At 38.1% G+C, this 140,483-nt stretch overlaps 4 protein-coding genes across 4 annotated transcripts; 2 read left to right on the top strand and 2 right to left on the bottom strand.

The window, feature by feature from the left end:
* Positions 1-20,267: 20,267 nt before the first annotated feature.
* Positions 20,268-25,117, top strand: ecrg4a (ECRG4 augurin precursor a). The gene is made up of 4 exons (XM_053328425.1): positions 20,268-20,340; positions 22,347-22,397; positions 22,490-22,659; positions 24,221-25,117. The coding sequence occupies exons 1-4, from the start codon at positions 20,268-20,270 to the stop codon at positions 24,368-24,370; spliced, it is 444 nt and encodes a 147-aa protein (XP_053184400.1). The 3' UTR covers positions 24,371-25,117.
* Positions 25,118-25,296: 179 nt separating this feature from the next.
* Positions 25,297-68,199, bottom strand: uxs1 (UDP-glucuronate decarboxylase 1). Its single transcript, XM_053328413.1, has 15 exons — positions 67,489-68,199; positions 63,276-63,303; positions 59,387-59,435; positions 49,767-49,810; positions 48,363-48,423; positions 47,362-47,542; positions 43,050-43,154; positions 42,136-42,195; positions 41,587-41,708; positions 33,360-33,479; positions 32,529-32,572; positions 28,906-28,966; positions 28,702-28,759; positions 27,150-27,253; positions 25,297-25,573 (listed from the first exon to the last, which is right to left on the bottom strand). Exons 1-15 carry the CDS (start codon positions 67,577-67,579, stop codon positions 25,442-25,444), a joined length of 1,260 nt encoding a protein of 419 aa, XP_053184388.1. The 5' UTR covers positions 67,580-68,199; the 3' UTR covers positions 25,297-25,441.
* A 10,041-nt stretch (positions 68,200-78,240) lies between these two features.
* Positions 78,241-105,402, top strand: tmtops2b (teleost multiple tissue opsin 2b). The gene is made up of 4 exons (XM_053328417.1): positions 78,241-78,607; positions 94,833-95,158; positions 99,160-99,393; positions 105,187-105,402. Exons 1-4 carry the CDS (start codon positions 78,241-78,243, stop codon positions 105,400-105,402), a joined length of 1,143 nt encoding a protein of 380 aa, XP_053184392.1.
* A 5,515-nt stretch (positions 105,403-110,917) lies between these two features.
* Positions 110,918-125,376, bottom strand: st6gal2a (ST6 beta-galactosamide alpha-2,6-sialyltranferase 2a). The gene is made up of 6 exons (XM_053328268.1): positions 124,979-125,376; positions 124,377-124,783; positions 116,066-116,163; positions 114,083-114,184; positions 111,341-111,529; positions 110,918-110,923 (listed from the first exon to the last, which is right to left on the bottom strand). Exons 1-6 carry the CDS (start codon positions 125,374-125,376, stop codon positions 110,918-110,920), a joined length of 1,200 nt encoding a protein of 399 aa, XP_053184243.1.
* Positions 125,377-140,483: the final 15,107 nt, after the last annotated feature.

Raw genomic sequence — 140,483 nt, 5'->3', positions numbered from 1 at the left:
CGCATGAGTCGAATGCATGATTGGTTGTCATTTTTAGTCTTCCACTTGTTATTGCTTTAAAAAAAGAAATGCTTTTCTACCTCCAGCGCAATACAAATAGTGCTAGAAGACCCAAACATAATGATTGCATTGCTTCAAGGTGGTATAAACAGCCTGGGGGGAATAGATAATGAGGCATCCTAACAGTATGATGAAGCCACAATCTTAACATTTTATTCATTTTGGAAGATGTGTTGTCCTTACGTACAAGCAAATCATGAATATAATGGTTACAGCTACAGCTTCACAATATTTACCCAAATATAAACGAATAGTTGTCCAAGTATAAAAATGAAAAAACACAGGACTGGAACCAGCTATCACTCAAGGTAATGTTTTATTTTACTGTTGTTTACATCATTAAAGCTTGACTAAAACAGTGTAATACTCTGAATGATATTGATGAGATGATCTTTTTTGTACCTCTCATCTTTTATGTATTCAATCACACTGAGATCAAGATATCCTTTGCAAGAGAGACATGAATACAGCAAGAGAAATGCAGACAGGTGACAAATTAAAGGGAAAACCGTTGATGTCTGAATGCTTGACCCCTACAGTGAGGGAATCTGTTGGCTATGTTATGCTGTGTGTGTGGGGGGGGGGGGGGGGGGGAGGGGTGGGGGGGGGGATTTTTCTGGCATGGTTTGGGTCCACTTGTCCCCTTAGCAGGAAAGGGTCACTGCAAATCAAAACAAAAAATATAAAGCCATCAAGGTGGTGGACCAAAACCTTACTAAGACACTTTACATTGGTTTTTCCTTTCATTTCATCGTCTGTAGAACACAGCCAGTCACACACTAAAGCACATATCAAACAGTATCCAAAATAAACACTGACATCTTTAAAAATTGATTAAAATTCATCCAAAGGGAGTGGTTTCAATATCCTCCTTAGTCCATGTATATACTGCAAAGTGCAAAAGAAGGCAATCTTCCAAAGTTCAATTTTCTTTTACTTGTTGGGTGTTAAGAGTTATGAACTGTGGTTTTAATAAAGCTGTGCTGAGAAAAGACAGTGTTGAGTATGATATATATCCCCAAGTAAAGGTCCCAAAAGTAAACTGTGTCAAGTTGTTTTAAGGTGGAATGAGCAGCATGATATCTCTATAGTCAAACACAAACATGATGGTCGATGGCACAGTGGTGTTCTCAAGAGAAACATACTTTATATTATATACTAAGAAACCCATTTTTATTATCAGATTATGTGCCACATGAGCTTTAAAAGTCAGACTACTATCTAACCAAATTTAAAAGATTGAACTGCTTCAGTTTCAGTACAATTGTGTGTGTGGATGGAAGGAAGATGTAATATATGTAAGAGGTTAGATGTGTGTTCCTGACAATTTCCTCTTTTCAGCATGCAGTACAAGTTTGAGGTTCTACAATGATGTCTGAAGAACGTTAGCAGATTGTAATCTAGATATGGCTTGATACTGTAAATCACTACTGGAGTAATACTATTGTTATGTAGAATATAAATAATAAGGAACCAAGCAGAGAACCTTGTGTTTAACCCACTGGTTATTAAAATAATTGAATGTGGGATCATCAGTGTGGATCATCTGTGTTTTATCAGACAAATATTCATGAATCAGCTCTGGGCATCATGGTCATCCATACAAAGATGGTGACATTTCTTTAGTAAATGCAGTAGTCAAACAGTATCAAAAGCACAGTCCTTTTTTTGTCCAGAGAATGTATCCTTTTTAATACAAGTGTAAAGGCTGTACTGTGTCATGGTGCAAATCCTGTTGTCAGTGGAAACCCCCTACAAGGAATGATCATTAGGCTTGTACATAACAAGTTTAAATCAGGTTCAATGTAAGTTTAACATTATTTGATACCTTGAGCAGACCTAATTTGCAATTTTCCAGTTTGTTCTGGTACTGTTTTGCATTTATCTATTGAATTTAAGGATCATTTTCTGACACAGGATATAGATCCTCCATACCAGACTCTACAACTACAACAAACAAACCATACAACAAAACAATACCAAAATATACATTTAAAATAAAGTAATTTCACAAATAATCAAAAAGCAGCTTTATAATTATACAAAATATCCTTTGATGACCATAATTTATCCATCTATTTTTTAAAAGGGTGAACTGAAAGAGTATGCAGTACATCCATTAGAGTCTTGATTTTTCTCTTTTCAGAGAAAGACTCCTTAAAATACGTATATAAATCACACCTATTCACTAATTATTAACCCTAACCCCAACCCTATTCCAAAAGTGGATGAGAGGCTCAACTGTGAAATCATATATTCTGTGAAAAAGCTTACAGACCTCACTGATGTCATATATGTCTGCTGTCTAATATAGTTGATAATGTATCACGCTTGGTAAATCATCTAAACGTTTATAAAGATGATAAAAAACGAGTACAGGGCCCAGCACAGATTCCTGTGAAACTCCATAGGTCACTGATTTCCAGCATGAATTGGCATTTACTGTTTCCTATTTGAAAAAGTCCTGTATCCAGTATGTTGTCTATGCAATAGGATCTTAATTTTGACTGTAGTCTTTAATGAAGAACTTTGTCAAATGCTTTTTGGAAGCCCATATATATTTAAGTGACTGACTGTCCTCCATCCAAAGTGGCTTACCACTTATCAAGAAACATGAGAAGCTGAAGTGTAGTCAGTCTTCCAGATATAAATCCATACCACTAATTGATAAATAAATCTAATTGGTCTCTAGTTTCCTGCCAATGATTTGTTTCCTTTTTTGAAAATTGCATTGATTTAGACTTCATTCCATTCACAAGGTAACATTGATTCTTCTAATGATTGATTATATAAAATATATTATAAAATATTAAATGCAAGACAGGTGTTGTGTTTTTCACTTTGTGGTTTTGTTGCTTTCACTTACATTAAATTGATGATCTGAACTATTTGTTATACGACAGCATGCAAAATCCAGTAATTACCAAAAGTCCCTGCATTTGTTAGCCTGTACATACTGTATCTGTCAGCTGGTGTGATTTAGAGCCTGGCTGGGGTTCGATGTCCCCTGACAGTAGTATTTGAGTCTGTGTCAGTCATGATTAAACTGCCATATGCCTCAGCTGGAATGGCCAACAGTCAGGATGTTATATATGTGTTTCTTTGTCTTTCTGTATGAGGGGGATTACTAAAACACTATAACAGATTTCTACAGCACTGGTTTCACAGAGTGGTGTATGTATGTTCTAGATTTGAGTTTCACCATTACATTCATTTTTGGATGAGGAAGTTCAATTACTGGGGTGTTTTACCTCTACAGAGGAATGACAGTAACACAAATACAAAACAGTAATATTATTAATGATGAAACAGTAGAGGACACAGTATGAGCTTTCAAAACTGTCTGCAGTCTGGGATGCAGTGTCTTTAAATTCCCACAGGATGGCAGTGTTGGGCTTCTTGCTTTAGCAGCTCACTGCTGTTCATATTTTTATATCCACATTTGATGTATTGACCAGAAAGCAGAGCCTCATTATGTTATTAAAGGTTAAGGGCCAATTACCTCAATTTACTAAAAGGATAGTGAGATTATGTACTTCTGTCAGACGTTTAATGATTTTCTGACTGTGCATCTGTGTGTTTGCCCATGAGCTCAGTGTAGAAACAACCACTGAACGAAAGCAGCTGAATGAAGTGACTGAAGAATGGACAATGCTTGAGTTGTTACACAACTTAAAAACCAAAAGTAACCCAACCAAAAGTGGAGAGATCTGGATACTGGCTGACTGCTCTAGCTTAGTATACATGCTCTAGTATATATGCAGCCGAGCTATCAATCAGCTCTGCTCCTTGTCCAGTTTACCTTGCTCTAGGTAACACACCCCTATTAGGACATAAAAACAGAAAACATCTCTTGTTTAGAATACCAATTTGCAGAGAGAGACTGACAGTCTCTGAGGTGATGCACAAGAACATGGCCAACTCCATGGTTTTGAGACAAAAAAAAATGTTTTCAGGTGGATTGATTTGGGGTCTCTAAAGAACATGCTAGGGAGTCACCCCCAGTAAGCCATGGACATGATGCTGAACTGATATAGCTCCTACTGTCCCTGCCATTTTAGAGTTCAGTCTACAAAAGCTCATTATTAATACCTGCTGTCAGGGCTGAACAGACACTGTAAAATGAAATGCATAAAGGGGACATATGACGAGAAAATTACTCTACCTACAAAAGCTCACCAACTGTTCTGTGGATATGTGAAAGCCTATAGGGTAGTGAGTGTAGACAACTGAATGCCGCTCGGAGAAAAGACTGTTACACTTTTTTTTATATCAATTTTATACTCTGAGACATGTCACAGGGTCAAGAAAACAACTCACTAACCCTACCTTTTATCACTCTGGGAAAGAGGATTCAGAAGTTTCATAGGGGGCAAGGAGAACAGTGGCGTGGAGCTGAATTGAACTCATGGAAACCTTTCTGTATGTGGCAACATACAGCCCTGTCTCTTAGAAATTATGTTCATATACAACTAAATTGCAGCAGCAATACATAAGTTGATACTGAACATACAAGTGAAATGTTCAGTTCTTTTTCATTTCCACCAATAAATCCCATCTTGGCGATAGGATTGTGCAACATAGGTCCTAGGTACCTACTATACATTTAAAAAACATTCAAGTGTAGTATTGTCCAGATTTCAAACCTGAAGACTAGTTTGTTCCATTGGAGACCAGTCCAGTTGACAGCAATTTTGACTATTCCAGTTTTAATCTGACACTTGTGAATTTCCCAAACTTGATGGACGTTTAATAGTAAATTATTGGATTACAATTTTAACCCCTTTGGTCAGGTTTGATATTGAAATGTGACAAACACATGTACAACTATTGTCAACACAATTACTTTCTGCACACTGTGCTGTCAATATCATTTGGAGAGGTTTTTAATGTCGGTTGACATTTTCTATTCAGAGAACACAAACCTTCAAACATCCACAAACCAGGCTAATCATAGCCTGAGTTCAGACTGAGTTCTTGAAACTTCCAAAGATCAAAATCAAATCACAGCATTTGGTTTCATCAGCATTAGCATTTGATCATAGCGAGCTGCTCTGTATGTATGAATGATGTCTTACAAAAAAAAGTCTTAGAGGCTTTTCTTTACCCTTAGACACACTTCGGGTCCTATAGTGGACAAATTAAACACATGTTTTATGTAACTCCCTTCAAAACAATAATCACTATTCATTCATTTTTATTAATTTGTTCCTGGAACCAGCTATACAAGGAGAGAGAGTTGAGTGTTTATCATATCAGTGTTTGGGTTGGAAAATAAATGACAGTATCATCTGCATATACAAGACAGGTATAATGTTTCACAGTCAATTAATATATGTTATGTAATGGACCAAAAATACTACCTTGAGGTACCCCAATATCACAGGTAGAGGGAGAAGAAGATATCTGATCATTTTTAACTACCTGAGCTCTGTTTGATAATACGAAGAGAACAATTTCAAAACAGGGGAAAACTGAGTTGAATAATATTTGATGGTTTACAGTGTGGAATGCTTTGCACAGGTCAATAAATATTGCTACCATGACATCAACTTGGTTAAGGCATGTGTGGATCTTCCCAGTAAAAAATGATAAAGCTGATGTAGCTAATGGGTTAAAACAGAAACCATACCAAAATTACTTGCTTCAAGATATTCTGTTACTTTATTTGTGAATGTTTTTTATCTTTGACATTGTTGGCAAACTGGACACTGGTCTGTAATATGAAACTTTGGTTAGATGATCAGATTTGAAACTGGAAGTGCTTGAGAATCTTTCAAGTAAGATGGAAAAAGTGATGCAGAGATTGATAAGATGAAGACAATTTTTGCAATGCTTCCACACATGGATCTTCTTTTAAATGAAAATGCTTTTAGTAATTTAATATTTTTAATCCATGGCAGCATGACTGGGTAAATTGATATAGCTGTGGGTGTTGACTCAATTTTATGACTGACATCATCCAATATATGATCAGGGTTATCTAGTGATAATTCATAGCTCCAGTCAATTTGCTTTATTTGTATATGAAATGCAATTTAGATTTTGGAATTCTACAAGTTACTTGTAAGATGTGTCTTTAAGGGGGCTTTATTGTTTTTTTTCAGAGAGCAAATTCAAGAGAATGGTTAGATAATGCTGTATGGGTGACACCTGACAATTTAAATTTTGTAGGTTGATTCATGAATATAAGACCCAAAACTAAGCATCTTGTATGTGCCATTCTAGTTGGGTCTGTGATTAATTGGTAAATAACCAGCTCTGTGGCACAGACTTTTAAATGTTTGAAGGACTCATCATTCCAGTCACAATTCAGGTTGCCCAGTATAATAAATTCCTTAGTTTAATCACTAATCTGAGGTGATAATTCTTAATATAAAGAAAACTATCTGGGTAAGTAGAGCTTAATCACGGTTCAGAAATTGCTTGTATATGTGCTTTTATTTAATCTAGTTTAGGAGCATTAAGAACATTAAGATTGCATACGTTTAAGACTATATTTGCTTCATCTTGACAGGGTAGATGCATCCAGCTTGACTGTAATACACATGATACCCAAAGTTATGGGACAATAAGGATGAGAATTAGAGTGTTGCCTATTATCAAAAAAGTGTGACTTTGAGGGATGAGTTGACTTATGGAGCAGGATTGGACTGTGAAAATGTCTTGGAAACATGTAATCAACTGCTTGGCATGATTTGAGCTATATGGGATATATTCGCTGCTAGGTCATGTGCACCAGACGTACTGGGGAGAATGCCATCTCTGCTGTCAAACAGAGACAACAAGGCAGCTGAGATAATGTTTAAAAAAGTATTGATTTGGCTCTCTTGAGACTTTGAGGAGCTGTTTCACAGTGGAGGAGATGGCAAAAAGCAATCACAGACAGACATTCAAACAGTATGTGGTTGTTTTTCGGACCTTGAGATCCTGATGAGGAGTCATCAAATAGGGGAGAATTAGGGGAGAAGCAGATGAACAGAGGCTGGAACCAGGGTGGTGGTGGTGCACCACATTGTGCTTCTGGTAAAAGCTTCACTAAAAAGACATTGAGTACCTTTCCAAAATATCAGTGCGTGGTGGCTTTGATTGTAAAATGTATTCAGAAGAAAAATACCGAACACTACCCTGCTGCTGTTTTGTTTGTACAAACCTGTGTCAAGGCTGCAGAGTAGTCATCCTAACAGAAATGAACATGTACAAAATTCAATTTCCTCCTGTGTTCTCTCATTTCTTTCTCACTGACTGACCCCCCCCCCCCATTTCCTGTCATCTGCAGACGCAGAGTTTCTGCACTCCACCAGCCCTAAAAGCACCTGTTGCCAAAGGAAAATAATACAAATCTGAAAAAAGCCATTGAAGTCATCTAGAGACCTTCTCCAGTGAAAAGAGAACACACATCACTGAGAGATTACTTTAAGTGGAGGTTGGGTGTTGTGACTGAATATGTAAGTGTTGTACTATAGGTATTTACAGATAGCTGGAACTAGAGTCTAGGTTCAGAGTAGTAATTTATAACTTATATTCAGGGATAACAGACAAAAGACAAAGAGAACAATTAGCAGTAGGCATATACATAAATTGGTATATAGTCACACATTTTACTCACACAGAGGAAATGTGCATTTAATCCCTTGAAACCATCCAAAATAAAACCCCAATCTCAGATAAGTATTTCTCCCTATTTTATATCACTTTGGTTTGATTTAAATGTGTGTAAGATTTAGTAGCACCTAGCGGTGAGGTTGCAGATGCAACCAACTGATTACCCCTCCCCCTCTCCTTCCCTCTCCAAGCATGTAAGAGAACCTATGGTGGCAGAGAAAAAGCCCTCTTTAGAACCATTGTTTGTATGATAAAGTTTGAGACTGATTAGGCGTCTTCTTTGAATGTTTGACATGTTTTCTTCCCTTTTCCTGTGTGCATGAATGCCCAACCAATGTGTTCATATCCTGATATTGAGACTAAGAGCAGATTTGTCATTTGGCTAAATCTACCTCCATTTGATTAATACTGTTACTGGTAAATAGACATGGATAGATAAGCCACGTCAAAATATCTGACTGTGTGAATATATCCTGTGCAATCCTGTTTCTGTTTAGGGATATCTGATTTAGTAATTGCTAATTGTAGTAGCTTCCAACAAACTCAAGTGTTACTGTGCTATTGAAACATGTGTAGTAGCTGCAAAATAACCATGTAACATTTTGGAATATGGAGCAGTTGTACCCAATTAAACAATGATCAATTCAACATATAAATGAATATGTTCATTGTTGTTATTAACGTTCATTAATAGTAATAATCATTTTTATTATTTTTACATCATTCATTACAACATCAGTGGTTCATGAGGTAGAGCAGTCATGAGGTAAACTGAAGGTTCCTGGTTTGATTCATGCTCCTCCCGGCAGCATGTCAAAGTGTCCTTCAGCAAGAACACTGAACCTCTGACTACTCCCAATGAGCAGGCTGATGCGTCTCAGTGAGTTAACCCCCAATGAGCTATAAATGTAGTTGTTTATTAGTGAACTTTATATTTTGGCTGAAGTATGAGTTGCAAGTCACCTGTTCACTGGTAGCTTCAATACTTCCAAGAGTCAGTGGTGAGCTTGTAAGTAGTGAGCTACAGGAAGAAAAAGGCATTTGGAAGATAATCTGATGAAGACAGTTCACTGTAGAAACATTAGTGATTAAAGCATCTATATGACACTACAGTATACTGATTGTGCAGTATTCATCCTTATTTGAATCCTGCTGCCAATACCAGGACTTCTAAGAAACTGGTGTGCACTTATCTAATCCTTCACTGATGCTGACTTTATGTGTGAGCACTTCCACCCAAATGAGGTTTTAATCCTTGTTCAGACCTTCTAGAAATGCTGGAATGTAGACCTCACGGGAGGAGAAAATGGTATTTGTTGACAAATACTGACTAAACTTTCCTGAGGCTCAGAAAGAACATATGTGAATTCTTGAAATGGGTCACATCTTTAAAGCCTGCATGGCTTCACATCTATTAATGTGTCCTTTTTAACCAATTCAGTCTGGTGCATAATTTGCAGAATTCACTGCAGAAACCAATTTCAGATGCAACTAGTTGTCTCTGCCTCATGCATAATACATTCAGTATGTGTGTATGTGTATTTAACTGTATGCATACCTTGTGTGCAATTTCTGTAGACAAACTCTGAAGTGAAAACAGGTGTCAGGGGTGTACATTGTGTAGAACTCTTCCTTGTAGGCTGCTAACAAATGACTCCTGGTAGGAACACATGCATAGAAAAATTGTGATTGTAAAAACTGAACACTATGCTTCCTTACATAAACATCATATCCCAAAGGGGGTACCACAATCAGAATCATGATTTTTTCCACTTTATATCGAACCACATAAATGCTGAGTATTAACCACATCTCTGAAGTGCGAGCACATCAGGGCCAAGGTCAAGGAAGTATATCGAGCAACTGAGGTATAATATAGAATAATGATGAAACATTTCTTGTAATGTTTTTGCGTTACCTCTCAATATTTTTCTTCTTCCATCCCTCCTGAGTCATACAGTATGTCTATTTCCACTCAGCTGCTCCCAGCACATTGCCCCAGTAGGGATCGCCTCATTGAATTTTACTTTGAACTGGGCATTAAGTATGCAGATATAGTACTACTGCTCAATAGGCATGGGTATGTGATAAGTGAAAGTAAACTTAAACTAATTCTTAGGTCAAGAGGACTCTACACAAGAAAGCAGTATGGTAATCTACAGAATACAGTCAGTTTTATTCGTGACCACTAACTGTGCTCTGCATGAATGCAGATGGATGTATTCTAAATGTAGAGAGTTTTGCCCAGGAGTAAGAAAAGAGGATGTCTGCTTGATTATGACAGAGCTGGATCCCAGAAGGGGCTCACTGAGTAAAAGGAGATATTGCCAGAGGCTGAATGTGTCAGTTGAAATTTGGTCCCTCTGAGAAGTAATCCTGCCTCTGATTTTTTTCCTGTGACATAGAAACACGAAGTCAAGGACGTACACCTAATTAGGTGAGTGTATTCACCTCACACCAACATTTCAATATATGCCTTCACCAGATGTGACGTGACTAAAGTCACTTGTGGATACAGAATACATCAATATAATAAATTTTCCTATAACAGGATATGCATGTATATCCACATATAATTTTGAAGTGTTTTATCTATGGCTTGATCAGTTTTTTCTCCAGTGTTTACAAACATTACCACAGTAAACAAACCTTTTACAGCCATAAACAGCAAATCCAATTTAAAAACTCAAATGACCTGCTGTCAGGAGTTAGTATTAAGAGTCTAGTCAATCAATTAGCAAATTAAAATATCCCTGTATTCTTATTTTGTCCGTTGGTTTACCTTTATGTATTATGTTTGGATCACTGATTGGGCATTTAATACTAACAGGCCTGGAACAGGACCTAATAGAAGGTAAATAAAAACATTGAAATTTTACATTGTTTGCAAATACCCAAAGATAAGGAACAAGAACAAGACTGAAAACTGATCAAGAAAGATGACCAGTGTATCAGATAATTAAAATGACCCGCCCATTGTTGTTGTTTATTTTATTGTGTCATTATAATGTCTTGCTCTACCAAATTAGCACCTTTCACACTTGATGTTTCTAAGAAGAGATCACCGTGGTCAGTCACAAAGAGAGAATTAGTCAGTTATGCCTCACTCTGATAAATGAGTAATATTGCTTTGTGGTGAGATTCCCCTTTATTAGTGGGCAAGGTCTTGCTAAAAACTTTGTATCAACTAAATTGGATAACAATACATAGGCCTAATATAACAATGTAATCCATTCCAAGCCTTTGCCCCATCACTTGATACACAATACTTTTTTTCAACATTTTACAAACAAGACATGAGGGAAAAAAGAAACTGGAACACAAGGCTATGTTAGCTAGTAAACGAATCAAATGCATGTTGCAGAATTATCTATTGTCAGTTTGTATGAGAGACCTGATAAACAGATGACATGACAGTTACCTTTGAAGCAGCAAGTCAACAACTTAGTTCTGAATTGCAAATTGCAATGACAAATAATGCAAGCACCATGACTTAAACAATTGCAGAATATTTAGTTGCTCCCTGGGGTGGCTTCTGGCAGAGAGTGGAATTTGATGTGCTGATATGCTAGTCTTGATCCTCAACTTATGACTTTAGATACTGAAGTTTTGTCTCCTATTGTTCTGCATCTTTAGATTAGCAAAATGCAGGCTTTCCACCAGCATGGCAGAAAACAAGGAGAAAAACCAGCCAGCAACCAGCATAACCACAACCATCAGTCACATGGTGTGTCTCCACACACACACACACAGTTTGGTGTGAATTGTGGATTCTGGTACATGTCTGTGAGAGTGTGAATGTCACTGGGGCATGACATGTTGTGCAGCATGTCCTGTGCCTTATGCAGGTTTACCCAGTGAACAGTTGTTTAAGTCCTAACAGTCATAGTTCACAGTAAGATTTAAGTTGGAACCAGCTCTTCTCTCTGTGTGACTGGCTCTTAGAGGTGAGTTATGTAGCCAATGGTGAGGGTCGTTTATCCAAGTGGTACTATCCATTCACACTGGGGTGTGAGTCGGTCTTTCTATCTTCTCTCCATCTCTTGTCGCTTGAAGGATCAAAGGTGGTTTTGGTCAGTGGTTTGGTTTATGGACTATGCAGGACATGGGGGGCCTTATCTGATCCCTTTTGTATGTAGGGTGTTTTTTAGAGTGAGTGAGTAGTTTGAAATTCTTACTTATGTGTTATTGTCTAGCATTCCTGGGGGTTGAAGAAAGAGGTGGTCTGTTGTTTGAGGCTTGTGCTGTCTGTTTTTATCCTACATTAGGTCTGTAAATTACAAAAAAAGTCAAAAACGTTTGCTTTTACTTACAGGTAAGTGTTTTAAGTGGGTCTGCACTTGTTGTGGGTCCCCAGGTGGCAGTGGCATAGAGATCCTCCACGTAAATGTCTTCTCCCTGCACAAAAACGCCTCCAAAATGGGTTGACATATCTAGTAATGATAATAAGTCCCTTAAGTCTTGCAATTTGTTGTACGAAGTGCAAGCATGCATTTCCAATCTACAGTAGATAACAAAAACAAAAATTTCACTAACGACATACAATCTACCATTTATTTCTAAACTGACAGTGGATTCCAGCCAGGATTCTGGTTAGAGATATTTCGTGTTAACCTCATTCCTCTGACTTCCAGAAGCCAAGCTCATTTTGTGGCAGTCTGGTATCCATGACAAAGACAATCTGCGGTAAGGAAAATAGTGTTGTAGAATATCAACATTAAGAGCCCTTTAACATCACATAACAAACAGAACACATGCTTCAGAAGCTGATGGAAATATGAGTTCATACTATCACCATCTACTGGGAAGACTGTTTCATCACTTGGCCCTAGGACTGGATTTCACACTGTCAGTGAGCACTGTTTATTCATTGTCAATCAGCAACAATCACTGTCACCATTATTAAGAGTCCTGCTGTGACATTTCCTGTGCTGTACACCTTATGAACTGATCGGTGTAGGAGCCACTTAACTTGCAAATGACACGGCAATAGCATGACTCATCAACTACTATCTAGCTGCTTCAACTTCATACCATTCTCTCCTGTCTGGGGTGTTTGTTAAAAGGTTGGTGGAAGCTGTGTGAGTAAGAAAACCTTTCTTGGCAATTGCTTTGCAAATCTGAAAACTGTTAAGCATACACTATAAATCTGAGTTTCTGTTATAGCAATCATGAAACCCATAGGACAGACTGCTACCAGACAAAGCTTTTCCACTAAAATTGTTGGTGATCATCTTCCCTCCAGTAATTGCAAATCTGCCAATAGATTCTGATTAACTCTTTCATTATATTGATGAACATTGCATCTCATCAAGAACCCATGATTGGCTTGAAAAACCATGTTCATGAGATAATTATTTTTCTGCATTTCTGAAAGAAAAAAACAATGCTGTGCCTTCTGAGACTTCACCCAGACACACAGTTCTGGACCTGGACCAAACCTCCTCAGCACATCCTTCACATCCTTTGTGCAGTATATATGGAATGTATCATACAGAGCACAATGCCCTGCTGATCCTGTGACTGGATGATGATTAATATCATGATTCTTTGTTAAGGTTCAACAAGGGAAAACAAACTTCTTTTTCTGCCATTGATATGTTATCTGGGGATGCCTCTGCAAGTTGTCCTTCACTGGGACTAAATGGAAGTCTTGTAGTGTAAAATTTTGGTGATAATTACTAATAATGAACAATGTTGTATCTGTTAAAAGGATACTTGATTGTTGACCATCATTTGCTAAAGATGATCAAATCTGAAGGCATTATGTTAAGCAAAGAGGTATATGTGATTCTGCAACTACTGAGTGAATAAGTACTTTATGATTGAATAGTATAGAAAACCACAGTATATGTGATTAAATATAATCTGTACTTTTATTATTATTATTATAACTATAGAAAAAGAATGCAGTAAGAAAAGTAACTGGGCAATATTGAACTTGAAGTGACCTGTGGTAGATCTGCTGAGACAGCTAAACAGCAGCTGTGGGTTGTATTGGGTTACACTGCATGAAAAAAAACAGAACTCAAGGCTGAGAATGATGTAATCCAAAGGGCTCCTAAGGACCCGAAGCACCTGCAAACCATAGAGCGAATACAGCTACCGCTAAGGGTACAGTTGGGGGCATCTTAGGAATAGGTGCCAAAAGAATGAGATCATGTTGTTTTGAAAGAAAGCTGATTGGTTGAAATTCACTACACAATGGGGGGGGGGGGGGCATCTTCAGTTGTAATGAATGGGCTGAGTGCAACAGAAAGGGTAGTGAAGTCTGAAAGTATTCAAACATCAAAAAACACGTTGTTGATGTTCATGGGATTATTGATAAGAAAAAATAGAAAGAATAGAAGATCAGCCAGTAGCTCAGTCAGCCACCCCTCCTCTCTCTGACGGTGTCCTCAAAGAGTAACAAACACCCACTGAACAGATAAATGGATTGTCAAAAAACCCCAAAAGACTAACTTTACGCCCTGTGGCTGAATGTCCAGACTGTCTGGATACCAGGTGTGAAAACTGTCTGGTACATTCTTTTCATCCACATTCTCACTCTTCCCTCAACTTTCTCTCTCCTTTTCTCCATCTTACCTTGAAAGAAAAAAATCCATATTACTCTCAGGCAATAGCAGGCAAAAAAAAATTCATGCTGAGCTATTGATAGTTATGACAACAACATTGCAAAATATGTAATATAGATTTTGCACTATGTGGCAGTCACAGCAAGAATCCATAATCACTTCCTGTCTGTCTGAACTCATGAAGAGACAACTTTAGAGTTTTTACACGTGGTATTTTTATCTCCTAACATGGTCAAATTATTTTTTTGTATTCTCATAAACAAGATCAAAGAAAAGAAGTTGCCAGTATCTCCTCTAATGATCTCACTTCTTCCAAATGTTCTTTTCGAGACTTTTGTAAACTTTGAATACTTATTTTTGCAGCAGTCCATCACTGACTGAGTGTATCTATGGACCCTCTAAGGACAAAACCAACCTTGTATTGCTTATGATAGGATCTAGTATTGATGATAGTAAGTGGTAAAGTCTTCTGATCACTCAAAGTGCTTACACTACAAACCACATTCACCCACTGACACACACATTCATAAACTGTTTAATGAGGCTACCATGCAAGCTGACAACATAGTTATCAGAAGGATGTAATCACTGATAACACAGCCATCAGGAGCAATCTGGGGGTTTTAGTATCTTGCCAAAGGACTGTTCGACCTGTGGACTGGAAGAACCTGGAATCAAACTGCTAAATCAACCTTGTCTACCTCCTGAGCCACAGTTGAGGCTTTTTTAGATGTCCTTGCTTGTCTCAGTTTTGTGCCACATGTAAAGAATGCCAAACTCAATCTTGGCAATTCACAGACTGTCATTGCGAGGGGTGTTGAAGCAGAGGTTTCCTCAAACACTGACTTTCCTGTTTTCTGATCATTTTGCTGTTTAAAAAAATGTATCATTAATACTTTACCTACATCCAACAGTCTTGTTCAGATCTCGTGCATTGTTTTAATAAATGATCTTCCCCTTGGATGTCTGAACAGTGAACTTCATTGATATTTATAATCTGGTTTTAATTTGGGGCAATCCAACTAATGTTAACTTTTTTCTTTTGTCTTTGGCCTAACACAGTTTGGAATCCTGTTTTGTGAAGCAACTTGGGCTGAAAGTTATTATTAAGATTGTTGTCATGTAATATTATATATGAAGCGGATGCCAGTGGTCCAGATGTAACCATGCATCTTACCTAAATCATCTGTAAACCAGGAAAAAATTGACTATTTTAACATCACATATGGACATTTTTTTATGGCAAAAATGATATTGCTGTAGTGTTCCTCTAAATAAAGCAAACAGATGCGAGACGTGTGAAAGTGGCTCTCTGACGTCCTTTGGAGACAGTCAAGTGTAAAGAGGGAAAATGTGAAAAACAAACATGTCCGCCTTTCCTTCTAATCGAGATGCAGTGACTCATCCTGAGATCAGTCTGAGGGAGAAGGGCAAGGAACAGGTCTGCGAGGATTATCTGCTGCCGATCTGGTAAGAGATGTTTTATTCAGTGAATCAGAGTTGACACATGGGAGCTTTTATCTTCTGTTTTATGGACACATGCACTTATTCTGTAGCTTGCACAATTTTTTAAGAGCATACTCTCTTGAAAGTAAATTACAGACATTACATTGCATTATACTTTTGAAATGCTGGTGTTAGTGAAGTGCTCTATATGTACCTGAAAACATATTTTTCTTGTAAAGACTGAATTCAATTACTTCTGCCTTTTTATATTGAGTCTTCCAGTTCCTGAAATCATGCATCATCTGTACGTCTCTGTGCTGCTCTTTTATCTTGTGCTCAGCTCTGCGCCTCCTACAGGTATGTCAGTGACTCATATATGGTGTTACAAATGAATAGGCTTGACATGATGATGTACAACAGCAATTCTGAAATAACAGACAAGGTGTGAAGTAATTTGTACACCTCTTTCTGTCTCTGTCTCCTCTGACAGGAGCGGAGAAGAGCGATGCAACTGTCAGGAACGGGGAGAGGGAGAAACGGAGCCTGCCATACTGGGGCCTTTGGTCGTCAGACTTCTTTGGATGGTTGGAGGAGCTACACGCCCAGGCGGCTTACGACGGGATGCGGGACCTGGCTCACACCTTCTGGGCTCACTTCCCCATCAGCAGCGAGTTGGGCTACGATAGTCCTGAGTCCGATGTTCAACATGAGGAGTGAGGCAGCAGAGACACAGGGTGCAGATAAGATGTTTAAATTTCTGAGGACTGGTATATGCCACCTTTGACATGTTTTGATGTTTATGTTTCCAATAATAAATAGTAGTTTTTTGACAGTTTTTTTAGTGTTACAGTCAAAATGTCAAATGTTTCTTTTTCATTATTTCTGGCCTTATCAAAACCAAGTCTCACATTTTGCCACAAACTGAGTTAACACATTTGATGAAGGTGATTAAATTAGGAAACAACTATTAAGAATAAGCCAAATGAGGAATAATGCTTTATATATTGCACAAGCTATGCATGAACACAATTCTTCACAATTCTTCAGAATGTTATCCTACATAGTGATGATTCAGGGTCATCTAGACCCCAGAGAGCTTGAACTCCCTGTCAGGCAAAACAAACTTTTATAAAACTTCAATCACAGAAATCCAGACTGATTTCAGATGAAGAAAAGGTAGAGTTGCGTAAAAACTACTGTCAACACCAATCACAGATATAGAACATATGAAAAAGTGTATTTAACCATATTTTGCAGCTTGTGTCTGTAAGACCCGAAACAGAGGGCATGCATCATTCTCCAAAAAATGAAGCTTTGGCAAAAGTTCAAGAATAAAGACCCCCCCCCCTCGCATTGTTCCTTTATAACACTAGGGGTGAATATCTGCCATTCCTCCTGTTCTCTCCGTCACAAGTGCTTTCCCATGCTGTCAAAATCCCTTCATTCACAATTCCAACATCACCACAACTGACCAGTGATCTTTATGCATGTATTCCTCAAACTGCCATTCTGCCATTCTTTCTGTCAGACCTGATATTCTGCAACCCACCATGACCTCCGTGGTAGCCAGGGACACTAGGACAAAGGTTTCCATCCACCACTTGCTAGCTCTGCTCCACCACCGCTAGCATCTAGGCTCCAGAGGGATCCTGTCCAATTTCCAATTTTTATGAAAATTCTTCACATCAATGGACTCCTTCTGTTGCTAACAACAATAAATATTGTTATACACTTCCAGTCGATCTCGCCTTATTGAACTAACTTCCTCTAACAAGACATCTGGATTAAAGGAATGTTGGAAAAAGCACATCTGCATGTCTTTTAGGTTTGTCACTGCAGTTTGATTCTGACTTTGACATGTGTCTTTTGAGTTGAGAGTGTTTGTGTGAGCTTTGAGGGGAATATGGGACTATGTCTGTGTTTGCAAAGGTGTCACTGAAATGAATCTGTCTCAGCTCATGACACACAAATTGTCGAGTGAAGCGTGACGGGATGGGGATGGGGGTAGAGGAGGAACAACAAAGGAAGGAGTTCAACATATATTTCTGATGTTCCAAATGCCTAAGAACAAACAACACTGGTATAAATGTGAGGATTGCTTTATTCTCTTTTCTTCTTTATCTTTGTCCAAGAACATTCTGGCATAGAGGTGATTAATTCACAGATCTGTGACCAAATAAAAAGAAAGCTTTGTAGTTGAATCTGAGTCACTGTGTCCACATATGCCAAAGCTTAATAGTATGTGGCACATTTGGATGGGGAAGATCAAACCGGATGTCAGATGAATATTTTGCCTATGAAATTCATAATTCTGTCAGAAACGTCATGTTCTAACTGCCCTTTGTGTCTTTTCACCCCTCGTCCCGTCCTCCTGGCTTCTTCTAATCTTCTCCATGCCCTAGAATTACAAATAACACCAGAGAGAGATGTGACTGATCAGTATGTATGTCTGTGTGTTTTCAGACTTTCAAGCACAGATTTTTTGAAACTCAAACTCAGAATATTTGAACCAACGGACATCTGTTTTCCCTTTAGTAAATTTGTTTTCCATCTCCAATGGAAATGCTTGCCTGAGGACAGCGAGTCTTTGATAAGACTGACTGACCTCTCCAGAGGTGTCTGATGCTTTGGATGAATAGAAACACAGGCATGTCTGCACTGAGAGCGGGAGCCTTCACTTTTCAATGAGCTTTACAACACACCAGGACTCAAATTGTTCAGTTCAATTCATTTCAGAATGTGTGTGTGCGTGCGTGCATGCGTGCGTGCGTGCGCGCAGCTGAAAAAATGCAGGTTTCGTGAAGAAGTGAAGTAACCACGTTACAAAGAGCCTGAATGAGGAAATAAGAAAAAGCTAGAGTTCATAATTCACCCTCACCTTTTCATCAAATGCTTTCTGTTTCTGCTCTTTCCTCAGCATGCATTTCTGTCTTTCTGTCTTTCTGTCTTTCTGTCTTTCTGTCTTTTATTTTGTTGCTCACCCTCTGTTCTCTCCAAATGCATCATGAAAGCACTGCAATCGTCTGCCAGCTTCTGGATTCCTGCATTCCAGCTCTACCTGTGAGACACACAGAGACTTCTGTAGCCCTGAACCAAATGCTTTCACAAACACACACACACACACACACACACACACACACACACACACACACACACACACACACACACAAACCTTCATCATATTCCAAGTTCAAGTTCAAGCCCAGTCAAATGTGGTTTTATGAATGAAACCTCTATAAAGTAAGTGCTATCATTCATTCTGCTACCAGAGATTATTATATGTACAACTGCTTTGCAAGGAATCAGTAACTGGCAAACACAGTTGCATCAGTCAGTCAATAATTAATTCCAACTATTGATGATTTACATTATTGATTAAACTGCTGATTATTATCTTGTTAAGTGTTTGTTTCTTTAAATTATCAGAAAATAGTGAAACATGTCCTTTACACCTTTCCCTAACACTGACATCAACAAAATTTGTCTTGTTTTGTCCGATCAGTTTATCATAAAAACAAGAAAAGCAAAAAATATTCTCATCTGAAAAGGTGGAATCAGTTAATAATTTTTGAAAAATGATTTTCGGTTCCCCTCCACTCAAAAATATGTTTTTCTCATAGTAACCTCACTGTGACGTTTGACCTTCTCTGTGCAGATGATGTATGTGCAGAGTTTGACGCTAGAAGGCTGTTTTCACATCCATCTGCCTCTCTGTGCACGCCTTAAACCCCGATTTAAGACATGTACTCACAAGCATGATTTTAGTGATATCATTGATAAACTGGAAGCTTACAAGACTGGGGTGGAAACTTGAAGCCTCCAGTGCACATACACTAGTAGCAATTCGACTTTTCTATGGAAAAAACATATCAGACTTAAAATATTATTTAGTGTATTGCCTGTTGGGGATCTTAAAACAATTAATCGATTAGCAACATTTTTGTCAAATAATTTTCTGCCGATTGACTCAATGATTAATCTAGCACTAGTTTCAGCTTTATTTATGTTTATTAATGTTCATTCAGTCATAAGGGCTTGGGTTGCATATCAAGAGGAAGTCATTGGTAGGAGTGGCGTTATAGTGGTGTTTGGCTTGAGCTTCAGTTTTGAAAAGATCAACATAGTTAGAATAACTATTTCCAATTCATGCTGCGTGCAACTCATTTCATCTGTAGCATCACACTTTCTCATTGCAATATTTACCTGAATTACACCTGTTTTAAATTCTACCCACTCAATCAGCCTCTCATACAACCAGTAGGCAGAAAAAGAAACAGCATTTTTTAATAACATATTTCTACTGCATTGAACTGTTTTTTAGTCCTCTACTCTGCGTTATAAACCACATCCAGGTACTCTGCCTCCCTGTACAGTGTGGAAAAGTACCTGAGACACACATGAAAAATCATTTAAGAGTGGAAAAACTTTCAGTTGCAGTCTTGTTTCTGTAGGCAGGGAGGTAAACGACATTCCAGTGCCATAGGCCAATTTCCACTTGGAAAGTCTGGGTTGCCGCCCACTCTTCCCTCTGGTTGTGCAGCACTTTATGCACAGCTTTAAAGACTCTGAGTGGTTGGGGGAATGATGGCATCTCAGCAGCTCTGTTTGAGGCTATTGGGGGCAGCTGCATTGCTGACTTTATTTGCTCCTCGAGGTGAGCTCAGTCTTTTTTCTTTCTGTTGCATTTTGTCTCTATTTGCTCTGCTTTGCTTATGCATGCTACACTTTTCCCATCCACACACATCTGTTCTTCATCCTCTGGCCTTCAATTAATTTCTAGATTTTAGTGGTAGTCTAGTTTCTAACAGTAATCACAGTTAAAAAGAGAAAAAAAGTCTTTCTAATAACAAACAACTTTCCTTTCTGAAGTGTAGCACATATTTGAATACATTCCACTACCATTCTATTTTATTCATTTAAGCTGGGTGGGAAACAGAACATGCACAAAACCTACTTGAGATGGAAAATCTATCACAGAGAGCATCTTTTATTATTGTCAGTTATATTGTTAAAAACAAATGGCATGTTATGTAAAGTAGTTGGCAGTGATGTAAGGAATAGCTGATATGAATGGAATAAAACAAGCACCGTAGTAGCTTTTAACTATTATACGACTATCTATTATTGTCATAAGAAAGGCTTTTATACACTTTTCAACAGTTGAGGTTGAACTTCTTCTGAAGTAAAATGACTTTGACTGGAAAACTTTCCGATCCATAGTAATAACCTCAAAGTCTGTAACAGTGTAGTCACCACAGCTGCAGACACTTCAGGATGTGCCTCACAGAGCCATTTTTTTCTTATTTAGTTAGGTTATCACTCCTCTGATTCTTGCAGTACTAGTTGTGTGCCACAGGGCTCTAATTAAGGCCCAGTGCTTTTTGAATTTGTATATGTTATGATATAACCTCACAGAGTCAACAGTTTCATATAGCTGTGCAGATAGCAGCCTACTGTGCATCTCCATGTCATCTAGTACTGAACAACAAATGATAAAAAAGCACAGCCAGCACAACTAAATCAGCCTTCTAACAAATGTGTCTTTTTTCTCCTTCTTTTTAACACTGAACAGAAGAAGCCAGGTATAAAATGGGGAATCTATGGGTGTATTTTTCAAAAAGTGAACCAGCAGTGAAAACACCCAGAAAGACACCTTCAAACGCACATTTTGAGCAAAATATTTCTACAGCTCTAAATCATTTGCAGTGTTTGTCTACCCTCTGACATCTGTTTGATGTTACTTTTACATGCATTAAATATCCAGATGTCACAAAGTTCACTGGTTATTAATGATAGCTGTGAGATGATATACGGTAGGAATGAATGTAGGGAAGGGGGAGAAGATTAAAAAAAAAACTTTTACAGTCAAAGATCTGGGAAGAATGAGTGCACAGTGTGCATGCTGTGGATACTTGCCAATGTAATGAGAAAAGTTTTGCTGGAACTTGTTGTTTTAGGCTCATTTGCATCACAAACTGTAGAAAAACATTTGCAAGCAATTTTCTCCAGCTGAATTCTCGTGTTCCACCTCTAACTGCACACTGAAAAGAGTTTGTGCTGAAGCAAAGACAGACTGTAACTTTAGATATCGACTAGATGTCTTTCCATATTCTGAGGTAGCTTAGAAAAACACTAGTATTATGCTTCAGCTTTTCAGAAAAACAGATAAAATACAATCTTTTATACTTTTGGGAGGAACTTTGGTGTATGTACAGAACCATCAATTGCCACTTCAATCTGCATAAAGGGACAACGATACCTACAGTATCTACATTAATGCACACTTTGTGTGTATGACCATTTGTCACACAGTGTAGCTCCATTGCTCCAGAAGGAGAGAAAAGCAGGAAGGGAGTCGCCATCACAAATGCAAAATCCTCTACAAGCTAGTTTCCTGGGATGAGTGGGGAACTTCATATTTGCATCTGTAAATGAAAACAGAAAAGAAACTCATTCATGCAACTGAGATAGGGGAGGGAAGTGAAAGCTATCAAAGGCTAATCAGAATATGATATATTCATCGGCAGGGATCACATCTTGTATATCATTTTGTCTTTAAGATTGTCTAATTAAAAAGTAACTTCAAATGTTCTGCTTACCCTTTACTAACAAAAACCTACAACTTTTACTCATTAAGTCCAAGATGACTCTCCTTCACAGATGTATCCAGTGATGGAAGCAGCTTGCACAAGATCTTAAGGAGAAGAGATGGTAATATGCAAACATTTTTATTATACAACTGATACAGTCGACCTATCGAAAGTGCACTTGCATTCTTCTGCCCTTATTGTGTCTCCATCCAGTGGCAGGGGCTGGTACTGCCTCCTCAAAATCCTCCATCGCTGTCCCTCCGTCCAAGGCTCAGGAGTTCCTGGCAAAGCTGAGCAGGACCAAAAGGAACATTTGGGATCGCAGCAGACCAGATGTACAGCAGTGGATTATGCAGTTTATGTACATGGGCTATGATGAACAGGTGAGTTTAGTTCTGTTACAGCAGAGGACGCCTTGCAACAGCAACAAAAGCAAAGTTCAGCGCAGAGATTATGACAGGACTAAACTGATACACATTTTAAAAAGCAGTCTTACCAACTTTTGAGAAAACATTAAATTGAGCTGTGGAAACACACGCACGCACACACAAACACACGCACACACACACGCACACACACACACACACACACACACACACACACACACACACACACACACACACACACAAACTTCAGTCTATCTATAAAAATAAGTTGCAGTATCATCGTGTGACAGGGTTCACTTGTATTTTATCTCAAAAGACCACTCAAAGGAAAGTTAGGGGGACATTAACAGACAAAGGAGCTAAGGCCAACGTTTCCTGACTTGTGGTGTCTATTACGTATGAAACTGGAAACCTGCTGGATCTTACACTTCCTATAACGCAACTTGAAATTGTCTTTTTTTAGACCCTCCCCTCTCAACTCCAACCCCTGAGCCCTGTATATCACACAAGCTTTGTGTAATAAATTACAGAAATTGGTGGCAATCATTGATGGATTGCCCATATAAATGTCCCTCCAGGTCTAATACTGTGATTTAAAATGATTAAAGACCCTGAAAACATAAAAAACATATTTTGTCTGTACTGATCTCACTGTTTAAAAGTGGACGGGCTTGATTGGGAAAGGTGATGTCATACTTGTATGTGTACCAATCAGAACATATCAACATTTAAATCAGCCTCCGTTGACAGCGGTGTGCGTTACCAGGCAACTGTCATGTAAATCTTATCAAACCACACCCCAACAGCCCTTATGAAACTGGTTAGCTGAGTATTTCAGTGTTATCTGAGAATGTTTTATCAAAACTTTAACCTACTTTAGTCATGAACATTTCATTTTATTGAGAAAACTGGATTTTAAACCTGACAAAAGAGGAAACATACAAAAACAAATACAAAACACAAAAAAGATAAAACAGATAAAAACTTTATCTGGATCTTATATACCTCAGACATGTGAAGGACAAACGTGGAGTGACAAAGGTAGAGTAAGCTGTACTCTGGTCTGATGTCTAAAAAATAAATCTTCACAATGTCATTGACTGAATGAATAAATACAAACGTGGAGTTGAATACATGGCAATACATGAATTCCCTCTCAAACACAAATATATCCCCTCTTACAAAGCTAGTTTGAGTTTTCTTTCAGGTCAGTGGCTGCCATATTGAATTCATCAGGGACAGTAAGGAACGGATCAGAAGAGCAGAAAAAAGGCTGTGCACAAAATAACCCCTGACCACCACTAGTACTGACAGCTGAAAGCATTTGTGTTTCATCCAGTACAGCAGTAATCTCAAACAGTGTGCCTGACACAAGAGTGGATGCCATTTGCTGTTGCTTCCTTAAAAGGTCAAAGCTGTCAAAGCATTGGCCATTTCAATGTTTGCCTTTCATGCATGTTTATTTGTCACAGCTGTGCATGCTGACAGTCTCAGTGAACACCATATGTGTTGTTGAAGCTGAATTTTCTAACAAGTCTGTGGTGTTTTTCCTCACCAGAGGCTGGAGGCTGACTTATCATACTGGATGGACCACGCGCGCTCCAATGACCAAGGGCGTCAGCATCACTATGATGAAAACTCCCCGATTGCACCACGTGACACTTCGTCGTACAGACATGGGGCTAATGTCAACTATGACTATTATTAACTCCAGTCTCACACACTTGTTTCTTCTTGAGCCTCCTGTCTTCTTTTTGAGAGCACACAGCCAGTGATAGTCTGTAGTTTTACACCTCTCACACAGCTGTCAACATCCAAGTACTCCACAGCTGCTCCAGCTTCTTTGTCTTGATTGGTTAGACCCTGGGGTATAACCCTTGCACACCTCCTTTGCTCCATCCTTACATACTGGTTAGAAAACACGTGTTTTTGCTCTCATTAAAACATTGCCTCTGCTCTACAAGTAAAGCTGTGAGGCAGCTGATTTGTATGAAATAATTATATTCTTGTCTTATCACTTGACAAAATAAAGATACTTGGCTCCATATTGCCTGAGTCCCCTGCTTTTGTAGAAATGTGTCACATACACACACATGTCTTCTTCCCTAATTTTATCATACACAAAATATTGGAAATATTTTATTAAAATAGTATCTTCACCTGAAATTGATAATGCACATCCTGACATGAGATTTCACAAATAGAACACAATGCAGGTAATGACTGATTATCTTTGTGGAGGATTAATCCACTTCTTCAGTGTGCTGCATCAACAGCCAACAGGTTGCTGACAAGCCACTGATAAGAGGACAAAACATCCAATGGAAAAACAAAGTCAGGTAGTTCATCTACAGAGAAAAAGTACCATGAAACTATTAAAATAAACACAAAGCACTGTACGAGCTGTTTGCAAGATTCTCATGTCTGCAATTTAAATAGCAAAAGCATAAATCCACAAAAAACAAAAAAAACAAAAAAACAAAAACGTAGGCTGGGTTTGAGATTTGTTTTCTCTTAAATTTTTGTTTTTGATTCAGGCTTGTCCTTCCAACAACGCAAGTCCCTGTGAGGAAGCCCACAGTACAGCTGCGGCTCCAACGTGAGGCAACATCTTTTTAAAGAGATCAAAAAAAGTTATCTCTGCTTCTTGAGAGGAGACAACATATCCCAGAGTGCACTACTCAACAGTGTGTTTCAGAGAGTTGCTTTTCAAGGGTCCTCTGAGGAGTCTTAACATCCATCTGTGTTGTTTGGAGAGTCTTTGATGAGAGACCCGACCTCAGTTGTGTCTGGGTCGTCCCTTCTTCATGCGGGCGGCTTTAGGTTTGGGGATGTACTGGTTGTTGGCCTGGTGCTCCAGTTCTCTGCTGAAGTACTGGATGGTTTTGTTCAAGCCTTCCTCCAGGGGCACCTATCAACAAAAGACACATACAACTGAAACAGCAATTGATAATATAAACAATATATAAGTCAGACATTAGCTGTATATGTTATCTATAAGCTAATAAAATGATATTGAGGCTACTTTCCAAACACACCTGCACTATCTGTATTACTCTGCTATTTATTAAGGTGCCTGCTAACATTTTATTTTGTGAATTGTGAAGGTGCTGTTCATCTAGGGGCTAGTTGAAGCTACACAGAATAAGGGCCACATCCTAGACCTGCTTTTATCTTCTGGTTGTTTACTGAATGACATGCTTTGTAGAGAAGTTTAGTGTTTCTGACCATAAACTTATCTTGTTTAATACTTCATTGTCCAGTACCATAAGCTTTTCAACTCATCCTCAGCAGGTACATTTTCCCAAGCATTTTCTGACCTCAAGCTCCCCTTCTTAATAAACACCTCAGCTATTTTAAAATCTCAGCCTTAACTTAATGAAATCTCTTTAATAAAGTGAACTTATCATAAAGCATGAGGAAAATGGAGTTCTACTCATCTAAGTAAAAATGACATGTACTAATTATTTTTCATTTCTTATTGCTAAACATAAACATGACTCCAGATGCCTCGTCGATATTATTGGTCACACCACAAACCCTCCCCTCCTTTTTATTGAGCCCTCAGAATAAAAATGTGAATAGTTTATCATAATTTTTCTCAAATATGGTTCAAGCTGTTGCTAGGAAAGCAATTATCCTTCCTTCTCAAACTGTTATCTTTAATAACAAACTTAACTTTGACCAAAAGGTTAAGTGAGTCATTTATAATACGTTCTGCAACTTTGTAATATCTCAAATATTAGATCTTCTTTATCTGCTCAGAATCTGGAAATTGTCATACCCGCTTTTATTACACCCAGCTTAGACCACTCCTTCCCGTCTCCCTCAATACACCATCTCCAAACTACGATTAGTTCAAAGAGAGTCAGTCTTCAAGACTGCTCACTAAATTCAATATGAGAGAACACACAATGCCTGTTTACCATCTCTAAACTGGTTAACTGTTCGTTTTAACATTGATTTTGCATAAGCAGACATTCAAGTATATCACTTGATATATCACTTTTCTTTTCAAATTCAAAAACACTCAAAGATATAGAGGTGCATCATTATGTTGGACCAATAAGTAAGAAACTGCAATGTAGAAATGCTGATGGTATGATTTTGCTATGATTCAGAAACAGTGTAATTGTTACATTGTTTGTCAATCACACAAACAATGTGACAAGTTTATTTTTCAATTGTAAATTGTCATAATCTGTAAATATCCTGGCTATATTATTTAATAACTATATTGAAAGAACAATGTTTGTTATGTGTGCTATGCTGTCAAAAAAACTGAAAATCCTGTATGGATGGGATCTAATAGTTTTTACAGGAATTAGTTAAACTAACTAACTATCATTTAAAATAAACTAACTATAGTATAACTTTTCACTATGTGACTTTGGATACTAAGTCACATACTGACAAAACAATGTTGCAATAATTATTCTAATAATTGAGAAAAGTCAACATCTGGATCTGCTGTGTGTCACACATACCACCGGCTCCCAGCTGAGCAACATCTTGGCTTTTCGGATGTCAGGTCTTCGCCTCTGTGGGTCATCCTGAGCCTGTGGAAGGAACTGGATCTGACTCCGGCTCACTGTGTGGGTGAAAGAAGAAGAAAAATAGCTTGTTATTGTGAACTTTGCCTGAGCATGAAACCTTACAATCACTAACTAAAGTCAAACATATATGTGTTTACAAAGGTAGGTATTTTAAGGGCTCTGTTTTTGTGGCAGAGAAATATCCAGAGCAAGCAGTACTCTGACACTTTCTGGACTTTTTATGGGATTTTTCTTAGACATTGCATTTTAATTAGAGGTCATGTCTATTTTTCTCTTTCCTGGAATCATACTTGGAACAACAATAAAAAAAAAAGCTTAACATCTACATAAAGGATTACAAATAATCATTCTACGCTCAGTGAATGCATTTTAATTGGCATAAAAAAACCCATTTAATTTGGTTAAAGCAGTATAGCATGTATAAACTGATGAGAGAATTTTACAGTCTGTTTTCCAAAGCTCAATTATTCTGCATGAAAACCTTCTCCTTGAGTTATTTAAATCAGTGCAACATTTGAAGGCAGCAAATATGTTGATAAAGGTGCAGCCTTCGATTTTGAGAAATGCTGCTTTAGAGCGCAGCACTATTATGCAGGGCAGACTACTGTGTTAACCTTCATGAAATCATACTGGTTGATTATAACTCTATTTTTTATGTGGAAGACATCAGATTACCTGAGCAATCCACCCAATAATTGTCTAGATATTTCACTCTACAGGAAAAGTCTAAAATTCTAAAATTATCAATCCATCTGATAACTGACAAGATATTTTAGTGTGGATGGAAAAAGTGGTGGACCAACCAACAGACAGGCTGATATTGGCATCCCTTGGCTTCTCCCTCCTAGTTAAATTAATGGTGATGGAAACATTAACAGTGTATCATTGGAAAGAAATGAGTCAGAGACAGATTGATGCTTCTCTGTCAAGGTGTTGTGTCAGTCTCAACTACACCCTCCAGCTACTGAGTACATGATTAATCAGGTTGGGTTGCTTGAGTTTTCACCAAAGCTAGTAGAGATCACTCATCGTGAAAACAAGAGCAAATTAACGGCTCAACAATATTCTTTTTTGTACTGACTGACACATTTATATTTAGTTATCTAGTAAAGGCATTTCAGGGCAAACTTTCTCTTGCAGCAATATTCTCTTTATCCACAAGAATGATAAGGTTAACCATACTTTGTGTATACTGTATTACAACTACAAGACACTAACTGATAATCTATATGGCACACTCATTGCTACAACAATTAGTAGGTTAAACCCTACAGACTCAGATCAATTTAATTCTGGATGCAGAAGCATAAATGCTCTATAAGAAAGAGCAGGTAAGACAAGACAGACACCAGGACATAATGGGAGCCAGACATTAAGAGATAAGCAGGAAAGTAAGGGCTTGAATTGACATGGATTGAGATAGTGGGGGGAGTTTGCAGACACAGACAGAATGACAACTATCTTAATCGATCCAACACCTTACCAACAAGACTTTTGATGAGACGAGCAAACTCCAATATGGTGTGTTCCTCCGGGTTTCCCTGCAGACAGGTATCGTAAACTTCCATCAAATTAGTGTTAACAAGAAGCAGACACATACATTGACTCACCAGTAAATTGTTTGCCTGTGCTGAGCTCATTTACTATCTTTCAATTTGTGAAACACAGCTGAGTATGACAAACTCACCAGATTGACTGGACTGCTGATGTTACTGTTCATCAACAACACCAGGCCATTTACCAGATCGCTGGAGGATAAATCACACAGAGAAGCAAATACATTACTTTAAAATTCCTTTGCATAGCCTGGCTTTGTATGAAGGACACTGCCAGATAACTTTACATGCACTGATTTGTTAATGATAACATACTGCACTGCATACTGTTTGTGTAACATAATAGACATTTTTCAATTGACATAGAGCCATAGTTGTTTAAATGCTGCTTTTTCATTTATTACAGTGATCATGGAACAAAACATCACATTTTTTCAACTATGTCTGACTGGGCTTAAATATCACAGCAAATTCAAATGAACCATCACCAGAATGTAGCACATACATTTTTAAACAATACAACAACGAGTCCATAAATTAAAAAAACAAAACACAATACCACTACCAATTTCAACACCTTGATGTCTACAACAAATTTCATAATTTACTGATATGCAGCATAATCACAGCCAAAGCAGAGGAATCAAAAAGAGACTAATTAAAAAACCCTATTGCCTCGTTTTCCCAGCTCATACCACATGTTGCCCATGACATTGATACGGGCACGCACCATTCATTAGTACTTTCCTGTCAATATTCATCAGATGTTGACATTAGCAGGCACTGGCAAAAAGATATAATGATATAACGGGCTACCTTTCCTACCACAGGTCAGGAGACAGTGGCAGCAGGTTTACAATACAAATCTAATTTTATAACACAGCACCAGTGAGCTCTATTTTCTCCCAAATGTCGAATTTGCATGCATGCATGCATATTTGCATATTGTCCACCTTTATACTGAGTAATGTGTTGTACACTCCATTTGAATCAATGAGAAGAGACCAAATATTAGAAACAACTCAGTATAACACAACAAACTCAAAAGCACCACAAACTGCAACCTCAGAAAGGACCATTACATTTGATTCCACACCTCTCTAAAATGATGATCTTCATAAAAGGTATGATTTACGGTAGCGCTGTTAAATTACACTATATATATATATATATGCTTAGGTTTCCTGAGGCCTTAAAAAGTCTTAAAATTAAATCAGGGAAATCAAGTTTATTGTATTAAATTTACCTAAAATTTGCTAAAGGTATTAAATTTGGTGCGTTTAAGACAACAAGGAAAATTGTAACACACAGTTGCCTATCGTAACAGTCTAATAGTGTATATGTTTAATTAACTTAGTATTAGATATGGCCAATTATAGAAGTTTTATATTACAATTATGTTACGTTAGCTAGCTGTTGACGCCTGGTTGCATGTCATCTTTTCGTTGTCGTCAGTCACAGTTACTAGATGGGGATGAGCCAAGATGGAAAGATGCAAGTGGAATGAAGGCTGGAGGAAGACAAGTTTTGGACCTGTTTGGTTGGTTGGCAGGAAATGAGGTAAGCTACAATTCATGCTTAAAAACCATGGGGGTGAAAGCTGTTGAATCACTAATAAGATCTTAAAAGCACCATGTAGAAGCCAATATTGTAATAACTTGCCAATAACATAATAAGAGTCCTGAACCATTAACCACCTGTGATGAAAATAAAACTGTCTATGTCACCAAATACAGCATCGTCTCATTCATTAAAGGAGAGCTATCATGCATGTTGATGATTTTTAATTATGCGGCCCATACGCAAGTGGTCCAGAATGTCTTGCGTTCAAAAGGTTTATTTACTTGATCAAGGAGAAGTAAATGAATGATCAGTAAACGTCATAAAAACAGTGCTTAGATGCAACTCAGGGCCTTTGTCCTCCATCCCACAGGGTTCAACATATCCAATCTCTGACTACAGTTGCCTCTACTCTGTTCAGAGAAACAGGAAAACACATATCTGACCTAGGCTGCTATAGCAACACTATCAGGGTGCCTCCTGTTTTCCCAAAAGGAGCAGACTCATTGCCTACTACTATCTCAAGGGTAGACAGTGTCTCACAGTCAAGATTTGGTGTGGCCTCACGATGACCGCAAAGCCTAGTTTGACCCAGTACCTGCATATGATTGACCTAAATGATTTGCAATTCCCTAACAATGCAGTGTTAGTGATCAATGCACGTGGTAATGTTCAATGTAAGCATGAATAAAATAAAGACTTTCACCGCAACACCCCGTAGCACTGATTTAGTAACACCTTTATTCGACTGTCCTTAAGTGTACAAATAACACCACGTCATCATCTTGGATACCACTATCGTCATTTTTAGTTTCAGTCTCAAAATACTAAATCCACTATCCAAAATGCAACAGTAGAAATCCTGAAATTGTTACAGATGGGTGACAAATGATTGTCTTAGTAAGGTCTTCCATCTTCCATAAGTGTTCAATTGGGCTGATAACTGGCGACTTCGAAGGCCATAGCAAATGATTCACATCATTTTCATCCTCATCAAACCATTCAGTGACCTCTCGTGCCCTCTGGATGGAGGCATTGTCATCCTGGAGGACATCATTCCCATCACGATAGAAATGTTTCATCATAGGATTAAGGTGATCAGTCAGAACAATTTTGTATTGATTTGCATTGACTCTTCCCTTTAAGGGGACAAGTGGACCCAAAGCGATTCAGCAGAATGCCCCCCACAGCATAACAGAGCCGCTGGATCCCCTCACTGTAGGGATCAAGCATCCAGACCTGTGCCATTCTCTCAGTGGGGATAAGATGATGAGGGATGACTCATCTGATCACATCAAATTTTTCCACATCTCTGTAGACCAGTATCTGTGTTTTTTGCACCACTGAACTCTCAAATGTGCATCCGCCTTTGTAATGATGCAACCCTTTTCTAACAACCCCCTCTATGTAATTGTTGATGGACTGCTCTTGCTGACAGTCTGACCATGTGCTGCACTGACATTCTCAGTCACCTAAACAAGAGTTGCTCTTCTGTTTTTCCTAACATATTGCCTGTCGACCACAATTTCCGACCCTATTTACAAATGTCATTACCACAGGAATGCAGATGTCACTTCAGTCACTGTTCTTGTTGAAACACCAGCAAATTGAGTAGTCTTTGTGACTAAAGCTCCTGCCATCTGTGCCCCAAACAATGAACCCTCTTTCAAAGATCTTTTCCTCTAACCATCTAGATACAAAATCAAAATCAATTAATTTACTGAGCAAACAGGATGTTAATTACTTAAATGTAGCATGCAGTGCACTTGTGTGGAAGCACCTGCATTAAGTATGTTTCTGCTCAAAGACCAAAAGTCAAAGGGCCTGATTTACACAGGCACAGTGCAAAAGATTGTGCGTTTAGTGTGAGTGCGTTTTGCGGGTGATCTACTAAGAATAACTGCGTGAATGAAAACAGGTGCAACAGGGTGGAGACAGTAGTATTTAAATGAGGGTTTCTGCATATCTTAATGGAGAGTTTGGAGGAGCAGAAAGCTGCAAGCGCAAAATGAAATGTGATCAGGTTCTAGTGGAAGAGGTTAATAAATATATTGAGTTATAACAAAAACAAATATTACCAGAAAAACCAACAGTCAAGTCAATGTTGTTTCTCTGCGTATTCTGATTGATATACAGATTGAACAGAAGAATGAAACATTGCAGGAGCTGTGTCAAAACGTGTTCCTTTTCTTACCTTACATACTGAAAGGCTCTTGTTTGGGAACCAGTACCATATACCTAGAACAACAACAGGAAATTTGTTATCATTCCTGCGTAATACACTTACCGCAGGTGCATTTCTACTCTACATATTTCAAAAAATGAGCACTAAGTTTTTTAATTACTAGTCCATGTGTGTTGTCCATTACTGTTGACTTGATCAAGTTCAGATAATCATGGCAACAGTAAAAATGCAAAAAGTACAGTAAAAGTCTTGAAAGTTGTCATGTACAGTGCAACAAAGTATTTTCTTTGTATTTCCCTTCTTTAAAAATATCAAATACAACTCATAAAACACACCTTCATCCAGATTGATCTGAACACTAAAGGGTCTTTTCAGTTAAAATCATGCCACTTATTAATTTTGATTGATAAGTGGCTTCTTTTATGCTTTTATGTGATTTAAGGGATAGGTCCACAATTTTGTCGGTTTTGATACTTCTTGATTTGGCTCATTTTGATGGCTGAAGCTTCATATTAGCTTCAGATAAACTTTTAAATACATTTTAACACAGAAGGAAGACTGTAGATCACATACATTGTAAGTGCATTGTACTGTAAGTGAAAAATCTGTTTCAAAGTTCATTTGGGCACCTGACTGTTGTGTTGATACAGACTTCAAAAATTGTGAACCTGTCCATTAAGATGCATACAAAAGTAATGAATCATCATCTCACAGAGGCTAATCCGCTTTTGTATGTCATCACATAGCTAGCACTGAAAAACAAAGAGCCTGATGTGTTCAGAGGGTTGTCTCGAGCACAGGTGAAAGCAGCTGATCAGTAGAAAAACTTAAAATTCATACAGTGAGGGGTTCTCCCTGTAGAGCTTGCAGGATGAAGTTGCTGACAACACGTCCATCATTCATGTGCATTCGGGAGCCAAACGTGTTGAAAATTCTTGCCACTCTCACCTCGACACCTTCCTGTGAGCAAAGAAAGAAGAAAGTGGGTGAACTCATTAGTAATTTAAGAATTGTGCTGTTCCATGGTATTATTATTTATCTTTATTTTCATTATTTATCTTATTATCCATCATGTTTACTTATTGTATGAGAAATTGTTTCATAATGTAAGCTCTGTGGTATTATTACATTTTCTCTGAGTTACATACATTTATCTTTAGGGGAAATATGAACAGGTATTAGGATAACTTTTTTATTATTCATGAAAAGAAATGTATTATTCATGAGGTTTAATTGATAGGTACACACAAGCACACAGATATGGCAATTTATTAGAGATAATTACTGCAATCTGGATGATGCTAATAAATTACTTATTGCATGCTGTACAAAATGAGCAGATTCCTAATGTGTCCCCAGCTACAAAGTTCAGAACATGACACCCCCACCTCAGTCAAATATGCAGCATGTATAACAGTTCTACTGTTTGCAAGCAAAATATACCAGACACAGCATGTGTGCCATTGTGTTTAGTGGCTTTAGTTATAGTTATAAGGTTGAACCTTTTTGGCAATTTCTTTTTTTTTTTTTTTTTTTTTGGCTGGAGCCCTCTGTGTTGCCCCAGTTCCAATAAATAATGGGGCTTTTGACCAATAAATGTTGAAGTTGTATTAATTGCATGGGAAATTAGATTATCTGCATGACACACAGGCACACAGTCACAAAGAATTAATAAATGAGGCCAACTACATCACGGATACTCACACAGCTCCAACAGAACATTACATTTTTTAAAATCCATGGCCTTGTTAAGTCAGCCTAATGCATCAATGAATAGCACTTCTGATGGGATGTTGAAACATCATAGGTCATATTACATGAATAAAAACATGAAAATTATGTAGACCAATCTCTTCAAAATGTGGAACATGAAATTCAACGGACACAACCATCAAATGTATTCAGAACAAAGACACAATGAGGACAACATGATGAAGAGGTCTTAGGGGTGTGTGTGTGTGTGTGTGGTAATGTGTGCACAGGTATACTTATACACATAGCAGAAGGGTTAGGTTCTGTTTTTATACACATCACAGTCTACACACCTTACTGATCAGGTTGACAGCAATACCCTAATTACAGAACAGAATGGGCTTAAGGCAGTATGTCAAGAACAACAGCTTGAATTAATTCACTTTCTCCAGTAACTTAAATCATATGGTTTACTTTTTCTGTAGTACTACACATCTGCACTATACAGCTTGCCACAAAAGAAGAATGTGCAGAGCTTTGAACATACCATGTCTGTGTTTTTGATCTGTGACTGGCATATATTAAAATGCATCATATTTTAAAAGTAAACCACATTGCCTTCAGGTTATTTAATTCAAATATGTGGAACATCAAATTTCTACCCACATCACATTCACAAAAAAGTGCAAGCAAAAGATATAAAGCTAACATCCAGAAAATAGGGCTTTTAAACCAAACAGTTCCAGGAACATAACACAGGGGCAAACTCAGGAACTAAACACATTTGTGTGTGTGTTCGACAATGCAGATTTGTGTTGTTGTTCTTTATAATGTGCTGTTGTCACCTGCAATGTTTGAATAGATGTTGGGACTGTAATGTGCACAAGTAGAGATTCAAAATTGGTAAAATATTATTTATAATTTCTCCAAGTACATCCTCATGCCTTAAATGTGCTTGTTTGGTTAGATCAACAGCCCATTTTCATATATGAGAGAAAATCAGCACATACTCAAAAGTAAGAGGCTGAAATGAGAGAATATTTGGCATGTTTGCCTGAAAAATGGCTGAAGCTATTAATCCATTAACAAAATAGTTGCAAATTAATTGTCAGTCAATGTAAAAATTGATTAATTGACTATTTTGGAGTGTTTTTTTCCCCAGTTATTACTGTGCCTCAGTAATCAACCGATTTAAAATAATGATTGAATAGATTGCATTTTCAGGGAGTCTCTGTGCATTGGCCATCAGCAATCGCTCAAACGGTGTCATGACATAACAACTAAGGCAGGATCTTGAAGGAGGAGATCTGGAGCACATGGTAATAATTAGAAATTTCCAAATGTAAAGCATGACTTTTATTAATACTGTATGCTCCAGATCACATCCAGATTCTGCCACATTTCATTTTCAATGTTTTTTCTCTAACCTCTTTGAATAAATGTATTACTACAGTACTTGTGACAGTAGGAGCTTGCTTGAAAGAAGTAATCACTGTTCATGCTGTAGTATTGCCTGCTTAAATCTATATCTAAGCAGGTAATTCTGGGCAGGCAACACTGGGCCCAGGGGATATGGTTATTTGTGACTGAGAATAGTGGTGTGAATGTAGTTGGACGGTGATCCTTATAGATCACCTCCCACAGTTCAGCACACATACCAACCATAGATTAAGTATAAAATTGAATTTCTCATTGGAGATAAAGCAAACAAACCACTGTAGCTACCAGTCATAGACAGACTGTGTGTCGCCAACAAGGATTTTTAAGAGCACTGACTAAACCAGCATTTTGTGTGTCCAAAGTGACATTTGCAGGTATCTTTACATGCTGTTTATGTCGCAGCTGAGCAGCTAATTGGCTATCAAGCTGCTAAATGATGATAGCAGAGCACTTTTCCTTGGTGAATGTTTGTTTGATGGCTTGTTCAACAAGCTAAGGTGCAGGACTAGAGGTGCGTTCGTGTTTGTATTTGATGATGTGAACAGAGGCTATTTTTTCATTCACTACACTATTTAACAGAAGAAGGTATCAGGCCTCATATTGAACTATTGAATATTTTATATATTTTAATCTTATTTAAACATTGGCCATCTGGAATGTTATTATCCTTTAAGACCATAGGTAAATATTCCTTGCTTTAGGTATTCTTTTATTTATAAACATATCATTTAAATATTAAAATGCTGCATTAAAAGAAAAAAATAGAAAGTTTCTTAGTTTAAACAACCTTTGTGGCTATATCAGAGTATATCAGAGCTGGTTGATCTTTAAGTGTTTTAAGTGGAGATAGTGTGACTGCTCCTTTTAAGTGTAGGTGGTGGCACATGACTGCAGGGTGAAAGCACAAAGAGAGAGTGCTCAGAGGGGGGTGTCTGTGTGCAGCCAGGGGGGGCGGTCGAGGTCAAGAGAGGATGAACAGGTGTGTCCGTGTCTGTTTTAGAGTACATCAGAGAGAGAGCACGAGACCAGAGTGAGCAGCTTCAAGAATAGAAAATCAATTTGTGGAAGGCAAAGTTTTATTGTGGCAGGCTGCCACAAACAAATGAATGTGTGGGAAACCATGTGGTGGTTATAACGCACTGGTTAAACTGCTTGGAAGGGTGGCCTGACATTTGAGTCAAAGTAAATGAAGATGTATGAGCATAATAGCTGTTGCATCTAACACTGGCAAACTAATAAGAAAATAAGCATGTCCATGACCCCTGTTGAATTTTGGCTATCAGCACGGATGCACAAAATTATGTGACGAGTCAACCTCAAGTCAACATTTAATACCATAAAAAAAAAAAACAACAACTTCATAGTTAATAACCTCAGAGAGCAACACCACCAGCATTTATCTGCTCTGGAATGTATCTCATGTGTTAGAGGTCTTTAAAGTATCCACATTTGCACATAAATTGAATCACTGCTTTCAATAGGTGAACCGCCATCTGGTAGAGAGCACTTATGACTGAGACATCCACTCACCAGTCTACCTACTCTGGTAAATGGCAACTAGCAAGAGCATATAAGACCAATGTTCACCACATGTAGGCTTGTTGGAGATGCTTCAGTTTACTGATGGGAACAGCATTTACACACAACAATAATAATGTATCATATTCATTAAAATTACGAGGAGGATAACATGATCACTTGGCATAAAATGAATAAAGGAGTACTGGTGAGTCCAGTAATTTTAGTCCTGCTGTTTCTAAAAATAGTCACATACAGTAATGACCATATACCAACAATTATCTGCTGCTGTCTATTTCCTTGTGGTTACAGCCCTTCTATAGTCTTATTTAAAGATGTTCTCCAGACATGTTTAAAAACACTAAAAAATTACATCCTTCATTGAAAAATCAAAAAAATCTATGAATATTAAAATATATTTCATTTTAAAGGTTTAACACAATGTCTCCTATGTCATTGAAAAGTATTTCATTCTTATTGTAGGTGCACTAGAGGATTCACCTGGGATCCAAGCTAGTTGTGATATAACAATAGGTGTTGTACTTGCACTCGTTAAACAAAATTTAAGGAGAGCACAGAGAAACTTTTGATGAACGTGAGAACAGCCTTCAAATGTTAGTTAATAGGTTTCAGTGTAAAATATGGAGGAGTACATACCAATAAGTAAGAGTATAAATTATCAGTATCAGTGACCATATCAAAGCAAAAAAAAAGAACTGTCAAAACTGCAATGGACATTTCCACTGCATGCTCAGGATCTGCATTTGCTGGTAAGATTTTGTTTAAAATGTGTCTAACCACCTGACAATCAGATATCAACTGTTGTAAAGTTTGTTCTCTCTATGTTTCCGTTCTGTCTGAGGAGCAGGTAAGACATAATTTTTCATACACTGCATAACCTATACTCATCACTTTTGAAATGTTAATGAATTTTGATTACATGACTGAGCAATAGATGGAATAGGTGATATCCTTGTCTTTCTGTACAAATGACTGACAGTTGGATATTGAAAGCAGGCCAGGAGAAGTAAAGGCAGATAAATAAATATCACCTGCCTAAAGCAAAGGCAAGAGGAGTCAGTCATATCTGATCATTAAAGGCTGGCGTCAATCAAGTCACACCAGGAAAAAAATATCAAAAAGTCTTTTACAAGCTGCAGCATTAAAATGAACACATTAATGCATTACTAATTGAAATTACAATTTTGCATTCACAGGTCAGTTGACTACAAAAATAAAGGCCGGATGGATCAGATCAGCACGCCCAAGTGGCCATGGGCATGCAGTCTTGCTCTTTTTAAACTCTGTGAGACCATTTGAGGAAGATCTCCTGCTACTTTTGAGAATGGCGATGTAGCCGTGTAGCCTACCTCGTGCAAGAACTGTAAAGAGGTCTAGTGGTTACAGGAGAGAAACTCAAGAGAAAATTCTCCACAGATTCCATTGTACAGGACAGCGGGCTCACGGTCATCAACAATGGACTGTCTGAACTCCAATATCAAGCTGCTGGTGCAGCACATTGTGGGTTCACACTCACTATGTTCAGTATGACTCCATGCTCACTGCACACCAACCAAATCTTTTCATATGGACACACACCCACTAGAGGGTCCCTCCAAGAATACAATTCGCCTGCACATGGCAAGCACTGAAGTCCACCTGCACTGAATAAAGACTACAGAGAATATACTCATCTGTAATGGGATCATCTATAAACCATAGAGCTCCTCTTGTTATGGTTCACACTTTCAAGTGGTGTTCATGTTTGTGCCTTATTTAGCCTACATTTCTACCTTTTGAATCGTTCTTTATTTTGCTTCATGCATGTTTATAGTTATTGATATGAGCAGATGTGTAAAAAGTTTTTGTCATTTGTCACATTTGCTTTATATTGCTATATTTGTATATGGTTGTTTTTATTTTCTATTTTAAGCCAGACTCTGGCCCGTACAGTACTTCCAGACTCACTCACAGCTTCTATCCCAGTGCCATTAAATATCTGAACTCCTGAACAGTGCAATAAATTTATGACAGTGCAATATATTTATGACGGTGCAATATTATTTATTCACTACGGGTTGTGCAGACTGTATGCATGCTGTTGTCGTCAATATTTTTTGGAATGGACAAATGTTGTTTTAATGGGGTTTTTTATGTTTTCCCCTGCTACAAAGGGAAAGAGCACTTGAATTTTATTGTACTGTCGTGTAATGACCAATGAAGGTATTCAATTCAATTTCAGGGCTGGTATAGAGGCAAAACATAATTTCTCCTGAAAAGAGGACAAACAATGACAGGGCAGAGAAATGTGACTGCTCTACACAGAATCCTCTTGGATAATGCTTTTCTTATTAAAACATTGCCAATAGCATTATGTTTTTGTCTTTCTATTTCATCATTGTATTTTCAGTGTCACTGTGTATGTTTCCAAATACAGACAATACAACATCTATACAAGCTTAAATACTCTGTAATATCAAAACACATATTCCAAGTGCACAGTGAGTTGCCAATGATGCTTAAAGACTACATGCACATTTAGTCTTTTACTTGGTGTATTATTTAAACTGCATTTGAACTGTAAAAACACCACTGCACACAGAAATTGTTGCAAATCACTTGAACTCTGTTTCCTCCTGCTCATATAGGCAGTAGAAGGATTATAAAAAAGCAGAGTTTAAGTGCAAAACAGCTGCTAGCTTAGAAAACAAGGTCAGAAACACCTGTAATTCATTGTCCATGTTGAATTAACCATCTGTAGTAAAGGAGGCTGATATCATGTTTCTTTCTTCTGGAAAGGGGTCACATGACAGTGGTGTGACAAATGAGGGAAGGGCACATCACAAAGTGAATGTGGATGTGGTCTAAGACTGCTGCTTTTCTGGACTGAGGAATTAAAGCACCTTTTTATGTTTGTACGTACCCGTGTGCATGTCCGTATTAAACATAGCCTTGAATTCTTTTTGTATGATTTGATTTCACCAAACATTTTACCCAACTTAAACATTTGGTGAAATCAAATCATAGAAAAACAACAGTAGAACTCAGGGCTATGTTTAATAGTGAAAGTAAGAGTACTTCCACGTCCAAAATGCAAAGGGAACTCAAGGGATTGAACAGCTGTGTAGCCTTAAGGAAAGCACTAATCAGTGAGGCTAAAAAGAGCAGAAAAAAAGGCTTCAATTTGCTGGGGAGCATAACGATTGGACTCTGGAGCAATGGAAGAGCAATGTGGTCTGATGAGTCCAGATTGACCCTGTTCCAGATTGATGGGTGCATCAGAGTAAGAAGAGAGGCAGATGAAGTGATGCACCCATCATGCCTAGTGCCTACTGTACAAGCCTGTGGGGGCAGTGCTATGATCTGGGGTTGCTGCAGTTGGTCAGGTCTCGGTTCAGCAACATTATGTGACCAAGAATGAGGTCAGCAGACTACCTGAATATACTGATTGACCAGGTTATTCCATCAATTTTTTTCTTCCCTGGTGGCACAGGCATATTACAAGATGACAATGCCAGGATTCATCGGGCTCAAATTGTGAAAGAGTGGTTCAGGGAGCATGAGACATCATTTTCACACATGGATTGTCTACCACAGAGTCCAGACCTTAACCCCATTGAGAATCTCTGGGATGTGCTGGAGAAGGCTTTGCACAGTAGTCCAACTCTCCCATCATCAATACAAGATCTTGGTGAATAAATTAATGCAATACTGGATGGAAATAAATCTTATGACATTGCAGAAGCTTATCGAAACAATGCCACAGCGATTGCGTGCCATAATCAAAGCTAATGCAAATATGCACATTTTATTTTGTTGGTAATTTATTTCATAAATATGTTTTAATTATTTATTTTATTATTATTTTAGTCATAGTATTTCTATAAAATGCATTTTAAATGTATTAGCCCACACATTTTTATAATATAAATATAATATATATAATATAAATTCATTATTAATGGCCAGCATGTGTCATATGATTTGAGTACCCATTTAAGAAAAAGTAATGAATCGGTATTGGTAAAACTGTAACAGAAAGTATCTGTATCGTATTGAATTGAAAAAGTTTGGTATTGCTCATCCCTAGTCCACAATGCTTTCCTTCTAGAGAAAGACAGGGTAGCTCCCTTACAGCAGATCCAAAGGGTTAAAGTGTATTTGTGTGCTTACAATATTTTTTTTCCCTTGGTTTTATTTCTCTTTCTATTTGTTTTAATGGCTACAATTCAGAATTGCAGTATTGTTTCGCGCTACTTTACTGATGAAAAAAAGAAAAAATCAATACATGATGAAGTCACACTGTAACTAACGTGACCATCAATCATAATGAACAGTGTGGCTATGAGACGATAAAATCACCCTTCTCAGGCTTCTAATTTTTCTAATGTGTACTTGAGTGTTACAGTGATCATACCTGCTTCATGTAGGCATAACACATGGTCTCAGCAACACGTTTTCCCTCATCGTAGCATGCTCGAGGACCAATAGGATTCACATGGCCCCAGTACTCTTCATTTTGGGGGTGTACCTCAGGGTCTAGAGAGCAAAGATTTTGGCAACATTTCAAGACACACTTTTAAAGCTAATCACATCAGCTTTCTGCAAAGAGAATCAAAGGCTCATTTGAAATACCATGCCTTTTGTTTTCTTGTAAATTTGTCACAAAAAGATTAACATCTTTACAGCATGTCTGTTTAGGTAATTGTGCTTCACTTTGGTGCCAAGCAGATTAAAGAAAATACCTCATCTAGTACAAACCACTAAAGGTTTACTGACCTGCAGATTTCAGTTAAGTAATCATTTCATGTAGTCAATTCTGACTCTTTCTGGTATTATTTGGCAAAAACGTACATGAGTATGGATAATGATTTAGAGTCCTAAATGCTCTCTATTAAACAAGGCTAACCATAACATCAGTTATTTAAGAGCACTTGAATGAGTGAGTAGGAAGCCATCTTCTTACCTCCATAAACCTCAGACGTAGAAGCCAGGAGAAGTCTGGCACCCACACGTTTGGCCAAGCCTGAAGACAAACAAAGGAGTGAGAACAATCTTCAAGAGATTAAACCCTGCAATACAAGCTGGATAAATGCACACATTACAAAGCTGTCAGAGAGCGCATACCTCTGCAAAGGCTGCACAATCTACAAAATTACACAGTGATAGATTTTTTCTTCCCCCACAGCAATGGTCTGAGTATACTCTAGATGTATTACATTATTATAGGGTGCTTTGGCAATACTTAACCTTAAAATTGTCAAGCCAAAACAGCTTTCTGAATTATTTTCTACTGTCATTCACAATAAAACAAGTGTTCTAAAATGCTTCTCAAAAATACACCTCACATTGCTACAGTAAGAATCACTGAGAAAAAAATCCTCAATCTGCACAAAACAGTCCTTAAGTAGCCCTTCTCAGACATCCAGTAGCTTCATGGCTTCATCTATCACTTAAACTAATGGATTTTGGATTTGCAAAGCAGGTGTCTGTAGCATAACGTTTCATAATGGCTTTCTTTGCACAGGACAGGACCATTACAGATTGAGCTGTGATGATAATGCATCTGTGTGAGAGAGGTAGCAGTTGCATATAATAATGGTCATTTTTAAAACAATATCAAGGAAGATGAGTGTTCTCTGTTCCCTCAGAGGCTGCAACAATGATGTATTTTGCAGTTGAGGCTTAATTGACGTACATTTTGTTCAGTGGATATGCTAATAAGATAATTGTGTTAATGTGATGAGATGATTCAAAAGTGACGTTTTAACAGAAATTTACAAAGAAACATCTTGGGGACATTTTATATTTAGGTTTGTTTTTCTAACCAGTCCCACCCTTATACTGTATGAACTCAGTTAGTAGCATGAATTTACTCACCAAGCATGTTAAGAGTGCCAATGGTGTTGGTCTTGAGGGTTTTGATGGGATTATACATGTAGTTGGGTGGAGAGGCTGGAGAAGCCAGGTGATAGATCTGGTCCACTGTGGAGAGCAAAAGGAATATGAATCATCTAACATTGAAATGCACATTAGTTAAAGCAAAATGAAATGACAGTGTAACTGAAAGATTTCCTGTGTTTCATTTTCTTAATGCTGCTGCTTTTTGAAACTTTGACTTGAATGAATATTATTATTCATTACTATTAGTCATCCTTTGAGTTACCAACATAAAGGAAGGAGACATTTCTTTTTCTGTTGTTTTCTGTAATAATGTTAGATAATAACATTGATAATTTGAGGGAACATTATGTGCTCTTAGACAAATCTATTGCCTTGTGCTGTATGTCTTCAAGGTAAATACTCTCTCTCAACATCTCTCACCAATTCTCTTCCTTTTAAAGTTGAAAAAAAATTGGAAGATGATAAGTGGACCACTTATCATCATCCAATATTCTAAGAGCACCACATCTTTCCACCCAATTTCATCACCTATAGTCAGAGCCAATTGTTTCTGTTGTAATCACATACAATATATGTTCTAGCATTATTTAAGTTCATTCAACGGTTAATCTACAATGTTTGTACAATTCAAGTGTATTTTGAGGATTATAAGTATACATTTTTGTGTTCTTGCGTGCTAGAATGCACTAACATACATTTTGGTGTTTGCAACAGTGGATTGCCCTGCACATTTTTAATAATGCCCTTAAAACATGCTGGTTAGACTTAATGGAATCTGCAAATACATTTGGATTGAAGCACATTTTGACACACAACATGTTGGTAATGACCCAGGCTTAATGTGACTATGAAAACATTTTCATTCAGCATTTACTGCCTCCTGTAGATTTTTGAGTACATTAGATTTGACAAGACAACTGGATTTAATTCAGTGGAACACGGGTCAAAACAGATGCTTAAGATTAAGTGTCCTAGGAACTTGGAACATGGTAAAACAGCCAATATACTGTAGCTATTGAAGACTTGACCTCTTGATCCATGACTCAAAGCTATTTCTTCTTTCACTGCTTGCTCAAATTCGATTCTCAACCTTTCTCTATTATTTGAAAAGTCCCCCAGAAAATAGAGACACTGATGTCAGATTTTCATGCAATGGCAAGCAGCAACAACTCTTAAGAGGCCAAGACTCCAGCAACACTTGCAGTACATAGTACATAGACCAATGTTATTGTTAGAACGGATTTTGGTTTGTGGCCTTCATTAAGGTCATCCTGAAGTACCAGGAAGTCTCCCCATGTCTGCTTTTGGTTATGTTTTTGTAGTGATTTACAGTGCAGAAATAAAGCCTGACACTAGTTAAATAAAGCCTGGAAGCCCCTCTTCAAAACCCCATGGATCTCACATTTTAATATTTGCATAATACCATCACAATGTGCCAGATGGCACTGAAAGCCTTGGAAAATTGAAGAATAAAAGAATACACAGGGTTCTGGACTTCTCCTTCCCTCAAAATTGTGCTTTTCTTCTTTTTACTTCCATTACATGTTTGTGCTTCACTGTGTAGAATGATGTATGTGCAAAGTTTGACACTAGAAGGCCATTTTCACATTATCTGCTGAAGAGGAAGGTTTTTTCTGTGTTCACCCTTAAATATGAGTGCACAAAACCAGTCTTGAGTGCACAAACAACAGAGTGGACTTCCTGGTGAAGTAGGACACATCTTTTGAAATGAGAAATCCTGGCATATTCATAAGGATTTCTCTTTTTTTTCCATTTGAAGACTTCCTAACAATGTTTTTGTGGAAAAAACACATTATACACTAATCATTACTGAACATAGAGTATTTTTTTATGTCTTAAAACATATCTGGCAGGGATCGTTAAACAATGAGTTCCTTATGGAGAGCAGTTCCTTTCGTAAATATGCTATGCACCCCGTTGGACAAAATAAACTGAAGACAACTCTGAAAATTCTGAAATTCTGAACCTGAAGCATTAAACCTGCACAATGAGTGTGTTAATGTTTCTGTTTGCTCATATAACAAGAGTCTCTCCATTATGGCAATAAGGAGCAAATTATGTGAGCCGTGTATAGCATCTGCACTGAAAAGAAAAAATGAGCCATAACCCTATACCCCATCATTTGCTAGATACAACTGCAATGTGCTGAGAGCAATTTGTACATCTGAATGACCTTAAATTGCTGCTTTAGAAAACATTTGGCAGAGGCAGAGAACTGACAAAGGACTTTAGATATCACAAATATAGTAAAGGATGATTGTTTTGTTGCATGAAAAGAAAAAGAGATGAGCAAACACTATGAATTAATGAAAAAATAATTGAAATAGATGAAGATATAGTGGGGAGAACAAGTATTTGATACACTGCCGATATTGCAGGTTTTCCCACTTACAAAGCATGTAGAAGTCTGTCATTTTTATTATAGGTACTCTTCAACTGTGTGTGACAGCATCTAGAACAAATATCCAGAAAATCACATTGTATGATTTTTAAGTAATTAATTTGCAATTTATTGCATGACATAAGTATTTGATACATCAGAAAAACAGAACTTAATATTACAGAAACCTTTGTTTTCACAGAGATCAGCAAGGATTTTGGCCCACTCCTCCATACAGATCTTCTCCAGATCCTTCAGGTTTCGGGGCTGTTGCTGGGCAATACGGACTTTCAGCTCCCTCCAAAGATTTTCTATTGGGTTCAGGTCTGGAGACTGGCTAGGCCACACCAGGACCTTGAGATGCTTCTTACGGAGCCACTCCTTAGTTGCCCTGGCTGTGTGTTTCGGGTCGTTGTCATGCTGGAAGACCCAGCCACGACCCATCTTCAATACTCTTACTGAGGAACGGAGGTTGTTGGCCAAGATCTGGCAATACATGGCCCCATCCACCCTCCCCTCAATACGGTGCAGTCATCCTGTACCCTTTGCAGAAAAGCATCCCCAAAGAATGATGTTTCCACCTCCATGCTTCACATTTTGGGATCCCATTTTGGGATGGTGTTCTTGGGGTTGTACTCATCCTTCTTCTTCCTCCAAACACGGCGAGTGAAGTTTAGACCAAAAAGCTCTATTGTCGTCTCATCAGACCACATGATCTTCTCCCATTCCTCCTCTGGATCATCCAGATGGTCATTGGCAAACTTCAGACGGGCCTGGACATGTGCTGGCTTGAGCAGGGGGACCTTGCGTGCGCTGCAGGATTTTAATCCATGACGGCGTAGTGTGTTACTAATGGTTTTCTTTGAGACTGTGCTCCCAGCTCTCTTCAGGTCATTGACCAGGTCCTGCCGTGTAGTTCTGGGCTGATCCCTCACCTTCCTTATGATCATTGATGCCCCACGAGGTGAGATCTTGCATGGAGCCCCAGACCGAGGGAGATTGACCGTCATCTTGAACTTCTTCCATTTTCTAATAATTGCGCCAACAGTTGTTGCCTTCTCACCAAGCTGCTTGCTGCTTGCCAGCCTTGTGCAGGTCTACAATTTTATCCCTGATGTCCTTACACGGCTCTCTGGTCTTGGCCATTGTGGAGAGGTTGGAGTCTGTTTGATTGAGTGCGTGGACAGGTGTCTTTTATACAGGTAACGAGTTCAAACAGGTGCAGTTGATGCAGGTAATGAGTGGAGAATAGGATTGCTTCTTAAAGAAAAACTAACAGGTCTGTGAGAGCCTGAATTCTTACTGGCTGGTAGGTGATCAAATACTTATGTCATGCAATAAAATGCAAATTAATTATTTAAAAATCATACAATGTGATTTTCTGGATTTTTGTTTTAGGTTCCGTCTCTCACAGTTGAAGTGTACCTATGATAAAAATTACAGACATGCTTTGTAAGTGGGAAAACCTGCAAAATTGGCAGTGTATCAAATACTTGTTCTCCCCACTGTAAATATACATAATAGACGTGTTCAATTTGGCCTCAGCTCAATAGAACTCAGGGGTAATCATGCAGATTACTGCTGCAGTAATCTGATTTCTAAACCTCTAATTATTGATTTCTTGGCTATTTGGGGGGCAACAGAAACAAGTTGAAAACACAACATTGACATGTAATCACTTTTAACATTGTAAAGATCAATAGTTTAATCTTCAACTAATGCTTTCTGGGGAGTTCAGATCACTTTTTAGGCAAGCTAGGCCCTTTCTGGTTCTCTCATAATTTGAAAACTTTTAGTTGACTCTGGTCAAGATGGTCCAAGTTAGCTTCATAGCAGTAAGTAAAAACCCCTTATCTCTATCTACAGTATGTGTACTCTCTCTCTCACCCTCAATATAGAGAGGCTCCACCACATCGTGATTGATGAGTTCAAAGTTTTCATGCCCAATCCAGTGCTCCACATTCCTTTTCCTCCCCGTGAAGAAGTTGTCCACCACAGTCACCTCATGTCCATCCATCATCAGTTTATCAGTCAGGTGGGAACCCACAAAACCAGCCCCACCAGTAATCTAGTGGAAGAATACACATGTATGATAACATCAGTGAAGGATATTTTTTGCCATAACAGTATTCCCTTTAAAGAGCAATGAAACACTGCCTCAGATCAGGGCTGTGGCTCTGTGGTAGGCACAGTTAGCTTACAAACACCACAGAGAGTGACATGAAGAAACTTGCTTTTGTATTTAATCAGAATTTCAATATACTAAAGGCGACAATGAAGCCTAAATAAATAAAGCAATAATTGTTGTTGTTAATAGTGTTAAAATCTATGAGCTAAACATATTTAAATACACTTATTATTCAATAAAATGAAAATTAAGCTCATAGGTTCTGCACTGCAAGTGCAGTGTGTCAGCACTGGAAATGTGGTTAATTTAAAACCTGTATGATTTGGAGACTGCTGATGTTTCTTGCATCATCTGACTTCTTTTTAGCAATGCAATTGCGGGCTTCCCAGAGCTCAGAAATTAACTTGGTGAAAACAATGTTAATTATGTCATCAATACATGTAACCTTGGTAAACAATCTGACTGACAGACAAACACACCAACCTTGCCACTGTCTGTAGTGTGGCTAAAAATAAGCCACAGGTTGTAAAAAAAACCCAATTTACCTTTAAATTGTGTGAAAACATCATCAAGTGTCTTGAAGAACATCTGAAGATCTCTAAGATGGTAATCTTACGATGAGCAACACTTGTACAAACTAATTTATCAATGTTATCGTTGGGGGTTGTGTCAAAAAGCGGCTCAATTTAAATATATGATGTCAGTATATTGATTGCTGTGATTGTGATTATGCATTGGAAGTTGTGTGTTTCTGGCATACCAAAATTCTCTTCCGATCCTTTTCTGACAGAAATTTCACAGGTGGGTACTTCTGAGAAAAACTGTGAGAGACAAAAAAACAAAACTTAATGAGAAGGAAGCAAAACAGAACACTTCTTGTTTGACTAATAAACAAATTGTCACTGTAATTTTATGAAAGCTGTGCTCTCCTAACATGCACCATAAATGAATGGATTTGCCTGAACGTTTCTTTTCTGATTCGCAGTAACTGAAGCAAGAGGTTTTCTGTAAATGTATCTTTACTTCACATATAAATACAGATTTAATGAATGGAATGTTGGAAATAGCTTTGCTTTTTTGAAACTCCAAATCTTGTGATGTGTAATTATTAAGCTGTTAGGATACTGTTGTCATAGCAACATGTTCAAACAATCTTATAGGTTTAATTCATTGAATGATGTGATGATTGACGAAAAAACACACTTCTTATAAAAACACACACACTATGTTTCATCTTTTCAGATGCTGAAAGATTCCTGTCATCTCCATATTATACAATGTGTTCATTCTTTAAATAACATGAAAGTGTCCAGTGTATTTGATTAATATTTTTTAGGATGATTTAAGGCAGTTTTATATGACTGCAGATATTTTCATTCATTGTTTTATATTCTATGATATATTACAGCACGTTATACAGTTTCTCTTTCTTGGTTCCTAAGGAGCCATTCTTGGCTCAAGATGATGCAAACTTCATTGGCCTGACTGTTTGTTTACATAGTTAAAGATGCATGAAGTGCTCTGAGCAGGAGACAGACTTATTATTTCTGACAATCACAACACTAGGTTGTAATATTCTTTATGTTATAATGAAATATAATAGAATGAAAGTCAAACAAATTTAAGCACCAATTCTGCAGTAAAGGGAGGCTTTTGATAGTTGCACACCCCTGACTCTTACTTCCAACGTCTCTGTATGGTACTTTCATTTTAAAGGGTACAGTAATCCTTTGGTATATTTCAGGTTTATAGAAAGCAACACTCAGTAGGGATACATTCTCCATGTCATATCTTAGTGCTGAGAGCTGGTGACTGTGGAGGAAAGCCATGAAAATCAGGACAGCTTGCTGCTCTTCAGTGGGCTTAAAAAGGGTCTGGTCTAACATGGTACAACTCATGTTATTTAGATGGTATAATCATTCTGTTCTGGATTTTTGTTTAAATTGAAGGAAATTAACAAAATGTAGTAATTACAACATATGTATAATATAGGTCTAATCACTAGACCAGACCCTTCCATTGGATATGCAAGTTTGTATTGGAATATAGAGATATGCTTGTATTGAGAGTAAGAAGAGATACTGTCAGACTTCCTTACAAAGAACTACTAGAGCATATGTGTGTATACATATGTGCTAAAAAACTAAACAAAAACAAAACATACCTTTGTTCCAGATCACGAATTTTCTCTCTGAGAGGAGCCACAGCCTGAGAGGAGAAGAGGTTCATCATGAGATCATCATGTCCATGTAAGAATACAGCTAATTTAATGTTGTTTTAATGTTCATTTACTTATGTAGGCCTTTCCTACTAATTTTTATACATTACAAATTATATGTAAATTTATACAAAAAGCAACTACAAATTATACTACAGAACAAGCTGTCAAATATCAGAATAAATATGGGAACATTTTAGCAGACCAAGTAAAGACAGAAGTGTAACAGTGTAACAGGTGTTGCAGTTCTCTTTGCAATCTACCTTTTCTTTCATTTATTTACAGATTAGTCTTGTCATTTTCCACCCCCCACCCCCTCTCTTGGATGATGCAACAGTAGGTCTGTGATAAGAAAGTGACAATTCCAATAGCACCCTGCCACATCCTGTTTACGCTCCTGTCAAATATCACTTTGTTATAGGGCAATTACATAAATAACCTTAAAACACATCAGACTTCCACGCTCTCTCAACCTTAGATACTAACATATGATGGCAGCGGGGACTGGCACAGTATCACGGTTAGAAGAGTTGAGCCAAGCTTGAATTTCAAGATGACCAATGAAACTGAACAAGTCATTTCAAATCAATTCGCACATTAATAAAACCTGACCTTCTCAGCTCTTTCCTAATTTCTAGGAAATCATAATTTCAAAGCTCCATTTGCAAGCTACACCTATCATCATGGTTATGACATAAAATGATCATGACACTGTAGTTTGTAGTTCATAATGATTTCAAGGAGACAGAACATTGCTTGTAAGGCTGCCAGATATGTGACAGATTTCTCAGAAAAGTCAATTCTTTAAACTCTAAGGTCAGTCTGATAACAAACTGAAATTATTTCAGCCAGCACCTGCAACATGTGATAAGCCACAGAGCTAATTATAATTTGTGTTATGTAGCTGACTTTTCAACTGAGTTGTGTGTATGTACATGTGTGTCTTGGTTCTCCGTTATGTAAATTCCATCACATAAAAAACATGCTCATTCATTCACATTGCAGGATACAGCTGATAAAAGAGCTGTTGGCATTTTGGAGAGTTAGGTAATTGCCATATCTTAGTACCACATCTACTCTCAGTGCAATGTCAGTCCTTTGATAACTTGATGATACCACCATCAGGCAGAAACAGTGGGTGAGAAAAAGACTCCATTACAGATTAATGAAATCATGTCATTAAAAGGCTTAAGCGAAAAGATAACATGTAATTAGAAAAGTATAGAAAACATCATGTTCATGCCTGCAGTGCTTTTCACCAGTGATTTCCCAATAATTATACATGAAAAATGTATGATGTTAACAAGTCAGATGTAATGGCTTGCCTGGCGTCAGCCGTCAGGTCAAGATATGGTAAGAGAAAATAACTAAAGTTCAAATTTAAAGCAGTAGCAGCAACATTTCACATGTCTTGATTCGCTATCAATTTAAATCATTATTAAACATTCATAGTGGGGACAGTATTTTAAAGATAAGTAACATATTGTTACAAAAGTGATCAGTCAATAGCAAATTAGAATACTACTACAGTACATAGGGCATAGTATTTGAGACCATTTTTATGATCTCGGACTTGAATCAGTTTTAAGGATGTTTGGTTTAACTAGCAAAAATTAAAATAAATATTAAATCATGGCTAAATCAAATCATCATAAAGAATCAGTAAAAAAAGGTATTAAATGAAACACTTGCAGTGAAATATATTATTAAAAATGTATCCATTATATATATTACATGTATATCGATCATATACTATATCATTTAAGTCTCATTTGTGCAAATACATAGATGTACATGTATGTACCTGAGAAAGGTCAACATTTGAGATGTTGGGCATATATTATTATAATCAGTCTTCAAAACACCATGAGTAATTTGCATGCCAGTGTAGAATGTGAAGCTGAGAACATGACCTTCCTGTTGTCAGTTGTCAATACAACTCTGAATACAAACCCTTGGTGGAAATATATCAGGGTTAACCAGCAACACTGTGAAATAATATGTTATTTATAATTACTTTTTTCCCCCCTAGGGCAAAATGTGAATTGTTTTCATTTTTTCTTCCCCCTTTATTTTGCCCCAAACTCAAACACTTTTGGACTTGATCTTGACTTTGACTCGGAGCTGCCTGGACTTGGATTTCTCAAGGACCCGACTACAGCCCTACCACTATGATATAACCACACACAGAAATGTGGTCCATCAGTGTTCTGCAGGCTCGCTGGATTTAGTAGAGTGCACGTTGCATGTCATACTCACTACATTGCCAAATAATAACTATGATACATCTGACAAGGAAAAACAGTCCCTGAAAAAATGTTATCAAAAGTTATATTCCAGAATATACAGGAGTCTGACGCAGTGTCTACAAAGGCTTAGCTGCAACTTCAGTTCCCCATCTTTGTGTTTATACAGGCCACCTGCCTTTTGGCAGTGCTCAGAGCTCAACACACAATTGTAGTCACATCCGTCATATGGGAGAAAATAGACTTGAGGCGTAAAAGTACATTTTGCGTGAGTGTTACACATGTATAATGTGAATGAAACATGAGCAGTCACGGAGCCTGGGAAGACAGCTGTGTTGATTAAAGGTAATCTGGATTTTCTGACCTCTTGTAGCACTATAGAGGAGTTTTTTAAATCTTAGTTTTAATCTAGTTAATCCTGTAACTCTTCTACAGCCATCTGTCATGCAACCCTCAACTACAGGGAATTGATGAATAAGTACAGACAGTGGTCTCAAGAACATAAAATACACATTTCAACATTTCTATAATAGGCAATTGTCATTTAATACAATTTAGTTATTAGCCTAAACAGAATAGTGCTTAACATACTGTAGTTTTGACAGCAGTGCAATTACTGTTACATAAAAAAAAGTGGAACTTTTTTAATGATATCAAGGAATAGCAGGAAATGTTGAGTTTTCATCAGCAGTAACTTAACACGACTCAGACATGGCTGAAAGAGATCACTAAACTTTCAAAAACATAGCCGTCACCCTGATCTCAAGACTTGACACTAGTTATTTATAGTCAAGGTAAAATGTATTTCCACCCACGATGAAATTCTAAGAAATAATCGAGTAACACTATTTCAAGCCTTTTATCTTCTCACATGCTCTTTTCATTAGGATCACAGCATGCGTTTTCCATCTTATAATCACTTCTCCTATAATTCTTCAGCCTGTTTTCATTTAACAAAGAACCCATTCTGCTGTGTTGTGTCACTGTGTGTATCGAAAAGAAAGCAGATACTCATCGGGAATGGTTAATATAAATGGCTACAACACCATATCCAATGAGCTCACATGAATTCCTTCTTGTAAACTTATAAAATGAGCTCAAGCATCCTGTATGATCTCAAACTATTATAACTGTATAGTCAGAAACACCCAACAGTTGCTTCATAGATAACGTTATTGCTTTTTCATTTAAAAAAAAAAGGCCATTTAAAAAAAAAAGTGAATATGGGCATGTGTCATCACTTGTGTCATTGATTTAATTTCAAATTCAAACCGTAATAACATCTTAGTAACATAGGTCTTATTATCTTAGCAGTTATCATTAGCTTAATTTATTGTTAATTTATTGCTCAAAAGATTTGTGTTTTGTCTCATAGTGGGACTTCACAATTGGCATGGTCTCGGAACGTATGATATATACTGCTTTTAAACTGCTCGTATAAAGAATGAACATGTGAGAGTCTGTCCATTCTTTGATTAAAAGCTCTGTACTCGCTGTCTGTTTTTCTATTTTTAGAGCACACCAAGTGAAATAACTTTTCTGTGACTCACTTATTTCTTTGACTGTAGTCTCTCCCCTGTGTGTTTATCGGAATGAACAGATTTTATTGAATTAATAGCATCACGGGAGGTGATTTACAATGTGTGCAATTGGTTTGAGAGTTTCCTGGGCTGCTGAACCAGCAGGATAAAGGCTAGAAAAGCTTTGCCTGCTAAAACTGAAAAACTTCGATCATTCTCAACAATTTATTGGTTATAACTAAACTTGACACTGCTCTTCCTTGGGTCCTTAGCAATACACCAAAATGTGACAAAGAACAGGTGAACGGGTCTAAAAATATGCGAAGGACATACCGTAAAAAACGGTGTATATTTTTTCATTTAAAAGTGAGGTGTGTTTTATACAACTGTGTGTGTCCTATTCACCTTTAAAAATACAGAGAGAGGTTGGATCTGGATATGATCATAGGTATGTAAAGGGCCGTTCACACTAAAAACATAACTATAACAATAAAGATAACGATTTGTGAGGGTCCACACTTATGAACTATAACGTCCTATAAACAATTGTCAAGCATGTGCTGCACACTCCAGCTGTGTCAGCAGTTAATGAAAATAGAGCTGTTAGTGCTGTAGGCTGTACGGAAAAATGATTGTGTGTTGATCACAACTATTTCAGACACTGGTTGCTGTGATGTTAAAGCGCGACTCGGGTGCCCAAAATAGACTGCGACTTTTACACCGGTTTTTGCATTAATGATGTGAGCGTCCACACTTATGAACTATGACATCCTGTAAACAGTGGTGTCAAGCACACGCTGCACGCTCCAGCTGTTTCGGCAGCTAATGAAAATAGATTTTGATGACCAGTTATGGCTTTATGGGAAAATGATTGTGTGTTTATCAGAAGTATTTTAGACACTAGTTGCTGTGATGTTTCAGTATTGACAGAGTAAACTGAAGCTGAAGCACGATGTGCAAAACCACGACTCAGGTGCAGTTGTCTATTTGTGCACAGCGACAGCTCTGATGAAGAATTTCAGGGACTCGAGTAAGCATACAGGTACACGCTGTAATAAATATGTGAAGTTATTGTGTTCTTTTAAAAAGTTTGATTGAAACTCATAGCCTAACCCGAATCTGGTCTTAGTTAATATACCGATCCAGTTCAGTTAAGCAAATCATTACCCGACACACTGCTTCAGGTGTAATATGTGGGTTTTGATTGTGTTCCAGTTAAAAGTAAATTGAGAAAGTTTGAACATATTTGTTTATAAATAAATAACTACTGGTACATTTAAATAAACCAGTCTTTAATAAAAAAGCGTTTTTCCCAGCATGACACCACCCAAAATAGACTGCTAATTATACACTGGTGCGATTTATACACCGGTTTTTACGGTACATACATACATACATACATGCAGTACATAGAAGCAGACAGACAAACAGAGAGTCTTTATTTTATTGTTAGATCTGGAGATCCTCACATGAAGGAGGGAGTTATCCTTCAGGTTAACTTACACAAAGAGCACAAACATAGTGTTTCATGGAGAATCCACAGACAAGCTGAAAGAGCTATTTGAAAGTGGCTGCTCTCCTTTATTGGAACTTGATGTACTAAAGTGCGTTTTACAAGAGGAAGAAAAGGACAACTATGCATTGTTTGGTCTGTCCAGATTTGCAGTTTTGTAATTCACAAGTGTCTAACATTTGTTTATTCTGCTACTGAATGACAATTCAAGATTAATTCATTCATTTAAAAACATATCTCAACATCTATGGGAATTGTTTTGATGTTCAGTTGAAATTTAAAAATGTTAAATGCTGAAACAATTGTATTTTTTATCGCACACCATACCACAAACTGTTCAAAATAGCATACAGCACAGCAGCATCAGGGAAAGTGTCAGCGTTCAAAGATCTTGAACAAACCCTTGATAATTACAATGAGGAGTAAGGGGGTGTCTGTGCCAGGATGTGCACAACCAACTGACAATCAGTGGGTGATTGCCATAAGTACTCTAATGATGAGAAAGGTCCATTGCAGGCTAAGAGAGGTGTTTGAGGTCTCCTCAGGGAATTGCGACTGCCACAATCATCATTCTTTCCTACTCCTTAACCATTCTTCAGCTGGTGGTTTGCCTACCTGCAAACCTCCGGACAAATTGGAGTGCAGCCGTCAGCTGTGTTGAGGAGCAGCGTTTCCCAATAATTATATAGACTGTGGCAGCCTGCCATAGTCTAATTTGTGCTGTCACAGTTTCCATATTGAGCTGATCATGACTGTACACTCTCCAAAATGTTATGGCTTTAAGATATATCAATGTATTTTCAAACAAGATATAGGACAAGACGTATCTTCTTTTGTGCGGGTGATATTGTTGAATTACGAAATTAAATTGTGATGAGGGGTTCAGAGAGGGTTTAGCTCCGCCCATTCTGAGATAGAGGAGAGGAGCAGCTAATGTTAGCCTCAGCTATAGTTTGCTGTCACTTCTCGTCGTGTTGCTCTCCTCTCGCTCTCAGAGTCTTTTTAATGCGGGAATACTACTACTCTATTCCACCTCACTGTTTTGTATAAAAGGTATGGACAATGAATGGGGGACAGAAGTAAGTTGTTCTGTTAGCTTTGGTCAAGCCGGTGAATCAGATCAATAAAATGTTATTTTCTGGTTGTTTTACAGTGGTTACGTTCAACAGCACAAATAAACTTCCCCACACACGTCCACTCAACCCTGCAGCTCTGCCTCAAACCTCTGAATCTTAAACACCTGCAGCAGCATTATGCTGCTTTGATTGGTTCAGTGTGAAAAAGCAAAGGCTTAATGAGAGACCTTCTTTACTTCCATCTGTAAAATATATCAACTCTGATCCTGATCCACTTCTAAGTCATGTGGAAGTTCAATCTTTTATTGATTAGCAGACTAGTTAGTTTAGTTATTTAAAGAAACAAAACTTAGAGAAAGATATTTACTGAAACTGTATTTTATATGTTTATAATAATCAACTAGTTGAACTTGTTCCAGAGCTGAAATATGGACATTAGTCCTTTGTTTATTTCAAACATTTATTAACTGGTAAAATGTCTTTCCTGTGCTTTGTGGGAGTGCTTTGTCATCACGTACAACCAGTAGATGAGCCTGGGTATACCCAGGCTCTCATTCCAGCAAGATTCTACTTCGCTCATAAAAAGTTAGCATTGCCACCAAGACAAAATATTTTCGCCTGAGATAGGGATCCAATCACAAAACGGGGAGGCGGGCTCAACACGATGGCGACCGTAGAGTGACTCTGTTTACATCCAGCATAGCAGTCATGGAGTTGCAGCAACCGTTCGAAGCAGCAGTAGATTGTGTGCTAAATAAACTGGAAGGCAAGTTCACTTTCAAAATAGAACAAAAACTTGCGCTACATGATTTTTCCTTCATAAAAAGGATGTGTTCGCGCTGCTCCCTACAGGCTCTGAATACGTCATCATTTATCTTTGATATGATTGGCTGTAAGTTTTTCCAGTAGCCTAAAGTACAGAAGCATTTGATCGACATTCATTGATCCTGCCTCAAATACGAGGAAATGAACGGCTCCTCACCAGACCCTACCTCATCTCACATGAGATTGAGACGCGGTCTGGTGTTAGCCAGGCTAGCAGGATGATGCATTTGACTTAAAAATGTACAAAAGTTTCTTCCGGGGGAGCATGCCTTGGACCCCCATAGAGGGTCAGACTGAGACCCCACCACCACAGTCTCTCGAAATTCTGTGGGAAACATTAAGGAGGAAAACTTCTTTGGGTGGAAGAAGGGGTCCTGAGCATTGGATGACTCCCAAAGAAATTGAGAAAGTAGTGTGCCTATTGAAGTGCTCTTCATTTCATTGTGCACTGTGTGGACAAGTGCATGAGCCTTGGGGGGAACCACTAACAAGCCCTCACCCTCCTCAGAGGTCAGACAGTCACGTCCAGTGCACCTCATTCTCTAGTGACCTGGCAGTACAGGATGACATTCGAGGAAAACACTAAGAGCGGAGTAGTGTGTTTACATCAGGCTGATGGTTGGATCATGTTAAGATAATCATTTGATTTTTTTAAAAAGACACAAAATAGTCTAAACACATGGCCTGGGGGAAAGAGGACATCTGAATCCTGAAATTAAAAAAAGTTTACTATGTTCGGTTATTTACCACTATGGCCTCTCTGCTCTGTGTGTATCTGTGTGTATCTGTGTGTGTGTGTGTGTGTCTGTGTGTGTGTGTGTGTGTGTGTGTGTGTGTCTGTGTGTGTGTGTGTGGCGTAGTTCAGCACCGACCTCAGTCAAACACACACAGACAGGGAGCAGAGGAGAGAGAAGGAGACAGCAATGTAACTTGGTCACCGTGTTTTGACCTTACACCTTGAGTGCTGTTATTGGCTAGGAGCTACACAAACACTGCATAAAGCCTGATACACGAAAAACACCCAAACACAGCAACACTTGTATTATGTTCACATGCTTTTGCAAATAAAGCTGATTCTGATAGAACACAGTTGTATCCATGACAGTTGACATTTCCTCAGATATGGATGGCGCTGCAAGGAAGCTAGACATTTTAAATTGTGGATGCTTCATACACATCATCAACCCAGCAGCACAAAGGATCTATACAATCACCAAGGTTTCAAGGTGGCCCAAGATTAGTATCACCAATTCAGTATCTGACAAATGTAAAATTTGGTCACAATCTGTCTCTTCTGTTCCTAAGTTACAGCGTTGAATAACGGCCAGAAAGGTGTTGTTGCAGAATATTATGATGTAACAGTTAAATTGACCTTTTAGCTACAAAATGTCATCATTTCATTATTTTATCCTATTAGACATTTGTGTTAAACTTTATCATAATTAGTGTATGAATTCTTGAGTCATGGTCAAAAACATGTTGTGTGAGGTCACAGTGACATTTGACCACAACAATCTAATCAGTTCATCATTGAGTCAAGTGGGTGTTTGTGCCAAATTTAAAAGAAATCCCTCAAGGCGTTCCCGAGATACTGCTTTCACAAGAATGGGATGGACGGATGGACAACCCGAAAACATAATGGACTCAGGGCATGGCTGTCGCCAGCATGGAGGCTTTATAATAAAATACAGGCAGACAGCAGGGTACACAATCACACACTTCTAATGGGTCACAAGTGATGATTGAGAGGGATTATTTTTTGTCTAGACATTGTTTTTATGGAAAATATAAAAATATATAATGCAATGTATTCCTTTAATTTTCTTCAATTAAAATGAGCTGATATTTAAGATGTAGAAGGAAAAATAAACAAAAACACAGATGTGAACTTGGGAGAGTGAATATGCAGACATTTCAGCATTTCTTATATATCATATCTAATATACAAAAAGGTATTTATTATTTATTCTATTCTGTCATGATTGAAAACATAACGTAAAACGTAACGTCTTGATTATTTTAAAATGCAGTGAAACGTTACTGAAAATACAGGATGACAGGATAAATCTCATGGCACCCTTGGCCCATCCTCACCGCATTTTTGGTCTATTCTTTACTCGCCACACCTATTGCATATCTTTAGGGGAGTTTTTTTGTATTAAAATGGAGGGTCCAAGGACAGAGGATGTTGTATTGATCTACAGACTATAAAGCCCCCCGAGGCAAATTTTTAATTTGTCATATTAGGCTATACAAATAAAGTGGACTTGACATTACAAATTTACTTGAAATACTTGCTTAAACATAGCTGTGAAATACCTTTTTACAGGTTTAAAAAAGAAAGGGTTAAAAAAAAAAAAGGAGGAAAAAAAGCAGTGCAACTCACTTCATCAATTCTCTGCTCAATCTTCATCTCTCCGTGTTCTTGTATTGATCTGTGATGAGAGAAAGACAGACAAGGAGAGGAAGGATGAGATGATGAGTCATAAACACAAGGGCAGAAAAAGCGGCTCCTCACTTGAAGAACACGGTTAGATAACAACACATGCCCCACCACCCCCATCCATCAACTAGGAGCAGGTTGTACAATACTCTACCATGGTGGATACGTCATTTTATATTGCAGTAACAATACACATATATCTTGATATGGTTGATTCTCTGCTTACTGTTTATTGACAGAATAAACAGACAATATATAAGTGCTAATTACACATATTAAATATCTAACATAAAGGGTAATTCATCACAATAACATAAAAAAAACATGTACAATCTGTCATAAAGCAGCCCTGCTCTTTGGTTTGCCACACTGCTATTAATGTTAGCCATGGTGACCCGGCCTTAATGTTTAACATATTCATATTATGTAATGTTACTACCCTATGAATAGTCAATTCTGAAAAGGGCTTCCGTTAAGACTTTTGCGGACATGTTTTGGTACAAGCTGTCACCCTATTTATTTAGTTAGAAGACACCCATAGGTAAGATATTAAGGTGGTTGTCAAGCTGAAAAAATATTTTTGTGACTTTTACAAGCAATTTCAGGCCAATTTTTAGGTTTCCTGCTCAACACGACATGCCAATAATAAATGTTGAATATCTCCACAACCACAAGGACCATATACATAAAGCTAACACTCATGGGATGTCTGCTGAAGAATGAACATTCATTGCACAGTTTAAGAGAAAACAGAACTAGAAAGTGAAAAAAATAATCTCTGCCTAAAGAGAACCAGTTTGTGAATAGTGAATATGAGATTGAGAGAGACATAACATAGTACCCCAAAACCTCTATCAATCAGTACCCCTATCTATGGGAATGAGACATGTCAAGTTTAAAGCTTGTAGGGAGAGAGAGTGCAATGCTGCACAAGTTATAATACTTTAATGTCCAGGTGGAAATGTAGAACTCTAGATGGTGGTCTATGGTTCTATTTGACTTCATTAATGTACCAGGTGGTAACACAACTTATACTTAATTGGCATATCACTATAGTTATTAATTCCATCCTAATATAACTGCTCTCTCTTTTCTTTAGGGTTAGGGGTTAGTAACTAGTTAGTAGTAATAACTATGTAGTAGTCATATGGCAAAGGTATGATTTTCCCCATCCAAGCAGTGGCACTCAGGTAGGCAGCCAACAGGGTTATATATACATATACATATATTCATATATTTGTGTCTGTGTGTTAATATTAAACATTGAGGCCTGACAGAATGTTGAACAACTGCAAAAATATTGAAAGAGATGTAATATTTAAATCCATATGGGTAGGGAGGTATTGGTTATTGAATAGTACATTTAAAATAACATCTAAAAAGTAAACTAAGACATGTTTAGTGGATGCATGTCTAGGCGTTTCCCCTTTGCTGTTAATTGATTAAGGTCCAGTCTATATAACGACCTCAACCCATGCGCTGTTTCTCTGTTAGTCAAGGCCTGTCCCTTGATTGAGGAGCTTGTACATGACAGAGCTGCCATAGTAAACAGGGCCCTGCAACAAGAGCGCACCTTCAGAGACAGATCAGACTCATTCAATCGATGAGCAATTTCCTGCCAGCCTTTCTCTTGGATTTTATTTATTGTTTTTTGTGATCATATGTTTAAATTCTTCATATGTCTCCAGCAGAAGTATGTGCTAGAGACTGCTGCTGCTGCTCTGTGGATTTTGTCATTGTGAATCCATTTAATCTGTGTTCGACGTCATGGGCTGCTCATGAATGTCTTGCCCACGCAATTAGTCTGAATACTTGAGCCTGTCTTGAATTAGTTTGATTGCAAGAACGTGGATCAGCCTTTATGGAACCGCTGTAGCCTGATCTCATTTGTTAGGCTCATTCAAGTCAGGTGTTTGACAATAAGCGCCGCTTTTCTGAGCTTGCTTTATGGAACAGACCCCGGGTCAGGGACACAAAAGAAGAGTTTACTGTTTTGATAATGAATACCTTCACAATATAAAAAACATGCATTACCCCAAAGGGCATAATATGAATCTAATCTACAAAACAGGATAAACAATATTATACCGAATAATCTGAAACAATATAGTTGCATATAATGTGGCAACACTCAATAATAATGATGTGAGTATCTGAGTATTCTTGTACCAAGCTACACAGGCACACCCACATGCTCCACTGCAAAACATCGACACTGCCTGGTACTGCACTGACTTCCACTTTCCTTGCATCCACAGATCGTCAGCTCCAAGCATCTGGCCTGTGCTGGTTATTTGGTTAAAAGCTGGGGGACAAGCATTCCATCCTTCATGTGCCAACCACAACTGGCTGGTGAGGGCAACTGTGGATGGGTCACTAGTGACTGTTTCCAAACCTTTGTTTGATAGTTGGCCCTCATGAGGTGCAGAGACAAAGCATCCTGAGTTGGTGGTAAAGTATCCACATTGGCTTTCACTTTCCGAAACAAGGCACTGCGAACTTCATGGATTGAAGTGCTGGTCGTTTTTGGATCATAAAGTTTGCAGACAAACTGTTCTGCAGAGGACTTGGTACTTCATCCTCACCAAAGTTGTGGAGAAGATGAGGGCACTGCTGGAACACTTTCCACGCCATCCTTCTTCCTATTCCAGTGAACTGACTGGTAGTGTCACATCCAGTGATGGCATGAAATGCCAACAGACTATTAGAATCTCATTTGACATTTTAATATCATGCACTTTAATGTAGCGTGGTTTCTTGGCAGTTCCTGTTTTCATCCACGTTTCTGGGCTCAGCAGGTGTGCAAAAACAAGAAGCAACAACAGTACCTCTGTGTCTCTGCAGTGAATGATGAGCCTAAAATCCCCCACATATTATAATTTCAAGACCATACTGAATGACATGCCTTTCAAGTTCAATTGAAAGGAATTGTGTAAGGTTGGCCTTGTTTTCGTCCATTTCAATGAAACTATTCCAGTTAGCTGGCATCTTTACATCATTATTTACAATAGTGTGAATTTTTCACAGAGTGGTGCTGCGTTTTGCTCTTGTTCCATCCTTTATGGAGTTCTGTAGGTACTGATCAAAGACTAGATCCACTCTAGTAATATTCCCATGTAGATTGCCAGTCACTTTCTGTATGAACATGTCAGCATAATCCCCAAAGGTTGATGCATTTTGAGGTTTTCCTATTGCTCTTACTAAAGCCATCCCATCAATGATAGTGCATGTTCTCACGAGAGATGGACTTACTTAAAATATTTTTTTACCTGATTCATCGAAAAAATAATCGACCAATTAATCGATTATCAAAATAATTGTTAGTTGCAGTCCTAGATTACACCCCCGATCCCCAGTAAATAACATCATTATACTCTCTACTGCTCCCATAAAATGTGACTTCATCATGGTGAGCCCTCTGAATTCTGAGTTTTGTCAAAGAATCTATTGATACTGGTCTCATTTTACACTGTTCAGTGCAGAGAAAACAATCTGATAGAGCTATAATGAAAAAGCTGTGAAGGGTGTCAGAGTGTCAGTGGTGGGGTTGGGTTATCAGGGTTCAGAAAGCACTGTTTGAATTTTTGAAGGGGGTATGTTTAAACTCAAAAAGGGTTGTGTAGTTGCTATTTAGTAGTGAAAGTTACATGATTTTTCACAGAATATTCTGGTCCATCACAGAACGATTTCATTTAATTTGGCACTGGGTAAAATGTTGCCAAGAACCATGAATTTAGTTTCTAAGAGCGAGGTCAAACATTTGATTTAAATTGATTTTAAGATGATCGTAGGCGAGAATGCAATAAGGTAACAGAGAAGTTAAATATCATACCTCATATTTGTGTATGTTCCCCAGACAGCTGGAAGAGAGAAAAGAGAAAATCAATCACAAAAAAGGTAGCATCACGAATATCAAGCACATAATATGGTGTCACATCCAGCGATATCATTTTTTGAGAAGTCGAAGAGAGGAAAAGAAGCAGTTTTCTTCTTTTCCCTTGGCTCCTACAACTGAACTGTTTGACAGGTGGATTGTAAATCATTGAGCAGAAATCTGTCACCAGATTTTCATGCTCTTCAACAAGAAATCTGACTAACGGATGGATTACTATGAAAATCCAGCACTGAAAACAAAATCTGAAACTGAAAAAGGAAACACTGACTTTGACAAACGTGTATTGGAAGAAAATTACACAATCTCATTATAATTGATCTTTTTTGTATTATGATCAATGTCAATGTGACTGTGTTGGTTTTTTGTTTGTTTTTCTTTAAAACTGCCAGTTTGGGGTTTTGTTTTTTTTGTGTTTTTTTTTCAGTTTCAACTTGTTTTGGCGTAGAAAGGGGGGCCTTTGCCGGGACTGCATTACCCAGTATTCCTTGTGGTCAAATAATACCCGAGGGCAATGGTGAACATTTTGAGCCAGGCTATTATAGTTTCACTCCAGGACTGTTCATTTTAACCTTTACTTACTTTCTTATATTGTTTAAGCTGTAATCTTTTTTTACAGTTACCATGTAGATTATGTGGTCAGTTTATCCAAATAACGCCTGTATATAAATCTGCTGCAACATTTGGGAGCCGCTGGCTGGGTGAGACCAGCCGGTCATCTCGTAGCAGCAGCCTGACCCCGGCGAGAATATGATCCGATGAACTGATCTGTGCAGCTGTTTGGTAGTTTACCACTAGCTCTAATGTCCCTGTAACTTTTTGATACATGATATAATTCCTTTAGGAAGATAAATGTGGGTCTCACTGATGAAATCTAACAATTGTAGCTACATTGGTTTGTCTGAATGAAAGTGAAGCTTGGTGTTTTTACTGGACAGAACGACAGCTCTGCCTCTGGGGTACTACGTATACAGTATCATCGTCTTTGGCCTGAGCCGAGAGCAGCTTTTTAATCAATAATATTTCTGTCCAAAAGCACAAACTGTAATAAAGTAATTTTTGTGTACTTGTACAATCTTGAGAATTTTTAAAACACCAGTCATTTTACCTTTACATAACTGGATTTTCTTTCTCCAGTATTGTATTTTGCTACATTACAAGTCACCTCCATTACTTGTAAGAGCAAAAGTCACTTGTAAAAGTCATGCGTCTACACTGGCAGGAGGGCAGGGCTCAATGTCCAGCGCGGTGCCACTTGGCAAGATAGATGTTCTAATATAAGAGTTCAATGGCGGACTGTCAAGGAATGTGAGGGGTCAGTCCAAACCTAGCAGCCTGTCAACACTACAAAAAAACACAACAAAGCATTTAAACTATCAACGACATCACTATGAGTCGTGGTCAGAGTTAACATTATTGTACCTCAGCATAGTTTTAAGGAGAAAAAAAATATTAAAAAAAGTCATGTCTACCTAGGTCAACCACCCAGCCAGCATACTGAATAACCTGAACTGAACACATCAACAGCGTAGCATGACTGACAGGTGCAAGATGAGTCTGGCTTACATACAAATGGTGGATCCTGCAGCAGTGACCTCTACATGGGACTGTGGTATTCTCTGCTCTGAATTTGATCAGTTCAGGCCTTTAAATGACTCACCTTGCTTTTATTTCAAATATGTAATCACTGACTAATCAACAGACATTTTATAGACCAAACCATAATCAGAGAGTAGCAGATGAATCAATAACCAAAGTTAGGACAGCAACTAACAATCACTTTCTTTATCGATGGCCTAAATATGTCAATTATCTTCTCAATAAATTGATTAGTTGTTTGGCCTATAAAACGTCTGACAATTGTGAAAAATATTCAACACTGTTTCCCAGAGCCCAATGTGAAACTTTCAAATGTTTTGTCCCAAAGATATTCAGTTTACTATCATACAAGACACATCTGAGGAGCTGAAGTCGGACAATTTGGCCATTCTCAATATTTCTCAAATCAATTATTATCACAATAGTTGGAAATCAATGTATTAGTTAGCAATTAATTGATGAATCATTGCAGCTCTACTAAATCTATTTATACCACAGTCGCTGTAAATGATAAAATAATATATAATATGAAGTCGTATTACGCCTCTTTGAATATATTTGCATTGGTCTATCCTTTAAGTATTTATATATTAGTGTCATGTGGAATAATCTTTTTTATATTGCTATATAAGCCCAGGGTCTACAGATGGAAATCAGCACTATGCTATATCTGGTGTAATACATCTATTGTACATTATCCATGTTTCATATAAACCAATAAATGAAATGAAATGCAATGAAAGGGGGAAAGGAGGGAAGGAGGAAAGACCAGGAGGGAAATCTAACCAAAACAACCCAGAAATAAAGAGATGTGGAGAAGTCACAGGTATAAGTGACTGTGAGGGAGAAAGACGAAGACAGTAAGTTGTCATATCTGTAACAGCGGGGGAGAGAGAGAGGCATCCTGTGTATGTGAGAGAGAGAGAGAGAGAGAAAGAGAGAGCAATGTAACATTATCTCCACTGGACAGAAAGTCTCAATAATATCGTGTAGCAGTATGCAGCACTATCTATCTATTCTAAAGACTGGAAGCAATTAATACATGGATTTTTCTCTCACAGTTTTAAAGCTTGTCATGGTTAGAAAACTAATTTCCTTTAAAGTTTTAGGTTGACTTACTAGCAAAGCAAACCATATAAATGATGTGGCTCAGAAACTAAATGAAGACAAGATGAAAATTAACTATAAGTGTAAAATCACAGAGATGGTATTTTGTTTGAAACTGGCCATGGCATAAGCAGGATAATGTATGATCTCTTATTACTGTTTATTTATCTTTTATTGTGATTTCATTATTTTTCCTTCCTCTTTTTAAACATATTTTAATATTTTAACTGTTGTTTAAATCACCTGCTCTTTTATAACCTATGAATCACTTTGATCTGCATTTTGTGTATGAAACATTGCTACATCAGTCAAATTTACCAAGATTACACTTTGACCAAGATTTCAGACTTAATATTTGCACCAAGTGAAAAACTTAAGAAAACAGTCTGCCCACAATAGAATAAGCATAAGACTGAGACTGAAGCACACCATTGAGAGAGGCTGAGTCACAGAGAGTGAGTGTGGTGTGTGATAGGTGTATCACAGAGAGGGTAAGCTAAATTGTATTTCCCACAGCGACTCCCGATATCCAGACAGCTAACATTTTATTGTGATGTGCAACTATTTTCTCATCTTCCACTGTGACTGTTTGTATCCTGGGGCACATAAACTGTGTATGTGATGCAGCTGACTTCAAATTGGTTCAATTTTCAAAAGATCTTGCATCTGTGTCCAGACAAATATTTATACTTTATTAGTATTTCTTGCATTCAGTAGTGGTGGGTCATGCTGCTAAAGCAAGTTCTTCCACATATTGTATACTGAAGGGTAAATAATGGTCTAACATCTGTAACAGTCATCCTCTTGTGTCCCAGTCTGTCAAGTTAGAAACTGGTTTGTGTGTTGTAATCAGCTGATAGCAGCATGTGCATGTGCACCTGAATTTGGAGTTACATAAATAAATTTTACTTTATAGTCTGTCCACAACAGTGTACAACTCTTGCGATTTTCTGATTGTGCACATTGACTGCAAGTTGATTATTGTGAATGATTCTTAAGATCATACTAGGCTATAGTTGACTGTTAAAAAGTTAAAACGACTGTTTAGTCTTCCTCATTCTAATAATCACATGAAGCAGTGTCTCCCAAATGAGATAAAGAGAGAAGGTACTGTATATCTCAATGGGTTTCTCCTGAATTAGAAAATCCAGTCCAGAAACCATCCTGTAATCTAATATATTCTTACTGTATGTTGAGCCTGGCTGCTTCCTGAGGGACTGATGACCTAAGTTAGGTTCGTCCAATTATGTCCAACTATTCTTCCAAGTCTTGCTGGGCACATTATGGGGGCTTGGCCACTAAGCAGTAGCTTATGTTTTATTTTCAGTTCTAAACTACTGACACAAGTTTACACTTTGGTCACTATGGTTGAAAATTAACAACCACAGGAATGTTGCCAGTTTAAAAGGTGAGGTACATCCAGGTAACACAAGTTTCATTTACTTACAGGCAATGTAGGCGATCAAAGCGAGGGCAAAAAGTAGCTTCATCATTCTTCTGTTTAATCCTGATATCAGCCAGATGACCCGCTTCATCATCCGCTCAGTGCAACAGGACCAGGAAACTAACACGTCCAGGTGCAGCTATAGCATTTTGAGTCACGGCTGCTCACGTCCTCGGTGGAAATGGTGCGTCTTGAAATTATCAGGCCGGCTGTCAATGACTTGGTGTCCCAAATTCACATAAAATGTGCTACTCAGGACAGGCCAGCTAGCTGCTCCTGCTACGTCAACACCAATCAGGAGCAGTTTACGTGGCTAGCAGCGCACACACAGGTAGCCAACAGTTACCGGGAGTGTCCACACTTACAACTACATAGTAAATTAATTACTGGCGCCATGTGTTCCCAGACTACGTCAACAGTCACATAAACTGTAACACACGTAGATAGATATCCGAAAGGCACATTTACAAACGTTTCAGTCACAAGTAACACAGTGAAGGCAAACACTTAGCCGTTAGCGCCACACTTAGCTAAAAACTGACAGCGTCTTCTCGTTTTCCTTCATAACTGCTGATTAAAAAAACTTAACAGACGCAAACCCCGCTTCGCAATTATATCCAGGTTAGTTCCGAGAAAATAAAACAGGTGCTCATTTTAACGTTGCACAAATGCACACACAATTTGCTCCTCTCAGCTGGGCCGAGGTATAGCAGATGAGCGATTACTCCTTGCTCGATTTAGCAGCCTGACTTTTCCTGCAGACTGGTGTGACGTTCATTTGATCTAAATAAGCATTTGGTTTTATTTTATTCAGTTTTATTTGTACGACCTTAAAAACCACGTGTAATTTGACAGACTAAATAATATGTATTCTGCATCCTTCTTAATGATGGCGAAGATTTCAAGTTCCAGTATCATTTATTTTCAACACTGACACAATGGCTCATTCATTCCATGACACGAAACTTTCCATACTGCACTGAACTAACCTTGTTGCATACCATGTTGATTTTCCCATTGCAACCTCTTTAACCTGTTTGGCGCTGTAAACGTTTTGCAAAAATGTCCTGATGCTGTAGGTATCATTTATAGTAAGACAACCAGACCTACTGTTGATACTTTGTGTAATGAGACTGTCAGACAATAGGCAATTGTTATGTTTAAACTCGTTTGTCATCCCTAAATAAATCAACAACATGCAGGCTGTATGGTACCACAACAATATAATCACTTCCCTGTTGTAATGTTTTTCCAGACTCAAGAGTTGATTTAAAAAAAAACTTTCTTATAGTTAGTGAAAGCAGGTCATTAAAAAACTAGGTCTTGTTGTCATCTGACATCATTTCCTATTGCACATTTTGTTCAATGGGATGGTGTTGTATCGTTTTGATGAGTGTAACCCTGCAGTTAATGATAATGGGTATAACTGGACATGTGTTTGTTTTCTTTGTTTGTTATTTGGAAAACAAATTCAGCCTATAACATACTTTTGTCTGTATAGGTTAATACACAGCAGATGTAGTGGGATGTAAAATATGCACCACATTGTAGTCATAGGTCATATTATATATTATATGCTCATGTTTATCACAGAAAAAGTTTAATCTATTGTGTCTCACTTTCAACCCTTAACTGACCGTTCTTTCACTCAATGCCCTAATGAGACTGGACTGATGTACAGCTGGTGATGAGGATCACTTAGAAGCTAACCTAAGAAGATGACCCCTAAGAAGATGACCCAATTCTTACTTGATTTATTACCCCAGTAAACAGTCTCCTACTATGTTTATGGGCTCAGTTTGTAGTTTCAAGCCTCATTCAATACAGAATGATGTTCATTTTTTGAATTATGTTCCCTTTGCAATTAAAATAGACAATAAAGCAGGGTAGGTTTTAGGGCGTGGCTACCTTGTCATGGTCTTGTCACTACCATGGTAACAATGTTAGTTATATAACATAACCATCTCATAACCCCAGATTCAGAGTATAGCGGCCACTATTTTACAGTGTTTTCACTTAGTGAAAGTTAAGTGTAACATTTTGGTGCACTAAAAAAGTCTTGTACTAGGTTGAAATAAAAGACATTACATTAAGCCTGTTTTTTGCTAGAGAAAATTAACATTAGCATTATCACATTTAACCATAGACCATCAATGTGCAATGCTAACCTAAATTAACCAAGCTTGCAGCAATGAGCTCTAGGGTCAGCTCCACTCTCTCATCCAAATATGGTCACTTCTGGCTCCAAAAAATCAAAGATGGCGACAATCAAACCGCCCAACTTGAGGCCTCAATATGGTAGTCTACAAACCAGTGGGTGATATCAAGGTAATTACATCCATACATTTTACTATCTATGGTTCTTACAGTATATCATCACAGCTTTACAAAGCGATGTAGATACACAATTTATGTGTAATTGTTTTTACATTTACATTTACAGTACGTGTCCTTGTGTTTTTCAGTGGAGATAGAGCAACTGTGCCACTCATGTACAGATGTCAGAGGAGGGTGTTGGTGTGCAATGGGGGGGGGAGTACACCTCAGTGCAGATGCATCCATGTCTTTTTGTGAGTAAATCATTGAGAGAGAGAGAGAGGGAGGGCACAGACAAAGAGAGACAGACAGACAAAGAGAGAGAGAGAGGGAGGGCATTAATCAACTGGCAGCTCCAAACTAGAAAAATCAATTTATGGTGGGCATAGTTTTATTGCGGCAGGTCTCCAAAAATAAATGGATGTCTGGGAAACCCATTCATTCCAAAGAGTTTGTTATTATGTATTTCACCATATTTCTGCGCAGCAAAATCCTGGTGTTATTGTTGTATTTAGATACGTAATTGACCTTGTGGGTTATTATAATCTACCTGTGAATGTGCAAGTCCTGTATACAAATCCAGACTTTTGAAAAATGCTTCTCACACATACCTCTGACTGATAGATAGATAGATAGATAGATAGATAGATAGATAGATAGATAGATAGATAGATAGATAGATAGATAGATAGATAATAGTGATAGTATTTACTTCTGACAGTTCACACCCAGGCTCCCTGATGAAAACCCTCTGTTTATGCTTACTGACCAAATCCAGAACCACACTAATGATCAACTGGCAAGCAACTGGTTGTGCTATTCTTTTTGTCAAGAGCTTACAGTATAAGATTCATTTGATTCAAATGTGATTGTTTGTTTAAAGATGGTGGCTTTAGACTTACCAGTTGACTACTTAACAGAACTGCATGTATAAAATAATCTTAATGAAAATTATAAACATACATATAGACATCCTAATGGTTATTTGGTTTTGCTATGAAATCAAAATTGAAAAATCGGCTGTAGATTCCTCTAATTTTCAATCCTATCAGTACCACAGATGACAGCAAACTCAGACAGGGAGACAGAAATGAGAGAATTATGCACTTAAGTCTAACCGGTGGCACAGTAAGTGTCATTCTGGTAAAAGGCACTCAGTAGCAATGTTCTTGTCCTTCATGAAAACCCTCAGCCCTGAGGATGCAACAGACAAATTTAGCCATCACACATCTCACTTTAAATAGTCTATTTCTTCTCACAATCTGTTTTTTCATGTCTGTTCTGTCCCCCATGTGTCCGTTCACAAATCAACAGATAGCTAACAGGCTCCAGGAGAAAGTAAAGAGAGAGTAAAGTTGAATGCTCTTTACTGTTGTGATCAATGTCATGAAAAGATTTTTGTAAAACTGACAGGTAGCACCAATCACTAGATGCTATTTAAATGACATCATACATCCACAGACATAAAATAATGTAAAAGACAGCTACAAAGTTATAATGTGCAAATACTACATTCAAATTATATGTAAATAGCTGTACATAACTTGTTAATAATGAACCTAAAGTTCACCAGTTTGAAAAATATACAAGTACTGGATTTCAATAGGAACACCATAGCTACTCATAACTAGTTTAACACTGGCAATATTCACATGCAAATGAACTAAAATGCAGTATTTAAATGCAACATAACATAAAACACAACATGACAGTTGCGTAATATTATAACTAACTGGACACATGTAATAAAAATCACCAATTTCCTGATTGGACTCTCTAAGCTATGATCTGGCTGTTTCATATGACTAAAACAGACAATGAAAACAATAAAGGAAGTAAACAAAAGAATAATGAATTACTCCAAAACGACTGCTATGGGGGAGAAAATACAAAAAATATATGCAAAGTTCTTACACAGCATGATAACATGGCACATTACTTGCTCTGGATAATGTACAGTACCAGTCAAAAGTGTGGACACATCTTCCCATTCACATCAGTGAGAAAGTGTGTCCAAATTTTTGACTGGTACTGTATATTGCGCAAGAACATCAGGCACCTGCTCTCCTTTTTTGTTTGTTTTTGCATGGCCTCCTTTCTCTTCAAAACTATACAAGACAGAAATAGATAATGATTCAACTGAACGACATCAGAATCACTATTATTCCAGCTATTTGATGGCTGATTTGAATATACACTATAACATACAGACAGTTATACATCCACTCATGACTGAAATTTATGATTGAATATGGGCTGAAGTTATTTGAAAAAAACTCATAATAATAATAATAATTCAGTGTTTAGGTATTAAAGGGCACAATGCATTGATGATTTTCTCCTGGGAAACAGCTGTTCACTCTGAGTCACTGAGATAGCAGAAAGCACAATTACGTATATATGAGTTAATAACCCTGTGATTAAACACGTATTCAGTCAGCTGTTTTATTTAAAGACCTCTCTAAATGCTCACAAAAGGCAATCCACTGTGAGATGAAAAAACTGAACATAATGAAACCTACGCATCCGGGGTCAGATGATCACAGTACCATTATTTTAAGGGAACACTTTAACAGCACGTCTACGAAAATAATTTATTTAACATCAGAAGGGTTCATAAAGTCAGTGAAAATGGGTCACATCTTGCAACTGCAAGTTAAATTCAAACAAATTGCTAATTAAATTGTGCGTAGAAATACCAATTGCAATTGCATGTCAGGGGAAGAGGGACACATTTTCATTTTATTATAAAAGATATTCATGAGGAAGGATTACATCATCTCTTTTGTTTCTGTTTTTTTGGCATGTTTTGAAATGTGTTATGTCATTAGCTGATAAAAATCCATCAGAGATCATTTACCGAACAATCCATCTGTCGGGGGAGGCGTTTGGTAATGGACCATCTGACAGCTGTTAACAGCGAGAATTGGCATGAAAACAGCCGATAGAGCTTATACTGTAGCTCATGATGTGTGGCTCTATCACGTCATCATAAGTAAAACCTTGGGGAACTGACACCTGAAGCCAAATGCGACAGTTCTAGCAATGCACAGGGAAAATGCAGTCATGATTAAATAGAACAAACACCATTCACATGTGTTATAATGACACAAGTGAATTTCAAGGTACAAAATATTGTTACTAATATAAAACTGAATCAATTATGAAAGATTTTTTAAAGATAAGTCAAAGCTGCTAGCATGGCTGTAGACTCTTAATGTTGTTAAAAATGCTTTGAGCAAAACACGTGAATGCATAATTGCAAATATATTTCACAAGAAAATAAAATGCATTTAAATGGTAAAATAGACTGTACTTATAGAGCGCCTTTCTAGTCTTTGCGACCACTCAAAGCACTTTACATTACATGTCATTCACCCATTCACACACATTCATACACCATTGGTGCAGCAATGGGAGCAATTTGGGGTTGAGTGTCTTGCCCAAGGACACATCAACATGTGGACTGGAGGAGCTGGGAATCTTCCAATTGGAGGACGACCGCTACCTCCTGAGCCACAGCCGCCCCCATGCTCCATTTAGGGTATGGAGCATGTAACAGTGCACAGAGCATGAATGTTTAATAGTCCACTGCTGTTAACAAGTCACAGTGTGCCTCTGTATGCTTTACTGTATTAATTCAATTTGTACCTAAATTACAAAGATTTTGATAACACAATTTTCTTTCTTTTGTTTTCTTATCAGATGAAAGATGGTAATTTAGCTTATACATGTTAACTAAAAAGCTGATATAATGGAATTTAAATAAATACACACTTACATGCACACATAAAAGTTGAAACCTTTTTTAACCTTTTTCTTTATTAATGAATCAGTTGCTCTAGTTTTTAATTTAATTTAATAGTGTTTATACTTGATGGGACCTATTTTACTCACACAAGCACAAAATAGTCCGTCTTGGATGTAGAGCCGTGTGGGCATCTCCAGCGCCTGTTACATGGGTTCATGTATTTGCAGTAGCGCAAAGTGCAAAAGCTGGGTGATGTGGAATATAGATTGCATGGTTTGGTGATTGATAAATAGGCTCTCAGTCAGTCACATACCTAGTCTCCTATGAAACAGCTGTGCCAATCAAAGTGACGCATGACAACAGCTCAAAAAATGGAAATACACTTCTAAAGAAAATCCTACTGTTGGCATAGCGTAGGATTTTCTTTAGAAGCGTATTTCCATTTGTTGAGCTGTATGTAGAATGGTGCAACGTGAACACACAGCAAGACAAAGCTGCGGCCAGAGGCAGATGGTTAATTAGTGCAATGATACAAAGTATAATATAGAAAATATTATGGTATTTTAGCAGAACACAAGGACAGAGACTCATGAAAGTCAACTATGTACTGCTCATTTGGTGCTTCGTGAGATTAATGTGTCAGTCATTTGAAACAACCTTACTTCACCAAAATATGCACATTTTTTATATTTCATAATCGAGGTTAAAAAGTGTACTGAAAGTGAAACTATGAAATGAGAGAGTAGAGTAGAAATCAGTAGACATATATGAAAACAATTTGTAAAGAAGAATGTAAATTACAAGAATGGTGCTAAGGGTCTGAGCGCTTTAGTTTAGAATGTAGGCTAATGTCATCATGTTCATTTATCTAACTGCCTCAGGTTTGATGCCTGCGGCTTGATGTTTTTAATTGATGCTCTATGTGACTGTGCTTAGCATGCAGTTCTCATTGCAAACATGCAATCAAATGTTACTGGCTGTTAAGGAAAGTGGCGCTCCTAGATAAAGTTACTGAATCATTTTCTTGAATATGGAATTAGAGAGTAAAAATGATTCATGCCCACTCAAAGTTATCAAGATGTTGGATTTTAAAGGAAACAACGTCATCAGTGGCCTCCACATTTCTCACATGTGAAGACTGTCATTTCACACTTAAGGACAGTTAGTTTTTACTGTTATTGCAAGATAATATCAAGATGATGACATATCTTGTTGATGATAATATCTTGTGATACATAACACATTTTCTTCCCATTTTTACCTTGAGATGTTCCTGTACCATTACATCAATCATAATATTATCATATGTTCGTTGTTAATGCAAAGATATTAAATACTCACCACATTCCACATTATTACTCCATTATTATTCCATCATTACTGAGATATTACGATAGGATATTATCCAATTTAAAGGCCAGCTGTTGGTTTCTGAGCCCACATATAAATGTATCATAGTCTTGTTGCTATAGGCCTAAAAAATGGATGTCTTTACTATGCAACCTGATTAATGCTGCATTAATGAATCCTACCAGTTGGTTGAAGTGTCTGTACACTAAGGGCTAGAAATGTAGCACATTGTGTGACCCTCAACACATTATTCCTCCCAGTGAAACTCATCAAGTGAAAGCAGCAGCTGGTGAAAGAGTTAGCACAAAGACTGCAGTGAAATAGAAAGCGAGTATTCCAAATAGAATAAAACGTGTTAATATAATTAATTCAGAAAGTAAATACATGAATATTTTCAAAAAGCTAAAACGGAACAGTCACAGCCTTCAAATGTGTTTTTACCTCTGAATTAATAAACCACAACAAATGTATATGATTGCTCAAGTTTAATGTGTAATGTTTTTGTTAAGCAGCTTTTGGCTATGGCAAGATATTCATTTATTCATTTCAGTGCAACCACCAATGAGACCACAGAACTGATATGGGTGCCAGGGAGGGCCTCCACCAAAGAAAACAAACTTGTCCAGTAACAAGAGGACAACAACAGGAAGCTGGAACAGAAACTCCAGCAGAACAGCATGAAGGACATGTGGAGTGGCTACAAGAAGACTGGTGGCCAGGTGACAGGGGGAGACCAGGACAGAGCCAATGAGTAAATCTATTTTCCAACAGATTTGATTTGGAGGCTCCTGTTTCATCCTTCAACCCAGCTCTGCAACTGTCTGCTCCCTTCAATTCCCCTATCCTCCCTCAACCAAATTTGGGGGTGGAGAACGCCATCACCTTCCTCTTCAAATATAAACACCTGGACTGGGCAAATAGCAAAGTGAGACACATGTTCTTCGACTTCTCCTGTACGCTCCTGTATCATCCGGCCTGCACTACTAGGGAGAAAACTGAAAACTGTGGATGCTCTTCTGGTATCCTGGATCCTTGATTACCTGACTGGATGGCTACTGTTTGTCAGACTTCAGAACAGCACAGGGGCTCCACAGGGGATGGTCATGTCTCCCTTTCTTTTCACCCTCCACACCACAGACCTTAAATACAACACTGCCACTTACAGAAGTTCTCAGACAACTCTGCAATTGTGGGTAAAGTCAGTGAGGGGAAAGAGGCTGATTACCAGGGTGTTGTGGACTGCTTTGTTCAACAACCTGCAGCTTAACACCAGAAAGACAGAAGAGTTTGGCGGTGAAGTTTAGTAGGCGGAAATCACCCCCCACTCTTATTTCCATCGATGGGGTGAATGTGGAGACAGTTCAGGATTATAGGATTATACAGCAAGTACCAGGGATCTACCTAGACAACAAGCTGGGCTGGACCAAGAATATTGATGCTGTGTACATGAATGACCAGAACTGTCTCCATGTCCTGCGGGGGCTCCAGTCACTCAATTTCTACAGTTCTACTCTGAGGATGTTTTACCAGTCTGTGGTGGCCTGTGCAATTTTCTATACTGCTGGGGCAGCGGACGGGGGGGGGGGGGGCAGTGGATATCAATGGAATCAACAAGCTCATCAGTAAGGCAGGCTCTGTCCTGGGAATAGAACCGATAATGACTCTCAACCACTCCATCATGCACATGTCATGCACAAGAGCATGACATGTGTTCTGAGTCTAATCATCAGACACTTTACTTTCACCATGGAACTTTCTGATTTTTTAAATGTACTTTAGTCAATGTATTTACCTATGAGCCTGACCACTGCACATATTTCACATTAGTTATTGTTATTGATATTGCACCTGGTAGTTCTCTCTTTTGATACAGACATTTTTTTCTTTTTCATACCTCATATTGTTGTACCTTGCAACCGTTGCACACAAATTTCTCTCAATAAAGTACTATCCTCTCTTATTTTAAAAATGTTAAACCACAGTGTAAGATAAATGAATAGTGCACTGTGTTAGCCAATCAAATATGTGCACATTCCACAAAGTTTACTTCAATAGTGTAACTCTATGGCATTTCATTTGTCCTGATGGTGGATTAAACTATATTGCAGGAAGCTGAGTACAGGAGGCTCTGTTACATTTCTCTTGCTATTATGAACAGTGGTACTTTGGCTTCTGTTAAGCCCTCAAACTCATAATGTATAACTGAAACTGGTGATTGTTTTTCTTCTCACTATTGCGTAACATACCCACACAAACAGCCACTTGAGGTATTTCAGTCAGTTTCAATGCATGAACAAGACCTTGTCAACTGAATCGAATTCAATGGCCAAGTATGTTCACATACTGTACCATCAAGATTTACTGCTGTATTTTTTCAGCTTCCAAAGAAAGGTGGGACAGAATAAACTACATAAGTATAATATGAATAGTCCAAATAAATACACAGGGTGCCTACAGTTAAATAAGACTATTGCTCAATACGTACTGTATGTAAGCAGTAGATATTGCATTTGAACTGTAAATGCATTATAATGTGAATTGACTATTTGTGAAGCTATGTGAAAACACAACATCATGACAATTTCACAATAACTGCAGTCTAAATTAAGGCTTTTCATCTTCAGTAGCCTCCCCACGGCAAGTCTGGGAATGAAAAAGTAGAATCCGCATGTATTAAATTTACCCAGCTGTCAGAAAAGTGTTTAGATGTAGGCTAAAATAAGAGTCAATTAATTTAAATAAAAGTAAAATTCAAGAAACACGAACACATACATACACACCCCTCCCTTGTGACCCCTGCCTCGTGACGTATTAGTCGCCTTTAAAAGATTCTCGATAGCCGAGATGAGCGCACTTTCACACAATACTGCTCGTCTTGCACGAGTCCTCACTGTGAGCGGGATTATAATTATTTGAAACATGGTGACATGGAGATGGCAGAGCTAACAAACATACAACAATAACGGTTTCTATAGCTAGGAAAAGGTTGTGCCTTGCCTAAACTGGGATGAAAGCTGTCATAACAGTATTAGGAGAGAGAAGCTGATGCGCTCACTGAAATGTGGTGAGTCTGGAGCAGGGGGCAGGCAACACGTTTAGGTAACAGGTGGGACTCCATGGTTAGTATATAATGTATTATTTGTAGCTCACATACCGTTTTCAAGGAAGTAGGTGCGAGTTACATGCGCTTAGCGTCAGTGGAGGAATGTACGTGTGGAAACAACATGAAGCGCACAGTTTGCATGTCACCAAGGAAAAAGAGCATAGAAAACTGAAGTAAGCAATGTGACCAGTCTAAACTACCAAAAACGCTCCAGAGTAAAGAGAAGCTCTGATGAATGGACCGCAGGATGTTTTCTGGTCAGGATGGTCTGAATTACAGCTTCAACCTGAGCGATGATCGGGGACTGGAGGACATGCCGGCGGGAAGGGGGAAGCTCTCCCCCACGGGTTTCGTAGTGCTGTCCGTGGTGCTGGGCTTCATCATGACTTTCGGCTTCCTGAACAACTTCGTTGTCCTGCTTCTCTTTTGCAAATTCAAGAAATTGCGAACACCGGTCAACATGCTGCTCCTAAACATCAGTGTGAGCGACATGCTGGTGTGTTTGTTCGGCACCACTCTCAGTTTCGCCTCCAGTATTCGTGGAAAGTGGCTCTTGGGTGCAGCTGGCTGCAGCTGGTACGGCTTCATCAACTCCTGCTTTGGTAAGCTCAGTTACGTTTCCAAACACTGCAGATGCCTGAGAAAAACACTTTTTCACACTCATATGTTTGAGGAAAGTAATTGCAGCTATCCCTTTGTTAGACAGAGTGCGCCTACTTCTTTTCAAATACCAAATGACGTTTGTTTTTCCTTATGAATAATTTTGGAACCTAGATGAATAAAGAGGGCTCTTGACTTGATTGCCAGAAAAAGGCAGCCCTTTATTGGGACGAATCATGGTTTTAAAAACATTGTCTACAGTTCATAACAACCAGATATTAAATGCGTATATACCTAAAAAAAAAAACTAAAAAAAAACTCTCAAATCTCTGACAATTGACATATTTCCATACTTTCACAGCATATAATCTTAGTACAACATGAGGTTGCAGTACAACAGGCACTGTGGGGACTGATGGGGATTGATGCATTAATGTTGCACACAGTGGAGCATGGCATTCTCTCTGCACCCCATCTGTTTAATTACTTACTGAGGTAATTGAAGATAAACAAGAATAATGTTATTTCTATCAGCTGCTTCTTTGTTGGAGGTACAAAGGGCACAAAAGGAGCCTGAACCTGGTGCATTTAAAGTGGCAGCTGAGTTGTCATGAACATATAAATGTTTTCATGGATTAAGAAAATCTAAATTTAAGTGCATAAGATGGAAAGCCTGTGGGGATGAGCAGTCACTTTTATAATGATTTAAAAGTTCAAGATTGACAAACCAAATGCATTTTATCCAACCAGCACCATTCACTTTGCCTTGACCTTTTTTTTAACCAGCTACAAAATCCTCCACAGAACATGAAATGTCAGATTTGTGCAGTATATTACCTCATCACAATGACCTCTCACAGGCCCCTTTAAAAAAAGAAACAAACATGAGAGGTTTTCCTTTAAAGTAAAAGCTGATTGTTCAGGGCAAAGGTCCACTTTTCCTTATGTGAATAAACTCCTTTGTGCAAGGAAGCATGCTGGTGTCTATGTTGTCATATGTGACTGAAACACCTGTTTGTCACACAGAGAAGAATTCTAACCAACATTCAGTGACAGTCTGTCAGTGCATCCATTAGAAGGTGGCATGACAATCAATGAAATTGATCTAATCTAACAATGTCTAAATCACATGACCTTTGACCTGTGAAGTAAAAGGAAATTACTAATTGATTCTTGTAGATGTAACCAACAGCCAACGTATCTTTATAATGAGCTACAGATACTTGGAACTTTCCAGTTCGTATCAAGATGGCATATGGTCTCATGTCCTATATCTAGGAGGTGAAAATGTTGTTGTACTGATGTCTATGTTGCCTCAGGGCACATTAATGCAACTGCACTCAAGACAGAAATGTTCCATTTAAAATCTGACTGGCTGGAGACACTGCTCAGTAATGAATCTACCTATTATTTACTGGATTGATTGATTAGTGTTTGGTCAAAAAAATGGTGAAACATGTTAGTCGCTGTTTCTCAGAGCCAAAGGTCTTCAAATTGTTGTCTTTTTTGTCCACAAACCAAATATTTTGAGTTTACTATAATAGAAGATTACTCATTACTTTTATTTGATCATTTTTTTAAATTATACATACATACATGCATACATACATGTGTCTTAAATGTGAGTCTCTCTAAGGGAAACAAATTTGTAAGGTGGTCTTCAAACGAAGGAGGTGATTCATCTTTCCATAAAGTAAGCAGGGGTTGAGAATAATTATTAGGCTAATGAACATTCGACTGTAACGCACATGACGCTGCACTACAGTGACATCTGGTGGAGAGCCCGCCCCCCCCCCCCCCCCCCAACCCTCCATTTCTTTATCTATCTTTATAACAGTCCTTCCAAGCTAAAAGTGTGTTGAAAACAGTAAAATATTGATCAATATTTTCTAATATTTTGAAGTTTTGAATAAATATAAGAGAGATCTAGGGTAACGAGTCGAATTCGAATATGCTGGCTTCAATTTGGATCCATCGAGAATCCTGTCTTCCCATCGACCATAACACAATGTTTAGCATTTGAGCAGACCAATAATAATACTGGAAATTGGGGAGACCTAGACCTCCCATGGATTCTGGCTTCATGAGAGTGGATAGGCTAATTCATGGTTTTTTATTGCAGATGAATTTTGAAATATTTTTGTTCGGAGATTTAAGAAATGATGTAGATAAATAACAAGGTAACTCTGATGTTCAAGTTGTCTCTTACATGTGACGCCAACAGTTCGATCACCATTGCAAAGAGCAGAGGTGATAGAGGACATCCCTGTCTGGTTTCTCTAGTTAAAGAGAAGTAGGCAGAAGAAATGTTATTGGTTATATCAGCTACTTTAGGACTTTTGTAAATTGATTTGATCCATTCTATAAAATTATAACCTACCAATTAAAATGGTGCAGGACAGAAAAGAGAAAAGGCCATTCAACCCTGTCAAAAGCCTTCTCCGCATCCAAGGAAAGAATTAGAGAAGGCTTCTGGCTGATATTTAGGTGGTTTATTATGTTTAAAAGTCTCCTGATATTATCAGCGGTGTATCTCCCTTTTATAAAAGCTGATTGGTCTGCATGAATTACTCATTACTAATGATTAATCGATTATTTAAAATAACTAATCAACCAATCATCGCAGTTCTAATATTGTCAAACAGTTTTGCTAAAAAAGGAAAGCAGACTAATCTAGTCATGCTAGAAAAACTTAATTAAGACACTTTGTATTGTTTCAGTTTACATGTAACCCAAATGTACTGAAGCCTCCCTACACACCCAATGACATTTACCTTATTCACAGAGGACTAGATCAGAGCTGTTGATAGAGAGAGTTTAGCCAACTCCGTTTCATCCGTTCTGTGCCATGATTGGTTCAAGGGTTAACACGTGAATTACAGGCGCCATGTTGTCACTATAAGTGCATCCCAGTTCTCACTGACATTAATTGAGACGACAGGTGTATATCAAATGTAACAAGTTATTAAGACAAATTTTAAAATAAAAATACTGTGCTGTTCAGCTTATGGCTGCAGCTAAATTGTAGTTGTTGTTTTTGTCACCAGATCATGTCATTTTGTGGTATTTAGCCTATGGGAGAATACAATGCAGTGTTCCCCAGTCCTGCTAATCCTGAAGCATAGTAGACCAGTGAAACATGTGAGTGCATCTAAAATGACCTGGATGTGTTGGTATGGGCATCAATGTGGTGTGTATGTGTGTATTGAAAAATTAATATGTGTGTGTGTGTGTGTGTGTGTGTCTATGTAATTGTGTGTACAGATACAAGTGGAGAATTGATATGGTCTTGCAGGTCTGCATTTATAGCATTACTGTATGTCTAAATCTCTCTCTCTCTCTCACACACACACACACGCACAGACACACACACACGCACACACACACACACACACACACACACACACACGCACAGACACACACACACGCACACACACACACACACACACACACACACACACACACATACACACATACACTTTCATACATGCACAAATATGCATTTGCACGTACAGGTTGTTAAACTCAATAGAATATAATATAGGCTACCATAAAAAAGCTGTATAAGCCGTACAGCTGTATAGGACCTCATGCTGGGAAAAACACTTTTCCATTAAAGACTGGTTTATTTGAATGCACCAGTAGCTATTCATTTATAAACACATATGTTTATACTCCAATTTACAGGCAGTAAATTGCACATATTAAATCTGAAGCAGTCTGTCGGGTTAATGGTAGGTAAACCTAGGTGAGGTCATGATTTGCTTAACTGAACTGGACCGGTATAATAACTCAGACCAGGTTCAGGTTATGCTATGAGTTTCAATTAAAACTTTTAAAAGAAGACAGTCATTTTACATATTTAATACAGTGTATAGCTGTGAGCTTACTTGAGTCCCAAAAACTCTTCATCAGAGCTGTCACTGTAAGGCTCAAGGTGTGTGTGTCTGTCTGTGTGTGTGTGTGTGTGTGTGTGTGTGTGTGTGTGTGTGTGTGTGTGTGTGTGTGTGTTTGAGAGAGAGATAGAGAGAGATTAAGATATAATGCTATAAATGCAGATCTGTAAGACTCTATTTTTATCTGTACATACATACATATGCATACATACACACAGACTAGTTGTAGGAATGTCAATATATAAACTGTACTGTTCTCATGCTTGTTCATATATTTTTCCTCTTTGTTGTTTCCTCTCTTTTTATTATTATTTTTAATGTTTCCTCCTGTTGTCACAGTTTCACCACCCTCTGCTTGTCTCAGTGTATGTTTTATTGTATTTCTTTTTGTATCATGTTTCACAGTGTAATGTGATGTTTCACCAATTTTTAACAAAAGCATATTGATTGAGGGATGGATATTTTATGAATAGAACCGGGATTTAATGACTCCAACATTAAACTACATACAGGACTCGACTCAACATTAACGAGACCAGGCATATGTCTTCTAGGAATGGGAATTATTAACATTTTATTCCATTATTGATTCTGCTTATCAGTCAAATTTTTGATGAATTTTTTAAGTGAAAAAAGAATGCCTACACAGGGGTTGTTTTCCTATGTTTCCTGTTTATCAATGACCTTGCATGCTGATGAGTATATGAAACATAACTGTCTGGTACATAAGATAAATGGTCCACAACCAAAAGTTGACTTCATTAATCAATTAATTAATTAATTTGAAAGCATCATATAGTCTCCTTTTATGAGAATAACAAAATGAGCGAGAGGAGGGATGATCCATTGTGTTATTAATGTCATTTCACCAGCAATAGAGAACAGCCTCTGTGCTTCACCAATAGCTCCCTGGAAAGCCATTGTTGTCCAAGACACTGAGTCCAGACTGAGCACCGAGTTCTTTTTTCTGTTCTCTTTTCTTTTTTTCACCTCAGAGTTGGTTTAAGGTTTTTAATACTGCAGTGTGTGTTGGTCAGCCGGTCTTGTTACTGCTGTCTAGAGGCTGCACTGACTTCCTGTCAACATCACATGTCTGGGCATCAATGGAGGAGTTGATAAAGTTGGAGGCCTATGATACCTTTGTATTGGACAATTTGGATCCAGTTCTCAACTGGAACTGGTTCTCAATTTTCATTCATAGAAACTTATCTGTCATCAGAATGACCAGACCGCAAATTTGAAAAAACACTGACCACATGCCTTTTGCATGCATTTTGTTAGTTAATTATGTCAACAGTTATAATGCTAAAAGTCAAAGTAGTGACTGTTGATGTTGCATTGAAAGGGCAATACATAGAACAAACTGAAAAGTCAAGGAACTCCCAATTTAATATAGGCCTGTAACAGCTAGCTAGGTAGCATTGGTTTTTCACCTGGTCTCATTAAATGTGGGTAACAAGTGAAACAGCTTCACCTACTGTACCTGTTCCCTGAAGTGATTTTATGTCATGATTATTATCAAAGTAATACAAATTCAAAGGTATCTAAATGCTGCATTAAGTTCTGTTGAGATGAAGTTGTGACCTGACATGCTGCGGTAAGCACATTGTCTCACTTCCGGTTGCCTGTGTTGCTGTGTTACTGGTAATGATTTTGCTGCTCTCAACCCTGTTCATTTATCTACATCTTCAATAATGTCACAAATTCTACTTAACTCTACTCGCCTTATTTTAATGACTGTCTTGCTAATTGTTTACACGATATTTAGATCTGCTAGTTACTTAAGCTTAGCAGTAAATGATGACACTCATCAACGCCTATTTATTTTCTTTTCTTCTTTATAATGATGCCAATCGTTGATCATCATGGTTGCTTGTACTTTTGCTCAACATAACCAACTACCCTCATGACATCTCTACAGTTAGCCATCTGGAATACAAAAGGGTTAAATGGTCCAACCAATTGCCCAGCCTGTTTACGTTTCCTCCACAGGAAGAATATTGACATAGCTTTTGTTCAGGAGTCTCATCTTAAGGCAGCTTATGTGCATTATTTTACTAATAGGTTCTACTGTGTAGCAGCATCAGCTTCTTTTGTAACCAAAACCTGTGGTTCCCTTATCATTTTGAAACACTCCTGTTTACGCCCCTAACCAATGTGATGAAGACATTTTCAATAACCTTTTTGCGACACTTGGAGATTAGCAGGACTATGCCCTCGTCATGGACGCTGTCCTAGATCCTAGTTTAGATCACTTAAATCCAAAGGAACAGTGTTCCCATTCCCAAATCTCAACATCAACTTCTTTGTCTCCTATTATCTCAGACTAAAACGTAATAGATGGGTTCAGAGTGATTAACCCTTCAGCTAGACAATACTGCTTCTTCTTCAACATACATACATCCTACTCACACAACGACTACATTTTCATTTCCCCACACATTTCTGAAATACATTGTGCAAAATTATTTCCTTGCCCATTGTCTGAGCACTCTGCCATTTTGGTCAAACCTGCCTTACTAAAAAGACCTACTAAGCTAAATTTCTTATCCATAAGACAAGGAGAAAGTATAACTTTAGGTCCCAAGACCTAGTCATCTTCTTGCTCACATACTGAGACCCAATGATGAATCTTCCAGTATTTCACTCTCACAATACCACCTCCAAACGCAATGAAATTACCAGTGAATTCAGTAACTACTATTCAAAGCTGTATTCTTCTGAAGTCCCCCTAAATAAAGGCAGATGTGAACCTTTTTTGCAGAACTTAAATCTTGCATCGTTGCCTAACCTTGTGCACTCTCATTGGATGCTAAACAGGCTTGGCGATTGTCTGGAATGGAACATTTATGGATAGTACTAGATAGATTTTGGCTTGCTTTCTCCATTTCAAGGGGTCCAGGCTGGAAAACACATCCTCTCACCCTTATTATTTGCTCTTTTGCTGCAAGTTATTATCCTGAACATTAAAACAGCACCCTTAGATTTCCCCCATCACCTTTTATAATATATCACCATCACATATTAATTACTAATGATATTTTATTGTATATAGACAATCTTAGACACTGTAAAAGAATCTAGTGTTGTGACAATCAATAAAATCAACTGGTCTACAGTAAGTCATCACCACTTCTCCTCAACTCATTTCTTGTCCCTTCCACCATATCTTTTCACAGTCCAGTGGTTAAGTCCTTCAAATACAAAGGTGTGGATATCTTCCCCTCACTGAGGGTATCTTAAGTAGATTGGAAGCTGATGGAAAAATTATTTTCTCCCATTTTGCCCACAAGCATGTATTTCTATTATAAATATCCATATTTAACAAATCAAATATGTTACTCCCTCGATAGCCCTAGGATTACTGGGATAAGATCCATGGCTTAATCTCAAAATTCAGAGCCAAATGTCTTTGCTTTAAATTGTCAACTCTGCAACATTGCAGGCTCGAAGGAAGATGTATACTTGGTTAATCTTGTTAGACCTCTCCTCATTGTTTACAAGACTTAGTTTACTTTAATCTTTCTCCTTAACACTCCAAATCTAAACCAAGTCTTTCCTTTAACAACTTGGCACACTGTACACAAAGCCATTCATTCTCAGTAAAGAGGTATACCCATAGTCCCATTTTCCACAATTTTGGTCGTCTTACCAGAAGGATCCTGTTTCCATTTCCTTTGACATCTGTAATAAGGAAGGTCTCAGAATGTTAAATGATTTGTGAATATCATTCAATTTACTTGATCCCCAATTTTTCTTAATCTGCAATTTAGATATTCCATGTGTGCTTATAGTGTACCCTGGGGACATTCCTTAAACACCCATGTGTCGTTGGACGTAAGTGCTCATTCAAGACATTTTGCCTCTAAGCTCTATACCTTACTGAACTCTTCTTATGGTCCTCTTGCTGTTTATCCGGTATGGGAAAGAGATCTTGAGGTTGATAGGTTTACTGTCTGGAACAATTTGGATTGCACATCTCAAACCCTAATCACAAACTTTTTCACTTAATGTTACCTGGCTTAGATGTTCTCCTATCTGTCATCTAATTACTTTTGGCCTTTTGAGCTCATTCATGCATATTTACTGGGAGTGCTCTGGGGTGGCTTCATTTTGGAAAGTAACATCTTCTCCCCAGTGATTTCTGATTTTTAACAATACCTCATCATTGTACCTGTCAGCCTCTGAAGTTCATATCTTGTTTGTTTGTTTATTAGGATCCCCATTAGCAATTGCGCTGGGCAATAGCTACTCTTCCTGGGGTTCACACATTATACAAAAATGCAATACAAAGTAACAACATTCAAAGCATACAGGGAAAAAAAGAAAATAAGAGAACACACACCAAAAAGAGGAAAATGAAAGAAAAAAAGAAAGAAAAAAGAAAAAGAAAAAAAAATGTCATCCCCCCATCAGTTCAGGATGAACACGCACAGCAGTCTCTGGGCACATCATATTAATCCATATTTTACTTGTAGGCCTGCAGCAGCAAGAAAAAAGAAAAGAAAAAACATGGATGCTCCAAGGTGGAATCCCCCTTGTTCAGTTATATCTTTTCTTCTATCTATAGCTAGAATGCATGGGGCTAGAGACTACCCAGGCATGGGTCTCTGAAGCAGCAGATGTGGAAATAGTTGCTAGATTGAATATGTACAAGTCTGGAATTATAATGTATCTAAGTACGCTTTGCTGTATTGTTGAATCTAGGTACTATAATGTAGATCTACTGAAGGATAGGAGGCAAGGGAACTGGCTGCCACATGGGTGAGAGGGAGGGATGACCTTTTTCATTACTAGTGGGGGTAGTTATACTCAAATACTTTTTGCTTGTTATTACAATGAAAAATGTTTACTTTTCCAAAAATGAAAACAATTCATAACAAAAAATATTTTAGATGCCACTTGCATATATTGCACGGACACTTGTACATATGTGGGACAACGAAGCTGACTGAATTCAGGAGGTATAATTGCCTTGAGGGACAGAGAGTCTGGCAATAAGAACATGAAGATACCCTCACTCAAACTTAATGTCAGGCAAACATTTAATAAGAGAAAAGGTAATTTTTTCATTCTCTTTAAATAAATCTCCCAACCACCACCTTCACCCTGTTGTATTTCCTTTAGATGAGATATGTACTATGTAACACCAGTGTTTCTGGTTTGACTCTGACCATGGACCTTTGTTGCATGTCATGTCCCTCTCTGTCAGTTTGTTTCCTGTCATCCAGTGAATGTTTCAATGAGAGCAAATATCCCCCCCAAGATTTGTCTTTACAGAATCTCCTCAATCAAATCACAGAATTTGAATCACTTCCTTGTCTCTTGGAATTGGTTTATAAACTAATACTACTACTACTAATTACGATAATAGTTTCAAAAATCATGCATAAGATAAAATACAAAGAACTTTACATTAAAACATGCTATACACATAAACATCTATGCCTTTTACTGCAGCATGGAACTATTAGCAGGTTCTAGCAGGCAGGCTTTATGGAAAATCACCTGAGATCCTTTTGCACAGATTGTTGGAGCTTTTACAGTTTACGGTGTAGGAACTTCAAACAACAGGGTGCTCAGTTTTCCTTTATTGGATAGATTCATTAACACAGTTGGTCCAGACATGATGAAATGTTGATGTGTTGAATATACATGTCATGTATTTTTAAGCAGCTAAAACATGAACGTTGCAGATGGTTGAAAAATAATTTCAGTAAAGCTGAGGTGAGAATAAATAGATGCTACAGAAATATAGAATAAAAACTGCTTGTCTGCTGGATTCCCTTCGGCAGAATAGGAGGCACTGCCAGTACAGCACATCCATCAGTCACATTTCGGTAAACAACCTTATCTTTTCAAGCTATTCAATTAAAGCTAATTATGATACATGAGAGTAAAATACAGAGTTGATTGGTGGGAATGTACTGCTTTGTTTTTCATGTTTCACACAGACACAAAACTGAGTGGAGTAGTTGTTCACTGTAGTATTAATGAGCTATTCTGTCCTGTCATGTTATGTCATTGTAATTTTGTATGAAAGTATTACCTCATTGTATTTTCATTTATGATAGATTTTACCACAATGGATTTTCAGAAAGTAACTCTTAAAGCCAAGAGAAATGCTTGCAGTTGTGCAATGTGTTTTCTTTTTCAGTTAAATGGTTATACAATAATGAATTCACATTTTCAGTCGGGATGTTTTACAAATGCTGTGATATAGTTGATGACATCCAAATTAAATCCATATTAATTCCAGTCAGACAAACTAATTCCATTATTAACTCTGCCTGTCAATGGTGATGACTGTCACCATTGTGTAATAGTATTAGCTTATTTCCAGCTGGTGAATGATGTCTTTGGCACAACTAGCTTGAAACACATTAAGATAATAAAAATGTTGCCATGCTACTACAAAATGTAAAGTCCTGTAATCATTATTTTTAATGAAACTACAAATTTGAATTCCTTCAGTCTGGTAATGATATTCCTTAGAGAGAGACATAGGGGTGGAGCTAGCAGAATGGGTGAACACAGCAACCTGTTTTGTTTTGTTAACTAGAAACATACTAAGAATATGTCAAGCCTTGTATCAGCCCAGAACATACAGGCACCTCTCTGAAAATGACCAGGTAGAAAGAACCTTACTCTTTAACAGTAACCACAAAATATGTTCAAAGACAGGCTCACAATTTTTCAAGTCTGTCTTAAAACAAAAGTCAGGTGCCCAAATGAACATTGACACATGTTTTTTCTTGTTTGAATCATTCCTCCTGTTCATACTGATCATTAAGTTGACTTACGTGCCAATATGAAGCTTCAGCCAACCAAATTAGTTAAATCAAGTCTTTTAATAATTGGAAATACAGGAAAACAGTGTTTATCGAGACACAAAGATGCCCTTTTTTCCAGCACTGTACTGTGACAGAAATAAAGAAGGAATGCTTTAATATCAAGTTAGATGCTAACAAACTTCTTTCTGAAGTGGTCTGTGATGTGGAGCAGCCATGTGATAGCCACAGAGACATAAAGGAGATATAAGACGAGAGAATATTATAGGCTACAGTAGGTGATGTCACACTGTCGACTGCAAGATGAAGATGAAGATGAAGAAAGATCCTGAGGCAGCTGTTGGAGTGAGAGGACTTTCCTATCAACTACTGAAATGTAGGCTATAATCATACAGAACAGACTTTTGCATCAAGTTTGCTTTAGTTATGCATTTTATTTTAGATGATCATATTTCAACTTCAAATTCATTCAGATATAAATATAGATATAAAATTCCAAGTCAAATAATTGCTTCTCCCCTGTGAAGATAATCTGTTCATGGCCTCTGTGACAGGTCTAGACCAATTTCATTTGTAAATTGTAAGTACAGATAAAATTATGAATTAAGTTACTTGTACATGCCTATTAAGGACAAATCTGTTCATACAAATGGTTCTAGCATGAGGCCCAAAGTGTTTTGACTCTATACTGTAACATGTCTGACATGGAAGAATAATTATGTGGTTACAGTGCCTTTTATGAGTATTTTATGATCTGCAGCCCCTTTATTTAAGGTGTCATGTTTAGGCAACTAAAATGAAAATGTCAATACAGAATAGATAAGGAAGCATTAAGAATATGGCCCAGTTAAAATGTCAAGCCTTAAGGAAGTTTGATACACACTCCTAGTTCCAGCAGGAGTCAGGGCTATCTTTTCATGAAATTGAAAGTGCTTGAGGGCTATGTGACTTTCACATTTTGGGCATTTTAAACAGACTTTGCAGGATATAAAAACTATCCTCCACAGGTGTATAAACACATGTCACTCATATATTTGTTAATGGTACCATGTTGAAGAAGAAAGAAGGCTCTCAAATTGAGTATACTACTACTACACTTTACTGTTCACAGAAGTGTCTCTATAATGTGATTTTGGTGTTGTCCCACTCCTCATACAGCACTTGAAGCCTTAAATCTGGTTTTACTTACACACAAGTCATGTCGAGTTGAGTATGTAAGGGTTCAGTAATTAGTGCTCAGAGTGGACATCGGAACTGAGTACACACACTCCTGATAAGTCCTTTAGGGCTCAGGGCTGTTAAAAGTGGTCTATGCATGAGTTTTTGAACCATGTATGCAAACTTTTTTGCCTGCAATTAAGAGGATAGGTAGAGTAAGAGTAATGCTATGTTTGTGTCATATTAAAGCTGTCATAATTAGGAGTTTCTGACTTGTAAACTGAATTCACGTCAAGATCCAGGTTTTAATTACTGCTGGTACACGAGGAGTTTTCTGAAAGCTCTAATATATCCAACCTGAAATCCAAATAATTATGGAAACTTCAGATCAGCCAAAGACTGAAGTTCAGTATAACTAAACTCAAATTTAATGGTTATGGTGTTATATTCTTAATGGTTAGTGTTGCGTAGGACGTGAATGCAGTATTAATAAGAGCATGTTTGCTCATTCTTGACCAAAGTGGTGAATTGCCATGCTACTGGCATTATGATTAAGGTGTAAGATCTGCATTTACTGTTGACAGGATTCCAGATACAATCCCCAGTCTTCAGCTTTCAAATCAAGCTGTCTGTATGCACACCAACCTGTCAACTCACTCATCCAATGCAAGCTACACAGTGCTACTGTTTGCTGTGCCATAAAAATGTCCCAATACCTCCTTCTTCTTTGGTGCTGAACATAAACACACTGTAGGCTGGTAATCTGTTTGAACAAACAACTGTTGTTTTTTCTGGACAGGAAAGTCTTTGCACAACAGTAGGAGCAAGAACGAGATGTCAGACGCGATTTGTCAAGTTAAAGTTCATCACAGTGGGTTGGCAGCACAGTTTGTGTGATTCTGCACATGCACGTTTGCCTTTTCTTCCTTTAAAATTCACCATAGATGCACAAACCACCTTGTTAGCGAGCTGCAGGTAAAGTAACTTCAAAGAGAGAGATCTTTCTTTATGGATAGATCTTAACGTCTCTTTAAGTGACATTTATACTGTAGGCTGACACTTCTATAAGTGAAGGCTGTATCACCTGACACCCTGCCTTTCCAGCAGACTTTCTATCTCTATTAATTATTTCTGGAACATTTTATGTAAAAATGTTAAATGTGTGATTTGGAGAGAGACACATAAATATAAGATTTGAACAAAGTTTGCCTCGTCTCTTTATGTCTTTGGGTGATTTCACTAGGTGCTTTACATTTCTCACACAGTTCAAAAACATGCAGGTTTGGTGAACAATCAACTCTGCCTGTGGGTGTGCATGTGTTTTTCTGTTCATACAGTATAGTATATCCATACACAGACTAGATAAGCTATTAAAGCTCTGTTTGAAAGGCCCCATGAAATGAAAAATACATTATCCCAGTTTTAATCCGGTGTCCAGTCCCTGTCTTTTCTCTTCCTGTAAAACAATTTCAATTGTTTGGTGACTCATACTATCCACACCAGTCATTTAAAACTGCACTCTGTGGATTGAGGTAGCTAACAATGTGTGTATTAACAATGTGACTGTGGTCTAATTCATTCATCTCCCCTTCACCCTCCTCCTAATCTAACAACAGGTGAAGAGCTGTGTGTGGAGCTAACAGTCTTTTGTAACTCTGTCTCTCTCTGCAGCTCCGTATCGTGCCAAACTCTAAGGCTCACCCACTGTGTAGCTGTCCAAACAAATGTGAAGGATTTGGTGTATATCCATCTTGTAACCGTACATTACACAAATACTCTGTTTCACTGGGAAATACATCACAGCAAAAAAGCTAAAGACACTAACTTATATTTCATAGGGCCTTCAACCTCTAACAAAACATAATTAATGACGCGTAAAATGTAACAAGTACATAAACCTGGCTTGAGATGTATTCTAAAAGTTCTTTCCATCACTTTATGTATGATGCATCAAGTCCTCTGTCTGCCTGGTTTGAGTAGTTTCTGATCTCAGGAAATCCAGGATGTTATGCCCTATAACCCAATATTCCTGAAATGTCAGATGGAATTATGGAATATGTTGAACTATAGGTTACTGCAATATAACCACTTTCTATGTACAATGTAAAGGACTTGTTGTTACAGACTTGTCATAGCAAATGTTGGTCATGATACTTTGGAATAGGAAACATGAAAAAGGTCAAGAGCTCCAAAGAGAGGAAGATGCAGCAGATGGGTTTTAGGGTTAGGGTTGAACATGTCAAGCAGTGGCATGGCCAGGTCTATATGAGATCGCATTTACTGTATCTGCTTGTCACGGCACTGGTAAAATAATTTGTTTTACTTTAGGTCTAATGCATGTAATTTCCACTGAGCCTGATGGCTTATGACAGAGGAGACTGTCCCCCCATGAAAGACAGACTTTGCCCCAGGAGACCACTGATCATTTCTTGCTTCCAACTGTGAGAGAGACCGTTTAAAAAAAAAAAACCCTGCCCCCTAACCTTACTCCATGGTTTTTATTGTAGCCATGACAACACGTTGTGTTGAAAACACTTGAGAAAACACTTGTGTTTGCACATGGCCAAATAATCATCATGGTCTCAACAAAAAGTTGCTCTTTTCCTTCACATGCAGCACACCATTCTCATGCATCTAGGCCAATGGTTCATATTACATAAGCAATATAATGCAATGTAATGACAAGCTGTAATTATGAATTGTAAATATATATATAGTAAATAAATATATACATACTGTATATATAGTATATAAATATATATACGGTAGTACTTGATACACTGCCGATTTTGCAGGTTTTCCCACTTACAAAGCATGTAGAAGTCTGTAATTTGTATCATAGGTACACTTCAACTGTGAGAGATGGAATCAAAAACACAAATCCAGAAAATCACATTGTATGATTTTTAAATAATTAATTTGCATTTTATTTATTATTAAACATTGCAGTAAAGCCTGTTTCATGGCAACTCTGGTTTTAGTATGCAGCTAGCTGCTAGAGTACATCTTCATTGCATTCCAGTGATGAGCAGGGCCTTCAGCTTTGCTTTTATACAGTTGAATTGACTTTGCGTCCCCAGTTGAGAAAAATAGTTTTTGCTTCATACTTGCCTATTCTTGCCACACTGTCAAATGATCATAGTGAGCTCAGATATACTGTAAGTACAAGATGACATATACCTTGAAGAATAGTATGAAAGTGTATTATAAAAATGCTGAGAAAAATAAGTGCATGTTGGATTTGGCAATGATGAGCCACATCCAATTAATTACTCAGCGATCATTAAGTGGAGTGACATTGAAGGTCTCAGCATGCATCAAATGAAGGGCTTCAAAGAAAGAATCAGCTGGGGGATAAGAGGAGGGAGAGTGGGGATGGAATGGTGTTGCTTTTGTCACCCAGTGTGATATTTTGAGACTGTCCTTCCAAGAACAAGACTCAAAACCTAGTATATGGCTGGATGGTGTATAGTGTGTATAATGTTGACTCCTTTAATTAAATCCTTTAATTAAATGTTCATCTGCAATTTTGAAATTTTAAGCAACATTTGGTAACATTTTTTTTTAAAAAGGGTTATAAATAAAGCTGCAATAATAATACTTTCCACTCATATTTTGGGGAGTTTGATTTGAAAGAGAATTTATTTTAACTTTAATTGTAACTATTCTAACTATCTGACTGACCAATGGTGTATCTTCATCAGTCAGTGACAGACATTCAGGGTTATAAGGCTGGTCTGTCATTGGTCCAGCCAAAAAAGATGGTATAACTAGTTGTCCAGAAAATTACGTGAGTTTAGTTCAAGCCGCTATACTTCAGGGATTAGAACATTTTAAAATGGCAAACCGCAGTTCATTTTCTCTCTTGCTGGTTTCTCTTATCAGTGACTATGGTCGTTCCGTAACTGTACCCAAGTGTGTTATTGTTGTAACTGTGATGACACAGATCACAGATCACATGACTGTTATTGTAACCCTGTTGCCCTGCTGATAGGGGCAGCAGATCAGAAAACACTTCCACATATTGTTCTGGAGTGCATGGACTAACTACGCATCTTATCTTTACATTTTGAGGAATTGTTTGTGATCCATTTTATTTTAGATCAGACACACTAATCACACAATCACTTTTTTAGTATTTTCAATAATATTAGTCTTTTACACGCCACTGTCCCACAAGATCTCTTTTTTTAGTATTTTATAGTGCCCTGTTTCTGATGGTGCTCTCTTAGTATTTTTTCTGCAACATGTCATATGTTTGTGTGTCTTTTTTGATGCCAAAGACAACTTTCCACCCTGGTTCACATTAAAGGTGTATTCTATTGTATTCCAATGTGCCAATTACTTAAAGCAGTCTTTTCTCGCCCCTCTGCCTTTCTCAGGTATTGTGTCACTGATTTCTCTGGTGATCCTCTCGTACGATCGCTACAGCACTCTGACTGTGTACAACAAACGTGGGCCAGATTACCGTAAACCTCTGCTGGCTGTTGGGGGCTCTTGGCTGTACTCCTTGCTCTGGACGGTGCCCCCTCTCCTGGGCTGGAGCAGCTATGACATAGAAGGAGCAGGAACAAGCTGCTCTGTGTCCTGGACGGTTCACACAGCCCAGTCGCATTCCTACATCATCTGCCTTTTCACTTTCTGCCTGGGTCTACCTGTCTTGGTGATGATCTACTGCTATGGCAGGCTGCTATGGGCCGTCAAACAGGTAGAGAGACTCTGTGTGTGTGTGTGTGTGTGTGTGTGTGTGTGTGTGTGTGTGTGTGTGTGTGTGTGTGTGTGTAAATAATTTTTGCTGAAAAAAATTGCTTTAATTGCCCCTACACCAAAATTATCTTTGCAGTACCCAAACACAGGGCTTGAGAGGTAACCAAAAGTTTGTAGTTTTGCTGATTCACAGCAGCTGCAGTCAGCTTGAATTAATTTCAGTTACAATGATTTGAAAATGGTGTCAAGTCTGTGAGGTGGAAAAAATGATTCATGAATCCAAATGTCCTTGGAAACCACATCAAAAATGAATATATGGATGAAATCTTGCACCACAATGAAAAAGGGTGATAGCTAGAGCTAGGTTCCCAGACATTTTAGGTTTTTTATTTCCATCCATTGACTGCACAGCTGAAAACACACCTGACAAATTGTGTTAGCGTGTGCAGCTATCTATTGTTGAAAGCTGGGATACATTTGAAAAGGTCTTCAGGCCGTTCCACCATCCACATGTTCCACTTGGACAAATTCAACCCATAGAAGAGCCTCTTAGACAGGATGGCCCATGAGTGGCTCCCTTGCAAAATCTCACACATGTCACAAACAGATCGTAGGGTTCTAGGGTTGACAAATGACACAAAGCAACGATGTGACATCAATGCAATTTCAGCAAAACTACAATGACGTTTGATTGAGAGGTTTTCTGGTTATATGTCAACAGTAAATATTAAGTTTAGATGACAGTCCATCAGTCAAGGAGATATCCATCACAGCGGAGTCGGTACCATGTGTGGCCATGGTCACACTAGCTTACAAACTGGCTGGTGGGCTTTGGAATATAAAATAAATTCACTTCTTTAAGTTGTTTTTAGTGAAGCAGGACGGGGGAAGGGGCTTACTGTAGCCGCTCTAAAGCAATCAACAGTAGTCTTTTCTGACTGCTTTATAACGTAATAAAAAGAGCAGATACTGCTTTTGCACAGCGCTGCAGAAAGGGTTGATATTCTTATCAGTCACAGATAAAGAGGCATGAGACTACTGAGAAACAGAATATCTTTAAAATACATGAGATAAAATGAATGGGTAGTATGTGTATTACTTCCCAAAATAACTTACGGACTGTACTGAACCAAAAAAAAAAGTTTTGGGGAGAGACTTTTGTTTTCCTTGAGTAAGCTCTTGCAGTGATTTAGATTTACACTCAGAGTAGAGGGGGTTTACAGGGCAGGGGATTATCACAGCATTATGCATCAGAAAGATCAGCTACTTTGGCAAAGCCTAAGACACTCAGACATCTCCTTCTTTCTTCAGCTGTTTAAATCCGATGATGTTTTTCATGATGTACTTCAGAACTTAGTATTTAAAGTACCATACAAATAAAGATTATTAAATCATTAGTAGTAAACACACACAAACTCAAATGGCCAAAAAGAAGCTTCTAAGAAGGGGGAGTACATGTTGACACTGCTGTCAGGCCTGATTGGAGAACGTTCCCCACTTTAACTGTCATCAGCAGACTCCTTTCCTCTGAGCCAGATGGCTCTTCCCTAAATAAATCTTATTCTCTGTTTGGAATGACGTTGTGGTATCAATAAGCAGCTTTCACAATGAGCTCTTCATTTATTACCTTAATTACCTCACATTAGCTGAAACAGTTTCATTTCAATTCCATTAGTTTCATTTTATCACTCTTTGAAACAATTACTTAGTTATAATTGTGATTCCACAAACCATTCCTAATTCAGAAGACCTGGTAAGACATGTAGTTTCTTTGCAGTTTTTACGTGTACGTCCTTATCTTTTGAACTCAGAAAGAGAGAATTAGAAAAGCCGTGACTAATGAGCAGGAAACCATGGACATCCTGTCACAGTAAGGTTTACAGAGGACATGTGAAGCAGGGACATGGCTCCAGCATCTTTAACCCTTACATACTGTTCATATTCTGACTCATCATAAGTCTCTACACCAATTTACAGTCATAAATGCTCCATCAGTCATTAATAAATGTTTAATTAATCTTACAGAAGAAAAGTCAAATTTGTAAATTTGCAAATATAAAAATGTGTATCAGCTGCACACTTTTATTTTAAATGATGCATTTTTTATTATACGGTGGGTCAAATGAGCAAAAATCGGGCTAAAAAGAATGTGTATAGGGTGTTTTTACAGCTCTCAAATGTACAAAAAAAAGGTCAAATTTGACCCTGAACAGTATGTAAGGGTTCAATTAAAACAGTTTACTGATGGGCAGTAGATATGGATTTACAGCATTAGGGTCATTATTATGTAGCTCAGTAAAGCTTTTTTCTTTGATGGGTAATATATATATATTTTTCTGTACACAGAATTTACAGAATCAAAAAGTGGTCCAGTAAAATTCTTTTTGAGGAAATGTCCAATCTCATTCATTTGTGCAATCAGTTTTCTGAAGCTGGTCCTGGGCCAATTTACTCCCCAGTTGTCATTAGTGTGAGTGAGAAAAAAAATGGTCTGAATGGACATTTTAGATTGATGTGCAGTGAGCAGGGAAAACTCTACAACTCTTAATTTTCCACAATAACAGAAGACAGGCAGGAGGGCTGAAGATTAAAGAAAAGCCATTTGTGAGTGTATTGATCGAAAGAGGGGTGTTAAGATACATTTAATTGGATTAGGATAACCATACAGTTAGATGGATCCTAATAAACATTACTCAAGAGACAAGTAGTGAAAGTAATTTGTTAAATGTGTTTCATGGTGAATGGTGTAAAGGATTTTTTAAACTTCTGCATCGATTTTTCACAAAGACTCATATGGGGATTTTCCCATAATAGTCATTCTGTGTGCGTACTACAGACATACTGCATTCAAATCAGGCTGAATCACCAATTGTGAAGCTGCTTCAGAGGCCTCAAAAGCCCCACGTTATCTGCATGTCAATTGGTTTTTGTAATCTTATTAATTACAAATTTATTAGGAAATAGAAGGATGGTCCTGCATTATTTTTTAATCCTAGGGCCTCTGTCTTGCAAAGAACCACCTACAAAAATGCAGTTTTAAGACCTTCATTGTTGCAACTTATATTGTCCTCACATAGCTAATAAAACCAGGAGCAAGGTGATGTCATTTGGCACTTGGAGTGTTCTGTACTCAATGGGTAGCTAAAGGCTATACAAACAAAGCACAAGGGGTAGGAAGAGGGTCATTGTTGATGTCGAGATCCTCATTCTTCTTGTTGGTAAGGGTATTTATTCATGACTCTAGCTTTATGTTGAGGGTCATTATCATACTTGGGAGCAATCAGATGCCTCCTTGATGACATTGCATAATGGATAAGAATCTAGACATCTAAAGCACCTAAAACATTTGCACAGTACTGAATATATTGCAATGGCGGTTTTCCATTTCTTCTCTCTACTGCCTAGAAACTGGATGGAATTTAAATACAGTATTTTTTAAAAAGAATTATCAGTCATCAGGAGGCAATCACACATCCATACATTCTTTTGGGGTTCCGGATAACAGCTCATTTTCCTCCTTACAGTGCTTTTGTTATTGCTGCATGATAACAAGCTTGAAAGCAGGGGCTAATAAAAAAACATTTATAATTGATGCCTTCCCTGAAAGACAGATAACACATTCATTATAGTTTTATTTCCTTCATATTTAAATGATCAGCATTGGTTAGTCATTCAGCATCCCTCAGCATCACCCTCTCAATTTTGAGCGTCAGAGCATCCTTGAATGCACAAATAAGGACCGTTTGTGATTCAGTGCTTGTAAATGTTGCATTAATTTTTTATGCTTTCAAGTTCAAGACTTTGAAGGTTGAATTTCAATGAAATCATCATCTGCCAGGAAGGTTGGAAATTAATCAAAAGAAACAAAAAAACGGCGGGGGGGGGGGAGGGGGACTCGAGAGTCGAGAGGCCTTAAGGAACAAGGAATGTAAACTATCAAAAGCAATCTCAGATCGATGGTTTTACTTTTGTATCATTAACTCTCTCTGACTTTATCCACAGGTGGGTAAGATCCGAAAGACTGCAGCCAGAAGGAGAGAGTACCACATACTGTTCATGGTTCTGACCACAGCAGCCTGTTACCTGTTGTGCTGGATGCCGTATGGTGTTGTGGCCATGATGGCGACATTTGGACCACCCAACATCATCAGTCCCGTGGCCAGTGTGGTGCCCTCACTGCTGGCCAAGAGCAGCACTGTCATCAACCCTCTCATCTATATACTTATGAACAAACAAGTGAGTTTACAACATGCTTGTAATTGTTTGATGCTGCCTAAATGAAAAGTCAGAGAATTTGACATTTACAACAGCTTTATTTACACAGTAAAAAAAAGACAAATTACAACAGCAGAAATCATACAAATGGTCTATTTAAATATCAGTTCAAGTGTAGTAAGAAGACAAATCAAAGTCAAGAGGAACACCCTAAGGCTGTTGGGAGTGAAACATGACCTTCACTCTTATTGTGTTCACTCATGGATGTTTCTTTTTTTCATATCCTCTTTTCAGGGACACTGCAAGAACTTGCAGGAGGGGAATGTAAAAAATAAAACTTAAATGTTAACAATCCTAAGAGGCAGTGTGGTGCAGCATTTCCCACTGAATAAAAACAATATGTAAAAAATATGCCTCAAGATTAAAGAGTGGAGAGAAAGAGGCTGTGAGGGCAAAACTTTATGAACAGAGTTTTTTCTCATCTCACCATTCACCACTGGTCAAATATAAACTTAATGTTAAAAGTTGTGTGCAATGTCCTTTATTTAAAACTGACAGTAAAATTGTCCTCTTAACCCGGATTAAAAATGTTATTAAATTCTGCCTTAAGCATCTCAGAAATAAACAATAGCACCTTAGAAGTTCCACTATTACTGAGTCCTTATCCCATGTTTAACCCATTCACAGAGACATAATTAAAAATAGAATTTGGCACAATAATAAGATGCGAAGTTATCGTTGCCAGAAGGCATTGCACTTAATCAAGTGCCCTAAGAAAACTACTAATAGCTGCACCGCAGCTGAATATGATTTCCCTGTCCACAAGCATGCATTAAAATCTGCAAGACACCACTTAAGGAAAAATGATTTAAAAAAATCTTATAACACAATCGTCTCACACAACATTAATGACAATGGTGTCTACTTGCAGCACAGTACAGCACAGACAGTTTAAGACTCTTAGCCCTGATCCTGATTTGCATGCTCTGTGCATTGGAAAGTAAATAAAATTATTAGAAATATCCATGTACAATATATTCCGTGTTTTTGCACCTTCAGTGTGTTACAATCACAAGCAATAAAACATTTGATTGTTTATCTCAACAGAGAAACATAAACCTACAGCAGAGCTGAGAAAACTGCATGATTTGAAAAGAATACTGAATCTCTTTAAGCTTAAAAAAATAAAATAAAATAAAAACTGCAGCTTTCTCTGTAACAGTTGTTGACTTAATTGGGTTTCTATTCCAAGAATCTTTTAACTGGGCATCAATCAATCAATCTGAAACTGGGGCTGGGTATCAAACCTCTGTACATTTTACATTACATTTTTACATGAACGAAATGCATCCACAACATCAAGTAGAGTCTGTCGAGTAGGGCTGGGCGATATATAGTATACCTCAAGACCACTAACATTATTTCTCACTCTCTGATATCTCTTGGTGTATTTGGCCTTAGTGGGATATACTGTAAATCAATAAGAACAGTTTTATGCCAATTTTGAATCTACTAACGTTTTGCATCAATGTGATGAAGTAGCAATGCTTGTCATGTATTTAATTCACTGAATTAGTCAAACACAGTCATTCCCGTCTGCTTATATTTAGACGAAGTTTCTCAATTGAATTTCAAGAAAATTTACTATAACATGATATACAGTACAGTACCATGATACAAGAAATGATCCATATAGCCCATCCCAACAGTTAAGTATCAAAAATGCCCCCAAATACTTGGTGTGATGCTTTCTATAAAGGTTTTTAGTTGTTTTTTTTAATCTAATGTAGAAAATAAGGTTTTCTAAGGTGTGTTGTTTTATTATGAGCTCAGATTTTGTATTTGTACTGGTATTGACAAATTCTGAATGATACCCAGTCCTAGTCAATAACAAGCAATACTGAGGCCCAAAATCGAGTACTATAACTACTATTACTACAGAGCCACCTTCCTCAACACACATCAGACAACTCAAAGCAACATTCTGAGACATGTTTTCACATCTTATATCAAACCACTACCAATTGCACTAGTACATTTCAGAGAATAGCACACTTTGCAATAACAAAAATCTCTGTTATAGGCAAGATTTTTCTGCATGTCTGCAGCAAAGAGCACAAACAACCGTGCTCCCCACACTGAACAAATACCTCTAGACCTGGCCACAGATGTGGCACTGATTCACTGTAAAGATAAAAAATCATCCTAGCCGGAGATGAAGTAAATCTGATGTTATTACTAGTTCACATTCCTCTTTTATAATCATCTCCACTCTGAGCTGTGGACAGGTACACACCAATATTAGAGGATTCAGGAAATATGAGACATTTATAGTTGTAGGAAATGAGCTTCAAACAAAGGAAATAACCCTGCAATGAGCTGCACATACACAGAACATACTTCAGCAGTGAGCTGGAGGTGGGGGGGGAGGGGGAGGGGGGGTTTGGCCATAAAACGCAGTGGTAAAATTACATTCAATAAACAGTGAACTGATCATCGAAAGCAGGGGCTGGTGGCTGCTGATACAGATCACTTCAGCAATATCAACTGCTCCGCACCTCTCTTGGCAATTAAACTCCATGGTACTGCAGTCCCGCCACAGTATGCACTGCATGTATCTCAACTGTCACAAGGCAACCCAAGGAAAGTGTTCAGTCGACCACTAGGCACAGGGTTACGGCTGTACTGAGCACCGGTTTGTTTTGGATATCCATTTTACTTACTTTGATTTAATAATGCTTTCAGTTACAATTACTGTACTGCAGGTAGGAGGAATCCAAAAACAACAACCAGTGTCTTCGTGTGAGCATTAAACTGAGAGGCTTGTTGACACTGAAAGAGCAATCCATGTGTATAAGGAGTGACAACCTGCTGGTTGTTTAGCTGGCATGCACAGCAGAATGATTTAGTATTGAGCTTAACAACATCAGTAGTCTGAAATAAACCTCATGACAGCACAAAACACAGCTTCTGATTTTCCCAAGATATCAGAGGAATGTCAAACCTGCTGCAGATGTAAAACAGTCTAACACTAAAACTGCCTTTTAAACTGTGTGTTCTGCATTCGTTTCATGTAAAAGAGCATGTGTATATTCATGAGTTTGTGTTGCGTTTATGACATTCAGCGTGGATGAGTTCTTTGCTTATTCACAACCCTTTGGACCAGTAGAAAAAGAACAAAAGTCACAAATATCCACCCTTATAGACAGTGGCATTTCCTTGAAGTGGAGAACCACCCAAACTATTGAAAAACACAGATATTACACCATTGAAACACACCCAGTTATTAAAAATGAACTTGTCTATCTCAAAACACAGATCTGTTGCTACCCTAGTCAGCTCCACAGCTAATGTGGCTCAGCTAAAGCAGAGTCTTTTTCAGACCCATCTTGGAGACTGTTCCTCCCAGTCTCTGGTCAAGGGAAACATCTTGATGAAAACAAGTTCTTACAGAGGCCTCCATGTTGATCCCTCCCTGAAGGGCTATGGCTTATGTTCTTCACCGCTCTAATTTGAAACTTGTAATCTCCAGCCTTCTTGTCTCCAGTGGCTTTATTGCACCTCTCCCTTAGTCAGCCAAAAAAGGCTGTACTGTACGTGTGATGCCACAGAGGGTCAGGTTTCATCTCTCATTTGTCACAGTTGACGGTGCTGAAGCCTGGAAGAGTGACCCGTCCCTTCATCTTAAGGTCACTCTCAGGACCTGTGTTGATCCGCTGGATCAGTCTCTTCTCAAACAACAAGGGATGATAGGCACCCAGTGTACAGGCAATATCGACATAACGCTCATGGTAGTGGCACAGGTCCGTCTGCCTCAAGGAGGGAATGTACTCGTACACATGCACCTGCTCGCACAGCGCCATCATCATGAGGATTCCTGCAATGACAACAGAGAGAGAGATTAGATCAGGTGTTCATGTTCAAAACAACTTACTTTAAAGCTTGTTCACTAGCAACTAGTTTATGGAGCCTTCAAACATCCCTAAATCATATTAAGTTCAAAACACAAGTGTAGTCACAGTGGCAAATGATGGTGATGGGAGCTGAAAGGCTGAGCCAGAAAATAACGATGAGTAAAAGATGCTGAAAGGCTCTATGGAGCAAAGGGGAACTGCAGAGTTGGGTGATCATTGTTGGATCGTCACTATGAGCCACCCCTTCAACAGACCATCATGTGATCCATTGTTAAATACAGAAATATTGATTAACAACTGTTACCACAGTTTCCACGTCAACCGTAACATGATAGGCATGGCAATTCAGTCTGATAATTAGGTCATGAAATTTTGGCTGATTCAGGCAATTCTTAAAGTGCTGGATTGACTTTGATTGATTTCTGACCTATCTTTCAATTTACTTAAATGAAATTGTAACTGTAGGGTCTTGCAAAGTAAAACAAAATGTTTACAGCTTACTACAAAAGTACACTGGGCCTAACTTGCAGGTAAATATTCTCAGTTGGGGAAATCCAATTATGAAACAGTCTTCCTGACAATTTGCTACACACACTTTTGGTGGAAGTAAGGGTTAGGGTTAACCCTGACTGAATGCACTTACAATGGGTAGTTCTTGGGTGCAAATGTGAAGTTAAGTTGTGCTGAAAAAGAGCATGTATGCTCAGCAAAACCTCTTTTAGATGAAGATAAAAAATAGAACTGAATACATAATATATGAAGACGGCAAGTTTTTCTGCCTCAGCAGGCTCTGCATGGTACATTTCACACTGTGATATGTTGCTATCACAAAGAGCAGTCAGTCCCCGCAAACATTTTGTTACCTTTCATTGTTTTTTTATTCCACCTTGCTTTGTACCTCGCTGTTGATTTCTGTTTATCATTTTCTCTCTGATAATTGTTATTCTGCTCACACTACATCCTTGTCCAGGGCTGTTCTCCAGCATGATAACTCACAATAAATAACCAAGCCAAATTCTCCCTGCAGTGTGTTAAGCTGGTCATGCTGGCATGTGTTGAATTACTTAGCTACAGCTTTCACTATGATGGTTCTGTTCGTGAGCCAATTGGCCCTGCATCCTATTCTTAATAAGATCCAGAAGTTTGACCACCTAATTTTCCTCAAACTTTCCTTTCTAGAACTTCTAAAACATATTAACACATAAAATATGAATAATTCAAAATAAACTCATTAGTAATGATGTACACTAGAAACCTTGCTAGCTCGCTAGACACAATCCCACAAAACAAATGGCAATGAATACATTTTTTTCAAGTAAGATATCACACTATCATGGGACATTTCTGTTTAAAGTCATTTTCATTTTTCAAAAACAAAAAGGTTTCATTTACTGCATTCATCTTCATTAATGTGTCTCACTGTTGTGTAACAAACAGGGTTGAACAAGCCCTGCTCTGAGGGTACAAATGAATTCTAATGCAAATGGATTTAGTTTGCATAAGGTGAAAAAAAAAATATAGATGTCATCTTGACTCATTCCTTTTTGATTTTCAGGAAACACCAAACAAGCATTTATTCTTTAGGGAGCAGCTCTCAAAACTTTCCAACTAATGTGTTAAAATACCTCTAAAGGTTAAACTAACCACTTGGAGCGTTAGGGGCCGTATAAACTAACAGTGCAGCAGACTATAAGGGGACAATTTTCTCTTCCCGAGCGGCACAACCAGTTGTCTGTAAGAACATGAAAGTGCACTAAAGCCTGACTTCTTCAAACTCTGAGCAGACTTGTACCACCAGTCTCTCTGAGAGTGTAAAACCGGGTTCATTCATTCTACTGAAGATTCAATAAGTTTGTGTAGGTATGTTTTTACACCGTATTTCTGTCCTTCTCATCCTCAGTTCTACAGGTGTTTCCTCATTCTGTTTCACTGTGCTCACTGGTCAGCAGAAAATGGCAACACCTCGATGCCCTCCAAAACCACAGTAATCCAACTCAACCGTAGAGTCTACAGCAACACAGTGGCCTGCACTGCCCAGATCTCCACTGATGCCCTCCACCAGTGCAGCAGCACCCCGGCCAGCAAGCACACAAACCCCCCGGAGCTTCCGACCTGAGCCGAACATCCTCATGACATGACCAGACAGAAAAGAGTCATGAAGACACAGGAATAAATCAACTTTAAGGCCACACCTACAACATGAACTATAGAAGAATAAGGACTAAAGCATTTCAAAATTAAATGTACTTTACGTATGAGCTTGTGTTTGTAAAGAAAGGATTCATTTTGTGTCACAAAGGTTTCAAGTTTTTTTTACGTGTACAAGACGCAAAAACCGTGCAAAAAATATCTGTAGAAGTGTGTTTTACATTCACAATATGATCAAATGTATGTGGACAACAGAACATTACAACCACAAATATCTTGATGTAAAACCACGGGCATTAATAAGCTGCTATAACAGTGTTCTCTTCTCAGCAGGTTTTGGACGTTTGACTAATAACATGAGTTATTTTGAGTATTGATGTGAGGTGTGAAAAGGTCTAACTTGCACTTATTGGTCCAGTTCATCTCAGAGGTCAGAGCTTTGAAACATGAATGGCCTTTATTTAACTATTGGCACAAAACTGAAAGCATGCTACTGCTGAGGGTATCACTGAATGCTGTAGCATTAAGAAAAACTGCGCCTGACCTCACAAACCTACTTTTGGCCATATAGTGTATTTAACTGTCTGTGTCCAGGTGTCCAGGTGCACATTATCAACATTATGTTTTAAGGTTTAAAGTCCCCCCTCCTCTCATAAAATGTGTTTTACTTACTGTTTCTTCACTTGGATGTTTGAACTTCATTGTGCAGAATGATATATGTGCAGAGTTTGACACTCACAATCATGTGGACAGTTTGTCAGTGCTCACCATAAGTATAAGGTGTTTTCCTATGAGCATGTTTTGTGACATCACAGCTTGTTTGGAGCCAGTAGATATCACTTAAAAAAATAAACATTTAATGATCCAAATAACTTTGAATTTCTTTTGGAAATGGATATTGTGTTCCCCTTCCCTCACCACCAAAATGAAAACCTAGTGCCTATTCTCTGTTGCTGTTAGTTTGTCACTCCGCTGCTGTAAATGACAAGACTATAGTCAATCATAGATTTGTGCCTCTTCGATCACTGTCCTAAGTGGATTGATTGTGGTAGTCATTTAACTCCTCCTCTAGCTGTCTTCTCTTCCTCTTACTTCACCCTCTCATCTGCTACGACTGTAAATGTTGCACAATCCTAAAAGTACTCAGACTAAAACCGTATACTCAATTGACTTTACAGCCTCTACGTACTTTATTATTTTGGTCTGCTGTTTATTATATTTATTGCTATGTGTGTTTGTGTGGTTCCCTCTTTTGATATGGTTATTTGTGTTATTACTGCATGTTTCTGTTGCATGTTTTTTGTACATTAAAAATGATTACAAGTCATGGAGAGAGAGACAATTACATATTTATGCCTGTATTCAATTAAAAAGTAGCTATATCTCAGTATACCAAGTAGAGGGAAGGCGACCACAAGGAAGGGGGATATGGGATGCCAAATGGCTCATATTTTACCTGCATTTAGTTTGCGGGAGGGGAGAAGCCACTTTATCACACCAGTCTGAGCCACAGTGTTCGAAAACAAGATATTCAGTATGACCATTCAAGAAGAGTTGATGGCTGATGAGAGCCAATATCACACCTGAGCAGATGGCTGTCATACAAGAGCTATGTTGAGGAAATGGCAAAGGCTTCCTGTGTCTGCAATGTGTCTGTACAAGTTTTCCATAAGAGCTCTGGCCTTTGTTCACAGCATTCAAGACCAGAGAAACATGGATCGAGTTATTGAAAAGAGACAAATGCACAGTAGTGGTGACAGATGCTACTGAAATTTCCCTGTCTTAAGGGATATGTTCAATGGGGCATCTTTTAAATATCATGCATATTTTCATATAGATGAGGCTTGCTCTCAAGAGGCAGTTGTGTTAATGGTGACCGTCCCAGCTGAGGGGTGGCAGGCCGAAAGTGACACTCTGACCTCAGCCTATGTGGAAGCTAATTCAAACCATGCCAAGACCAGAGCAATTTGTATTTCATAAATATATTTTAATAAATATCATTGCTGCGGAAGAGAATCTTTGTGTTGCTGTATTTTAAGAGACTAGAGACTCTTCTGAAAACACAATGAGCTTTACGACTCTTGAGAAAACCCTAACCCTAAAAATGACAGGAGGCTCTGATGTGCAAGAATACCGTCAACTTAAATCTGGCCTTTTTCTAAATGATCAACAGTATGAGTGTGTCATATCTGTCTCTGTGGTTGTGAAACAGTGCAGTAGAGATTGTGGGATATTGTGGCAGATAACTTCCGACAACAATGAATTGATTAAATGTTTGAAAATCTGCTGTTCTAAAACTGTGGGCAAGCTGCTTAATTATTCTTATCTAGAGCTAGGCTTCTATGGCTTGAGTATATTCCCACTGTGCTATGTCCACCAGTAGCGCACAGTGTTTCTCTTCCTGCTGGTAGCTTTAATTACTACCTTGTATTTCTTCAAAAAGACAAAAGAACTGCACATCACCCACCATCTAACACAAAACCATGACACCCAAATAACAGACGGAGGAACCAACACACAACTCAATAATTTCCTTCTTAAAAAAAAAGGGAAATAAAGGCTTCCTATAGAATGTAGGTTAATGGGATTATTTTGGGCGACTTGGTACAAAAGCAACTGCCAGATAATGTAATGAAGAAAACACATGTCCATTAGCAGTGGGTGATAAACAATACTGGCTCATATAATGGATATATCTATTACAACAGTGAAAAGGATTGTACTTGTCCTTTATTAATGGACAGTGCTTTCTAACAGCTGGGGAAAAAATAAATCCTTAGCAGAAAATATGTGTAGCCTTACATATAAGCATAACACACAGTCCTTCAGGAACATACTGATATTCTGTTTCATTAATAAGGATGCATGCAGTGAAGCCTTAAAATTCAGTAGGTCTTGTTTGCTGCCTTTCATTCAAACCACCTCAGAGACTCATTTACTCCAGTGTACCAGAATACAGTCACCTGCAATCCCAGGGAATCATTTCAGGGCAAGGGTTGTAATACAGCCAGTCTGTTTAATTGTGTTTGATGAAAGCTGATGATCAAACAGTGACTTGTTTGTCCTCTGTGCTCCAACTGTGCTAGTGTGAAATCACCTGATGTTATTGAATGTTTTAATTTTTTCCCTCTCTTTTTATTCTATTATGTTAAGATACTTTCAAGTTGCTTAAAAGCCTGATGGCCAGTAGATTATGTTATCCTGCCGGTATGTTATCATAAATGATTTTTCTGTGTTTTTTTTCCCTGTCAAATATCCACTTTGAGTTGTAGCAATACCAATAGCATCAGCTCTAGGGGAGGGGTGGGGGGGGAGTGGTGGGAGGGATTCAGTCTGTCCAGCATTTTGTACAGACATCCTAATGGTTTTGACGATCCCCTGACTTTTCTCTCTGTTGCCATCACAAGGTTCACATGGACAGTTTTGAGAACCTGAAACGTCATTCTCAATATAAGATGGGAAACATGATATAAACATTATACCTGAATGGTCATTGTGATCATAACTGTGAATAAACATCTAATGCTACTTTTGCTAAAAAAAATATAGGAGAGAGGAAATGGCACACGCATCAATGACCTCTGGTAATCTGATATGACCGACCAGTCTGATGAGTGTTGAGGTGTGTGTTTTTATTTATTAGCTGTCAGGTGTCATTTGCATGTGATTTATTCAAACTGCACTAATCAAACAAGCCGCATCTCTCAAATGGGACGTTGCAGATTTATCAACATATCTGTGCTGCTGCCTTCAGATGCTGCAGGAATTTAATAAACAGCGAGAGAAGGCTTCCATACAGATTAAATCAACAGAGACAGAATCACTCATCTTAATTTATACGTGCATGCTTTACAGATGTTTCTACTTTAACCACATTAAACCCTTTTTAATGCGGATTTAACACATCTTTTGAATGGAGTTTTTAATTAGAGTTTAAAGATAATCCTGTTATTGCTGTGCATTTGTTTTAAATCATATTCCAGTTAAGTGACATACTGTATGTGGTTCTGAGATATCTACTCTCAGCACAACTTCTCTAATTTCCATCAGAATACCAATAACTCTTTATTTGTGTTGCCTCATTTGAATAAATGTCCCACCTTACTACAGTAAACATCACAGAGGGAACATAACATTTCAAGGTCAAACAGCGCAACTCTGCTTGTTGCGCTGCCAGGAAAATAGTGCCCTTGATCTTGTTTGATACTTCTGCCAAAACATTATTTGACCCCCAGACACCTCTATTATTGTTATTATTTTTATTATTAGTCTTTATTAAGCATGAAAAACATTAGTCTCAAAATGAGAAGAGATTATGCCAGATTTAGTCATTAGCTAATTTCCATCTGCGGCCCCTGGACAGGTACACACAGGACAATCAGTCAAACATTCATTTACATGCAATACCATTACATATTCTGTGTCACACTACCTATTATACAGACAAATCCACAAGCACACATAAGCATATAAATACCAACGCGTTCATCCAGGTACAGCTAGAAAATTACACTTCATCACAATTACACATCTGAATCACAGGCAAAATTAATATCAACATGGCTGGTTGTTCAATATCCATTTTTTTTGCAAGTTTTAAGCTCAGATGGAAGCATATTCCAATGTTTGATCGCCATAAATGAAAAAGCAGACTGTGTAAAGGCAATCAGTCTAGTCACAGAGAAATCAAATCTCAGGACCAAGTTTCATCTCTCTTGTTGCTAACACACAGTATACAGTATAATTATTCCTTGACAGAAATGTGATAAGTACTGTACAAACAAATTGCTTTGATAAATAAATAGTAAAATAAATAGTTGATTGTGGCTGGATTTCTTGTGACACAGAGGCATAATACAATTTTAAACAACAGGGCTAAAAAAGTATAGTGCATAGTGGTGGTTTTGTAATTACTGTTAAGGATGACCTAATTCTCTAAATAGCACTATGAGAGATAATTTTAAACTCCATAGTACACATTCTGTATTATCATGTATCTTGCTGCAGAACAATCAACTCTTGATAAGTACATTTCCTGTCCGAAGTGAAAATAATACTGAATACTGAGCAGCCATAAGAATAATGGTGTGTTGCGTATGGCGCTTTTCCACTATACAGTTCTAGCAATACTCGGCTCGACTCGGCTCAACTCGACTTGGTACGGTTCCAGGAACGACCTTTTCCATTACAAAAAAGTACCTACTCAACGTGGGTGGGGTCGTCATAGCACGGCTCCGCGAAACTGCCATGACTTCGTTTTATACGTGACACAAACACATAACCAATGGAAGACATGGTGGCAGTGGTGTACTTGCTGCTGTATGTGGTTTTCTGTCACACACAAAGCAACAAAATTGAGCCGTATGGCTGTAACGCTGTTGCCGGTATTTAAAAATGCCGGGTTTGATTCTTGTGTGGGACGGCTCATGACTCTTCCAGTGAAGAATCTCTGACCAATCAGAGCCGAGTCGAGTCGAGAAGTGCTAGAACTGTGTAGCGGAAAAGCGTCATTAGAGATAAACGAAGGCATGGGACATAATTGGATGTTTTATGTTATACAGCTGACATCATTTTGAAACGTCTGAAAATGATGGTGGAGGAGGCCAACGTGAGATGTGTAATGACATGGTGGTAAGCTTCCAAGATGTGGTTACAGCAGTCACATTCCACCCCCTGCACAGATGTTCTCTGTTAGAGTGTGCACTGTGCATACTGAAGATAAAAATTCCATCATGACCAAGTGCCTGTGTGTGCGTGTGTGTGTGTGTGCACGCGCGTGTGTGCATGCTCGCATATATCACCTCCAGGAGGACGCAAGGAAATGGGAAGATAAGGGTACAGAGGCAACTGCAAGAGAATCCTGGAGATGTACACTGCATGCATACCAGGTGTTTGTATGCATGTACGTGTATGTACTCACCTATGAAGCCAGATGATGGAGGATTGGGCTGGATGTTCTCCTGAGTGTTGCCTTGAATCACATCCCAGAGTTTCCACAAGTAGCTGGGGTGAAGGATGTAGAAGGGCTGGCCAGGATTGCGCTTGCGGTACTCAACGTACGGGCTGAACAGGTTGAAGTCTGGACTGGCATACCACTGGTGAAGAAAGAGAGAGTGGGGTGGGGGGGGGGGGGGGGGTTCAGACCACAGGGAATTCAAATATTGCAATGTGTTTTGTCGAGACTTTGTACAGATTCAGTCTAGTTGTCACTCAACTCAACTTGTACTATGCTTATTTTACTTCACCTACATGTTTGAGTTTCACTGAGCAGAATGATGTATGTGCAGAGTTTGACAGTGAAAGAATGTTTTCACATTCATCTGCTGATGGCTGAAAGTTTCACTGTGCTCACCTTGAATCTTAGTTTAGTGCATGCACATGCAACGATAATTTGTGACATTACTACTAGCCTGGGAGCTAAATGTGGTCCAGTATGCAAATAACACAAGTGTGTGATGTGGAAACGTGAAGCCTCCAGTGCACACTGGAAATTGACTTTTCTGTGAGGAATCAGACATGGGGGGGTCAAGCAGTTAAACTTTTGCAATGACAATTCCAGACTCTTTGAATATGGCAACAAAAAAGTCTGGAGGGGATATTTAAGAAAGATTATAAATTTGAAATATATGTTGATAATAATTTGCCTAAAAGTAAGACATCCGTCAGTGCACAGGTAAGATGAGTTTTATTACTAATGAATATTGAAAATGGAAGATACAAAAAGGTGAAAAATGAAATTAATTTCATATACTACTATCCTTCCTTTATATAATGACTTTTCACAAATATAAGTTATCAATTTGGATTGGATTAGAATTGAGCACAGATCTGATATTGAATATTAATATTCCATTTCTGGATATAATTCTAAAGCATGGATTAGGAGAAACATATAACTTAGAGATAAAATGCATAAATGCTCACACTTTATATTACAGGCTGTTTATTTATTTATTCATTCATTCTTTCTTTCTTTCTTTCCTAAACTAGCTCAGATATGCAATGTTAAATTGGATAAATGGATGCATTGTGATTATTTAAATGTGTAAATGATTGTTGGTGCTTGTGTTGCCGTGTCTTTGTTTGGTGCTGCTGGGTTTACATGCCAGAACATTTGTTTTGTTTTTTACCAATTTGACTAAATCATTTCCATATGGGATGGGTCATGTAAATGGTGAGAAACAAAAATAAAACTATTCATTCATTCATTGTCTGAGGAGGATCTTTTACAAAACCTTAGGAAGGTGGAAATGTGTGTAAAAGCATTTTTATGTTTATATCAGGTTTTGTAAACTAGCCAATTGAGGCAGGTGAAATGTTTTTTAAAGCCTTCTCACTTTACCTTTAGTGCCCCAAGCATTTTGTATAGTACAGTATATACACATGCAGTACAATGGATTACAGGATAAAGGATGTAATTATCATGTTGCTGATGGAAATGAAAGGTAAACCAACTTGAGGCCATTTCCTGTCAGCAGCTGTGACAGAGAACATGGCTTTAGGATTCATGTAGAAAGTCATAAAGACACAGACTGCTGGTATGACCAGAGATTGTGAACTTCTCTGTTAGCTGTACTCTAATGGCTCTGAGAAGTTCTCTTCAAAGAAAGATGAAATGTTGTGAGGCAGGTGAAATGTTTCTGCCTGCTGTTTCTATGGTGTGTTGTGCTGCTTTAGTACTGCGGGAGGGTAATGTTTTATTTACATTTTTCACATATTGTTTTTGTTTGTAACTTTAAAAGATAAATATTATATGATTTTCATGGAACAAAACAGAAATACAGAAATGCTCTTCATGCTACCTGATCAGCATTTTAACAGAAGTTCTCATGCAGATGAGTGAACATGTCTCCTGACAGATTTTTGCAGGAATTGACCTATGTGCAGCTGCTCAGGAATTGTTGTTTTAGACAATAAACTGTTTTGGAGTCTGTCTATTAATGATGACATTTAATACTACCCCTGTTATGAATTTGTGAAAACTGTCTGCTTGTCTGTGTTGTAGACCACATTTAGTAGAGCTGCTCGATCATTATTTTGGTCAACACTGAGATCACTATTGTTTAACATATTGCTCACTAGGGATGGGCGATATGGACAAAATCAAATAGCACGATATTTTAGACCGAATACCTCGACATCAATATTACTAATATTTTGATATATAATCATCAGTGGGTAAAAGGTACAAAACAGAACAGCTAGAACATTCTGCTAAGTTCTGAAAGTCATATATTTTACTGTAATGCAGCATTTAAAACTAGGAAAAGACAACTCTGGTGACATATCACGATATTATGATATCCACAATCTAAGACGATATCTTTATGTCACATATCACGATATCAATATAATATCAATATATTGCCCAGCCCTATTGCTCATACTATCGTTTAACATATAAAATAAACATGAATTAGATCAAAATAAATAGCTCAACTATGTTTAAGTACATTTCCACAACCTGAAAACTGCTAAAAATATATTTAATAAATAAAAATGTACAACCATTAATGAGAAGTGAGAGGTTTGAAGCTGAGTTGAAAGCAGTGGTGGATTGCAGACAGCCTAATAAACCGGCTGTTTGGTCTGTATGGGCACAAAAGACTAAATAAATCAATACATTTTTAAAAATAAAAGGCTCATACCTTATGTAAATTGAGAGAGTAAGGTGGAGGGTCCCAGGCCACTAGGGTCACATTCCTGTAGATAGAATTTGTGTTGAATCGATACCTGGGATTGACCAGAATCTATAGAGGGAGATATATAGCACAAAGCAAATTAATTGTATGTAAATTGAATTAGTAATTATTTTACCAAATACAACAAGCTGGAAGCCAGAATCTCCTTACTTAGGGCTGCAATTAACAATTATTTTCATTGCTGACTACCGGCTTTATCAGCAACCCTTGTTAATCTTTTAGTCAATAAAATGTATGTTACAATTCCCCAAAGTCAAAAGTAATGTATTCAAAAAGTCTTTCATATTTTGTCTGACCAACCGTCCAAAACTTCAGTTAATTTACATTTATATAGAACAGATAAGCACAAAATCCTGAACCAGCAAATGTTTTGCATTTTTGCTTTAAAGAAAACAATGAAGTTCCTATTGACAAACTACTGTGTTAATCTACTTATCAGTGCAGCTCTAAAGGCAATAGTTCAATAGTTCACACTGTCATCAGACTTCCTGGAGTCATGTCGTCAACGTGAGTGGAGACTCCACTGATCGCGTCCAAGAAACAGTCGAGCACATATCCGCCAGTAAAACAAGATATGAGACGTTAGAGAGCTTTAGAGGTGCAGGTATGTGGATTATATTATCTCTGGACAGAGCCGGGCCAGCTGTTTCTTCCCATTTACAGTCTTTATGCAAAGCTAAACTAACCAGCTTCTGGCTTTACCTTATATTAAACTGACAGATAATATGTTGTGGTGGAAGCCTACTGAGAATGTATACTGAAATGCTGAATCATTGTAATTTGTATGACTTTAACAGTCTTGTGACCCCTGTCACACTCAGTCTGGGCCAGGAAGACCAGACATAAAGATAAGATGTGGCCTTGCAGGGGCTCATCTCTTTTTAGCGTGTGTTGCAGTGACTGGCTCCAGTTGGAGATAACTAAAGGAGCTGTTTGCGTCAGTTTAGAAGATATATAAGATACACTTCATTTGTCCCGATGGGGAAGAGAACACATGACATAAAACCAGAACACATCGTACGTGAAATTAAAACATAAACCTGCAGCATAAAAAACAGGAAAATCAAAATCAGTAAACATAAACCACATTTATCCATAGCACAGAAATCATTGGCCAATGGCACATTTCATCTGTGTTTAGAGTCCTGATGCAAGCAGGAAGAAATGAATAAATGACCTTGTTGTGATCTCTAAGCATCTATGAATAGAGCATCTTGTGTACAGCATTCTCTAACTGCATTCAGTGTGTGTTTGTACTTTCATCTAAGACAGCTGAGACTGACCAGAGAGTTTATTTTAATGATCCATCAAAGGGTTATCAATCTTCTCATCACACTCCCTGCAAAGACAGCAAATGAGCATATCTCTACAAATGTCAAACTATAACGTCAAATCTATACGTACTTACCAATTCATTAGGTACACCTTGATATAATAAAACCAATGCAGAATACATGCTGCCATAAATCCTGCCTTCATGAAGACTCAAATGTTCAGATTTGATTAAGTCTGCTGCTGTTTTAAAGGCAAAGCATGCTCACAGCAAATAATGATTTCATCTAGTTACACACTTTCTAACTTTACTTTTAGCGTATACAACTTTTGCACAATACTGTATCTTCACAGTAGGTTTATAATTGATATCGAGAGTAATCGTGTCTATTCACAAATGTTTTTTGAGTGAATAAAACAAACAGAAAGGAAAGCAACACTAACAACCAAACCATCAATAAAACAACACTAACTACACGATAAAAACATTTGAGCACAACTGAGTCATGTGTATGATAATATGGACTGAAGTCATAATTCATGAATTATTATGCAGCTCCACATAACTTACATGTGTTTGAGTGAATGTGATGCAGCTCTCTCAGTTATGTAACGATTAATGATTTATTAATATGCGTCATACAAGGCCAGACTCACCTGTGAGTTGATGATGCGGAGAGTGGTTTTGTTCCCCACGTCTCTGTCGTACCCCTCTGTAGGTGCAGAATTGAACCTCAAAACTGCATCATGAGAATCTGAAAGGCAAATACACATTATTAAGTCCTTACTGTATACTAGAAAATGTCACAGTCTAGTCTCTAGGATGTCTTCAGTATGAAATTAGGCAAGTCCTCCCCTGAGGCTTTTGTACCTTTCTACACATACTGTATATGACTCAAATCAGGCAACATATAACTGGTTCAAGTGACAAACACTATTGAGTTTTCAAACAAACTACTTTTTTGCCAGAGCTTGTCAAGGTCTCCCTGCTGTCACCACTGTCCTAAAGAATTACTGCATATAGTCTTATCAATTTTAGGAGGCAATGTCAAACAGTAAAGAACAACGTGAATCATATAAAAGGCTGACTATGAGGTCTGTACATTTATTAGCATATGTATGACTTACAGCTGAATTGTTTGATCACTCAGTAAACACAAAGAGTGCATTGTCAGGTTTTGAAACAACGTAATCAAATAATAAAATCAGAGTTAAAATGCATCATATTTCTTCAACCTTCCGATGGAAACAAGAGTTCAACTAGTCTAGGAACAGTATATCTCAGAAATATATGTCATAATGACAGCACATACAGTATAACAAAGTGGCATTGCTATCACACTGAATTAAAGAATAAACAACGCTGTCCTCTAAAGGTTTATCAGCTAAAGACATTAAAGAGACATAAAAATCTATACAGCTATAATTTGTCTTACCACTGGCTCAGACACAAGTAGAACATCATAAACTAACTGTTAAATAAAGGCTGAATAACTTACACACAGTCAACTGTATTATTTTACACAGCAAGGAGCTCTGCAGCATTTTGATGATATACAGCAGCTGTTTAATGTGAAATACATAACACATACAAGAAATACAACCTGCTGATAACCACTATTTAAATATCTCTCACAACACACACACACACACACACACACACCATGTTCTGCACATAGTGAGATCAATGGCCTGGCAACATCAATGTTTTTGTGGCAGGATGTCACTATAACACAGTGAGCTGCATATTCAGGAGCGTTGTAAATGATGATCACACTGATGGATAACAATGATATCTGGCAGGCTCACAAAAATAACCAAAGTGCTCTCTAGTGGTAAGGTCGGGTAACTGATGAGCCATTGCAAACATAAAACATCCTCACTTGCAAAATATTTTAGTTTCCAACTCTGCACGTCCACATCGTTTGCTTGTTTTGTTCATACGACATCCTTCATAGTTCACACACCAACATGAAACTCTAAGCTTGATGGATGGTTGGAGTAATAATTACAAAGTTGCAATGTCCGCCTGTCTGTTGATCGATCCTTCAGTTCAACTGATCCTCCTGTGCTGATCTGACACCAGAATGGATGATCCTCCAGCTTTTGATCTGATACTCTTTTATTACTGCCACCCGTGCACTGTTACCACACTGATTGGCATTCAGAACAACACCTACCTACTGCAAACACATCATAGTGCAGCGGTGAAGAGTAACTCAATACATTTACATCCATACATCCATACATCCATCCATCCATCCATTCATTCATTCATTCATTCATTCATCCATCCATCCATCCATCCATCCATCCATCCATCCAGGGTTTCATAAAAGCAGAGCTCGTTCTGTGTCTACATCCAGAAGAAATGCATGTTGTTGATAAAAGGCAAAAAAAGTCTGAAGCTCATTTTAGTGAAGAGGGGACTCACATTTTTACCTATCATGAATATTGTGTTTCATGTTTATGTATTACTTTACTGTCACAATTATTTCTAGTTTTCTTGTTCCAGGGTGGTTTTAATGATTCACATGTTACCGCCACAAGTTAGCACATAAACTGTTGTTTTCAATTCAAGCATTTGGCCCATTGAACCTGAAGTGAAGAGCGACACATGGTGCTCCTATTAGCATTAATAAAAGATCCTTGATTGTGCTTTTTTATTATTATGTAAGTGTGCTGCCTCTAACACGTGTGCTTTATTTATTCATGCTAATGAGCAAGTACTACTTTCACAGAATGTAATTAAACATAAAATGGGGCACACTTGAGCATACTCATAAATGCTAATAGGAATGCTTTGAGTGTTTCATGAGGGGAAACCTGCTCACACATCAGTTGTGTTCATGAAAAATAACTTTCATGGATAATTTGTTTCTCCACAGCCAGTGATTTTCTATCTTGTCTGAATGTGACCCCTTAAAATAGATGTGACCCCTTCACAGCCTGCAGAGTGGTGAGCTGTTTGATCAGAGAATCGTTGATCTTCCTTCTCAGAGGAGCTCTAGAGGTTTGAAACTGTCAAAAAATAGTCCCAAAATACACATGTGCCTAATCAAAAGTTAAAGAAATAAAATAAAAACCTATTATCTGTTCACAACAGACTTATGACTTAATGATTATTGTATTACTTGACCTCCAAGTTAAGAAGCAGGAGTTTCAATCATTTTGAAGATTAGTAATTAAAAACCAGCTACAGGGTTTTCTAGTTTAATCTCCATTTCAAGGCTTTCATTTTAACAATGCTTCTGCAGCTCTCCATTCAGTCTGAATTGAAAAACACACCCACGCCTTCAATAAGAGCTACAATTTTCATCATTTCAGACTTTTGCCAATAAAAAAACTGAGCTGTTTGGACCTCACGTGTCTGACCTTTCAACTCCTTTTGAGCTTTTCACTGCTGTTAAAACATCTCATCTCCTTTCTCTTCAGGCAAACCATACAAATATACACTTGTAACATGTAGCACTCTCTTTCCACTAGTTCCTCCTGTTTAGTTTATTAGATTAGCATCAACCTGGCTAGGATCAATATTCAATCCTCCCATTGTATTTTGCAATTATCTTTCTAATTTCATTTTTGCAGTGTGTCGTTTCCCCAGAGAGACAACCACTTTATATTCCCTTTGTTTTTCTTCTTTTGTATTTTGTAGAGCCACTAACCATTTAACTAATAGTATGTCCAGTCTAGTCAACATTTTTTTTAAGATTCAGATTTTTAAGTTTGTTTTCCAGGAAGGTTAATGAAAGGAATTGGAATTTCTGGTGTTCAAAGGTTGCACTATATTTTATAATTAAGTGTTTCTAATATCGTCTGCATATCATCCATTCAGCATATGTATATAATGTCATCAATAGCTCTAAAAATTACAACCCAAAAAATGTATCACTTCAAGTATTTAAAAATGTTATGTTTTACAAAAGGTGGTATATATATGTCAGGTATATCCTATTACAGACACATCACCACATTAAAGAAAGCCAGTGTTTAATATCAGCCATTGATGTAATTGCCCAACTACTCAACTGTCTGTATGAAAAAGAGAGAAGGGTAATTACATCCACTGGTTCAATGGTTTAATAGTTTAAGAGTTGTGCTATGTACATCAGCAGTAGCTCTATCATTAAGTATGTGAAGCTTGAGACATATACACTGATTAAACTACAATATTACAACACCATTTTTCACACTCACACTGTTATATGAGTTTTAATTAATAAAATGCTCAAGTGTGCATCTATCTACGTCTATGAGATTAAACCTGAAGCCACACTGCCCCTCTGTTGATGCAGTTATTTCCCCCCTCGTTTTAACACGTGTTCCTCTTGTCACATTATAAATACATTTCACAGTTTCAGATCGACGCTCCTGTCAATGAGAAGCAGCCTATTTGCGCTCTTTGGAACTTGTTATAGATTCCTCGTGTTTCTTTACAAATATACGTAAATATGGAAAATAGTTGGTTTAAAACTTGTAAAATAGAACTGAGGTGTCTTTATGTGGTCATTTGTAGATGTCAGGTTTCCTTCCCTGACAAATAACACCTTACAGAGGCAGTTAAGGTCTTCAGCAGAACGGTAGTAATAATTCATGAGAACTTCTGTTTTATTGATCAAGTGAAAAAGGTTATGTAGTCATTGTTCATCAGTTTGTCCAACTCAGAAAGAAAAGAAAAAAAGAAAGAAATGAAATCACCCATCACCTGTCAATGTGTTCTAATCTAACTCTATAATGGTTTTGATCCTGGTTCCAGTTATTTCTGGGATATCTTTCCTCTGTATTGACCACTTTGTACTGGCTCCCTGTTAGGAATAGATTTTTTTATTGACTGCTCATTTTTAAAAATGGCATTACAAGACCTTATTCTAAATAAATTACCAGCCTGTAATCTCAGTGTGCACCTGAGAGTCCAACAAGAGTGTATGGGGCCCAGTTATGTCAGCTATTGACCATTTACAGGATAATCAGCTTTATTAAAAGCATTTATGTATTGTGCTGAGACACATAAGTCTTCTTATAAATAAATAAAGCTTTTATCACAGTTTGCAACAATTCTTTTCTGTAGCATCTTTGACATTTTTGACATTTCCTGTTTTTTAATCCTCTGTGAAGCACTTAGCATCAAAATAAATATTGTTACTGTAATTTTAGTTAGTTATTTGCTCAGATTATTTTTTAAGCAAAAACCAAACAATCACTGTTTCATACAGTAATTGTAAATTTAATCTCTTTGGAATTTAAACTGTTGATTTTTAAAATAACCGATTAATTGACTAACAAAAGATTATCCATTATGAAAATAATCATTAGCTGAAGCCCTAATTTAAACTAGTTTGGGTTTCTTCTAAGATTGATGAAAGTGATTAAATGCTTCTTATTGTTATGAGAATAATTATTTTTTGATGTAACAAGATATCAGGGCTAGTTTTGCATTGTCTGTCATGTACATGTATTATTAAATTAGGAGAAAATAAAAAATAATATTGATATTAATATTAGATTTAAGTTTAATGCTACTATAGGTATAATTTTATTGTGATTTTAGCAGGGTTCAAATTTTTCTGATGGCATAAACCCAGTTATGTGTTGCTTTCAAATGTATCCATCCAAGTGTTGTTTTTAATACAACCACAGGGGGGCACCACATCAGAAATTAAAAACAACCAAACAGCAGTTACAAAAACACAGTCATTTGACAAAAATCTAAAATCACAAACTACAGTCTCAAAAAAGAAAATTGAGCTGACAGTTAACATTATAAACCCCAGAGAGAGAGTATTTGTTGCAGGGCTATTGCACTGAATTGAACAGTGCTGCAATGCATTGCTATTATTTTCCCCTGTCCCCTGTGCTGTAGTGAGGAGGCTGTTCATCCTGGCAACCACATGATGGCAGCTGCACATCACAACTAACCCTGATGCTAAACCAGAACATCAGCTACAAAGCCCTAGCATCTGATACTGTAGGAAACACAGTCATCTAAATGTCAGCTAAACTGCAACGGCCAGAGAAAAGAGAGTTTCATTTTCACATCGGTAGGTGTTTTCTCACAATTTACAGATGTAAAATACAGGTTTTGATGCAGTGCAGCATTCTGGGGTGGACAGCATAGGGAGATGAAGTAGATAGATTGGGATGAAAGCAGTTTGATTTCCTGTTGAGGCTAAGCTGGAGAATTAATGTAACAAAGTCCAGCGTTTACAACACTGTGAGGCTGTTCAATAATGAATCAGCTTCATCACATTTATCTCATCTGTCACCCCCACCCTACTCTGTCAAGCACAATCTCTTTATTTGAGAACTAAATATCACACTGATGACACACTTAACCACACTGATGCTGTTTGACATAAAGATGTACGTGCTCACCCTCAAACTGTTTCTGTTTTCTAAAGATGCAAGGCGTACGCATTTTCATATCAGTCTGTGCATATGGGCCACATTACTAGACGGAAACAAGAAAAACAAGCATGGAAGATGATGACACATCATCAGATTAGAAAACACCTGCCGAGTTTAAATCCAAGGCCTGGTGCTCAAAGCTAGAGATTGCTTCTCTTGTTACTTAAAATAGTGAAGTCAACCACAGTATTTAAAAAGACACCAGAAATGCCAAAAACACCCCGATATGCAACCACACAGTCAGATATGAAGGGTATAGATGTAATTACCCCTCATTTTATTTACTTACTGCAGATTTAGTCTGTGGTTTTTTCTGCAGTTTGCAGAAAAGCTGTTTGCATTCGTGTTGACTTAGTGCAGTGCCTTCACCAACAAAACCAAAAGTTATTTCACTGTGAACACCGAGCCAAGTGCAGGATGTAGCTTTGCATGCATCTAGGTTTCTTGTGAAAGTGGTTAAGCCTGCTTGTGTTTGGAAGAAATTGTTAACTGGGACAGCCAGGGTCTATATCACCCTGTCAGCATATATACATGTTATAGAAATATAATGCATACGGTAAAACTAAAGCCCTAGTGTGAGCCCAGAGCACCTGAATTCACAATTAAATGCAAGGAGGCTATATGTGATGTGAAAGCGCCTGATTGGTTACCAGAGGGGGTTCTGCTTTTTTTCTAGGGAGCCATCTGTCCGTGAGTTCACACTCTCCCCACTTACCAAAGAGCTGCCAAAGTCTCTCAACCAAGAGCACATACACTCAAACGCAAAGACGTATACCCTACTAGGCACACATTCAACCCTGTTCACCATCAGCTTGACAACTTAATAAGTAAATGCCATGCAAAATCCTACGCACATGCTAATCTATGTGGGTGTTAATGGATATTGTTGACCTTTGAAAAATCACCTCCAGACATGTTGTAAGAGGTATATAAAACTCAAAAAATGTTCAATTATCTCGTCAGAATTCCGAAAATTAACATTTATTCCTTTTAACTTATTAAAAAATCCCAGAATATAGAAATAATATGCAAATAATTTTAAAATTCCAACTGCTGGACACAAGATGTCTCCTACTTTACAAAAAACTCAGTTCGCAATGCATGTGCACCTGTGATTTTCAGTTTTCCATATCACACTTATGTAAATTGAATATTGAATCAGGACTGGCTACAAACTAGTTATGGTGTGACACATACTGCTCATATGTACAAGCCTTAAACTTGATTTTCAGCACAGAGAACTCTGCACAGTGAAGCTCAAATATCCAACTGAAGAAACAAGAAGAAAAGGTGTTGAATTTAAAGAATAAGAGATCAAGAATATAAAACACTGATGATGACAAGAATATAGCTTAGTCATTAGTATGGTTAATCACTGTCTGATTCACTTATGTTCAGGTGGAGTTGTTGACTAACTACAGCAACACGGATGTGAGCAATCTTATTATACCTTCTTATTATGTCCTAAAGGTGCAGTGACACTCTATAGACCAATGCTTTGTAGTGCTTGTTAGACATTGAGCTGCTCCTCAACTCAATACCTTTTGCATAAGTTTCACACCGCATTGATTTGTTTCACAATGAAAGTGAAACATAAAGAGAAAAATTATATCCCCAGACCTGTTAGAAGTTGAAACAGACGGTGTCAATTTTACAGTAACAGGAAACAGAGCTAAGGTTTCTGTCCCTAATAATAGTCTGTCTCAAATCGAGGCCCTGCTTTTTAAGTATGTATGATGTTATTATTGCTCTGTTGGCCACTTTATTTTGAATGTGGTTTTGATTACTACTTAACTTTTTTCTTAAGTGCCACAAACAGGCTAAAATTTCCACTTGTGCATAAGAAATAGGGCTGAACAATAAAGAGAATTTGCAATATATCTAAATTAAAGGAGCTGCAATTTTTGATATAAGTAAAATGCATCACAACATGTCATTATAAATGGTCTGTGTCATGGCATACACAATGGTATGTCATGACACCTGATACCATTTATGCTACGTATTAGAAATGTCACAAATGTTGTGACACATACACCGTTATAAAAAGGAATGTTGTGACACATTGTGGTGCAACAGCCAGTAAATCATATTTGACATAAGGTGATCTCTGTACTAACTAAACATGCTTGTTTGGTACAGACCTCAGCAAAAATCACATCATAATCAAATACCATTCCCATTAAAATCATGACTCATACCACTATATCAGTTAAAATAATTGAAAATATGGGGGGTTTGCATATTCTTCAGCCCTAATAAGAAATATCAAAATTTAACTGAGAGATTGCAGCAAAAGCTTCTAAGTAAACTGACGCTCCCTGGAAAATTGTTCTATTTTGGACACTCAAAGCTTTCCTCTTGCACCACTCAGGGATCCACTTCTCAATTTAACACAGCAGATAATCATAATCTAACAGGCAGATGGTCATGAAATTTGCTAAAACATTCATGCTTCTAGAAAAACCTTTTTGATTTTAATGACTGATTGGCATTACAAATACCAGAACAGCCATGTGTACCCTTGTTGCCCTTATATAAAATCTTTGTTCTCTCTACTTACCAATCTCTTTGCCCAGTCCTGAGTGCAGCATGGCCCCGGCCGAGGTGACCACCGCACAGGTCTTGAAACTGCTCTTGTCCTGCCGCCTGTACAGTTGGTCGAGGGGAAGGGATGGCACAAGACGAGCCCAGCCAAGTGAGGCGAAGGGCTCCTCCAACCCATCCACTGTCCTCAGCTGGGCCTGAGCTTTCATCTGACATACAAGCTCTTTGGCACTCTGGGCAGCTTTGCGATGACCCTTGTAAGAGACACGGTGTTTGTTTGATCTCACATATTCCTTCATAGCATGCTGCAGTCGAGGGTTCAGCATGTCGGCCGACATTCGGCCCCGCCATAAGCGCTGCAACACAGAGGCTGGCTTGGTGAAATAATATTGCCCCCGATCAGAGGAGTCACTACTGACCCTCCTGCGTGTAGTCCTCATTCTGTTTCCCCGTTCTTTGTTTTTGTTTTCCCTCTCATCATCCTCTTCCTCTTCCTCCCCTCCATGGTTGCGGGGGCCACTGACATGGTTTGGATAGTCTGCTGTCTGGGAAATTCGCTCACGACTCTGGAAAACTGTGTCAGAATGTGAATCCACATTTTCTGTGCCAAATGAGGACCAGGCAGCCAGGCTCTGTGGGTCCAGGTATTCCTGGCGACTGGCCTCCTGGCTACCATACATGGCATAGGGTGCACTGTTAGGACTGTGGCTCACCTCCTGGCTGAAATCAGGGGAATTGAAGCTGGTGGAAGGCTCTGGTTCATCTCCAGGGTAGGATGTGGTTAAGGTGGACACCAGTTCATGTCTGGACCCCACAATGTTATGTTGTGGATGAGAGGCCTGTATGGAAGTCAGCCGACGGGTGTCAGGGTGCTGGGAGAGTAAAGAGCTAGCAGAGGTCAGGGTCTCGTCGGGACGAGCATCCAGAAAGTAAGAAAGGAGGGCGAAGAAGAGGAGAACCCACGCCATAATTCCCAACAGCATCAGCCTCCGCCACTGCTTCATACTGGACTTCATTAGCTCTCACTCACACACACACACACACACACACACACACACACACCTGTTCAGCTGGCCCACCACTAACAAAGCCTCGCAGCCAGGACTTAGCCGAGAGGTCAGCTGGAGGACCTGTAAAAGAAGAAAGCTCAGAATAAAACTATGCAGGGGGAGACAGAAGTAAAGCAGATGTTTGAGTTGTACTCACCTCAACGGACGATCCTACTTCTTCATGTCCATGTGACCGCCAGGATGTAACAGGACCCTGAAAAGAGGAGTGGTACAAATGAGTACAGTAAGGGTGCCAATGCATACAAGAGTCTACTGTATGAGTGAATGAAACATCCAACACTCAAAACACCTGCTGCATCCTTCTCATAACCAAAATAGGAGAATTTGTTTAGCTGGAATCAAATTTACAGTATCCCTCTCTGTAATAATCTCCCGCACTGAAATCACAACATGTACTTAAGACTCATCTATATCAGAAGGGTTTGAGTGAACAAATATATTGCATGGTTTTCTCTGGTGTCATGTTCACAAGTTGGCATTAGTGTCTTGATTGGTCGCCAACCTCAATTTATGTTTGCGTGGTGTGACAGTGGAAAGCAGGTTGCCCAGGTTCATTGTTGGTGGCAGCCAAAGGCGTAATAATGAATCACCTACACCTAACAATGGACTATTATATTGGTACAACCTGTGCCATGACATCCTGGAAACTGGTAAGTGGGAGGACAATCCAAACTGAAACTAACTTTAACTCTATGCACAGTCCATTGGGTTAAACATGTCTAAATGGTCACCATCTTCAGAGCAGTGCAGCAGTGAGTTTGTTTCTCACTTTTTTTTCCAGCACTGGACTTTTATTGATTCGACTTTTCCTTATGTGGAAAAACTGAAGGTTTTCTTCATTTACAATGAGCTGTTTTTATACATGTTTTGAAGGGAACGTATGATACGATCAATTTATTATTCACCTGCTGCGGTCACATCTCATTTCATTACCAATGTAGTTACTGGATAACGGTAAAAATAATAGCTTCACTCATTAAATGTGTGGTCTTTGCTCCCTTAATGTAGTGCCACTGCTCATTTTACCACAAGCCTGATGAGCCATATATTATATTTAATAAAAATGTAATTTAGTTTAATGTAGTTTGGTGGTGTTTACTTCAGATTGTGGGATACACAAATAAAAATTCAAGAATTGGATCATTGGTTAGAAACAGATATCAGTTCTGTCACTTAATAGAGATTCATTTGCTCTATTGTCTGTTTTTCATTTTGTTTGGATTTCTATATGTTGCCACCATTGTAAAGTGTACTGTTCCGATGCACTGCTTCAAAAACTTGGATTCATCAACATTACACGAGTGCTTTAACATGAAACCTACATTTATTTCTGTGCTGTAGTAAAAACTAAATTCATTAAAACCACTATCAGCTACAAACAAGAGTTACTTCCTCTGCAGCTTTGATAACTGTAGTGTACTACACAGTAAGTTCACTGATACAGAGTGAAATACACAGCAATGAAGGTGAGGAAATGAAGCATTAAATTGTCTCACATCAGAGGACTACAATCTTCTCAACCACAAGTAATTATGAGTTTTGGTCTCTTAATGTGAGAGCATTTCTCTCGAGAGCAGCAGACTGAAGCAGGAGAGGGAAAAAAAGCTCCTGAGTGTTGAACCTACTCTAGTCCTAATTACAGCTTCCTGTCTGTAGCTGCCAAGACCTGCAGAATGCTGCACAAGTGATCTTAGGCGCCCCCGAGGTCCCCTTCCCTCCCCATGTACCCAGACATCCAGCTCTCTTGCCCTAGGCCACACAGGAGGCCAAAGCTCATCCACTGACCCTGGTCAAGCAGGAGGAAAACAGCAGGGAGTAATTAGGCCAGAGGGAGCAGAGACAGTATGGGAGAAAGACAATACCAGAGAGAAATAGCAAGCAGGCACACATCTCCTTAAACACACAAAAATATGATAACTTTGTCAGGCCTTAAGGCCATAGACAGGTGGGATGGGTGTTAAGAAGAAATCCCCAGTATAGCAGTTTCAACATGTCTACCACAATGGGGCCAAGCAGAAAATATGCCATTTGACACCTGAAGAAAGAAAAAAAAGAACAATCAGGACAATACACAGCTGGCAAGAGGCAAAGGTATCAACAACCAAATGTCATCTATATGCACCACTGCACAAAAGCTCACTGTGGGCATGTGTGCCCCGGGCCATGTAGTTCATACATGTGTGTGCAGCTAGTTTACCTCACCTGGCAGCAATCAGGGTGTGTGCTTGAGTAGCTGTTGTGAAACAACATAAATGCGTGGCACAGATGGAGAGGCGGGGGTGGAGGACCGAGGTAGTCTTGTGAGGGTTACACAAAGAAATAGTACAAAATGGAAAACATGGAAGCGATCCGCTGCCAGACAACAAAGGGGCGCTAAAATGACTAAATGAGAGTTTGTAGGAGACAGTTGTCAACATAAAAATGTAAAGAGCAAAACCAAAACTAAATGTGAATGGTGGGAGAGAAGAGGCTTTTGTAATAGGTGAGAGGAGATTGATTAAATGTTTTCCAGCCATTTGTCCACAGGAAGATAATTATGTGGTTTGTGACCTGCATGAAAGATAAAAATAGAGAGCGAGTGAGCAGTGAACAGAGAGGAAATGTGTTGAGAGTAGCTGATGACATCTCAGTACATACAAACTACCACCGCACACATGCATCTTTAGTGCAACAAGTGGAAATTGGTCAAATGGAAATCAGCACATAATCACAAGGCCTCTAACATATGTTGGGTCAAAATTGAACAAATGAATGTCAGTCAATAAAAATGTATTATTTTGTCTAGTTTTGTGACTATTATGGCTAAAATCTATTTTATTTTATATAAATGAATGGATTTATTTTTAATATGAGAAAATATTAATTAATATTAATCAAAATTGACTGAGGTCTACAGAGAAGACCAAAACCCAAACACTGCAATTCTCACTATAGAGGCGCTGGAACAAGGTTGTGATGCAGCTACTGCATAACTACCACAGATTGTGGTTTGGCAACCTGACTGGTTGCAACTGGTGCAAACTGGAAGCCCAAAACATCATTAAGGACACCAGCCACCCCGCTCATGTGCAGTTCTCATACCTTACATGTGTTAAGGCCAAGAGTGCCAGAGCACAAATATTTCGTATTCGTATTTTTAACAAATATGACAATAAATTGAACTTGAACTTGACAAGGACTAAGAGCTTTTATATCCATTGCAGTTTAATCCATTCTCCATTGACTTTGCACATTGTCTAAATCAGTGTTTCCCAACCTTTTTTGGACCAGTGCCCACCTATTCATTATCCATTATACCACACCCCATCACTTAAAATAAAGATACGTTCCCTAAAGGTTCTGTAATGATTTTTTTTAAATAGCCTTTAAAGAACATTCTTGGAACATATGTGAATGCAATGTCTTTACCACTGTCAGTGTTCTTAAACGCATCACACTCAAGAAAACAAGGCGAGGTAACAAGGTAATTAAGATCATGAAAGGCAACCTCTCCTTTGGGCTATAAACAGACATTTGAGAGATGTGGAATCTGAGCCAAGATATAGACAGGTATGTGGGGTTTATATTAACTTGACAGTGAGAGAGCAACAGAGAGAGAGACCTGCCAGTGTGTTATTTTCACTTTTGCATATCTAATGACAGTACTTCATATCAAGCTACCCTTCAGAATGGGATTACTTGATATTAAGGCTAATTTGAAATGTTACATATGTATATTTTCATTGTTCCAGGTACTTCACAAAAACAGAAATCTCAAGATATGCAAAGGATGCATTAATGGTAGAGGTAAGGAAGATGGAATGAATTTTGATGAGGCACACATCTACATCCTCAGAGACAGAAATGAAGACTCCAGGGGTGGAGGCTGCAGGGAAAGCACAGCAGAGCCAGGTCCTGACACTATAAGTGCATGGGTTGAAGTGCAGACCTACCTCAGTGAGCCAACTATTCGGCACTTCTCTGTGCTGCAAAGTCAACCAACCCAGACTGCCCTCTTTGGCAGTCACAGCAACTAAATTTCTCTGTGCACCTTAAACAAGTGTGGAAAGCAAGCTGCTCTTCAGCACAGCCTCCGTTATTATTGATGAAAGGAGGAGCAGGCTGACAGCTGAGAAGGCTGAAATGCTAATCTTTTTGAAGAAGAATCTGCCCCTCATGTTAAAGTGAACAAGCTGAAGTCACATAAGGACTGTAAAAAAGATGAGCCAGTGGTTTGTTTGATAGTTTTTAAAAGGTCATGCAGCTATTGCTATGTCTTATAATTTCAGGGGAAACCTTTTTATATTTTATTTTTCCATGTTGTGAAGGAAGGAAAGACAAGAAAGAAACGTTAGACCTTGTACTGTTTATACCGTTAGATTTTTTTTTTCAATGAAGCTAACTGTACATTTTATACCATGGATGCTATTAATTTTAGTTAATAACTTTATTTAAGTAAGTCACTGGGGTATGGGCTACACTTTAAACTTTGTAAAGTGTAAAATATCATTTTAAAAAGATCTGAATGTTGTTGACCAATCAAAAATGCTGATAGTTAGTTAGATAGTTAAAACGTATAAATAAAAAACAGCAGCAGTATTATGAAACTAAGTCATGTTGTGGGTTATGTATTTCTTCCTTTAGGGGAGCAGAATATTTATTTGACAGTTTGAGTATGATGTTTTCTTGATGGCTATGTTAAGCAAAGTGCATCCATACAAATGTATTAACAGCTTAGCTGTTTAGAGAGGGCTAAAGAGGGTATCAACAGATGGTAAAGGTTGCAGTATCGGACATGAAAAAGTGGTATTGAGCCATCCCTAAACATGATGTCTGTCTTGTCAGCATATGACAACTGCCAGCTGATGTCAATTTTAATATATGTTGCTTGAAATTAAAACTGTTGATAATTAGGGATACAACTAACAATTATTTTCATTTATCAATTAAGCTTCAAATATTTTTTTGACAGCATGTGTCTAAAGCTCAAACATATTACAATTATATTTAAAAAAAATATTAAAATCAATTATCAAAATAGTTGCAGCTGGCTCTGACAAACCGACTTGTTTGAGCATTGTTATAATGACACTGTATCACTTTGGGGGAGCCAAAAATAGAACCAGAACAGAGTAGAATAAGGACACAATATCTATAGATGGATTTACTTATTTTTATAACTACATTCTTTGGGTCCCAGCATTCCCTGCTGTTGCCTGCTGTAATATTCTAAGCATGTCTGCAGTACAGGCATTGCCGGAGGTGACTGAACTGAACTCCAGCCACTATGTGACTGCCAGGTAAGTGCTTAGACAGCCCTTGAGGGAATACAGCCACACAGCATCTCACTGAAAAGTGTTCAGTCCACTTTACAATGCCCTGCTGAGGGACCGCGGTGGGGAGGCAACGGTATGGATGCTTTGATCACAACCAACTTGAAAAGTTTCTTATATAAGCCAACAGCAGTTTCAATAGGAGGTGAAGGTTCTAGCTTTAGCATAAAAACATAAAAGGCCACATTAACTTTACAGGAACACAGTTCACAGTAAATGGATAGTGTGTGTGAAGAGGAGGAATCAATGTTCAATGTTACATCAATGTTGCAAATGTTTGCCTGTAATTAAGCAGAAAATAGACAATTGACAGTGAGTGGGTAGAATCTAATAGAGTCAATACAGACTGATAAGTGGTGTTTAAGACTGGCATCAAGAGACAAAAAAGAAACTATGACCTATGATCTTATAGGAAGGCATAATAGAATTGAGGTATTTAGACCTAAAAAAAAAAAAAGGGGGCTGTTTCTGCAAGAGAACATGATGTCCTTCTGTATTCGGCACACTGCATGGCTATTGGATGTGCACATTCTCTCAAATAAAACACTGACCGAAGGGCTTGTTGCTCATAAAATATTGAGCCCTCAGGAGTGAGGTAGTTCTCTATCTAAAAAATAAAGCTGTTTTCCTTTAATATTCACCTTGCAGCATTTCAAGCAGCAACAAGCTAATACTATCTCTACAAGGTGAAAAAAAAGAAGAAAGATAGGGCCACTTAGAATCTGTGCGTTCACAGACATGAGCTTTAACTACATGGTCAAAAGAGACATTTTTGATGGCTGTATGTATGTGTGAGTTCCATTCTCTGTGGACAACGAACAGACATGAAATAGAGAGTGCTCCATGTATGAAGAGTGAGAAAAAACATGTTTTCCAGGCGGGTATTACATGAGGGAGACACAATTAGAAACAGAGTAGTTTGAAATTGTGTGGTGGGTGTCCACATACCTTTACTGTGGGTGCACCTTTATGTGTAGGGACCAGAGTGTATTTATAAGCTTGACCTCAAGTGGAAGGTTTAAGCTGTTTTTTTTGGGTGAACACAACCAAGTCATATGGTCATCATACTAAGGGCATATGTATACTTACACAAAGTGCCATTCAATTCACTTAACAGCATCTGAAACGCCACCAACCCACACCTTTAACACCAGAATTTGACTGCATTTGACAATTACAATTCAATTCAGGTGGTGCAGAGGTGAGAACGTAGGCAGGATTTGAACAAGCTTTCCTTTGTTCTTCAAACTTATTTACATTGTGCGTTCATACATACCAGTGTTACACGAAAATTAATCAAGGAGGAAAATTGTTATGAAAGGCGGTAATTCAAAGGCCTCACCTTTCAATGTGTTCATTCAGGACAAGTAGGAACTTGTTTCCCAGCTTCCATTTCAAACTGAAGCCGTCAGTTTGTTCCCTATCACAGAGCTGCTGGTGGTGTTATCAAGTCTGATATGAGACAGAGGGGACATCATGCTAATAACTCAAATATTTATTCATTTTCTGTGGCAGTAAACACAACCCACTGATAGGTAGGCCTAAGTGTGCTATAATCAGAGCTTTACAAGATAGTCAGGGCTGACAAGTGACAACCGTAATGTTAAACAGCAGCGGTTAAGGCTTTATACTGGCACTCTCCCACAGACACAAACACACTAGAAGGCCTCTCATAGCACAGCCGCTAGCTCAGCTACAAGCTTTTTTTTTTTGTTTGTTTGTTGTTGTTTTTTTACATAGATGTGCTTCTAGTGACTGTCAAAGTTCCAGCAGACTCTCCATACAGAAGTGAGAATACTAATGGTAAAGATGAATAGATTTTAAACAACCAGGATGACAATAATAATAATAATAATAATAATTAGAATGCATATACATTCTCAGAGAGACATCTGTAGTACACAACTGAAGAAAACATAAATAAATCCTAAAATAAGACAAAAAGATATAAACTTGTGAAACAGTAATCATCTCACCATATGAAGTGCTACACATGGTGTGAGACAGATGTTACACAGATGATATTAACCATCACAGTAATACCTTTTCCTACATTTTGACTTGCAAATCAAAATTCTGCAATTCACATCTGAAAAGACCCTGTCTGATACAGAAATGGCTGAGTGTAATTTAATCCTAGGAGCCATTTTTCACAAATGGAATTGCAGTTACAAGACTGTCATTAACGATGAGGCCTTTGTACCGGTATTGATCTTGTACTTTCTTTTTAGGGACTGCTGTAAAATGAGCCTTTTAAAACATAGCCAATTCAAGGCATACTATTTCTCTATATACTGCTGCACTTTCTCATCTCATATTGTCTGGAGATTACTTTTTTTAATCACACAAGAAAAATGAGAAGAAGAAAATGAGAAGAGAGAGCAAAGGCAGACTGGGATAGCCACATCAGAAGTCACTTGAAATTCTGAGATGAAAATTGAACTCAAAGAAGCAGCATATGCAGAGGCTAAATGGACCGCGTCTCTTTTTCATCCCCTTAATGAACCCCCTGCTACAGGTCTACTCTGCTTTAGCCTCAGGGGGCAATGAGGTTATTACCATGTAGGACATCAAACTTCACCCTGTGTAATTACACTGCCAGCATCCCGGCTCTCTTAAGGGTCCACTGCAGTTCATCACATCTTGAAACCCCAAAGTGTAGCTGTTAAGAATAGCTTGTAGACTGAATGGCTGGCTATCTAAGCCCATATAAATGAGCAACTGAAGACAGGATGATGTCAAAGCTAGAGAAAAGCTGTTTTATCCAATATTCTGTGTTTCACATCTGCCAGTGTTGCTACTTCAGTAGCATACTAGTCTATGGGCCAGCAAGGATCTGAGAGTATCTTTGTTTAGATACAGTGTGTTTGCTCTCTCTGATGGTTGGAAGTATTATTACCCTTTACTTCTAAGTCAGAAGCTCAAATTTCAGGGGTTAACCCTCCCATATATCCTGCCAAACTCTAATCCTGCCGTTGCTCCAACATGATGACATAATGAAAGGCTTCCTCCTCCCTTCACTTCCACTGCTCACCTTCTTTCCTTCCCCCACATCTGCCTTGTTCTGTGACCTACATTCAACTGTGCTGCTGTGCATGCAGATGTTAATGCAGACATGGCTCCAGTGACTGTGTTAGTGTCTATATGCTTTTATTCTAAAGTCAGTCATTTTAACATTATATCTAACCAACACAAATAACTGAATTATTAATGCTTTCACTACTGCATCTCTTTTCAAATATATATATGTGTGTGTGTGTGTGTGTGTGTGTGTGTGTGATTACTTAACCATGTATCTGCTTGCCTGCATTTTTGTGGAAATTACTTAGTACCAGCAGTAGATCAACTAGTTCACCACTGGCACCTAGCATGTGAAGCTGAGAACACACTGTGGGCGATACAGCTCATTCCAGCCATCCAACTGCCTGCCAATCACATACACTGGAGCATGCAATCGCATGACTGCATGCACGCATACAGATGCACAGCTAAGTACAGACCAGCTTTGGGACCTAAGGTACAGAACAAACGTGAGCTAAAAATACAGTGCAACACAAATAGAATTTCAGTTATATCTCCTAAAAAGTACAATGGTCAAATGGTGACACACAACAGATAACACAGGCAAAAGAAAAAAAAATCTGGGTAAGCTTATCATTTCTTAACTCTAACAGCTTACAGGGACTTGATGTGCTCGCTGCTTTTAGTCGATTAACAGAAAATTAATTGAGATCTAGTTTGATAATACAGAGTTTCAGCAAAAACGTTAAACATTTACAGGTTTCTGCTTCTCAAATGTGATAATTAGACGCCTTTATTTGTCAAACATAACAGTAAACTGATTTTTTTTGGACTGTTGAACAGATAAAATAAAACAAATCATCTTTGACTCTGGAAAATTTAACTGGCCTTTTTCACTATTTTCAGACATTTTATGGACGAAATGCTTAATCAAGAAAATAATCAGTAGATTATGCAACAATGAAAATGTATGCACTCTGAACAATCTAAGTTTTTACTAGCTACACAGCAGCAAACCTGCAGCACACTTGCCATTACCAATTGAAGCTGAGCACTGACTTTTAATCATCATTCCTTGGCTCCCAAGAACTATTTATTATTAGGGAGCCATTGTCCCTATTGTTATTGTGTTGTTCCTTTATTCTACTGCCTCTTTGAGCCTCAATTTGACCCCCTAACCATGCTCAAGAAACAGTAAAAGGGCCACTACGCCTGATAGGAATGTCATAGAAAGATCACACCAGAACTATTTCTTTTGTCTTATCAAAACTGTTTTCATTAATATGAGCCTGAGCCTGGCATTTTTGCTAGAAATAATAACTACATTTTGTTTAATTGGTTATCATAATAATCAATCAACTAATCATTACGGTTTCAATACATGCACATACAAACAGGAAAACATCAGACCATGTTCCTCATTATGTGACATTTTCATAGTAAAAAAAGTTGTCTTTCATCTCATTTCTCTCTTACTGGTATCGGGATCAGACCCATGAGGGAGGGCTTCATGTTGCTGTAATACCAGGTCTAGCAAGGTCAGACCAGAAAGTACTAACTCCATTACAGACTGATCCCACTGAGGCAGATTAAGTCTGTCCTGTCCCCTGCTATCCTCCTTCAACCACAGCACCGATTATATCAGCAGAGCAAAATTGTCTATTTTTGCAAAGGCGTGCTTTGAAACCCATTAATCTTGCTCTGAGGAAGCAACTACACCAAATAATGGCCAAGAGGTGCAGGAAGGGAGAAGTATCTCACACACACCTGTCACAGTCCATCTGCTGTAGAAAATTCCCACCTGATCCCCAATGCAGAGAAGAGACGACTAGTTCTACGTGCTGCAACTATATGTACATGCACGCATGCACACAATCAGCCTTCGTTCTGCAGAGAGCACTGCAGACATCCATAGCATAATACTAAGATGACACCTGGATGCACACATACATACACACCGGAACATGGTGACTGCACTATCAGACCACCATGTGAAGTGTTCATGCGCCTTGTAATTGCGAGAGCAGAGGATGTTTCATTTAAAAATCAGTCCTGACACAGCGCTTCAGAGAAAACAAGCCTGACTCACTCATAGTGAGTAACAGGCATGAAAAAGTCATCAGACATCCACTGGCTGCTGAACATCTAAACAGGGGCTGATTTTAAAGTTTAAACCTATAACACAGCCCATAAAGTGCTCAGCAAGTCATAGTCACAAGAAAATAAGTTATAATACTAATATTTGGTGTAGAAAGTAGCTTCCACTTTAAATCAGTTTACACAGAGCCAGGAAGAGTTGAATCACCCTGACCTTCTGAGCACATCATCTTCTGATAAATGACAAAGGAGAGCAGTTCTTGATGAGAGGCTTTCACGGTGCATAGAGCCCTCTCGAATACAGCCTGCCAACAGCAAGGTCCTATGAAGGAAATGCAGCTCTACACCACCTCACATTATGGGCCATAAATACAGCTGGGAGCCCTGATGTCCACAGCAGGCAAGTATTTGATGTGGGAAAGGAGAGAAAGTCCACTTAAAGCTAATTTCACTGTCCATTCCTTTTCCTGTGGAGGCTGAATGGACACAGCAAAGCTCGTACTATCACTCTCACAACTACAGTACAGACCCTCACTATATTTCTGAGCTAGACAGAGAAAAAAATACAAAAGAAATAAAACACAATTCTTTGGCCCAGACCCAAAGTAAGATCTTACAGCCACACAGGTTCATACATATGCTGATGCTTCAAAAAAAAAAAAAAAAGAAAGAAAAAGATGCTGACAGGATTTATTCATATCAGCATTTCACACACTGGCTGTTGTGTTTGAGGAAAAAAGAAAAAATCATGCTTGACTGCCCAGAGAACAAGTCCACTAATCTGGAGCTCTATAGCCATTTTCACACAGCTTAACCCCTCTATAATCTGCCTGAACTCTGGACACTTACTTCTAAACATGGGCTAAGATTAGCAGCCTATCACAGATTTATAGTACAACTTCGAAAGCTACACCACAATAAGCTGCTCAAACATCCCATGTCCCTGTCTGAGAAGCTGCAAAAGAATGGAGCAGAGCAATATACCATCAGCACAAAGACACACACAAATGAGTGCCTCAACAACATCCCTCAGGAAGTTTACAATCGTGTGAAGATGGCTAATTACGTCCATGTGTTTCTCACGAGGAGTCCTGTCCTCTGAGCGCTCACACACTCAGCCAGGAGTGAGGGGCACAGCTGGTCTTGATGACTCCGGAGCTGCAGCTTTTGAAGGCTGAGCTCAGATAACTGCTGCTCTGGTCAGTGAGCGAGCATCTGAAATTACACCTGCCCTGCCCACTCCTCTCTAATGTATCCCCACACACACAGTCTGGAACAGATGAAAAATAAAACTAACTCGAGCTTCGACCAACAGTAAAAATTATATATGAGCATTTTAGGATTAACTAAAAAGAGGAGGACTGAAATCTTTAAGCCTTGCCATTTCATTTGGACTTTGTGTCTGGGTAGATATGACATGCTGAGTGTTGAAATTAAAATAAGTTGAGAAAAGCATCATTTTTTTAATTCATACCTAAATCCAATTTTTCCATCAATATTAAATTACCTATAAAAAATAAACGAAACCTTCAAACCCTCCCATTTTTAGTTAACAATTTCTAACCTCACCTCTTATGTGAAGCAATATCATCTTATTGTTAAATCAATGTGGCTGTTCTGAGTAGCCTCAAGGCTACAGTGGGCCAATATTTTAAAAGTGTTTTATTGTTCTGCTAGTAAATGAATCGAACAGTGCACGTCTGTCTTTCACAGACAGACAGTCTGCATCCTTTTACAGTGTGGACAGTAAAGAAACGTGTCCTTGAACCATAACGCTTGCCATTTCTTTCCTGGAATCCATTTTCTGATCCCTAAACATGAACACACCAATGAGAATCACATAATATCAGGGGAACTGCAAATTCAGTCATCACACCTTACTGGAATTTATTGTCAATTATCTGATTGAGAAACCCTTTTCTCTCTCTGCTGGCTTGTCCACATAAATCACCTCCTCCCCAGACTTCCTCTGGTCCAATGCTAATGAAAGCAGTCAATCTTTGATTAAAGAATTTAACTCCATTATTGGATTATCACTAACTGTAGCAATGCATTTCATTAGTTAGTATTTTTGCCTTAACAGGATATCTCACTGCTACTCAACCTCCAAAAAAGGTCCTTTTCAACCCACTGACTGGTGTGTTTCATTACAATGAAACATTTCAGCTGAAAAAGTGTGAATGAAAATCCTCACACTGTTTTAAAGAGACAACTACTTTAATTTCTCCTTGTTTACCCCTTCTCAGCTAGCTGCAGCTGCCTGTCCCAGTGTACTGCTGTGTACATCAACTCCACAATAATCAGGAAGGCTGTGAGGAACTGGATAAACTGAAAACAAACAGAAACTTACAGAAACACAGCAGCATATGAGTTTCACACTCAATAAGATGAAAGATTTTGAATGCATTGGCTTTATAGGACAATACTGAGACCACGAACCAGCTGAACACAACGTCAGCAACTCTTGTGTGAAGCAATCAATGAGACTTTGATTTGATCTGAGGTCATTTATTTCAAAACAAAAAAACAACATTTCACTAATTCACCTCCCAATCAATTAGACATACTTTAGAGAGTGGTACGAGCACAGTGTTTGATAGATAGATAAGGTAGATAAGATTGATAAGATAGATAGAAAAAGGGGGTGTGACGTCATGATTGACAGCTCAGACAGCCGCTCTCAAGCTCTCCGTCAGGTTGCAGGACAGCTGAGGGGACACGTCTCATGGGCTGTCATTCAACTGCCCAAATACTACACAGACTCTAAATGACATCACACAAGTAAGACAGCAGATATTTTGGCTTCACTTTTGCATAGCGACAGGAAGTGGAAACGCATTGTCCATATTTATACAGTCCATGGTCCAAACATGTTGATTTGTAATCACCAATCTGCAGAAATTGTCTGTTTCCCATATAACTTGTCAGACTTTGATCAGGTTGGTGGAAAAATGGAAGAAAATAGAGTCTGTATAGAAAATAGCTGCAGATATGTTGTGCAGTGGTTTGCTATGAAAGGACTTAAGTGGAATACAGTGCAAAGAAAGCAGCTTTCCTGCACACCTGTCCTCTCTCTAAACAGAGGATATGGCGCCATTTGAGACAATAAATATCCAGCTGCAGAGACAAAGAGGTGCCAGCCATTTGAGCAGCGGTAATTAGATAGTCATGTGTAAAAGCAATAATGCAGATGTTAGAATCACAACCCTTTTGGTGTGTGTGTGTGTGTGTGTGTGTGTGTGTGTGTGTGTGTGTGCATCTATCAGGTATTCATTTGCACATTCATAATGCATTGTTAAGAGTGAGTGCCATCATCTCTGGCTTCCACTCTTAACGATGGCCATGAAAGAAAAGGTAGTGAAAAAGAAAAGATGAATAATTTAGCTAGTTTTACATGATGTGCATGCACAATCTTTCTGCTCTATCCCCAGGGGTTAAAAAACACCGTCCACACAGTTCAACTTCTGTCCTCGTCATAACCCCCAAAAAAGCTCCAAGCACACACACTGGTAAAAACAGAGCATGCAGAATTAAGCAGCAGCTGCATACACAAACAGAATTACACTTTTGTGACACAATGTCACCGTCACCCCTTGAGAAGCTTTGTGTTTTCTTCCCTGTGCTGTTTATGCTGCACAGGGAAGAAAATACCAAGAACAGACTGCCTTTGATTCCAGTAGTGAGAAAGCATTTGCGTGTGTGTGTGTGTGTGTGTGTAAATGAATTTGGGTTTACTCTCATCCTGCTGTTCCTGAAGGTGACGAGGCCATGTGTTTCGGTGACATTGGGATAAACAGCTAGGAGTTATAAACTTTCACTTGCCCAGTAGGTGATACCAGGCAACTTCAAAAAGGCAAAAAACGCACTACAAACCCCCCACACTGAAAAAACAGACAACACTTAATTGCCCTTGACGCTTGTATGTTTCCCTGTGCTTTAAAATGCCCTCCATAATGTGACCTGACAGCAATTAGGAATGTATCATGTTTTTAAGGCTTAAAAACACATGGTCAAATAAATGTAACTAATTAAACTGCTCCAAACAAAAGCCAGCTCTGAAGCACTGATATGACACAGGGAAATGGTGCTAAAATGAACTCTCCATGCATTTCCCCTTCAAATGTCAATGTCATGTTACAATAGAAATGTACAAGATGTCTAACATTAAAAAGCATGCATTACAGTATGCTGTCTGTATATTATCCATAATGCTTGAAACATGCATTCCTCTGCACCTCTTTTGTTGGCCTGGGTGTTCTGTTTTTGTATGGGAGGGGGTTCACCATGTGCATCAAACTGTTTAACAGCAACTGGGGGTCAAGGGAACAATAAACCTCTGCATCTTCCTCTCAAGTTGTAGAGCAGGCCTGGCTTCGCTGTGAATGAACTGCTCCTCAAGCGTGGAGAAAACCCTTTTTTTTCTCCTCTCTTTTCTTTAAAAGGACTCAGGGGCTCTGATAGTGAGCCAGTTGCGCGGATTCACCCAACAGGAGAAACGTCATTAAGTGACCTACTAATACTCAGCTGCATCTGTCAATAATGGTCCCCGTGATTATTAAAGCTGTTTTTTTTCTGTGTGAAACCCTTCAAAAAAAAAGAGGCGCGCCGTGACTGCATGTACCG

This window comes from Scomber japonicus, chromosome 11, assembly GCF_027409825.1.
Source record: "Scomber japonicus isolate fScoJap1 chromosome 11, fScoJap1.pri, whole genome shotgun sequence".
Taxonomy (NCBI): Eukaryota; Metazoa; Chordata; class Actinopteri; order Scombriformes; family Scombridae; genus Scomber; species Scomber japonicus.
The sequence above is the reverse complement of the archived record's forward strand: the minus strand, read 5'-3'. Positions and strand labels throughout refer to the sequence as shown.

What these genes read in the sequence shown, in the direction of transcription:
- uxs1 (XM_053328413.1), bottom strand. Translation starts at nt 67,579, where the DNA reads ATGATGAAGCGGGTCATCTGGCTGATATCAGGATTAAACAGAAGAATG. An exon ending in AGGATCGGAAGAGAATTTTG is followed by an intron (nt 47,543 to 48,362) that starts GTATGCCAGAAA and finishes TTCTTCCACTAG; the next exon opens with ATTACTGGTGGGGCTGGTTT. An exon ending in TGCTCAGCTGGGAGCCGGTG is followed by an intron (nt 25,574 to 27,149) that starts GTATGTGTGACA and finishes TTTTGTTGATAG; the next exon opens with GTGCCCCTGGAGGAAGGCTT.
- ecrg4a (XM_053328425.1), top strand. Translation starts at nt 20,268, where the DNA reads ATGATGGCATCTCAGCAGCTCTGTTTGAGGCTATTGGGGGCAGCTGCA. An exon ending in GACTTTATTTGCTCCTCGAG is followed by an intron (nt 20,341 to 22,346) that starts GTGAGCTCAGTC and finishes TCTCCTTCACAG; the next exon opens with ATGTATCCAGTGATGGAAGC. An exon ending in GATCTTAAGGAGAAGAGATG is followed by an intron (nt 22,398 to 22,489) that starts GTAATATGCAAA and finishes GTCTCCATCCAG; the next exon opens with TGGCAGGGGCTGGTACTGCC.
- tmtops2b (XM_053328417.1), top strand. Translation starts at nt 78,241, where the DNA reads ATGGACCGCAGGATGTTTTCTGGTCAGGATGGTCTGAATTACAGCTTC. An exon ending in CTTCATCAACTCCTGCTTTG is followed by an intron (nt 78,608 to 94,832) that starts GTAAGCTCAGTT and finishes TGCCTTTCTCAG; the next exon opens with GTATTGTGTCACTGATTTCT. An exon ending in ATATACTTATGAACAAACAA is followed by an intron (nt 99,394 to 105,186) that starts GTGAGTTTACAA and finishes TCTCATCCTCAG; the next exon opens with TTCTACAGGTGTTTCCTCAT.
- st6gal2a (XM_053328268.1), bottom strand. Translation starts at nt 125,376, where the DNA reads ATGAAGTCCAGTATGAAGCAGTGGCGGAGGCTGATGCTGTTGGGAATT. An exon ending in CCACAGAGCCTGGCTGCCTG is followed by an intron (nt 124,784 to 124,978) that starts GTCCTCATTTGG and finishes GACTACACGCAG; the next exon opens with GAGGGTCAGTAGTGACTCCT. An exon ending in TCCGCATCATCAACTCACAG is followed by an intron (nt 114,185 to 116,065) that starts GTGAGTCTGGCC and finishes CTCCCTCTATAG; the next exon opens with ATTCTGGTCAATCCCAGGTA.